The 121,896-nt window shown below is 39.9% G+C and overlaps 8 protein-coding genes across 8 annotated transcripts; 4 read left to right on the top strand and 4 right to left on the bottom strand.

The window, feature by feature from the left end:
- Nucleotides 1–225: 225 nt before the first annotated feature.
- LOC140755353 (uncharacterized) lies at nucleotides 226–21,354 on the top strand. Its single transcript, XM_073090548.1, has 20 exons — nucleotides 226–331; nucleotides 1,682–1,709; nucleotides 2,402–2,632; nucleotides 3,621–3,647; nucleotides 4,405–4,491; nucleotides 5,243–5,521; nucleotides 6,672–6,782; nucleotides 7,672–7,728; nucleotides 8,562–9,886; nucleotides 10,388–11,066; nucleotides 11,529–12,130; nucleotides 12,872–13,546; nucleotides 14,645–15,562; nucleotides 15,818–16,937; nucleotides 17,112–17,273; nucleotides 18,267–18,482; nucleotides 18,594–19,520; nucleotides 19,614–19,775; nucleotides 20,805–20,903; nucleotides 21,257–21,354. Exons 1-20 carry the CDS (start codon nucleotides 296–298, stop codon nucleotides 21,352–21,354), a joined length of 7,839 nt encoding a protein of 2,612 aa, XP_072946649.1. The 5' UTR covers nucleotides 226–295.
- A 2,986-nt stretch (nucleotides 21,355–24,340) lies between these two features.
- On the bottom strand, nucleotides 24,341–26,223 carry LOC140755504 (uncharacterized). Its single transcript, XM_073090794.1, has 2 exons — nucleotides 26,174–26,223; nucleotides 24,341–24,946 (listed from the first exon to the last, which is right to left on the bottom strand). Exons 1-2 carry the CDS (start codon nucleotides 26,175–26,177, stop codon nucleotides 24,459–24,461), a joined length of 492 nt encoding a protein of 163 aa, XP_072946895.1. The 5' UTR covers nucleotides 26,178–26,223; the 3' UTR covers nucleotides 24,341–24,458.
- A 13,481-nt stretch (nucleotides 26,224–39,704) lies between these two features.
- Nucleotides 39,705–48,660, top strand: PBAN (pheromone biosynthesis activating neuropeptide). The gene is made up of 8 exons (XM_073090514.1): nucleotides 39,705–39,734; nucleotides 40,191–40,291; nucleotides 41,361–41,455; nucleotides 42,488–42,635; nucleotides 43,458–43,564; nucleotides 43,957–44,010; nucleotides 47,090–47,761; nucleotides 47,864–48,660. The coding sequence occupies exons 1-8, from the start codon at nucleotides 39,705–39,707 to the stop codon at nucleotides 48,658–48,660; spliced, it is 2,004 nt and encodes a 667-aa protein (XP_072946615.1).
- Nucleotides 48,661–51,439: 2,779 nt separating this feature from the next.
- Nucleotides 51,440–61,551, bottom strand: LOC140755577 (uncharacterized). The gene is made up of 6 exons (XM_073090862.1): nucleotides 61,407–61,551; nucleotides 59,947–60,132; nucleotides 55,068–55,581; nucleotides 53,590–53,735; nucleotides 51,958–52,101; nucleotides 51,440–51,531 (listed from the first exon to the last, which is right to left on the bottom strand). The coding sequence occupies exons 1-6, from the start codon at nucleotides 61,549–61,551 to the stop codon at nucleotides 51,440–51,442; spliced, it is 1,227 nt and encodes a 408-aa protein (XP_072946963.1).
- Nucleotides 61,552–66,043: 4,492 nt separating this feature from the next.
- On the bottom strand, nucleotides 66,044–88,423 carry LOC140755495 (brachyurin-like). Its single transcript, XM_073090785.1, has 6 exons — nucleotides 88,342–88,423; nucleotides 68,161–68,416; nucleotides 67,599–67,866; nucleotides 66,916–67,005; nucleotides 66,618–66,808; nucleotides 66,044–66,166 (listed from the first exon to the last, which is right to left on the bottom strand). The coding sequence occupies exons 2-6, from the start codon at nucleotides 68,359–68,361 to the stop codon at nucleotides 66,062–66,064; spliced, it is 855 nt and encodes a 284-aa protein (XP_072946886.1). The 5' UTR covers nucleotides 68,362–68,416; nucleotides 88,342–88,423; the 3' UTR covers nucleotides 66,044–66,061.
- Nucleotides 88,424–89,463: 1,040 nt separating this feature from the next.
- LOC140755497 (brachyurin-like) lies at nucleotides 89,464–92,999 on the top strand. Its single transcript, XM_073090787.1, has 5 exons — nucleotides 89,464–89,721; nucleotides 90,076–90,343; nucleotides 90,438–90,527; nucleotides 91,758–91,942; nucleotides 92,859–92,999. Exons 1-5 carry the CDS (start codon nucleotides 89,521–89,523, stop codon nucleotides 92,961–92,963), a joined length of 849 nt encoding a protein of 282 aa, XP_072946888.1. The 5' UTR covers nucleotides 89,464–89,520; the 3' UTR covers nucleotides 92,964–92,999.
- Nucleotides 93,000–104,029: 11,030 nt separating this feature from the next.
- LOC140755494 (collagenase-like) lies at nucleotides 104,030–107,887 on the top strand. The gene is made up of 5 exons (XM_073090784.1): nucleotides 104,030–104,230; nucleotides 105,424–105,691; nucleotides 106,109–106,198; nucleotides 106,771–106,961; nucleotides 107,777–107,887. Exons 1-5 carry the CDS (start codon nucleotides 104,030–104,032, stop codon nucleotides 107,879–107,881), a joined length of 855 nt encoding a protein of 284 aa, XP_072946885.1. The 3' UTR covers nucleotides 107,882–107,887.
- A 5,404-nt stretch (nucleotides 107,888–113,291) lies between these two features.
- On the bottom strand, nucleotides 113,292–116,374 carry LOC140755432 (collagenase-like). Its single transcript, XM_073090692.1, has 5 exons — nucleotides 116,136–116,374; nucleotides 115,286–115,553; nucleotides 114,726–114,815; nucleotides 114,237–114,427; nucleotides 113,292–113,454 (listed from the first exon to the last, which is right to left on the bottom strand). Exons 1-5 carry the CDS (start codon nucleotides 116,334–116,336, stop codon nucleotides 113,350–113,352), a joined length of 855 nt encoding a protein of 284 aa, XP_072946793.1. The 5' UTR covers nucleotides 116,337–116,374; the 3' UTR covers nucleotides 113,292–113,349.
- Between the last annotated feature and the right edge of the window lie 5,522 nt (nucleotides 116,375–121,896).

The following is a 121,896-nucleotide window of genomic DNA, read 5'->3' as shown; positions in this document are numbered from 1 at the left end:
CTACCACCTTTAAAAACTTCTACAAGTGGAGTAGGTACACCCATTTACTACTATAACCTTCCAAAAAAATACAGATCCATGACAGATATTTACTGAAAACTATAAATTATCCAAAACATTATTTACTGTCCGCAAATATTATATTTAATAAGAACAATACGTTCTTTGTTGAAACATATGATTTTCATGATTTATTGCCTACATTATTTGCGTCTTTGGGATGAATTTTCGTATATAAGCTGCATGGAAATTGGGGTAAGTCAGTCGATTGGCAGGGTTCGATCCCAGCCTTACCATGGTGCCGTCAGCTACACTGTTGTGTGCACTCAGCGTAAGTTTCTTTTATCTTTATCTTTTATTTTTGACTTATTTTGCAGTTATTGCAACTTGTTCTTCTTCTTCTTCTTAATGTGCCTCTTCACTACTGAAGGTTAGCCGTTAGTTCCTTGAACCTCTCTCTATCCATGGCCAGGCGAAACAGTTGTTCGACAGTGGTGATGCCTGTCCACTCCCTGATGTTTCTGAACTTGGTTTTAGCTAAGGATAAAATCTCTACTTGTTATTGACCTTTCTAAGCTGATGAATCCTTTGTGGTTCGCCTCCACCGCCACTCCTATTTCTGCCTAATAACAGTGTTGAGCTGCTGTTTTGGCTTGGGTGTGGTAAAAAACAAACCGAGGCGTTCCAGCTTAGTCCTTAGAGGTAGCGGCGCATCTGTGGCCGACCTCAGGTAGGAATATCTAATCCTATGTGGGGTTGATTACATTTGCATGGGCGGCAGCCACTCACCATCTGGTGGACGGCATGCTCTGCTACTCCTATATTATATAAAATATGTTGTGTATTAGAAAATATTGTCCACTTCCTAGATTGAAGGAAAATCGTGAGCAAACCCACACACATAAGAGTTCTCTTGGTGTGAAATCTACCAATTCGCTCTTCAGTTAATATTAAAACTACTTTGCAACAATCTACCAATATGTATGATGGTACGATTATTTATTTAAAACCACGCAGTATGTATATTTACACGCATCCTTTGTGAGAGGGTGGTACATACTGCATGGTTTTAAATATATACCTATTCTCGTACCTGTAGGTAGCGGATTGTTGCAATAGTTTTAATCCTAACTTAATAGCATGGATTTCCGCAGTTATTCGATACAAATATAGTTATCGCCAAACTGCTAGTCCGCTCTGAAGTTGTTCCGAGCAGGTGTAGTCATACAATTTGGTATGGCGACGCGATTCATTTCTCTATTCAGAGCGGACTAGAAGTTTTGCGCGGACTATAACTATCTAATTCGCACTTGGTTTCGAAGGTGGTAGAACCCTTTGTGGTTCGACTCCAGCGGCACCACCGCCACACCTATTCTGCCTAATAACAGCAGTGTTTGGCGCTGCTGTGTTTCGTTTTGAAGGGTGTGGTAAGGGGGACATACTTTTCCGACGCGTTCCAGCGTAGTCCTCAGGGGTAGCGGATCATCTGTAGCCGACCTCAGATAGGAATATCTAATCCTATCTGGGGTTGATTACAGATGTCCACGGGCGGCAGTAGCCACTAACCATCAGGTGGACTGCATGCTCGTCTGCTACTCCTATTTTATAAAAAAAACTTGGCCAGCGAGGTGGACCCTGGCCTACTCCCCACTTTTTATATAACCTATTTTTTATATTTCAGTTGCTGAGTATACATGCGTCAGCTCAGAGTAAGTAATCGGTTATTTAGTACTTTCCACTCATATACTCTTACTGTAAATAATATACTTCTTAGTACCGTAAGAGGAGTTCCAGCTTAGTTCTCAGGGGTAGCGGCGCATGTGTGGGCGGCCTCAGGAGGAAGCTTATCTTATCTGGGGTTGATTACAGATGTCCATGGGCGGCAGTAGCCACTTACCATCAGGTGGACTGCATGATCGTCTGCTACTCTTTTATTGTATAAGTGAGTAGCGAACTTCATGTATAGGCCTCGCACAATCATGGGACTTGTGCCTATCAGGAGCTATTAACCATCTGAAGGTAGTAGCACTTTTTATGGTTCGTCTTCGGGTGCACCACCGCCACACCGTCTGCCTAATAACAGCAGTGTTAATCGCTGCTGTGTTGTGGTTTGAAGTGTGGTAAGGGAAACATACTTATCTGAGTCATTTGAACGTAGTCCTCGGAGTCCCCTACGTACACAGGACAGCCGCCAGATGGGTTTTAGTGGGTAAAAAGTCCACATAATTTAGCGTCGCTCCAACGTCATCAGATACCCTTTGTAAGGTTGCCTCCTCAATAAAAAATGACCGAGGTAGTACTTATCTGGGGTTGATTAAAAATGCCCATGGGCAGTAGCCACATGCCATTAGTTGATACTTCAATGTTTTGAAACTTTACTTACAACTTAAATTCTTTGCAGCGTACTCGAGCCTCGACATAAACAGCCAAAACCGAGCATACGGTGGCAATTACGCCTACCAAAACGACCAGGCTGGACCCAACTATGTCTCCAGCGACCGCAACCAGGGGTACAGCCAAGGCGGTGACTCCTCAACCAACGTGAACCAATACACCCGGTCGCCGAGCGGTGTCACTAACACCGCCGCGAGATCCAGGGCTAATAACAATGCCTATGGATTTTCACGTTCGAGTAAGTGTTATTTTTAATACTTTTAATAGTGGTAGAACCCTTTGTGGTTCGACTCCGGCGGCACCACCGCCACACCTATTTCTGCCTAATAACAGCAGTGTTAAGCGCTGCTGTGTTCCGTTTTGAAGGGTGTGGTAAGGGAGACATACTTTTCCAAGGCATTCCAGCTTAGTCCTCAGGGGTAGCAGCGCATCTGTGGTCGACCTCAGGTAGGTATATCTAATCCTATCTGGGGTTGATTACAGATGTCCAGGCGGCAGTAGTCACATACCATCAGGTGGACTGCATGCTCGTCTGCTACTCCTATATTATAAAAAAAAAAAAAACACGGAAGATACAAAACTGTGGTTTGACTGGCACCGCCGCACCTATTTCTGATGTAATAGCAATATTAACCCCGCGTCAAACTGCTAGTCCGCTATGAAGTTGTTGCGAGCTGGTGTAGTCATACAATTTGCTATGGTGATGCGATTCATTTCTATATTCAGAGCGGACTAGCAGTTTTACGCGGACTATAACTCCATATAACATTTTTTTTTAAATATTATTTACAAAGTAGCAAGATGATGGAGCTGGAATTATTTCAGACCGCACATCTCGCTCTTTATATTATTATTATTACCTTATATATAAAATTCTCGTGTCACAATGTTAGCTACCGTACTCCTCCGAAACGGCTTTACCGATTTTCACCAAATTTTGTCACCAATCTGATCAGATAGTAGATCTGAGAATCGGCTAATATTTATTTTTCATACCCCTAAATGATAAGGGTAGTACACCCTTAACATTTTTTTTATATGGCAACACAACGTTTGCCGGGTCAGCTAGTTTTTATATAAAGTTTGGGTACCCTACATGGCTTATGTATTCTTTTAATCTTAGATGATTTAAATGATAGAATGACGGTGAAAAAATGGTCTCAAATTTTGTTTTGTCTTACAATTAGTATTTAATTTAATTAATGTTAATCCCAATTTTTTTACAGACAAAAAATCATTAAATGTGCCAGTCGGTATGTATTAAAGTTTAATAAACTTATTTAATATGCTATCTCATGTTTAGATTGAACAAAATCAGAATAAGATTTTTGCAATTTAACTTTGCCATGATTCTGTAAGGCGCTCGAACACCGCGTCGAAAATGATTAACCCTGATAATCCTAATAAAGGCATAGATTAGTTAAGATTACTCACTCCTAACAAGAAAATGTAACCAGTTTTGACAATTGAAATTGTCACTGTCATCTAAATTAAAACAAAATATTAAAAAATGTAGTTTTTAGATCATTTACGAATGAAAGGCTATTTCTCCGCACTTTTTCTTCGATTTCGTGTTTTTGCATCACTTAACTGCGCAATTCGGCATTGTTCCGCGTAAATTACACCATGACAGCCTTTAAATGGCTGACAGAATTGTCAGCCGTTTAAGCCATTTAATGGCTTCTTTCTATTACAAGGCGGTGAGATATCTATACTTATCTATGCTGACATCGTGTATTATCATCGGTTCTTGATAATTATTCAGAATGTTTAATTAAACTGACTGTTCAAAGTGGATAAAAACCTCTAACAAGTTAAGCTAATAAAACCGTGGTTAAATAATAACAATTTTGAAAAATACGAATATAAAATCACATTTCTAATTTTGTTCAATTACACATTCCACGTCAAAGCGCCATGTTGGTAATTCATTCATTAGTAACAGCGCCATCTATTGCTGGTTTAATGCAAAAACGGCAAATGTCGATTCATAGACACAAACGCTTCCAGATAGGGGATGGGATTACGAAGTTATCCAGAGACAATCATTTGACAAATATGGTAATCCGATAGCCACGTACGAAATTCTACCAATCGGTAAGTGATTAGGACCTCACTGATTATTAAATCAGATGTTATCTTAAAAGGTATACCTATATTTTCTTATTTTTCACCTCTTTTCAGTTCCAAGGTATTCTTTTTTATTATTTATAAACACTTAAGTATAGTTATTTAGTAGTTTTACCGAAAATCGTAATTTGTCAATTTTTTCACATACTTCATACATTGTCAATATTCAATCTTTGGTAGGTAAAATGGAGATTAATAACAGGAAAGTGGTTGGGGCCACATTGCTTGGCCGTCACACGAAAACGACATATTAATGTTAATTTATCATGTAGGTAGCGTAGTGGTTAAGAAACTCGGCCTCTCGATCAAGGTTTCCGAGGTTCAAATCCCAGGCAGGCACCTCTGATTTTTCGAAATTATGTGCGTATTATAAATTAATTATCACTTGCTAAAACGGTAAAGGAAAACATCGTCAGAAAAACTGCATACCTGAGAGTATTATAAAAATAAAAATCTCAATGGTATGTGAAGTCTAGCAATACGCACTTGTCCAGCGCGGTGGACTATGGCCTAATCCTCATTCTGAGAGGAGACCCGTGCCCAGCAGTGGACAGTAATGGGTTGATGATGATCATGTATATCGTTAAGACTGAAGTTGACGTGTATTAAAGAAAACGTTATATTATCCAAATACTGAGGGTATATTTAAAAAATGCACTACCCACATTATTTACACCTTTATTGTTATTTTTGTTTTAATTTCGAATTTCTTCAACAGAAAACGGCCCAGCAACTGTGACATCGACATCAGACATCGCTGGAGGTGGTTCTTCATCGAACTACGGCAACAGTGTCTCACAGAACACCGTTGGCGCGAATGGGCAGAGAACTTCGTACAGTGCCTCCAACCAAGGATCGAGTAACAACGCCGCACTCAGTGGCTCTAGCTCCTACAAAAAGGTCACACCGAACGGAGAAACGACCTCATCAAACACTTTCTCATCATCTTCCTCTGATAATAACGAAAGTAGCCAAACCAGCTATTCCAGCGATGATGGTATGTATAAGTTAAAACGCTTAGAAAGTATTTTACAATATATAATTCCACAATAATACATTTTCCACTCATTTATCAAGATATTGCAAAAATCCGATATTTCATATCAAATCAAATCAAATCAAAATTTTTTATTCAAAATAGGGTCTTTACAGATCACTTTTTGAATGTCAAAGCAACTACCACCACTTCACAAGGTGTTTCGTTATGGAGAAGAAGCGGCGAAAGAAACTCCATAACACACATCTTTTAAAAAAAATGTTTTTGACAATGTTAACTTAACGTAATGGTACATGTGGAGCTGGAGCTAATTCAGACCACACCGTTTTGTCAGTCAAATAATCACTTACTTTATAGTACGCTTTTTTACATAGCGTTAGTTTAACGACATGTTTAAACTTTTTTTCTGTGAGATTCAAAATGTGGTCGGGTATTTTATTGTAGTAGCGAATACAGTTGCCCACGAAAGATCTAGCCACCTTACATAATCTACGTTTAGGAATTACTAATTTATTTCTATTTCTGGTATTAAATCATATCATAACTCAAAAGAAGACTGAATATCCAAAAAATATAGAATATGTAGAGCTAATTGAACATTGATGAAGGTGGTAGAACCCTTTGTGGTTCGACTCCGGCGGCACCACCGCCACACCTATTTTTAACTAATAACAGCAGTGTTAGGCGCTGCTGTGTTCCGTTTTGAAGGGCGTGGTAAGGGAGACAGACATTTCCGAGACGTTCCAGCTTAGTCCTCAGGGGTAGCGGCGCATCTGTGGCCGACGTCATGTAGGAATATGTAATCCTATCTGGGGTTGATTACACATGTCCATGGGCGGCAGTAGCCACTTACCATCAGGTGGACTGCATGCTCATCCATCTGATGATAAATGGCTACTACTGCGCCATGGAAATATGCAATCGAACCCAGATAGGATTAGGTATTCCTATCTGAGGTAGACCACAGATGCGCTACCCCTGAGGACTAAGCTGGAACGCCTCGGAAAAGTATTACCCTTACCACACTTCAAACCAGAACACAGCAGCGCTTAACACTGCTGTTATAAGTAAACTCGGTGTGGCGGTGACGCCGCCGGAGTCGAACCACAAAGGGTTCTATCACCTTCTAACCTTACTGTGTCGTTTTCAGGATCTCCACAACCAGTACCCGTGCCAGTGCCAGTTCCTGTGCCCAGCACACCCATTCCATACCCATACTATCCATACAACTACTACCAACAAAGACCATATGTTCCACAAGGTAAATTTACTTTTCATAACTTATATAACTTATAATAGGTCGCCGTACTCAAAGAGCTAATTACGAGTCGAACTCGCACATGGAGGCTTCTGTACCATCAAATGTTTATTATTTTTTTACTTTGTGGTATTTAGTTTACTTGTATAATCCGCGCACAACTGTTAGTCTTCTCTAAATAGCAAATTCTAGGTATTAGCGGGATGAAGACAGTGCGGGACCATGACAACAGTTCACTGCCCGCTCACTCACACGTGTACATAGCTGCGTTAGTGTGCACTTACGTTGCTACGGAGTATATGCTTGTAGTTGTGTTCGACCGCATTGGCTCACTGACTGAAACCTGCGCGCATTAACTTCAGAGCGGACTTGAAGTTTTGCGCTGAATGTATCTATTTAATTATTTCTTACAATATTTAGTCGTACGAAATATATTTAATTCCAAAAAATATTCGCAATATTGAGGAATTTATCAGTATAAAAAGAAATTTAAAAATATATTTAATTGACAAATGTTTTTATAGTCTAGTCGAGCTTCTCAACAACATTGATGACTAGTGACATATGAATATGATTTGCTGAGTGGTCTGAAATGTTTTGGTCTTAACATTAAATTATAAATACAATAATAATCTACTGTTGTCCACTGATGCTCCTTTGACATTCTCTATTGAGATACCACTGACATTTTTCATTTTTATCTTTACTTATGTGACATTTTATTGATATTGACATTTTATCTTATTAACATTTTAATAATATTGGAATTTAGTATCTTATAAAATTAAACTTATAAAATGCGACTTAAAATTATTCAATTTTTTGTTTTTAGTATATGTTGTTAGAGTTATAATATATAAAAAAACTAAATAACGTTGTATTTCTTTTTAAGGTATACCTCTAGGCGCGCCGTGGTATCCTCCCAATCCAGGTTACTACCCTCCATTAGGTAAGAATCTTCTATATAAGATATTTGCTTAATTCCGGAAAATTCTGATGGAAATATAAGCCAAGCGTTAGATAAACGCTTTCTACACTCACAGCCCCACACTAGGATTCCCTGTGTCGTGGGTGCCACACACACATAGACAAATACACAAACACCCAGACCCAGAAACAGAAATCTAAATTCATCTTTTAGATATCTGTCTGGCCGGGGATCGAACCCGGGAACCTTCGCGCGTCAGACCGGCATAATACTATCTAGGGACTAAATGCTAAGGTTTAAATACACTAAAAAATATTTCATGTGCAATATTACGTCATTATAAAGTTTTAGACTTGCATATAATTTTATAACTAAGCGCTGCTGTGTTCTGGTTTGAAGAGTGGCAAGCCTAGTCAGGGGTAGCGGCGCATCTGTGGGCGACCTTTAGCAAGAACCTAATCTTATCTGGGGTTGATTAATGTCCGTGGGCGGCAGTAGCTACTTACCATCAGGTGGACTGCTTGCTCGTTTGCTCGTCGACTGCTACACATGTATTATTAAAAAAAGTTAGTTGAAGATGCAACTTACTTTTAAGGCGGAATTTGTGGATCGACTTCAGAGGCACCACCGCCACACCTATTCCTGCATGAACTGTAGTGTTAAACTCTAGTACAAAGGGGCATGGAGACATTAATCTAGAGGGTCCTAACTTGTTCTTGAGCATCTTAGTCACATGTGTAGTCGACATCAGATAGGAAACTTATCTGGTGTTGGTTGCAGATGTGTATGGGCACGCTTACAACAAGAGCATGTTCAGTTGCTTCAGGAATCAAAAACTGTAATATCATTTTCAGGTTACCCCAACGGTTATCCAATCAATAATGGGTATCCAATACGTCCAGTCCCTGCAACTACACCGATAGGACCAAGTGAACCACAAGGGACCCCAGGATATCCACCACAGGGCCAACCCTCAGGAACAACCGGATCCACAGGATCTACTACAATAAAGGGATCTTCATCGAGTACTTCAACTTCAAGCAGCAGCTCTACATCCAAATCTGATTCCTCATCTTCAACAACTGTGACACAACAAGGATCTTCTAAACCAGCTGGCCCCAGTAAACCATCAGGATCCACTGGACCTACAGGACCAACAGGACCCACTAACTCTGGCACACCAACAGGACCCAGTGGACCTACAGGACCAACAGGACCCACTAACTCTGGCACACCAACAGGACCCAGTGGACCTACAGGACCAACAGGACCCACAGGACCAACAGGACCAGCTGGACCAACAGGACCCACTAACTCTGGCACACCAACAGGACCCAGTGGACCTACAGGACCAACAGGACCCAGTGGACCTACAGGACCAACAGGACCCAGTGGACCAACAGGACCCACTAACTCTGGCACACCAACAGGACCCAGTGGACCTACAGGACCAACAGGACCCACTAACTCTGGCACACCAACAGGACCCAGTGGACCTACAGGACCAACAGGACCCACAGGACCAACAGGACCAGCTGGACCAACAGGACCCACTGACTCTGGCACACCAACAGGACCCAGTGGACCTACAGGACCAACAGGACCAGCTGGACCAACAGGACCCACTGACTCTGGCACACCAACAGGACCCAGTGGACCTACAGGACCAACAGGACCCAGTGGACCTACAGGACCAACAGGACCCACTAACTCTGGCACACCAACAGGACCCAGTGGACCTACAGGACCAACAGGACCCACAGGACCAACAGGACCCGCTGGACCCACTGGACCCACTGACTCTGGCACACCAACAGGACCCAGTGGACCTACAGGACCAACAGGACCTACAGGACCCACTGACTCTGGCACACCAACAGGACCCAGTGGACCTACAGGACCAACAGGACCCACAGGACCCGCTGGACCCTCAGGATCTACTACAATAACGGGATCTTCATCAAGTCAATCAACTTCAAGTAGCAGTTCTACATCCAATTCTAATTCCTCATCTACAACAACTGTGACACAACAAGGACCTTCTGGACCAGCTGGCCCCGGTAAACCAACAGGACCTGCTGGACCCACTGGACCAACAGGACCCACTAACTCTGGCACACCAACAGGACCCAGTGGACCTACAGGACCAACAGGACCCACTAACTCTGGCACATCAACAGGACCCAGTGGACCTACAGGACCAACTGGACCCGCTGGACCAACAGGACCCAGTGGACCTACAGGACCAACAGGACCCACTAACTCTGGCACACCAACAGGACCCAGTGGACCTACAGGACCAACAGGACCCAGTGGACCCACTGGACCAACAGGACCCACTAACTCTGGCACACCAACAGGACCCAGTGGACCTACAGGACCAACAGGACCCAGTGGACCTACAGGACCAACAGGACCCAGTGGACCCACAGGACCAACAGGACCCACTAACTCTGGCACACCAACAGGACCCAGTGGACCTACAGGACCAACTGGACCCGCTGGACCAACAGGACCCAGTGGACCTACAGGACCAACAGGACCCACTAACTCTGGCACACCAACAGGACCCAGTGCACCTACAGGACCAACAGGACCCAGTGGACCTACAGGACCAACAGGACCCACTAACTCTGGCACACCAACAGGACCCAGTGGACCTACAGGACCAACAGGACCTACAGGACCAACAGGACCAGCTGGACCAACAGGACCCACTGACTCTGGCACACCAACAGGACCCAGTGGACCTACAGGACCAACAGGACCCAGTGGACCTACAGGACCAACAGGACCCACTAACTCTGGCACACCAACAGGACCCAGTGGACCTACAGGACCAACAGGACCCACAGGACCCGCTGGACCCTCAGGATCTACTACAATAACGGGATCTTCATCAAGTCAATCAACTTCAAGTAGCAGTTCTACATCCAATTCTAATTCCTCATCTACAACAACTGTGACACAACAAGGACCTTCTGGACCAGCTGGCCCCGGTAAACCAACAGGACCTGCTGGACCCACTGGACCAACAGGACCCACTAACTCTGGCACACCAACAGGACCCAGTGGACCTACAGGACCAACAGGACCCACTAACTCTGGCACACCAACAGGACCCAGTGGACCTACAGGACCAACTGGACCCGCTGGACCAACAGGACCCAGTGGACCTACAGGACCAACAGGACCCACTAACTCTGGCACACCAACAGGACCCAGTGGACCTACAGGACCAACAGGACCCACTAACTCTGGCACACCAACAGGACCCAGTGGACCTACAGGACCAACAGGACCCAGTGGACCCACTGGACCAACAGGACCCACTAACTCTGGCACACCAACAGGACCCAGTGGACCTACAGGACCAACAGGACCCAGTGGACCTACAGGACCAACAGGACCCAGTGGACCAACAGGACCCAGTGGACCTACAGGACCAACAGGACCCACTAACTCTGGCACACCAACAGGACCCAGTGGACCTACAGGACCAACAGGACCCAGTGGACCCACAGGACCAACAGGACCCACTAACTCTGGCACACCAACAGGACCCAGTGGACCTACAGGACCAACTGGACCCGCTGGACCAACAGGACCCACTAACTCTGGCACACCAACAGGACCCAGTGGACCTACAGGACCAACAGGACCCAGTGGACCTACAGGACCAACAGGACCCACTAACTCTGGCACACCAACAGGACCCAGTGGACCTACAGGACCAACAGGACCTACAGGACCAACAGGACCAGCTGGACCAACAGGACCCACTGACTCTGGCACACCAACAGGACCCAGTGGACCTACAGGACCAACAGGACCCAGTGGACCTACAGGACCAACAGGACCCACTAACTCTGGCACACCAACAGGACCAAGTGGACCTACAGGACCAACAGGACCCACAGGACCAACAGGACCAGCTGGACCAACAGGACCCACTGACTCTGGCACACCAACAGGACCCAGTGGACCTACAGGACCAACAGGACCCAGTGGACCTACAGGACCAACAGGACCCACTAACTCTGGCACACCAACAGGACCCAGTGGACCTACAGGACCAACAGGACCCACAGGACCAACAGGACCCGCTGGACCCACTGGACCCACTGATTCTGGCCAACCAACAGGACCCAGTGGACCTACAGGACCATCTGGACCCACAGGATCTACTACAATAACGGGATCTTCATCAAGTCAATCAACTTCAAGTAGCAGTTCTACATCCAATTCTAATTCCTCATCTACAACAACTGTGACACAACAAGGACCTTCTGGACCAGCTGGCCCCGGTAAACCAACAGGACCTGCTGGACCCACTGGACCAACAGGACCCACTAACTCTGGCACACCAACAGGACCCAGTGGACCTACAGGACCAACAGGACCTACAGGACCAACAGGACCAGCTGGACCCACTGGACCAACAGGACCCACTAACTCTGGCCCACCAACAGGACCCAGTGGACCTACAGGACCAACAGGACCCAGTGGACCTACAGGACCAGCTGGTCCCACTAACTCTGGCACACCAACAGGACCCAGTGGACCTACAGGACCAACTGGACCCGCTGGACCAACAGGACCCAGTGGACCTACAGGACCAACAGGACCCACTAACTCTGGCACACCAACAGGACCCAGTGGACCTATAGGACCAACAGGACCCACTAACTCTGGCACACCAACAGGACCCAGTGGACCTACAGGACCAACTGGACCCGCTGGACCAACAGGACCCAGTGGACCTACAGGACCAACAGGACCCACTAACTCTGGCACACCAACAGGACCCAGTGGACCTACAGGACCAACAGGACCCACTAACTCTGGCACACCAACAGGACCCAGTGGACCTACAGGACCAACTGGACCCGCTGGACCAACAGGACCCAGTGGACCTACAGGACCAACAGGACCCACTAACTCTGGCACACCAACAGGACCCAGTGGACCTACAGGACCAACAGGACCCACTAACTCTGGCACACCAACAGGACCCAGTGGACCTACAGGACCAACTGGACCCGCTGGACCAACAGGACCCAGTGGACCTACAGGACCAACAGGACCCACTAACTCTGGCACACCAACAGGACCCAGTGGACCTACAGGACCAACAGGGCCCAGTGGACCTACAGGACCAACAGGACCCACTGACTCTGGCACACCAACAGGACCCAGTGGACCTACAGGACCAACAGGACCCAGTGGACCTACAGGACCAACAGGACCCACTAACTCTGGAACACCAACAGGACCCAGTGGACCTACAGGACCAACAGGACCCACAGGACCAACAGGACCCGCTGGACCCACTGGACCCACTGACTCTGGCACACCAACAGGACCCAGTGGACCTACAGGACCAACAGGACCCACAGGACCCGCTGGACCCTCAGGATCTACTACAATAACGGGATCTTCATCAAGTCAATCAACTTCAAGTAGCAGTTCTACATCCAATTCTAATTCCTCATCTACAACAACTGTGACACAACAAGGACCTTCTGGACCAGCTGGCCCCGGTAAACCAACAGGACCTGCTGGACCCACTGGACCAACAGGACCCACTAACTCTGGCACACCAACAGGACCCAGTGGACCTACAGGACCAACAGGACCTACAGGACCAACAGGACCAGCTGGACCCACTAACTCTGGCACACCAACAGGACCCAGTGGACCTACAGGACCAACTGGACCCGCTGGACCAACAGGACCCAGTGGACCTACAGGACCAACAGGACCCACTAACTCTGGCACACCAACAGGACCCAGTGGACCTACAGGACCAACAGGACCCAGTGGACCTACAGGACCAACAGGACCCACTGACTCTGGCACACCAACAGGACCCAGTGGACCTACAGGACCAACAGGACCAGCTGGACCAACAGGACCCACTGACTCTGGCACACCAACAGGACCCAGTGGACCTACAGGACCAACAGGACCCAGTGGACCTACAGGACCAACAGGACCCACTAACTCTGGCACACCAACAGGACCCAGTGGACCTACAGGACCAACAGGACCCACTAACTCTGGCACACCAACAGGACCCAGTGGACCTACAGGACCAACTGGACCCGCTGGACCATCAGGACCAACAGGACCCGCTGGACCAACAGGACCTACTAACTCTGGCACACCAACAGGACCCAGTGGACCTACAGGACCAACAGGACCCACAGGACCAACAGGACCCGCTGGACCCACTGGACCCACTGACTCTGGCACACCAACAGGACCCAGTGGACCTACAGGACCAACTGGACCCGCTGGACCATCAGGACCAACAGGACCCGCTGGACCAACAGGACCTACTAACTCTGGCACACCAACAGGACCCAGTGGACCTACAGGACCAACAGGACCCACTAACTCTGGCACACCAACAGGACCCAGTGGACCTACAGGACCAACAGGACCCAGTGGACCTACAGGACCAACAGGACCCAGTGGACCTACGGGACCAACAGGACCCACTAACTCTGGCACACCAACAGGACCCAGTGGACCTACAGGACCAACTGGACCCGCTGGACCAACAGGACCCAGTGGACCTACAGGACCAACAGGACCCACTAACTCTGGCACACCAACAGGACCCAGTGGACCTACAGGACCAACAGGGCCCAGTGGACCTACAGGACCAACAGGACCCACTAACTCTGGCACACCAACAGGACCCAGTGGACCTACAGGACCAACTGGACCCGCTGGACCAACAGGACCCAGTGGACCTACAGGACCAACAGGACCCACTAACTCTGGCACACCAACAGGACCCAGTGGACCTACAGGACCAACAGGGCCCAGTGGACCTACAGGACCAACAGGACCCACTGACTCTGGCACACCAACAGGACCCAGTGGACCTACAGGACCAACAGGACCCAGTGGACCTACAGGACCAACAGGACCCAGTGGACCTACAGGACCAACAGGACCCACTAACTCTGGCACACCAACAGGACCCAGTGGACCTACAGGACCAACAGGACCCAGTGGACCTACAGGACCAACAGGACCCACTAACTCTGGCACACCAACAGGACCCAGTGGACCTACAGGACCAACAGGACCCACAGGACCCGCTGGACCCTCAGGATCTACAACAATAACGGGATCTTCATCAAGTCAATCAACTTCAAGTAGCAGTTCTACATCCAATTCTAATTCCTCATCTACAACAACTGTGACACAACAAGGACCTTCTGGACCAGCTGGCCCCGGTAAACCAACAGGACCTGCTGGACCCACTGGACCAACAGGACCCACTAACTCTGGCACACCAACAGGACCCAGTGGACCTACAGGACCAACAGGACCTACAGGACCAACAGGACCAGCTGGACCCACTAACTCTGGCACACCAACAGGACCCAGTGGACCTACAGGACCAACAGGACCCACTAACTCTGGCACACCAACAGGACCCAGTGGACCTACAGGACCTACTAACTCTGGCACACCAACCGGACCCAGTGGACCTACAGGACCAACAGGACCCACAGGACCAACAGGACCCGCTGGACCCACTGGACCCACTGACTCTGGCACACCAACAGGACCCAGTGGACCTACAGGACCAACAGGACCCGCTGGACCAACAGGACCCACTGACTCTGGCAAACCAACAGGACCCAGTGGACCTACAGGACCAACAGGACCCAGTGGACCTACAGGACCAACAGGACCTACAGGACCAACAGGACCCACTAACTCTGGCACACCAACAGGACCCAGTGGACCTACAGGACCAACAGGACCCAGTGGACCTACAGGACCAACAGGACCCACTAACTCTGGCACACCAACAGGACCCAGTGGACCTACAGGACCAACAGGACCCAGTGGACCTACAGGACCCACTGACTCTGGAACACCAACAGGACCCAGTGGACCTACAGGACCAACAGGACCAGCTGGACCAACAGGACCCACTGACTCTGGCACACCAACAGGACCCAGTGGACCTACAGGACCAACAGGACCCAGTGGACCTACAGGACCAACAGGACCCACTAACTCTGGCACACCAACAGGACCCAGTGGACCTACAGGACCAACAGGACCCAGTGGACCAACAGGACCCACTAACTCTGGCACACCAACAGGACCCAGTGGACCTACAGGACCAACAGGACCCACAGGACCCGCTGGACCCTCAGGATCTACAACAATAACGGGATCTTCATCAAGTCAATCAACTTCAAGTAGCAGTTCTACATCCAATTCTAATTCCTCATCTACAACAACTGTGACACAACAAGGACCTTCTGGACCAGCTGGCCCCGGTAAACCAACAGGACCTGCTGGACCCACTGGACCAACAGGACCCACTAACTCTGGCACACCAACAGGACCCAGTGGACCTACAGGACCAACTGGACCCGCTGGACCATCAGGACCAACAGGACCCGCTGGACCAACAGGACCTACTAACTCTGGCACACCAACAGGACCCAGTGGACCTACAGGACCAACAGGACCCACAGGACCAACAGGACCCGCTGGACCCACTGGACCCACTGACTCTGGCACACCAACAGGACCCAGTGGACCTACAGGACCAACTGGACCCGCTGGACCATCAGGACCAACAGGACCCGCTGGACCAACAGGACCTACTAACTCTGGCACACCAACAGGACCCAGTGGACCTACAGGACCAACAGGACCCACTAACTCTGGCACACCAACAGGACCCAGTGGACCTACAGGACCAACAGGACCCAGTGGACCTACAGGACCAACAGGACCCAGTGGACCTACGGGACCAACAGGACCCACTAACTCTGGCACACCAACAGGACCCAGTGGACCTACAGGACCAACTGGACCCGCTGGACCAACAGGACCCAGTGGACCTACAGGACCAACAGGACCCACTAACTCTGGCACACCAACAGGACCCAGTGGACCTACAGGACCAACAGGGCCCAGTGGACCTACAGGACCAACAGGACCCACTAACTCTGGCACACCAACAGGACCCAGTGGACCTACAGGACCAACTGGACCCGCTGGACCAACAGGACCCAGTGGACCTACAGGACCAACAGGACCCACTAACTCTGGCACACCAACAGGACCCAGTGGACCTACAGGACCAACAGGGCCCAGTGGACCTACAGGACCAACAGGACCCACTGACTCTGGCACACCAACAGGACCCAGTGGACCTACAGGACCAACAGGACCCAGTGGACCTACAGGACCAACAGGACCCAGTGGACCTACAGGACCAACAGGACCCACTAACTCTGGCACACCAACAGGACCCAGTGGACCTACAGGACCAACAGGACCCAGTGGACCTACAGGACCAACAGGACCCACTAACTCTGGCACACCAACAGGACCCAGTGGACCTACAGGACCAACAGGACCCACAGGACCCGCTGGACCCTCAGGATCTACAACAATAACGGGATCTTCATCAAGTCAATCAACTTCAAGTAGCAGTTCTACATCCAATTCTAATTCCTCATCTACAACAACTGTGACACAACAAGGACCTTCTGGACCAGCTGGCCCCGGTAAACCAACAGGACCTGCTGGACCCACTGGACCAACAGGACCCACTAACTCTGGCACACCAACAGGACCCAGTGGACCTACAGGACCAACAGGACCCACTAACTCTGGCACACCAACAGGACCCAGTGGACCTACAGGACCTACTAACTCTGGCACACCAACCGGACCCAGTGGACCTACAGGACCAACAGGACCCACAGGACCAACAGGACCCGCTGGACCCACTGGACCCACTGACTCTGGCACACCAACAGGACCCAGTGGACCTACAGGACCAACAGGACCCGCTGGACCAACAGGACCCACTGACTCTGGCAAACCAACAGGACCCAGTGGACCTACAGGACCAACAGGACCCAGTGGACCTACAGGACCAACAGGACCTACAGGACCAACAGGACCCACTAACTCTGGCACACCAACAGGACCCAGTGGACCTACAGGACCAACAGGACCCAGTGGACCTACAGGACCAACAGGACCCACTAACTCTGGCACACCAACAGGACCCAGTGGACCTACAGGACCAACAGGACCCAGTGGACCTACAGGACCAACAGGACCCAGTGGACCTACGGGACCAACAGGACCCACTAACTCTGGCACACCAACAGGACCCAGTGGACCTACAGGACCAACTGGACCCGCTGGACCAACAGGACCCAGTGGACCTACAGGACCAACAGGACCCACTAACTCTGGCACACCAACAGGACCCAGTGGACCTACAGGACCAACAGGGCCCAGTGGACCTACAGGACCAACAGGACCCACTAACTCTGGCACACCAACAGGACCCAGTGGACCTACAGGACCAACTGGACCCGCTGGACCAACAGGACCCAGTGGACCTACAGGACCAACAGGACCCACTAACTCTGGCACACCAACAGGACCCAGTGGACCTACAGGACCAACAGGGCCCAGTGGACCTACAGGACCAACAGGACCCACTGACTCTGGCACACCAACAGGACCCAGTGGACCTACAGGACCAACAGGACCCACAGGACCCGCTGGACCCTCAGGATCTACTACAATAACGGGATCTTCATCAAGTCAATCAACTTCAAGTAGCAGTTCTACATCCAATTCTAATTCCTCATCTACAACAACTGTGACACAACAAGGACCTTCTGGACCAGCTGGCCCCGGTAAACCAACAGGACCTGCTGGACCCACTGGACAAACAGGACCCACTAACTCTGGCACACCAACAGGACCCAGTGGACCTACAGGACCAACAGGACCTACAGGACCAACAGGACCAGCTGGACCCACTGGACCAACAGGACCCACTAACTCTGGCCCACCAACAGGACCCAGTGGACCTACAGGACCAACAGGACCCAGTGGACCTACTGGACCAGCTGGTCCCACTAACTCTGGCACACCAACAGGACCCAGTGGACCTACAGGACCAACTGGACCCGCTGGACCAACAGGACCCAGTGGACCTACAGGACCAACAGGACCCACTAACTCTGGCACACCAACAGGACCCAGTGGACCTACAGGACCAACAGGACCCACTAACTCTGGCACACCAACAGGACCCAGTGGACCTACAGGACCAACTGGACCCGCTGGACCAACAGGACCCAGTGGACCTACAGGACCAACAGGACCCACTGACTCTGGCACACCAACAGGACCCAGTGGACCTACAGGACCAACAGGACCCACAGGACCCGCTGGACCCTCAGGATCTACTACAATAACGGGATCTTCATCAAGTCAATCAACTTCAAGTAGCAGTTCTACATCCAATTCTAATTCCTCATCTACAACAACTGTGACACAACAAGGACCTTCTGGACCAGCTGGCCCCGGTAAACCAACAGGACCTGCTGGACCCACTGGACCAACAGGACCCACTAACTCTGGCACACCAACAGGACCCAGTGGACCTACAGGACCAACAGGACCTACAGGACCAACAGGACCAGCTGGACCCACTAACTCTGGCACACCAACAGGACCCAGTGGACCTACAGGACCAACTGGACCCGCTGGACCAACAGGACCCAGTGGACCTACAGGACCAACAGGACCCACTAACTCTGGCACACCAACAGGACCCAGTGGACCTACAGGACCAACAGGACCCAGTGGACCTACAGGACCAACAGGACCCAGTGGACCTACAGGACCAACAGGACCCACTAACTCTGGCACACCAACAGGACCCAGTGGACCAACAGGACCAACAGGACCCACTAACTCTGGCACACCAACAGGACCCAGTGGACCTACAGGACCAACAGGGCCCAGTGGACCTACAGGACCAACAGGACCCACTGACTCTGGCACACCAACAGGACCCAGTGGACCTACAGGACCAACAGGACCCACAGGACCCGCTGGACCCTCAGGATCTACTACAATAACGGGATCTTCATCAAGTCAATCAACTTCAAGTAGCAGTTCTACATCCAATTCTAATTCCTCATCTACAACAACTGTGACACAACAAGGACCTTCTGGACCAGCTGGCCCCGGTAAACCAACAGGACCTGCTGGACCCACTGGACCAACAGGACCCACTAACTCTGGCACACCAACAGGACCCAGTGGACCTACAGGACCAACAGGACCTACAGGACCAACAGGACCAGCTGGACCCACTAACTCTGGCACACCAACAGGACCCAGTGGACCTACAGGACCAACTGGACCCGCTGGACCAACAGGACCCAGTGGACCTACAGGACCAACAGGACCCACTAACTCTGGCACACCAACAGGACCCAGTGGACCTACAGGACCAACAGGACCCAGTGGACCTACAGGACCAACAGGACCCACTAACTCTGGCACACCAACAGGACCCAGTGGACCTACAGGACCAACTGGACCCGCTGGACCAACAGGACCCAGTGGACCCACAGGACCAACAGGACCCACTAACTCTGGCACACCAACAGGACCCAGTGGACCTACAGGACCAACAGGGCCCAGTGGACCTACAGGACCAACAGGACCCACTAACTCTGGCACACCAACAGGACCCAGTGGACCTACAGGACCAACAGGACCTACAGGACCAACAGGACCAGCTGGACCAACAGGACCCACTGACTCTGGCACACCAACAGGACCCAGTGGACCTACAGGACCAACAGGACCCAGTGGACCTACAGGACCAACAGGACCCACTAACTCTGGCACACCAACAGGACCCAGTGGACCTACAGGACCAACAGGACCCAGTGGACCTACAGGACCAACAGGACCCAGTGGACCTACGGGACCAACAGGACCCACTAACTCTGGCACACCAACAGGACCCAGTGGACCTACAGGACCAACAGGACCCACAGGACCAACAGGACCAGCTGGACCAACAGGACCCACTTACTCTGGCACACCAACAGGACCCAGTGGACCTACAGGACCTACAGGACCAACAGGACCCGCTGGACCAACAGGACCCACTGACTCTGGCAAACCAACAGGACCCAGTGGACCTACAGGACCAACAGGACCCGCTGGACCAACAGGACCCACTGACTCTGGCACACCAACAGGACCTGCTGGACCCACAGGACCTACAGGACCCACAGGACCAACAGGACCCGCTGGACCATCAGGACCCACTGACTCTGGCAAACCAACAGGACCCAGTGGTCCTACAGGACCAACAGGACCCGCTGGACCAACAGGACCAACAGGACCCGCTGGACCAACAGGACCCACTGACTCTGGCAAACCAACAGGACCCGGTGGTCCTACAGGACCAACAGGACCCGCTGGACCAACAGGACCAACAGGACCCGCTGGACCAACAGGACCCACTGACTCTGGCAAACCAACAGGACCCGGTGGACCTACAGGACCCGCTGGACCCACAGGACCAACAGGAGGTTGTTATTTTGCTTTTACTATACTTATTTTCAGGTTAAAAGGCACCCTATGTCTTTATCTGAACCCCTTATGTCCTGATGTATTGACGACCTGACAGTGTCTCTCAATTTTAAAGGTGCTAGAACTTTCTGTTCCACTGAAGCATTGCATTGTTGCATTGAAGTCCCATCTCCATCAACTGAACCCGTGGCGGTCCTCCACGGTTCAGTTTGAACGGTTATTTTTGCCGCGTGCAAAATGTGGAATGAACTTCCTTCTGATATATTCACTGAGCGCTATGACATGGGGCTCTTCAATAGGGGTGCAAAGAGTTCTCCTGCAAAGCCGGCGATGCAGTTGCGTCTCCTCTGGTGTTTCAAATGTCCATAAGCGATGGTGACTGCTTTCCACCAGGTAGCCCGTCTGCTTTGTTTTTATGAATAAATATAAAAAAATACTACAAACCTATTTCTGCATCATAGCAGTGTTAAAAGCTGTTGTGTTGTGTGTTGAAGGTTGTGGGAAGGGAGACATACTGTTCGACGGTTTCCAGCTTAGATCTCTGGGGTAGTAGCGGTGTGGTCGACCTCGATAGAACTCGGATCTTATCTGATTGATTACAGATGTCCATGGGCGACAGTAGCACTTACCATCAGGTGTGCTGCATGCTCTGTTACTCTCTTACAAAAAGTAACTGTCTGGCTGAGGTCAAACCTTAGCGTATCAGACTAGTATGGTGACTGACACCTTCAAATAATGTATTTTTTTTTTTTTTGTCTTCAGTCGCACCAGGAGCACCGGGCTTCGTGTGGCCAACATACATTCCAGACAATAGCCGTATCTGCATGTGCTACAATAACATTTATGAAGTACCCCTACCACTCCGAAAACGCATATTGGGCGGACAATAAAACTTTAACCACTAACGAGGATTTGCATGTTGTTATAATTTAAGTTTTTATGTATTTTACTGAGCATAATAAAAATCCCTAATACAAATTGTATTAGGCTGAAAAAATAAATGATTTATTAATTAATACATTTTGTTTTCTTCGTCGAACCCCACATAACCAAGGTAATAGTAAGTGAGCCTATTCAGGCTTAGAGCAGCTTGGTACACAGACACATTTATTAACTCTTTTGTTAAGAACTCACACACATAGACCTAATTTCTCAGTCTTACCTCAAATTGCACTCATGCTCATATTTTCTTTCACCATTGAATTTAATATTATGTTAAATTTATTTCTAATACACATAATTTTATAAAATCAGGTATCACAGATTTAAACAGGAACTTGAAGATGGTAGACTGATGGATATTTGGACTTACATATGCAAAATAGATCCAACAACAAAAACTAGCTCTTGAGAAAGTAGGTCTTTTAGTAAAAGTTAAATTGCTTAATTCATGGCTGGTATCACTGATATCTGTATATTTTAAAGAAAAAATGTACCATGTGTGGCGTATTCGTTATACCACAACCTGATTTAACAAGAAAAATCGCTGTAATAAAATATTGGACCAACACCTTTGATATCAAGTTAAATCGCTTTCGCTTATGAAATTGGGCCAGATCCTTCGAAGACCGGTTTTGCATCGAGGCGCGCGCGCCGGCTCAGCGGCCGGCGGAGGGACACTTGCTTTCGGTCCGCCTTTCTTATCACGCGCGCTTGCTTACTTATTTATGCTTTTGTAGTTTTAATACTAATTGTAATTTAATCGCTAAAGTAATAAACTGCTTTGTTTCATTCTAAATAATATTCTTCATTCTCTCGTCTCTCACTCTTTCTTTTCACTTCTTTCCTCTTGATTCGTGTCTAGTTAATTTAAATTTAAATATTTTACAAGTAGTTCAAATAATAGCGGTGAGAATAATGCCTAATTTATCTTGCTAAATTCATAAATCCCGCTATACATGCTTGAATATTTTTTGCACATACGAAAGTTGATGTGGAGATGCCATTTGTGATAGTAACTAAAAAAACGTTTTTGTGAGTTGGATCAATTTTGCATAACTACGTCCATTTGTAATCAAGCTCAGGATAGTAGTCTTCCCTAAGGTCGGCTACAAGTGCAGCTGCTACTCCTGAGGATTGAGTGTAAACTCCTCATATAAGTGACTCTCCCTTACCAACCCCATCAAACGTTTTTATTTGTAGTCATAGATTAGTAAAGAATAAAGATACTTCGCCGCCTTGAAATTGAATGAAGCCACAAACGGCTTATTAGTAAGTTCTTTTTTTGAATTCTCGACAAATAAAAACATTTTTAGAGAAAATTTACGAATAAATAACTAATACTGCATAATTTACATAATAAATAAATAATTATTTCAAATATTTTAGGGACATTTTAGCACGGAGACATGGCAAAGCTTTTTTACGTAACCATTTCAATTGTCAAAACTGGGAACATTTTCTTGTTAGGAGTGAGTAATCTTTACTAATCTATGTTTGTAATATAGATCACATAGGCTTATTCATTTTAAATATTAACAAGTACCTTATAATCTTCACAGTAGTCTAAACTTCTAGTACTTTTTTTGATTTCACTTCGATTTTATAACAATATCACTGTCTCACCATGAAGTATTTTCTCTAAATTTACCAAATATAATACCACAAATAATTTATCACAAATATCAATAAGTTACTTCATTATATTATCAAAAGATATAGTTTTATTTGTAATTACGTTAAATATTATAAATTAATTAGTTATCTGTTAAATTAATGTTAATGTTTTACGCCGTAAAAATTTACGTAGTAAAATATATACTTGACAACAATTTGCAGTTTCCCGCCTTTTTATGGCGCGCGTTCAGCATTGGATTTGCATTACTTTAGTCCTTATATGATTCACTGATAATATTGGGCATTCTGCCACAGTACTGCAAATTAAAACATTGTAAAATATGTTTACGTTGCATTTCTGGAGAAATAAAAAAATAGGAACGTAAAATTTTGCAACGCGAGTTGCTATGCACAACAGAACAAATATTGTCTGTTTAAAGTTGTGTTAATTGTGAATGATTTGTTCGCTAGATGTAAATTTGATTGATATAAATTATTTTACGTCACAAATAAATTACTTTAAAGATTTTGCGGTTACAGTATTTAAAAAATATAGTGATATCTGTTGTAAATTCTCATAAACATAACTCATCTAAGATTATATAATATTTATGATTTATGATTATGAATAAAAATATTTTACAGTCATACAATATTTATTATTACTAAAATAGTAAATCTTCATTATTTTGTATATTGGGGTCGGATGCAGTCGTATGCGACCAAGTTCGATGGTTGTACGACCCGTCATAAAAATCGAATTAAGAGTTTTGTAAGCGCGCCATCTTTGACTCGTTAATCAGGCGGTCGAGTTTTTCTCTCGCGTGTAAAAGATTCCTTTCTAATCTGTATGATAACCTCAAAGCGTTATGCTCATTAATATTTGGAATTCCCAAAATGATGCATTTATGTATCTCATCAAATGTTGTATCGCCGATTTTAGCGACAACATCACTGCTCTGAATTTGATCTTTGTTTAGAATAATCTGGAAATCTCTGACAAGGTTTCGTAGCAAATCCTCGATGATATCTTGAATTTTTTCTTTATCTGTCAATGTCAAATCCCTGTCTTCTGACATGACGTATTCTGTCAAAGCGGATTTGAAGTTTTCTTGAAAGATGACGTCATCCACTTCTTTTTTTAACTCGATCAATTTGTCATCTGTGGTCGTGGTGTCAACAGCCAAATCTTCGTTTATGGGATAAGCTGATGCTAGCGCCATGACGCAAAACAGAAATATTTGTGACTCTGAAAAATAATAATTTTGAAATTAAAATGTAGAAAAAATATAATTGATGTAAATTGAACAATAACATTCTGGAAAATTCCCGAGAGGATCACAAAATTGTAACAAACACTTTTGATTCTTTATATAAAAAAATATCAAAAAAAATATAAAAATATTAATGTTTTAGGGCGATTTAATACAAAATGATGCTTAAAATTTAAAAAAAAAACAAGAAAACCAAATTTGTTTTAAGTCTTCTTATTTATAAATTGAAACCGTGTTCGTAAAGCCTATTAAGGGTTAAGTATGGTCTACAAAATGAGAAGACATTTTCTTAATAGGTCCCTTTTAAATCAAACGAACTGATGATTACAGTATAACTTAGATAATTAAACCAACCAGTATAACGATGTTGCGAATAATGGATGCGTTTGTGTTATGGCAACAAATAACATCGTATACCGCGAGCATAGATTAGTAAAGATTACTCACTCCTAACAAGAAAATGTACCCAGTTTGGAGAATTGAAATAGTTGCGTAAAAAAGTTTTGCCACGTCTCCGTGCTAAAATGTCCCTAAAATATTTGAAATAATTATTTATTTATTATGTAAATTACGCAGTATTAGTTATTTATTCGTAAATTTTCTCTAAAAATGTTTTTATTTGGCAAGTATTCAAAAAAGAACTTACTAATAAGCCGTTTGTGGCTTCATTCAATTTCAAGGCGGCGAAGAATCTTTACTAATCTATGACCGCGACTGAAAAAGAGACCGACGTGCGAGCAGTAAAACACTCCTTTTTGAAATGTTTCTTGGCGTAATATAATGGTGTTGAAATAAGGTTAACATGGTATCAGACTCTATATGGTATTTTGAGGTGGTAGAACCCTTTGTGGTTCGACTCCAGCGGCACCACCGCCACATTTCTACCTAATAACAGCAGTGTTAGGCGCTGCTGTGTTCCGGTTTGAAGGGTAAGGGAGACAGAGTTTTCCGAGGCGTTCCAGCTTAGTCCTCAGGGGTTGCGGCGCATCTGTGACCGACCTTAGGTAGGAATATCTAATCCTATCTGGGGTTGATTACAGATGTCCGTACGGCAGTAGCCACTTACCATCAGGTGGACTGCATGCTCGTCTGCTACTCCTATATTATATAAAAAGACTCATATTTGGGTTTTTTTGAATTAAGTCTCTTTTATTTTAAGAGTGCGATATCTATTGCTCGTTTAAGGGTATAAAATAACTTACTCATTGTGGCCGACACTCACAACTGTGTGTGATATATGAGGAAAATTGCCACGTTATTAGACATACTGGTTATGCAATATGTGACAATTCATCATATTATAAACTCCTTTGCAAAAAAAACGGGCACCTTACACACACACTTTACCTTAGCTTTTCTATGGGTAAATATTATTATATTTTTAGTATGTCATTAGCTTGGATGACTAGAAATTTCTTATTATCAATGAGAATCTAGTTTTTTAACACTTTTATCCTGGTATCGGTGTTTTAGTCAATGTAAACAGAGAGCCGTGTTAAAATGGACATTTTTATGGGTATAATGAAATTAAGACTACGAGTATTTTTATGGTATTTTAATAAAAGAGACATTAAAAAATAAAAATTAATAACGAGTATGACCTCCTCTTGCAGCGATTACGGCATGTAATCGTCTTGGCATGCTTCCCACCAGGCTTTTGATGGTGTCCTGTGGAATGTGTTCCCACTCAGTCGAGATTACACGTTTAAGCTCTCTGATGTTTTGTGGAGGTGGTTGGACAGATCGTACTCGCCTTTTTAGGAGGTCCCAAACATGCTCAATGGGGTTAAGGTCGGGGCTCCGCGCTGGCCAATCCAAACGACGAATACCGACCTCTTGCATATAAGCATCTACGTCGCCAGAACGGTGGGCCCGAGCATTATCGTCCATGTAAATGGCATCTTCACCAATTACAGTCAGTGCGGGTTGTGCATTTTGAGAAAGGATTTCTGTTATGTACCTATGCGCATTTAGTGAGCCATTTTCTATGAATACTATCTCGGTACGATAGTTGGAAGTTACGCCCGCCCAAAACATAACGGACCCTCCACCATAAGGGGTGATTTCTTCAAAACACACATCGGCATAGCGTTCCCCTGGTCTTCGTAACACTCGCCGACGTCGGTCCTCACCATGCAGACAAATTCGAGCCTCATCGGAGAAGAGTACGCTACTCCAGTTACCTGGTGTCCAAGATAGGCAATTTCTAGCGAACCTCAACCGCGCAATCCGGTGCTCACGGAGTAACTTGGGGGCCCGCGCTGGTCGTCGACTACGTATATCAGCAGCTAAAAGTCTTCTCCTCACAGTCCATAGGCTAACTTGTGCTCCTCGTACCTCTTCAAGGTTTCTTTTGAGGTCTATGTAACTGCATTTGCGGTTCCTCAGCGCCTGAGTCACTAAAAAGCGATCGTCTCGCGGCTGTGTGCAACGTTTTCTCCCAGAACCTTGCCTTCTCTGAACGGAACCTGTCTCTTGGTATCGAGTCCAGGTTCTTTGTACGGTTGAACGACTCACGTTTAACCGCTGTGAGACGTAACATTGGCTACACCCCTCTTCCAGCAGCGCTATAATTTTACTAGCTCTCATTGCTTTTTCTGCCATTACGATAGACACAAAGATATCTGTTTTAAGTCACAATAAGGCAGAATTATGCGATAAACATAAATTGTTGTACTAAAAATAACGAAAAGTTACTTTTAGTTGCTTGATAACCTTTTAACCGCAAACCCGCGAAAAGTGTCACAAAATGAAAAAGGGATTAATAATTTAAAAAACAAAAGTTTTGAATTTGGAATGAACTTTTTTTCATACCCAGACTCTTTATTAAGTGCCAGTAACATAGTTTGGCTATTAAAACCTCTGAAGAACTAAATTATTACCAATAATGTTAAAAAATCAAACCCGCCCGTTTTTTTTGCAAAGGAGTGTATTATTCATCTAGAAATTTAATAAAATTGCCTTAGTGCGAGTCGAACTCGCTCACGGAGGGTTCCGTAGCACTCGTTACTTTTTAGTTCTATAAGCGTAAAAACGGAGCCCTGTTACTAAGCCTCCGCTGTCTTTCCGTCCGTCCGTCTGTCACAGTGCTCTATCTCCTGAACCGTAATATATAGACCCTTGATTATTTTACAAGGTATGTATAAGGGTGGCCGCTATAACAACGAATATTAAAAATAAAAAAACAATGTGAGCCGTCACGGGACGCCTGGCAGATGTAAACCATCGACATTATTTTGTAAAAGTAATATGCAGAAAAGAACATATTGTGATAGGAACTAAATATGTCATAATGATAAAATAAAATATTACGATCTTTGCGCATGGCGACGCGTCGCCACACCGTACACACTACTGCATATAGACTGTATATATATACCATCGTATAGCGTGGCACGGCATGCGTCGCCACGCCAGAAATCGGTTTTACGTGCGGCTATAGATGTTTCACATCAAAAAACTTGAAAATATATGGGGGTCTTGATACAAACAACTGCTATTTTTCGAAGATTTTTGCTTTATCTATTGAACCGTAATAGGTAGATAGTTCACATTTTCACAATGCATTTACGTCTATGGCTGCTACGTTCCAATATTGAAAATAAATGAAAATTGGTACAGAACCCTCCGTGTGCGACGTCTCACACTTGGCCAATTGTGTCCCACTGGGCAATGTCCCCCACAACTGGCGGAGCCCATCTTCCACCTACTTTCATCATCTACCCATTACTGTCCCACTGCTGGGCACATGTCTCCTCAGAATGACCATAAGGCCATAGTCCACAGCGCTGGACAAATGCGTATTGGTAGACTTCACATACCTTTGAAAACTTTTTTTAGACTTCTCAGGTATGCATTCCTCACGATGTTTTCCTTCACCGTTTAAGCAAGTGATAAATAATTTCTAACACGCACAATGCACATATTTGAAAAATCAGAAGTGCGTGGGATTTGACCTCGGACCCCTCAAGCGAGCTGAGTTCCTCAACCACTAGAAGGATGAGGGCCCGTGGCAGTCCTCCACGGTTCAGTTTGAACGGTCATTTTTGCCGCGTGTTTGCAAAATGTGGAATGAACTTCCTCCTGAGGTATTCCTTCAGCACTATGACATGGCGCTCTTTAAGAGAGGTGTAAAAAGAACTCTCCTTCAAAGCCGGCGATGCATTGGCGACTCTGGTGTTGCAAATGTCCATAGGCGACGGTGACTGCTTACCATCAGGTAGCCGGTCTGCCTTATCGTTAGGTTAAATTTAAAAAATAAACCTAGGCTATAATTGCCTTCCTACTTTAATACGCGTAAAATAATTCAGTATTGCATTAAACGCTTCAGCCAATTCTGATTAATTGACTACAATTTGTGACACTATAAGACATAATACTTACGCGCGGATTTGCTCACTTTTACGGAGTGCGGATGGCAATGTTATTCGAGTGTATGTTTGTGTGTCTAAGTCATATATATGTTTTTTCATTACAATACTTTTTTTATAATATAGGAGTAGCAGACGAGCATGCAGTCCACCTGATGGTAAGTGGCTACTGCCGCACATGGACATCTATAATCAACCATAGGACTAGATATTCCTATCGGAGGTCGGCCACGGATGCGCCGCTACCCCTGAGGACTAAGCTGGAACATGTCGCAAAAGTATGTCTCCCCTACCACACCTTTCAAAACGAAACAGCAGCGCCTAACACTGCTGTTATTAGGCAGAAATAGGTGTGGCGGTGGTGCTGCCGGAATCGAACTACAAAGGGTTCTACCACCTTCAAATGTAAGGTTTATGTTAATAAGAGTATATTGTTTAGAAAATAATATGTCACAGAATGGATTGTCAGAGAAAATAAAGAATGGAGTTGTTATTCAATCTTTTATTATATAAGTGTGATAAATTAATCGATATAGATATTGAAAGAATATATTTTATTTTTTTAAATACCTTCTGAGCGTTTTAACACAATTTTTAGGGTTCCGTACCCAAAGTGTAAAAACGGAACCCTATTACCAAGACTTCGCTGTCTGTCCGTCTGTCGCAGGGCTATATTTCCGGAACCGTAATAGATAGACATATGAATTTTTTACAGAGGATGCATAACGGTGGCCGCTATAACAACAAATATTAATAATAAAATAAAGTTGCATATTAAAGGGGATCTCCATACAACAAATCGGCATTTTTCGATCTAACTGTTCAACCGTACTAGAGAACCGTTTAAAATTTTTACAATCCGTTTATTACTATAACTGGTATTATAATAAATACAAATAAGAACCATAAAACATATTTTAATATAGTTATTTTACTTTTATTATATGTTGTTTACGTATCATTGATCATCACCCCAACGCCATCTATTGTTGTCTGATATAATTACATATTGTTGAAAATAATAAAATAAATAAAAATCCATATCGGTCAGACGCGAGGCTCGGCTATCTGAGAAATATAATATTTATAGTTACTTAGTGTATATTATTTGTATTAATTAAATGGATGATAAGCCTAATGGCTGTGAAAGGAAAACAGGAAAATAAACAAATTGAACGTCATTAATGTTGATTACTTGCCGACACACTTGTGACGCTCACACTTCACTAATAGGAGCTATTTTATTTTGTTTACGATAGGGGAACCTTCAAAAGATACCCTGTGCCGTAGGAGCGGCACTAGGTTATGTGGGATTCTTACCGCTCTAAACCCCCCCGGTGGCCGTCCTCGGCGTGGCGTAGAGGACTCTGGGATCTCCAGAGGAACGTAACCGGAGTCCTCTTAGTGCGTTGCCCATCGGGCTCCGCCTAGGTGAGCGTGACGCTCGCCACACCGTCTGGTGTGCACAGCGGTATGCGACCACACATACCGTCGTCCTTCCCGGGGTCGCTGTCCAGGCGGTTCGAGCTCCTACTCTTACCACCCGCAACCCTGGAAGCCCCTTTTAGTCGCCTCTTACGACAGGCAGGAGATACCGTAGCCTATTCTGGTTCCGGAACTTTCACCGGTCACCGGGTAACTTTTGCAGGTTTCCTCCTCGTAAACAAAAAAACACATGTTATTTTTTTGTATTTGTCAAATATTTTGCACAATAAAAGATCTTGGATAAAAAACATTTAAATTGGATAAAAAGTTCAAACATTACATAATAAAATAATTGGTCAAGCACGAATCGAACTCGCACACTGGTTCCGTACTACCAAAATTTCATTTGTTTTTAATTTTTAAATATTTGTTATCATAGCGAGGGCCGGATTTAAGGGAGGGCAACCGGGGCGGCAGCCCCGGGGCCTCCACAAAAGAGGGGCCCCCACAATAGAGACGTCGGATTTTTTTTTAAATTTTGACTAGTAAATACTAGTACAAAAAAATTATCTTTTCCTTTGATATTTTTTTTCGCTGTTTTACCTTTATCTACAGTATTTTGTACAAACATGAATACTAGAAGAATCTACCTGCGTTTCACAATAAAATATTTATTGAAAAACTCAACTGAAAAAATTGTTCATTATATTCGGAAAATAATTTGGGGCCAGAGGGCCTCCACTCCTTTGTTGCCCCAGGGCCTCTCAATCCGGCTCTGAAAACGGAACACTATTACTAAGACTCCGCTGTCGGTCCGTCTATGAAAGGGTTCTACCTCCAGAACCGTAAAAATAGACATTTTAATTTTTAACCATAGATTAGTAGAGATTACTCACTCCTAACAAGAAAATGTAACCAGTTTTGATCATTTAAATTGTCACTTTCATCTATTTTCGTCTTTAAAAAATATTGAAAAAATGTCGTTTTCAGATCATTTACGAACTATATTTCTCCGCACTTTACTTCGATTTCGTGTTTTTGCACCACTTAACTGCTCATGTCGGCATTGTTCCGCGTAAATTACACGATGACAGCCATTAAATGGCTGACAGAATTGTTAGCCGTTTAAGCCATTTAATGGCTTCCTTCAATACTCGTACAAGGCGGTGAGATATCTATACTTATCTATGTCTTTAACAGAGTATCTATAACGGTGGCCGCGAAACAACAAATACTAAAAATATAAAATAGTTGAAATTAACTGACAGTCGCCATAGAATGAAATTAATTTTTCGACGTTTTTCGCTTTATCTATTGAACCGTAATGGGTAGACAGTTCAAATTTTCACGTATTTACTTCAATGGCTGTTATAATAATAAATACTAAAAATAAAAAAATCTGCTACAGAACCGTCACTATACGAGTTTGAGTCGCACTTGGCCAATTTTTAGCCTTTACCTCTGCTTGGTTCGTCCGCTTGCATTTCATACGAAAGTTGAAGTACTAAAAATGAAAAAATATGAAAATTTTGGTTCCGTACCACTAAAATGTTCGCGAATGATGATTGGTCAATTATTTAAAGCCGGCGATGCATTGGCGACTCCTCTGGTGTTGCAAATGTCCATAGGCGACGGTGACTGCTTTCCATCAGTAGGACTACCATGAGTTTACAAAAGTATTACTCGCTAGCGACTGCGTAAAATAAATGTATGAAAAATTGTACAGCGCCTCTGGTGGTTACTCGTAGAACTAAAATCCGTAGTGACGTAACTCGATACGTAAAAAACCTATCGAAATCAAATCGCTAGCGAATGTCATTATGATCTATTGCCATACAAATTCGGTCCCATGAGTCATTAATTTGACAGACGTTGTCAAGAAATACCGTAACGATAGTAGTTATGTTATTCACTAGCAAAATGACAATAGTTTTCTATTTACCATTTCTATAGTGGCGTTTCTATGCCAACTCATGGTAATGCTACAGGCAGCCCGTCTGTCTTATCGTTAGGTTACATATATAAAAAAAAAAATGTTCACTAGCTATTCTGTTAAGTATACTGTTCACTTGCAATAACTTGGTGTATTACAAAATTGCTAGGAAGTAATATATATTCCATCGCTAACGTCAAAGTTACTGTTATTGTAACTAACGCAAACTTTAACGGCCCCACGGTGAAACCAACCCTTGGAATCCTTACTCCTTACTAATATATAAATCCGAAAGTAACTCTGTCTGTCTGTCTGGTTGTCTCTTCTTCACACCTAAACCACTAAACCGATTTTAATGAACTTTGTACAAAGATAGTCAAGACCCGAGAAAGGACATAGGATAGTTTTTATCCCGGAAATCCCACGGGAACTAGGGATGGCGATCTAAGATCGATTAATCGGAGAATCAATCTTTTGGACCCAAAACATCGATTATTTTAATACATATTAATAAGGATTGAATCGTAAACTATGCATTTGATCAAGTGATCTTTAGCAAAGTTGAAGGTACGAATTTACAGTTTTATGTATGTTAGTATGTTATATTATTTTCTTTTAAACGCGGGCGAAGGCGCGGGCAATTACTAGTATTTTATTATTAAATCAGTTTAAATGATAATTTCTCATGGTGTGACGACTCAAGTTCCACCATAAAGAAATAATTCTATGTGAACTTAAAATAATTACTTTTAAAAAATTTAAATGTCGACACATACAAAGTTTCTTGAATCACTTCTCCACGTTCGACTCCGGCGGCACCACCGCCACACCTATTTCTGTTATAACAGCAGTGTTAAGCTGCTGTGTTCTGGTTTGAAGGAGGCGTTCCAACTTTATTTTTAGGGGTAGGGGCGCATCTGAACCCGATATCAGGTAGGAATCTAACCTATCTGGGATTGATTACAGATGTCCATGGGCGATAGTAACCACTTACCATCAGGACTGCATGCTCGTCTGCTACTCCTATATTATAGCGGCACCACTGTCACACCTATTTCTGCCTAATAACAGACAGACAGACAAGACATAATTGGTATGATGACAGTATTAAAAAGTCGAAGAATAAATGATTTAATTAAAAACGATATATTGAAAGAATTCTAAAAAATTACCCAGTTTTAATAAAAACTTTAAGATTTATTATATTTTCAATAAAATAATAGTATAAAATACTGCAGTCGGCCATCTTGTCTGAAACGCTAATCGGGGCGGAATGACGTCATTTTTTGGCGTGTCACCGTATTGCTTGAACTTTTCTATGGGATATCGAAGCGTGACGTCACTCACGGACGCCATGACACCCGTGAGCGTTTTTTTTTATTTATTAGAGAATACAAACGGTATCAAAATACAATATTACAGAAATATGATAATATCCAACATTTTATTTAACTTTGCAACCACCGTTTTTGCACTATTTACTGGTTCTTTAGTGGTTAATAATTCAATGATAGTTAACAAGATGAAATAAATATAGTTTAAAAAACTATAAAACTAGCTTTTATGATAAAATGAACTAAAAAGTATAAAATAATTTTCAATCTAGGAAACAATGGAAAAAGGAATGGAAATGTAAAAAGTGGGGTGCTTCATTTATCAGGTTCGAAAAGCGCCCCACACTTTTTCCACAATTATACTATTTACTGTTCCTTAATTGATTCCTAGATTGAAGATTATTTCTTTGCTTTTTAATTGATTTTAACATAAAAGCGTGTTTTTTAGTTTTTTAAACTATATTTATTTTATTAATTTTTAGTATTTGTTGTTATAGCGACCACCATCATGCATCGTTTGTAATAAAATCAAGTGTCTATCTATTACGGTTTAAGAGATAAAGCCCTGTGACACACGAACAGATAGTTTGGACAGACAGACAATTAAGGAACAGTAACAGGGTGGTGCAAAATTAATCACCCTATTTTGTTTTTGAATAATTTGTATACTGAATAAAAAAAGGGATTTTGAGTAATAGAAATCTGTACCAGGACCTGTAACTTTTTTTTGACAATTAGAAAATATGATATCTCTCAGGTGTCTTCCACCAGCGTAGATACAAATTTATACATACAACCCAAGCTAATAAAAGCGTGTTAAAAAGTATTTATGTTGTACAGGATTTCATGATGTTAGTAATTAGACTTTTTGAATGTACTAGGGCGCGTTACCAAGATACTCGTATCTATAGAGCTAAATAAATTGTTATAAGAATACTAGCTGACCCGGCAAACGTCGTGTTGCCATATAAATAAAAAAAAAATGTTAAGGCTGAACAACCCTTATCACTTAGTGGTATGAAAAATAGATAGCAGCCGATTTTCAGACCTACTGAATATGCATATACAATTTGGTGAAAATCGGTACAGCCGTTTCAGAGGAGTACGGTAACTAACACTGTGACACGAGAATTTTATATATAAGATAGTAATCGGTACAATGGTGCTCGCTCACCCATATTAGTTTTCACGCTTAATTCAAAATTTGTTTTAAAAATGCTAACATTTTCATTATAATTTATTGTCGAAATAATACGATTTTTTGATACAGGAGACATGTACCTACATTATAGAAGGGAATTTCAAAATTTGTCATCATGTTCGACTCCGGCGGCACCACACCTATTTCTGCCTCATAACAGTAGTGTTAGGCGCTGCTGTGTTCTGGTTTGAAGGGTGTGGTAAGGGAGACATACTTTTCCGAGGCGTTCCAGCTTAGTCCTCAGGGGTAGCGGCGCAACTGTGACCGACCTCAGGTAGGAATAGCTAATCCTATCTGGGTTTGATTACAGATGTCCATGGGCGGCAGTAGCCACTTAAAATCAGGTGGACTGCAAGCTCGTCTGCTAGCTAGCGGCGTATTTATAACAGGTTCTCGGAAAGAAATCGGAAAGAAAAGTTGATTACAGATGTCCATGGGCGGCAGTAGCTTACACCAGATAGTCTGCATGCTCGTTTGCTACTTCCATATTAAAGAAGACAAAATATAGATGACATTTTAATTTAATCCTCAGGGGTAGCGGATTATTTGTAGCCGTCCTCGGGTGGATCTAATTTATCTGGGGTTCATTACAGATGTCCATGGGCAGTAGCTCACATAAGGTAGTCTGCTTGCTCGTTGCTACTGTTATATTTGAGCCTAATGATAAAGCAGACGTGCTACCTGATGGAAAGTAGTCAACATCGCCTATGAACATTTGCAACACCAGAGGAGTCGCCAATGTATCGCCGGCTTTAAAAGAGAGCTCTTTTTGCACCTTTTTTGAAGAGCCCCATGTCATAGCGCTCCGGGAATACCTCAGGAGGAAGTTCATTCTTAATTCAGGAGGAAGTTCAAATAACCAACATAAAACATAGATGACATTTTAATAAAACATTTCAATTAAACGATTTACGTAAGAAAATCTATTCCAGATCTTATTTTATCAGTTGACAAATGCAGGCTTAGTCTCATTCACGCCTGTCGATTTATCTCAATTTGCTGAGCTTAGGCAGGGGAGGTTAGGGTAGAACGGACTAGTGGTAGATTAAATTAAAATACTTAACTTTTTTATATTTGACCTAACGATAAGGAAGACGGGCTACTTGGTGGAAAGCAGTTAACGACGCCCATGGACATTTGCAACACCAGAGGAGTCGCCGATGCATCGCCGGCTTTGAAGGAGAGCTCTTTTTACACCTCTCTTGAAGAGCCCAATGTTGTAGTCCTGAGGGAATACCTCAGGAGGAAGTTCATTCCACATTATGCACGTTCACGGCAAAAAACGTGAATGAATAACATTTCGACATTCAAAAAGCTAAAAATAAAAGTCCCCTAGAGATTTATTGGGATTGACGAACACAAGGGCGACGTCGCTGGGCTGACTGTCCCCCAAGACAAAATTTAATTTATAACCCTGTGCTAAATTTCACATGAAACAAATCGCATTAATCTTATATATAAAATTCTCGTGTCACAATGTTAGTTACCGTACTCCTCCGAAACTTACCGATTTTCAACAAATTTTATATGCATATTCAGTAGGTCTGAGAATCGGCTACTATATATTGTTCATACCCCTAACTGATAAGGGTTGGTCACTTAACATTTTTTTATTTATATGGCAACACAACGTTTGCCGGGTTAGCTAGTAACATATAAAAAAATTAACAAGTACTTAAGTAAAGCAGTACAGCACAGTAGCACTATATATTAAATTATCAGTCGCATGAAATCATAGTATAAGTTATTAATTATGTATAGCAGGAAATAAAAGGCTTTTTTATTTTTTTTTGATGTGAAACATCTATAGCCGCACGTAAAACCGATTTCTGGCGTGGCGACGCATGCCGTGCTATACGATGGTATATATATATACAGTCTATATGCAGTAGTGTGTATGGTGTGGCGACGCGTCGCCATGCGCAATAACTATTACCGAAGTTTTTTTTTTTTTTTTTTATATAATATAACTTACCACCTGATGGTAAGTGGCTACTGCCGCCCATGGACATCTGTAATCAACCCCAGGTAGGATTACATATTTCTACCTGAGGTCGGCCACAGATGCGCCGCTACCCCTGAGGACTAAGCTGGAACGCCTCGGAAAAGTCTGTCTCCCTTACCACACCCTTCAAACCGGAACACAGCAGCGCTTAACACTGCTGTTATAAGGTAGAAATAGGTGTGGCGGTGGTGCCGCCGGGGTCGAACCACAAAGGGTTCTACCACCTTTATGAAGTCACTGATTAAACGAATTAAGTAGTCACGATTTGAAATAAATTCGTAAATTTTTGTATTTAATGAAAATAAATGTTTATTCAATAAATAGTCATCGTTATCTGGAAAAAAATCGTAATATTTTATTTTATCATTATGACATATTTAGTTCCTATCACAATATGTTCTTTTCTGCATATTACTTTTACAAAATAATGTCGATGTTTCACATCTGCCAGGCGTCCCGTGACGGCTCACATTTTTTTTTAATTTTTATTTATTTATTTAAGTAAAGCAGTGATAGTCTGGTTGAAACTCGGCTTCTCGATCGATGTGTTTGACGTTAAAATGTCAGGCATCTTTGATTTTTATAAGTTATGTGTGCTAGAAAAAAGTATTAGAAATTAGAAATTAATTAATTATGAAGTATTGGAAAATAATTATCTATTTAACGGTGAAGGAAAACAATGTGGACACCTGAGAGACATATAAAAAATCTCAAAAGTATGAGAAGTCTACCAATACGTACCTACTTGGCCAGCGTGGTGGATTCAGAACGTTGTCGAGCCCACGAAGGTTTCTGAGTTGGTACGACTAATTTACGACAGATAGCGCCACTGTCATTCCAATGAAGGTACAAATCCTTCAGTAGTATGTAGAGATGGGCAAAACACCCGGTTTAAACCCAGTACTGGGTTTAAACCCGATAAAGACCCGTTTATACCCTCCCACAGGGTATTTATTTGGGTATTTAAAAATGATTTCATAAAATCTGCAGACAGTTTTTAAAATAGTTCAAATATTTATTGAATAGATATACTAGAAGTTTCTATGGTATTTTCAACGTTATTACATTTTTTAATGTTATATTTTTGAGGTTTTACCACCTTTTTTACCCGACTACCACAGAAAGATTATGTTTTTCGCGCATATTTTGTATGTTTATAAATCTTTTTAATACGTTCCGATCTGGATAGATAAATTTCGACAGTTAAGGTGTCGTTATATTTGTCTAAAATATAGACTGCATCAAAAGCATAGACTGATTGGCTTCTTACCTAAGTCTGGTTCTATAATGGCGTGATAAAATGGCCTTTTGGCGCTGTAAATGTCATTTTACAGTGCATATTCAGTACAGTATGATCATCAAAGTAATAATTGTGCTTAAAAATGGATAAATATGCATGAAAATAGTAAATACCCGAATAAAACCCATTTTCGGGTTTAAACCCTATTTCTTCCCAACGACCGGGTAAAAACCCGGTTTATTCCCGATGGGTTTAAACCCTCTGCCCATCTCTAGTAGTATGTGTCTAGTTATTTTTTTAATGCGGGCGAAGCCGCGGGCAAAAACTAGTTTTATATAATAAACTAGAAGGTAAACACGTTTAAAAGAAAATAATATGACATACTAACATACATAAAACAGCAAATTCGTACCTTCATTGGAAAGAAAGTGGCGCCATCTGGCGAAAATTGGTCGTACCAACTCTGAAACCTTTCTGGTCTCATGGACAACAACTTTGCTAAAGATCATCACTTGATCAAATGCATAGTGTACGATTCAATCCTTAGTAATATCGACATAAAATAATCAACTTTTTGGTCCAAAAGATCGATTCTCCGATTAATCGATCTTAGATCGCCATCCCTAGTTCCCGTGGGATTTTCGGGATAAAAAGTATCCTATGTCCTTTCTCGGGTTTTAGACTATCTTTGTACAAAATTTCATTGCAATCGGTTCAGTGGTTTAGGCGTGAAGAAAAGACAACCAGACAGACAGACAGACAGGCAAACAGACAGACAGACAGAGTTACTTTCGGATTTATAATATTAAGTAAGGAAGTAAGGATAAGGATAGTCTTTCAGGAACAATGAGTTTATAATACATACAATTCAAGCTAATAAAATCGATAAAACACAAGACCGTGTGGGAGACAAAACCTCGCTATTTCAATTAAACTCATTAAGAATTCAATTAACCTCAAGATGTTTACGAAAACAATCTAAATTTACCTACGTTTAAATTTGAGGTGAACCGCCCCAAATAGTGTTTCACCCCGACCTACTCCCTTCATTACCATACATTTTCAATTTAGCGGGTATATAAACCTTCCCCTGGCTTCTAAGAAGACAGTTCGCTTCGACAGCAGTAGTCACAACATATTTTCTATATTCAATGATCTGATGTTTTCCAAAATGTCGTTTAATTTTGAGAAGTTTCTCTGTCTTTTTGTTTTAATCTCATACGTAATGGCGACAGCGACGAAAGATGATTTTAAAGTAAGTTATTTCTTTAATACCTTCCTCTATAAGCCCTTCTATATAAATATCGAAATTTATATCGATATTTTGACTAAGTTGCACTATTAAAAGGGTTGGAACGCAATCGAGGGGTTCTAGGTTCAAATCCAACTCACCTCTGATTTTTCAGTTATTAGCGTATAAAAATAGGAAACAACGAAGTGGGAGTGAGTTCCATTCTTAGCTTCGACCCGCGTGGCGGAGCGGTCACCATACCGGTCTGACGCGCAGAGTCCCGGGTTCGATCCCCGGCCAGACAGATATCTAAATTATGAATTTAGGTTTCTGTTTCTGTTGTGTTTGTGTATTTGTCTCTGTGTGTCCACGGCACCCACGATACAGGGAATCCTAGGGCTGTGAGTGTAGAAAGCGTTATTCTTGGGCGGTTCGCAATTAATATACTTTCGGTTTGTTTTATATGATCTTTTGTTATAGGATGACGGCTTAGACCGAGGAGCCCACAGTGACAGACAGGGGCTGTGGTTCGGCCCTCGGTTGGGCAAACGGTCTCTACCCCTCTCCAGCGATGATAACAGGTACTATCATATTTAAACTATTGCAGTATTAAGTCAGTGATAGCCTAGTGGTTAAGAAACCCCTCTTGATCGAGGGGTCCGAGGTTCAAATCCATCTGATTACATAAAGTTATTTGCGTGTTAGAGAAATTAATTATCACTTGCTAAACGGTGAAGGAAAACATCATGAGGAAACCTGCATACCTGAGAAAGTTTAAAAAAAAATAACAAAAAGTTTTCAAAGGTATGTGAAGTCTACCAATACGCACTTGTCCAGCGCGGTGGAGTATTGCCTAATCCTTCATTTCTTTTAATTCATAAACGGGTTGATGATGAACTTATATTTAAAAGTATACTGTACGCATGAATACACCTTGAAGTACTTTTTTTGGCGCAAATAAACTACATATTAAAGTTTAAGGGCGGTAGAACTTAGCAGTACCCGCGGCTTCGCCTTCTTTTTGTTCAATCATAATAAAATATACCCTATAGCACTCCTGAGTAGTGAAGCTTTCTGATTGTGAAAGAATTTTCATGATCGGTTCAGTATTTCCGAAGATTAGCCCTTACAAACAAAGTTACAAACTTTACCTATTTTTAATATTAGTATAGTGCGCGCCAAACTTCTAGCCCGCTCTGAACTTGTTAGCAGGTTTAGTTAGCATATACTCCGTAACGTAAGGGCACACTAACGCAGCTATGTACTCATGGGCGAGAGCGAGCAGCGGTCGGGTGCCGGGAGGAGTTCTACGCTGTCTTTGTCCTAATATACTTTTCCGAGGCGTTCCAGCTTACTCCTCAGGGGTAGCGGCGCATCTGTGGCCGATCTCAGGTAGGATATGTAATTATATCTGGGGTTGATTACAGATGTCCATGGGCGGCAGTAGCCACTTACCATCAGGTGGACTGCATGCTCGTCTGCTACTCCTATATTATAAAAATATATATATATATCTGCAATTTGCTATTGCGACGCGACTCGTTTCTATATTCGGAGTGGACTAGTAGTTTGGCGCGGACTATACCTATAGATATGCACCATAAAGCTTTAATAAACCCTTAACTTGATTTTAAGAGTATTTTGTTTCAGACAAACGTTTCTAAGCCTATTGGAAGCTGCGGATAATCTGAAGTATTACTACGATCAACTTCCGTATGAAATGCAAGCGGATGAGCCAACCAGAGGTAATTAGGTTCCGTAGTCAAAGGGTAAAAATTGGTTAAGTGTGAATCGAACTTGCACAGTGAGGGTTCTGTACCATAATTGTATTTTTTTTAATTTTTAGTATTTGTTATCACAGCCATTAAAGTAAAGGCATTATGAAAATTTGAAATATTTCCCTATTACGGTTTAATAGATAAAGCGAAAAACGTCGAAAAACATCGGTTTCTTGTATAGCGACCATCATTTATTTTTTATTTTTAGTATTTCTTGTTATTACGACATCCTTTATACATACTTTGTAAACATTACAAGTGTCTATCTATCACGGTTCAGGAGAGTTTTACTCTTTGGGTACGGAACCCTAAAAATAAATGAAAATTTGGTGGTACGGGACCATCCGCGTGCGAGTTCGCCTCGTATAAAAAATAGAAAAGTATTCGTATTTTTTTATATACCTAACGATAAGGCAGACCGGCTACCTGATGGAAAGCAGTCACCGTCGCCTATGGACATTTGCAACACCAGAGTCGCCAATGCATCGCCGGCTTTGAAGGAGAGCTCTTTAATTTTTGCACCCCTCATAAAGAGCCCCATGTCATAGCGCTCAGGCCCTATGTTATTAGTATTAGTAGGAGTTTTTGATGACTTCTTTATTTTATAAGTATCGCTAGCTGACCCGGCTAACGTGTTGCAATATAAATAAAAAAAATGTTAAGGGTGAACAACCCTTATCACTTAGGGGTATGAAAAATAGATACTAGCCGATTTTCAGACCTACTGAATATGCATTCAAAATTTGGTGAAAATCGGTAAAGCCCTTTCAGAGGAGTACGGTAACTAACATTGTGACACGAGAATTTTATAAATAAGATTTTATAATTATTTATAATTTTATTTACTTCTCGTTTATTTTTTATTATTTATAATTAAGATATAAAAATAAATACATAAATCTATTAAGGTAAAAAAAACAGAAAAGAATTCGTTACGTAACTTATCAACAAATTGTGATCTACACATGAATGAGTGTGTCTGTAACACCATGTTTTTAGTGTCAAAGAAGGTGATCTTCACGCCAAAACTCGGCAGAGCGTCTGACATCAGTCCTGAGAAGCGAACATATGACAATGTGGAGTTCACACCACGACTTGGACGACGAAGGATCCCTGATGTGCTTCCTGTGACCACTGAAGATGAAATGTAAGTTTTGTCACCTTTTGTATCCGGCGGTATCACCGCCACACCTATTTCTGTTATAACAGCAATGTTACGCTGTGTTCTGGTTTCAAGAGTGGGATACGGCAGACATAGTGCCTGATCTCAGGGAGGACTCTTATGTTATCTGGGATTGATGGATATCTGCATATCCACTGGCAGTAATCACGTGCTGTCTGGTGGACTGCATGCTCGTCTGCTACTCCTATAAAAATAAAATTGTAAGGTGGTAGAACTCGTTGTGATTGGAATCCGGAGGCACCACCGCCACACTTATATTTGTTATAACAGCAGTGTTATACTGCTGTGTTCTGGTTTGAAGGGTGTGGTAAGGGATATACTTTTCCGAGGCATTCCAGATTAGTTCTCAGTGATAGTAACGCTTCCGTGGCTGATCTCAGAACTCTCATCTTATCTGGCGTTGATTACAGATGTCCACTGGCAGTAGCCACGTACCATCAGGTGGACTGCATGCTCGTCTCCTACTCCTATATTATAAAAAAACCCAGACCCAGAAACAAAAACCTAAATTCATCATTTATATATCTGTTGGCAGGGGGTCGAACCCGGGTTTCGCTAGCTGACCCGGCAAACTTTGTACCGCCTCAAAAATCTATTTATCAAATATAATTCATATAAAATATAGCCTATGTTATTCGTGGATAATGTAGCTTTCGAATGGTGAAAGAACTTTTAAAATCGGTCCAGTAGTTTTTGAGCCTATTCATTACAACCAAACAAACATAAAAAGCTTTCCTCTTTATAATATGAGTGTAGATAATAAACTTTTTAAAACCTTTATTTTAGTTACAGGGCAGATCCCATCATGGTGAACCCGATGAGTAATTTATTTTCACCACGGCTCGGCCGCACCATCCAGTTTTCACCGCGATTGGGACGAGGACTTAACTATGGTAAGTGACCATATGGTACATCAATCTAACTACCACTTGATAGTAAGCTTGAAGGTGGTAGAACCCTTTGTGGTTCGACTCCAGCACCACCGCCACACCTATTTCTGTCTTATAACAGCAGTGTTAAGCGCTGCTGTGTTCCGTTTTGAAGGGTGTGGTAAGGGAGACATACTTTTCCGAGGCGTTCCAGCTTAGTCCTCAGGGGTAGCGGCGCATCTGTGGCCGACCTTAGGTAGGAATATCTAATCCTATCTGGGGTTGATTACAGATGTCCATGATCGGCAGTAGCCACTTACCATCAGGTGGACTGCATGCTCGTCTGCTACTCTTATATTATAAAAAAACTAACATTGTGACACGAGAATTTTATATATATAATTTTCCTTCCGCAGATATGTATCCAGAGAAAATTCGACTGACAAGAAGCACAAATAACACGAAGAATTAATTGATCTGACAAATTAAAGGATAATGTATACGACTGAACGTTTTGGACAAAGTATTTTATAAAAATAAGTATTATTATATAATAATGAATAATAAATGATCTCATCTTGATAAAATTGTTTTTCTATTAAATTATTTTATTAATTTAAGAAATACAGTCCGCGCCAAACTGTTAGTCCGCTCTGAAGTTGTTGCAAACAGGTGTCATACAATTTGCTATGGCGTGATTCATTTCTATATTCAGAGCGGACTATTTTTACGTGGAATATACCTATAATACGATTTATCTTCAAAATGGATTAAAATTATAATTTGTCTTCAAAACAATTCCATTATTTAATTTAGGAAATATCTATAATATTATTAGTTATCTTCAAAATGGATTAACATTATATTTATCTTCATAATAATTATAATAAAAGTAGCAATACTTTTTTAAATAATTTCATTTTACAATATAATTAAAGTTTAAAGACGATATTTTTGTGTATGATAATTAAATGAATTAATAAGTTAGTATAATTTATCTTCAATGGAATTTTAAGGACAAATAATAATTTAGAAAATAAATTGTTTACCTATTTCTGTTATAACAGCATTGTTAAGCGCTGCTGTGTTCTGGTTTGAAGTGTAGTAAGAGACATACTTATCCGAGTTCTAGCTCAGTCCTCAGGACTCTGTACCTGTAACTAACCTCAGAAAGGACTCCCATCTCATCTAGGGTAGATTACCATGGGCGGCAGTAGCTTAGCAACTAGTGGACTGCATGCTGTTTTTCTACTCCAATTTTATAAAAAAAAAAAAACATTTTACAACAAAGATCCTTGAGCTCTAAGCCGAACTTACTCAGGTATATATTTTTTCATAATATAGTCCACCTGATGGTAAGTTGCTACTGCTATGGACATCTGCAATTAACCCTAGATAATATTATCCTACCTGAGATCAGCGTACATACTTTTCCAAGGCGTTCCAGCTTAGCGCTCAGGGGTAGTGGCGCATCTGTGGCCTACCTTCGGTACGAATTTATAATCCTATCTGGAGTCGATTACAGATGTCCATGGGCGGCAGTAGCCACTTACCATCATGCTCGTCTGCTACTTCATATTATATAAAAAAAAAGCTACAGATGCGCCGCTACCCCTGAACACTAAGCTGGAATACCGCGTAAAAATATCTCCCTTACCCTTCAAACATAATAAATATGTATATGATATATATATCTATAACAAAATTACATCATATAGATATATATATCATATATATATTTAATAAATATCTTATTATTTTAAATTATATTATATTAAACCGATATCCAGTAACGTAAGTAGTTAGTTGTTAGTTAGTAATGCACATTGTTAAAGTTTGATGTACTTATCTATATTTAAGATCATGTAAAACATATTTTAAGGTTTAGTATTTAATCATAGTCAAACATGTAATCTTGTTGATAAGTCTTAATAAATAAATAAATAAATAAATAAATAAATAAATAAATAAATAAATAAATAAACCAGAACACAGCAGCGCTACACTGCTGTTATAACAGAAATAGGTGTGTATAAATATGAACTAGTCGAGACAACCACAATCTAGTAGCATTTACGCTCCAATATCGAGTAGTAAAACGAGCAATAAATTTACCAGTTTTTTAAATTAAATTTTTATTGCTAAAAACTGCAATGGCTTTATCGAGTTGGCTACGAATTTGTGAGTTATTTCAGTTACTATTAAATAGGCTTTAGCGTATAAGAAATTAATTATCACTTGCTTGAACGGTGAAGGAAAACATCGCGAGGAAACCTGGATTACTGGGAGATGTGTAAAATGTTCTAAAGGTTCAAATCCCAGGCGTGTCCAAGTTATTTGCGTGTTAGAGAAATTTGTTATCACTTGAAAAAAAAACATCGTGAAAAAGAAATGCATGGCGAAAATATCGTGAGGAAACCTGCATACCTGAGAAATCTTAAAAGGAAACAAAAAAAAAAAGGTTTTCAAAGGTATGTGAAGTCTACCAATACGCACTTGGCCAGCGCGGTGGACTATGGCTTAATCCTTCTCATTCCGAGAGGACGTTTACGAGTGTTCGTACTACTCCTATACTTATTATAGAAAAAGTAACGCTGTCACCGACCTCAGGTAGGATGCAATGCTACCTGGGGTTGATTATAGAAAGGTGGTAGAACTCTAGTGGTTCGACTCCGGCGACACCACCGGCACACCTATTTCTGTCTAATAACAGCAGTGTTAATTACAGTGGTCAATGGGCGGCAAATTCAAATTCAAATTCAAATCTCATTTATTCAAAATTGATTCATATATAATACTTTTTGAAAGTCAACAAACTACCACCGCATCGGAAGGTATTTCGCTATGGAGAAGAAGCGGCGCAAGAAAGCGTACTAGCCACTTATAATGAGGTGAACTGCATCCTCGTCTGCTACACTAATATTATAAAAAAGACTGCAACGTCTTACCATCAGGTCGACTGCATCATGTTAATTTGCTACTATTTCATAAGAAAAAAATCTTCTTACTCCTCATCATATCTAACACAATTATGTCCCTCTGCTAGGCCCGGGTCTCCTCTCATAGCGAAGGATTTAGGCCAAACCACTACTCTGACATCATCATCATCATCATCAGCATCCCATTACTGTCCCACTGCTGGGCACGGGTCTCCTCTCATAATGAGAAGGATTAGGCCATAATCCACCGCGCTGACCAAGTGCGTATTGGTAGACTTCACATACCTTTGAGATTTTTTTTATAAATCTCTCAGGTATGCAGGTTTCCTCACGATGTTTTCCTTCACCGTTTAGCAAATGATAATTAATTTCTAATACGCACATAACTTTGAAAAATCAGAGGTGCGTGCCTGGGATTTGAACCTCGGACCCCTCGATCGAGACGCCGAGTTTCTTAACCACTAGGCTATCACTGCCTACTCTGATGCCTACTGTGCCCACTCTGACCACTAGCAAATTAGTAGACTTCCACACCTTTGAGAGCTGTTTTACAGAAGTCTTAGGCAACTAGACTTCCTTACGATATTTTCACCGTAAATGCAAATAATTAATTTAATTTTAGGTTTCATTTTAACATTTGCTAAAGAATTCAACACCTACGTACTATTTGCTGCAAATGTGGACGATTTTCGTAATATCGCTAGAAAAATAGTCCCTGAAGCTCTAGCTGATAAATTAGCTAGATTAGCATCAGTTCCGGCTAAGCAAAAGTCACGTGTTGATATCACCGATTCTGATGAGTATGAAAGCGAGACAGACGATTTCGAAAATGAAGGAGACGCTGAGAGTGAAGCCAATCTGAAAAAGGTTAACTCTATGTACGTTAGAGACTGGAATACAAGGGTTAATTTTGAGGAATTAGTGGAAAGAGTTAAAGATCGACTTGCGAAGGAAATGAAAGAAGAAATACAGAAGCGCTTAATTCAGAAAGGTGAAAATGCAAATCCTTATAGTCAACCATTACCAAAAATTGCTAATATTAATACCGCAAATAAAGAAAAATTCGTTTATAACATAGATGGGATACAATCTGAAAATCGGATAAAATCTGAAAATGTAAATTACAATTCTAATAATAAATACAATGCTCACGAAAGATTTAGTAAAGTAACAAGAAATTACGAACCAATTACGAATTATTATGATGATAAGGAGTATGAGGTAGCAGAAAAAACATATCCGAATAAAAATATTAAATCTGAATATTTTGACTATCATGAAGGTAAGAAACAGAGTTACAATGATAGAGATTATGAAAAATATAAAAGTGTAACTCAAAAAGATATTTACAATACTAATGTTAAAATAAACGACAATATAAAAGACAAAGAATATGTAGAAAAACACATATACGAAAATTATGATGAAAACTTACAAAAAAAACAATACTATGGAATTGAAAATAGGCCGAAAGGAAACATAAATACGTATCAAAATGAAAAATATTACGTAAAAGATAACGAAAGATTCGTTGACAAAAAATATGAAGAAGAAAAACCAAAGAAAGAAATAAAAATTCACCATCATTTAAAACAAACGACTCCTGATGTTGTTAAATTTGATAATTATGGAGAACCGCTTTTCAAAGAATTTGATTTGATATCCACAACTAAAAATGATAGCTACGAAGATTACGCGGTACCAAATAAAGAAGAAAACATTTTCGAAAGTGAAGAAACAAACACTAAAGAGCTTAAAACAGAGTCGAGTAACATTTACTATAATACAAACAAAAACTCAAGGTTTAAGATAAAAAACAACGCTAATTTAGAAAAGGTTAGACCCTTCAAAAGCGAGTGGAAAGTTGATAGATATAATGGCAAAGCAGATGACACGAAAGAATCAGAAGAAATAAAAGCTAAAACTGAGTCTTTGTGGTTCGACGACCGCTTTAAGGACACTGAAATTGTTTCTGAAACGTCTAAGGGTAAAGGCACAATGATTCCCACACGAGAAACGTATAAAATGTCCTCACCGAATTACTACATAAGTTTGCCGACAGTAGCTGAGAGGTACGATTCAGATGAGCCCTTGCCAGAAAAGGACAGAGAGAGACAGATTATAAAACACTTTGTGAACCCGCCTGCTAGCATCAATAAGAAAGTTAGGTTACTCAAATAAACTTTTTAAAATTCTAGTCTTTTTAGATTGAAATAGAAATTAACAAACAGTTCATTTGATAAGGTTATTATCGTATGGACATCTGTAACCAACCCCAGTACATACCATGAGTTTTTACGTTTTGACAAATATGACTGTTTTGGTATATTTTGTTTACGTATTTGCCCATACAATTTCTAATCAGCGCCCCTAGCGGATTGTGTCAGAACTATAGTGTCAGTAACGTAACATTAAATGTCTAAATTGACAAAATGGCGCTTTATGTTTTGCCTCTATTTTTTGCGAACATGTGAGGTTGACAAAAAGACTTGAGCACTTATTGTTACATTTACTCAGTCTACTGAAGCAAACGGGAGGGAATAATGGATTGAGTAAACGTAACGTAAAATTGTGGGATGTTTTGAAAACTCATTGTAAGGGTACAGATAAGGTTATATTTCCAGGTCGAGGTCGGTTACAGATGCGCCGCTACCCCTGAGGACTAAGCTGGTATGCCTCGAAAAAGAAAAAGTAATAAAGGTCAACCATAGGTCGTTGTTAACCTTATGTAAAACGAGCTTTTGCCCGCGGCTTCGCTCGCGTTACGAAGTAATATTATTAACTATGAAGATTTATACAAACTTTCATCCCCTATTTTATCCCCTTGGGGGTTGAATTTATCAAAATCCTTTCTTAGCGGATGCCTACGTCATAACAAATGCATGCCAAATTTCAGCCCGATCCGTCCAGTGGTTTGGGCTGTGCGTTGATAGATCACTATGTCAGTCAGTCACCTTTGAGTTATATATATTTAGATTACGTAGAAACGTTTTGTATACATGTATCTTATTACCATGCCTTTCATCCAGAACACAGCAGAACTTACTACTAACATACGGTAGAAATGGGTATGATGCCTTCGGAGTATCAATAAGGAATCTACCATATAGAAAGTATTTCTTAAGTTTACGTAAAGACAGTATTTTCGAAATCACAGACGGACAGATTAATTTTATTAATTTACTAGCTGACCCGGCAAACGTTGTGTTGCCATATAAATAAAAAAATGTTAAGGGTGAACAACCCTTATCACTTAAGGGCATGAAAAATAGATAGTAGCCGATTCTCAGACCTACTAAATATGCATATAAAATTTGGTGAAAATAGGTAAAGCCGTTTCGGAGAATTTTATATATAAACCTATAACCATAAGCCATAAATCTGTCATAAAACTGTTTATTCTAGTTTTGATTTCACGTCGAATTTCAAAAACATGATGTTAGCTTTAGTGTTTCTTGTAAAATACTGTCTCGCAAATGATTTGGTGATACGAATCCCATTAAAAGTGAACGATTTTAATCCAATTAATCAATTTATTAAAACTGAAGTTGGTTTAAGACCATTGTCTTTGCAAAATATAATGAAATATACAGAAGTGCCACATAAGTTTAGTTTACGAAGTGAGAAAAGAATTCCTTTTGAAGTGTATCAAAATGGAGGTTTTTTGACGTTTGATGGCAGTTTTGATGGTTTTTCTGGACGAAGAAGAGTTTACGCATAAATTGTGAATGGATCAGTGTCATATGCTCCGAAGAATATCTACCTTAATGCTCCGTTTTGGAGCGAAACTCGTGTTGGTGGTGGTATGTATGGTGGTGTATATTTTGAATATTTTGCATCTGCACGCATTCTTTGTGGGTGGTGCATACTGCATGGTTTAGAATATATACCATCATACATATTTGTAGCGGATTGTTGCGAAGTAGTTTTAATCTTAACGTAATAAATATAAAGTGTGTTTGTACTTTTTTTTTTTATAATATGAGAGTAGGAGACGAGCATGCAGTCCACCTGATGGTAAGTGTCTACTGCCGCCCATGGACATCTGTAATCAACCCCAGATAGGATTAGATACTCCTACCTGAGGTCGGCCACAGATGCGCCGCTACCCCTGAGGACTAAGCTGGAACGCCTCGGAAAAGTCTCCCTTACCACACCCTTCAAACCAGAACACAGCAGCTTAACACTGATGTTATAACAGAAATAGGGGTAGCGGTGGTGCCGCCGGAGTCGAACCACAAAGGGTTCTACCACCTTCAAAACTATACATAAATTGAAATCTAAATATTTGTAATAAACAAAAAATATGTATTTTGAAAAGATCAGTGTTACAGTGGAAAGAATTGTACGAGTAGAATAAGATCTTTATGGCAGTCTCACTATAACTTACTTAATAAATAATTAAATTCATTTAAAAAGCTTAACATTTATATTGTTGTACAATTATGTATACTTATTATGTAATCAAAGTGAATGAAATGTGTACAACGTGTTTCTTGTGGATTTAATCCTAAATTTAGTAATTTTAGACAGTAAAATTAATAACGATGTTTATACGTCTATTTATTTAGTTTTATTGGTATTAAATAATTGATTATGTGCAATTTTACGAGTATAGTTTAGCCATAGATTAGTAAAGATTACTCTCTCCTAACAAGAAAATGTCCCCAGTTTTGACAATTGAAATTGTCACTGTCATCTATTTTCGTGTTTGAAAAATATAAAAAAATGTAGTTTTTAGATCATTTACGAATGAAACGATATTTCTCCGCACTTTTTCTTCGATTTTGTGTTTTTGCACCACTTAACTGCGCATGTCGGCATTCTGGGTTCCTTCAATTAGAAGGCGGTGAGATATCTATACGCATCTATGAGTTTAGCGTTACCTACTAATACAGAAAGAGCGATTACAAATAATAACAAAATAAAAATTAAGAATGTTTTGTTTAAAGATGTTTGTCTATCTACATTCATAATCTTCATCAGATTCACAAACTGTAGTTGGTCTCGTTTTCTTCGGGTATTTTGTAATTTTGTGTGATTTTGTCGAACCTGAAATCAAAATAAATACTACAAATTAATTATGTGTTACGGCGCGCGCAACCCCGACCCACGCAGAAAATACACTTTGATTATCCTCATCATCAACCCATTACTGTCCCACTGCTGGACACGGGTCTCCTCTCAGAATGAGAAGAATTAGGCCATAGTCCACCGCGCTGGCCAAGTGCGTATTGGTAGACTTCACATACCTTTTGAATTTTTTTTTTATAAATCTCTCAGGTATGCAGGTTTTCTCACGATGTTTTCCTTCACCGTTTAAGCAAGTGATAATTAATTTCTAATAAGCACATAAGCACATAATTTTTGAAAATCAGAGATGATTTGAACCTCGGACCCCTCGATCGAGGCCAAGTTTCTTAACTAGACTATCACTGCTCATATCTATTCTTAAACGCGTCAAAGAATATATTGTACCTGTACTGTCAGTAATTCTGATGCAAGGTGGTCTATATATCCGTGCCTGGTTCAACAAATTTGTTATATTTGATATATCTAAACGCCATTCTGCAAACTGCTCCCGAATACCACGTTTTAAGTTTCTGAAGGTGTGATGATTATCTGAAATGTAAAACGTTATAGTCCGCGCCAAACTGTTAGTCCGGTCTGAAGTTGTTGCGAGCAGGTGTCGTCATACAATTTGCTATGGCGACGCGATTCATTTCTATATTCAGAGCCGACTAGCAGTTTTACGCGGACTATACCAGCGACTTTATGTTACTTTACCTTAGTAAAAAGCCGTGTGGCTGGCCCTAGATACGTAGATATCCCTGAGGATTGATGGAACGCCTCGGAAAAGTATGTCTCCCTTACCACGCCCATCAAACCAGAACGCAGCAGCGCTTAACACTGCTGTTAGAATAGAAATAGATGTAGCGGTCGTGCCGCCGGAGTTAAACCACAAGGTTTGAAATGGTAACACATCACACATCACGTTTAGTTGCTGCATCGAGCGCGGGAAATATAGCGACCAACGCTAAAATGTGTGCGTAGAATTGCCCTTGCATTTAGCTTCTAGCAGTGTGTGGGTTTCAGGAGGGAGGGATTTCAGAATCAAAAGACCCGCGTGGCGGAGCCGTCACCATGCCGGTCTGACGCGCAGTGTCCCGGGTTTAATCCCCGGCCATATAAATTTCTATGATGAATGTAGATTGCTGTTTCTGGGTCTGGGTGTTTGTTTATTGGTCTCTAGGTGTGTACATGGCACCCGCGATACAGGGAATCCCAGTGGGGCTGTGAGTGTAGAAAGCGTTTTTTTTTAAAGGAGTACAGGACGCCCCCCCGACCAGGTGGACTGATGATCTGAAGCGGATGGTAACAGCTGGATTCAGACGGCTCAAGAGCGGTCGGAGTGGCGCGGATTAGGAGGCCTATGTCCAGCAATGGACTTCCAGAGGCTGATAGATGGTGCATTTTAGGACTCAGTGGCAGAAAGACGAAGTAATTTTTTTAATGATTTGGCTAGGTAAGTAGTTGAACGTATCGATCCAATTTGCCTTACTGTGCTTATCATACAGGAAACTACAGTAAAACGGCTATTTACTAAAACGGCTAGGCTATTAATTAAACGGCTATTAAACAACATGGCTGCAACAGACATAACATGGACAAGCTTTCTGAATTTGACTTACTGCGCTTAGCATACAGGAAACTACAGAAAAAACACTACTTAGTAAAACAGCTAGGTTATTAATTCTTCTGCTCGATCGGGAGCTCGAACCGATCGGCCAACGGCCCCGGGAAGGACGGCGGTATTTGTGGTCGCATACCGTCGTACGCACCAGACGGTGCGGCGAGCGTTAGGCTCACCTGGGCGAAGCCCGACGGTGCAACGCACTAAGAGGACTCCGGTTGCGTTCCTTTGCGTCCGGTGGAGTTCTCTACGCAGCGCCGAGGACGGCCACCGGAGGGGTTTTAGTGCGGTAAGAGTCCCACATAACCCTGTGTCGCTCCCACGGCATCGGGTACCTTTTGAAGGTTTCCCCCTCGTGAACAAAAAAAGGCTATTAATTGAACGGCTACTAGACGCCTTGGTTCCAACATACATACCATGGACGAGCATTCTGAATAACAGATTCAACGCAGGAACATCCCATTGAAATAAACGTAATTGCAAATTACTTATTTGATATAACACGGAGTATATATCTTCTTTTGTGTACGATGTTGTATTTACATTTAGCAGTTGTATGAGTCTGTGAATACAAAATATAGTTTTTGTTACAAAAAAATATATAAATAGTTTAAAAAACTAAAAAACACGCTTGATAAAATGATAAAATCAACTAAAAAGTGGACTGTGGACTCGACGTGTCAAAAGTTAAATGTCACTCATTGTCAATAATATCAAAATAATTTGATAATAATTATCACGACTGTATTTGTATTTAACATGTTATTAGTATTTAAACTTTAAAATAGGCTTGGAAACCTTATGGAATTTATATCACTAAAAAGTATTTCAAAATTATTTTATACTTTTTAGTTGATTTTATCATAAAAGCGTGGTTATATTTTTTAAAACTATATTTCTTTTATTATTTTTTTTAGTATTTGTTGTTATAGCGACCACCAATATGCATCCTCTTTGAAAAAATCAAGTGTCGGTTTATGCGATAAAGCCCTGTGACACGAACAGACAGCGGAGGGTTTCGTTTTACCCTGTGAGTACGGAATTCTAATAAAAAATCATTCTAGAAGAGCACATTATAGATATGTTTCAGAATATTTGCGTTATAGAGAAATAAAATTGTTATTTTCAAAACTAAAAAAAATCAAGCTATATCAGTTATTAAAACTAAAAAGCAATAATTGTTGCAATGTAGTAACTTTGCGATGAACTTTCCCTAAGGCGCTCGAACAATCTCGCCTCAAAAATCGTTAATCCTGAGGATGTTGATAAGGACAATAGTACAGAATTATTAAAATCATGTATTGTTATCGGTTTTTGATAATTCTTCAAAAGTTTGAATTAAACTGAACGTTCAAAGTGTAGAAATCGGGTTCAAAGATTACGTTACGTAGTTACATACATACATACAACCCAAGCTAATAAAAGCGTGTTAATAATAATGGTAGCAGTAGCAGACGAGCATGCCACCTGATGGCAAGTGACTAGTATGAGTCTGTAAAAATAAAAAAACAAGTTTTTAATTATAATATGAGTAGTAAACGAGTATATACTGGTGGTAAGTGGCTACTGCCGCCCATGGCCATTTGTAATCAACCCCATATAGGATTAGTTATTCCTACCTGAGGTCGACCACAGATGCGCCGCTACCCCTGAGGACTAAGCTGGAATGCCTCGGAAAAGTCTGTCTCCCTTACCACACCCTTCAAACCGGAACACAGCAGCGCACAACACTGCTGTTTGTAGGCAGAAATGTGTGTGGCGGTGGTGCCGCCGGAGTCGAACCACAATGGGTTCTACCACCTTCAAGTCTACCGAACAACACTTAAAAAGCGTTGGAACGTTATCATTATTGGAAACATTCATGCCCAGCAGTAGGATAGTGATGAAAACTAACCGAATAACAACAGGACTATTCGAACTCAAATGTTTTGGTTTAGTAAAATCTTTCTTATCTCCATTCAAATATGGCGTAATCATATCTTGACAGTGCGCCCATTGGAGCTCGGTATTCATCATATCTTTTGAAAAACGCCTGTAAAATATCTCTACAGGTTTTCGTAAAATCGAAACGCCATCAGACATATTTCTTGGCATAATTTCTTTTTTTGTAGTTCGGCTGAATGGCGTTGATGTCTCAACCTCTTTTGTAATGGCGGGAGTTTTGACAGTTGACGTTGTCACTGTCATTTTTCTTTTTATTTTCTTACTGACGTACATGATTGGTGTTATGGGTGCGTTTGGGTTTTCGTAACTGTCTTCAAATAAGGAAACGTCTTCTTTGAGGAAAGGTTTTCGAAGAAATTTATCTTGTTTAGATCTGATTTCGTGTTTTAGTCGTTTTTTTAGAAGCGCCACCCTTTTTTTCACGTTTAGCGTTGTACTCGTTGATAGCTCGGTGACACAACACACTAAACACAAAACAAATATTTGTTAAGATTATGGAACACAGAAATTTACGATTACTTCTTGAAAATTGATTTTACAAGCGACACTATCCGATGGTGGAAAATACAAATCCCATCCATCCCATCCAATCCCATACAATCCCCGAAATCCCACGGGAACTAGGGATGGCCATCTGAGATCGATTAATCGGAGAATCGATCTTATTATTATGATGATATAAAAATGAATGTTTGTCTATATATCCTTTATAGAATCGTAAGCTATGCATTTGATCAAGCGATGATCTTTAGCAAGTTGTTGTCCAAGAGCCCAGGTTTCTGAGTTGGTAAGACCAATTTTCGACAGATGGCGCCACTGTCATTCCAATGAAGGTACAAATTTTCTGTTTATGTATGTCACATTATTTTTTTAAACGCGGGCGAAGCCGCGGGCACCACTAGTTTTTATCATAATCTACCCCGTAACTTCTTTCAGCTTTTTTAGCTATTTCTGATAGTTTCAAATTTTGCCATGAAGACCCACTTGAAAAAAATTTACCTACGGACTTGATATAGGTATGTTGGTACGAGATTGAGGGGGCCGAGGTTCAAATCCCTTACGCACCTCTGATTTTTCAGAATTATGTGCGTATTAGAAATTAATAATCACTTGCTTAAACGGTGAAGGAAAACATCGTGAGGAAACCTGCATACCTGAGAAATTAAAAAAAAAAGTTTTCACAGATATGTGAAGTCTACCAATACGCACTTGTCCAGCGCGGTGGACTATGGCCTAATCCTTCTCACTCAGAGAGGAGACCCGTGCCCAGCAGTGAGATAGAGATTGATGATGATGCTCCAACCTCAACAAATCTTTTATCAATTAGCGGTAATAAAAATGTAATTATTTTACGTACCAATAATTATTAAGAAAGGAAGCCATCTTGTATCCAAATACATGTTATAAAGCAACCAAATAAAAACAAAATAATTAGAATTAGAAATTAGATCAGACTTAACACGTTTATTTCTGGGTTAATATTGTAAGTAACTGATGTTATAGTGTTAGGTTACCGTACATTTTACTAAAATTAGGACAAAGTTTTAACTTTACAACTCAATTTTTTTACCACGCTTTTATTAGCTTAACCTGTATGTATGTATGTAACGGAATCCTTGAACTCAATTTTTACCCACTTTGAACGGTACGATTAATTTACATTTTTAAAAAATTATCAAGAAACGATGACAATGCACAATTTTAATAATGTTATCCCATTCTCCTCATCAGGATCGTCAGGAATCAGAATTAACGATTATCCTTGTGCGATTTTAGCGTGGTTTTTAGTTTTAAAACTATTATTTATAATATAGGAGTAGCAGACGATCATGCAAGCTGCATGCATTGCTGATGGTAAGAGGCTACTGCCGCCCATGGGCATCTGTATTCAACTTTAGATATTCCTACCTGTCGGCCACAGATGCGCCGCTACTCCTGAGGACTAAGCTGGAACAACTCGGTCTCCCTTACCACACTTCAAACTAGAACACAGCAGCATTTAATACTGCTGTTATAACAGAAATAGGTGTGACGGTGGTGCCGCCGGAGTCGAACCACAGAGGGTTATGATTTGGTGATAAAGACCTACAAAACTGCTTCTATATGTTAAATAAAAATATTATTTTGCAAGATTTAATTTTCCTGTTGATTATGATTATGAATAAATTACCTGAGTGAGTCTTTAAAAATGTTCTTAAGAGTATGTGAAGTCTACCAATACGCACTTGTCCAGCGAGGTGGACTATGGCCTAATCCTCATTCTGAGAGGAGACCCGTGTCCAGTGGGATAGTTATGGGTTGACGACTGTTAAGTTACCATTCGCGTAAAAACCTCTTGTGATATCATGCCAGCAGTGACCACAGGTTTTTAGTTTCCAAAATTCTAACCACTGAACCATCTGTGATTTCCCGCTACTCGTCACGAGATGGCGCCACACGTATACTGAATCACGCTATCGAAGTTTTCTCAACATCTCGCATATATACAAGCTCTGAACTGAAACTGTCGAAGCACGGTGTCTGGATATGATCACCTAGCCCGGCGACCTAAATAATATTTAGAGTTAGGACTATTCCGAAAATAGTTAGCAGAATGGTTACCCTATTTTGTTTCATTGTAAAATTATTATAACTTGATTAAATTCATGGCATGAAACACTGTGTTTATAAACGAACACAAATTGAAAGGTGGTAAAACTATGGTTCGATCGGGATGTACCACCGTCACACCTATTTCTAGCGTAAAGCAGCTCTGTGTGACTAACTTACACATGAGGCGACTTTAGTCCTCAGAGCTATCTGTCATCGTCTTCAGGTAGAACCTGTTCAGTATGGAGCTGCTTACTGTCCATAGCAGTGACCTTATATGTTGGAATATAGCAAAAATCCAAGCCTCTCATGATTTATAATATTCAAGTAGGTTATACATGATTGACCCTGTAGTTCCGGGACTAGAATAGGGCTACGGTATCCCCTGCCTGTCGTAAGAGGCGACTAAAAGGGGGCTTCCGGGGTTGCGGGCGGCAAGACTGGGAGCTCGAACCGTCCAGCAAGCGACCCCGGGAAGGACGGCGGTATGTGTGGTCGCATACCGACGTAAACACTATATGGTGTGGGAGGAGCGAAAACTGCTCCCCCAGGGTAGAGCCCGTTGGGCATCGCGCTTGGAGGGCTCCGGTTGTGTTCCGTTAGAGATCCCGGAGTTCTCCAACAAGCGTTGAGGACGGCCACCGGGTGATTCAGAATACTCGTGGCGCCATCTGTTGACGAGTAGCGGGAGGTCGCCACAGTTTATTAAGTATGTATACTATACAGGATAGTATACATACTTAATAAACTAACTTATTTGCCAAACTATTACTTTGACATACTAAACCGTATGTCATAGTCATAACATCGAATAATTAGTGGATTAACCAACAAATTCTTCAATGGTATGAGTTATGTCTGTTTCTAAAGAATTATACATAAATCATTTGTTATGTATAATCCTTAAGGATTAGTATGCCAATGTATGGAAAAATACGTATTTTCTTCAAAATTTTCCTTTTCCTTTGATTTGTCACATAACATTACTTCCTAGAATTTGATCCTTATAAGCGACACTATCAGATAGTGGAATAATATAGAGGTGTCATTTTTTTCAAAATGAACTAGTTCGATTCCCGGCTAAGGAAAAAAATATTTAAAAAAACTAATGATGCAGTTTTAGTTTTTATCAAAATCGGCCTCGTAACTCCTTTCAGCATTTTTCGCTAATCCTTATAGTTTCCGATTTGGCCCTGAAGGCCCGTTTTAAAAATTCACCCTGTATAATGATTAGTGAACAGTAGGTAGAAATAATACAATTGTTTTATGTCACATTATTCTTATTAATCACAAGTAATACGCGCAGATTCTCATGCTTACTTCTTCATATTCTAAAATGGAAAATAAATCAAAATTAAGTCATTACTCGTATTCAAAGTTTAAACCAAAATATTTAACAGTGAAAATGCATAAAAATAAATGCTCCGCCATATTGGAGCGTCCGCCATATTGGAATTAGAATGACGTCACTGTACTAATCATTGTCATCCAAACCATATGTTTTTTTTTGTAATATAGGAGTAGCAGACGAGCATGCAGTCCACCTGATGGTAAGTGGCTACTGCCGCCCATGGACATCTGTAATCAACCTCAGATAGGATTAGATATTACTACCCGAGGTCGGCCACAGATGCGCCGCTACCCCTGAGGACGAAGCTGGAACGCCTCGGAAAAGTATGTCTCCCTTACCACACCCTTCAAAACGGAACACAGCAGCGCCTAACACTGCTCTTATTAGGCAGAAATAGGTGTGGCGGTGGTGCCGCCGGAGTCGAACCACAAAGGGTTCTACCACCTTCAAACTATAACTAATGTGTATGCTAAATTTCAGCTCAATCTTTTGGAGGGTCAAACATAATATAATAATAATATAAGTTAAATAAATGCTTGTTAATAAAAAAAATAACATAAGGAGTGGTAGTCTAGTACTCGAAACTGTGGTTGGTAAGGGAAAACACTTTTAAGAGGCATTCCAGCTTAGTCCTCAGGGGTAGCGGCGCATCTGTGCCCGACCTCAGGTAGGAATATCTAATCCTATCTGGGGTTGATTACACATGTCCATGGGCGGCTGTCACTTGTCATCAGACTACTACTCCTGAGGACTAAGTTGGAACGCCTCAGAAAGATATGTCTCCCTTACCACACTTCAAACCAGAACACAGCAGCTTAACACTGCTGTTATAACAGAAAAAGGTGTGACGGTGGTGCCATCGAACCACCTTCATAAATAAAAGCCATACCTTGGAACGTCTCAGCCCTACAATTAGCAGCGTCCAAAGAACATTTATTCCTGAACACCACCACATGGTTGTCCTGGAGGCTGATGGCGCAAACTGGTTTCATCTCGTCCTGGCAGACCGTGGGGCATCCTGTCCGGAGGTACATCACGTACATAGTGCAGAACTTTGTCTCGATCAGATCGTAGGCTGAAAAAGTGAGTGGTAATGGTTAGTAGTGGGTGGTAGTGGCCAGTGTAGTGGTTAGTAATGGGACGTATTGATCAGTGTAGTGCTTAATAATGGGTAGTAGTGGCCAGTATAGTGGGTGGTAGTGGCCAGTATAGTGGGTGGTAGTGGCCAGTATAGTGGGTAGTAGTGGCCAGTATAGTGGGTAGTAGTGGCCAGTATAGTGGGTGGTAGTGGCCAGTATAGTAGGTAGTAGTGGCCAGTATAGTGGGTGGTAGTGGCCAGTATAGTGGGTGGTAGTGGCCAGTATAGTGGGTGGTAGTGGCCAGTATAGTGGGTGGTCGCGGCCAGTATAGTGGGTAGTAGTGGCCAGTATCGTTATTGAGGGTAGCTAATGCATATTGTCTTAGATTGTGGTGGGTGTAATGGGCGGTATTGGCCAGTATAGCCGGCACAATGGTCGTGACTTTAATGTTATAAGTAGTAGTTTTTGATACAGTGGGGAGTAGTTGCCAGTTGTAGCTGTAGTATCTTTATACTGGTCAATGGTTGCTGACGTTGTGGCTGAAGACAGGTTGTTTTTTCTCAATATAGGAGTAGCAGACGAGTATGCAGTCCACCTGATGGTAAGTGGCTAGTGCCGCCCAATGACATCTGTAATCAACCCCAGATAGGATTAGATATTCCTACCTAAGGTCGGCCACAGATGCTCCGCTACCCCTGAGGACTAAGCTGGAACGCCTCGGAAAAGTCTGTCTCCCTTACCACACCCTTCAAACCGGAACACAGCAGCGCCTAACACTGCTATTATTAGGTAGAAATAGGTGTGGCGGTGGTGCCGCCGGAGTCGAACCACAAAGGGTTCTACCAGACGGTGAATGGCTACGGCCGCGCATGGACTGTATTCAACCCCAAATAAGATTACAGTGGGGAGTAGTTGCCAGTTGTAGCTGTAGTATCTTTATACTGGTCAATGGTTGCTGACGTTGTAGCTGAAAACAGGCGATTGTGTTTTTTTCTCAATATAAGAGTAGCAGACGAGCATGCATTCCACCTGATGGTAAATGGCTACGGCCGCGCATGGACTGTAACCCCAGATAAGATTACCCTCCTACCTTAGGTCGACCACAGATGCGCCGCTACCCTAGAGGACTAAGTTGGAACGCCCCATAAACGAAGCCCCTTACCACACCCTTCAAAACAACACAGCAGCACTACACTGTTGTTAAGCAGACATAGGTGTAGCGGTGGTGCCGCCAAACCACATAGGGTACTTAAGCACCATGATTCCTTACACAAAGTTCCTCTGTAGGTCGCGCACTGGTTGTTCAGGATGAGGTGGCATACGCTCTGGAACCACTTGAACCTCATCTGCCTCCTGTTCAGCCCACACGCGATCCGGTGGTAGTCGTTGCAGTGGTAGGGATCGCAGTAGTCCATCCAGGCTGGGTTGAAGGGCTTCTTGAACCTATTTACCCAGGATAGGTTCATCATGGGCTTCCAAATTTCATCTGGGGATAGTTTAGGTTAGGTTAGGTTGGTTTTGTACATTATAGAAGTAACAAATCATCATCATCATCAATCCATCACTGTCCCACTGCTGGGCACGGGTCTCCTCTCAGAATGAGGAGGTTTAGGCCATAGTCCACCGTGCTGGCCAAGTGCGTATTGGTAGACTTCAAATACCTTTGAGATTTTTTTTAATAAATCTCTCAGGTTTTCTCACGATGTTTTCCTTCAACGTTTAGGCAAGTGATAGTTAATATGTAATACGCACATAATGTTGAAAAATCTGAGGTGCTTAGGATTTGAACCTCGGACACCTCGATCGAGAGACCGAGTTTCTTAACCACTAGGCTATCACTGCTAAGTAACAAATGCAGGGTATTTAATAGTGACCTCGTATTTCCGGGATCAGAATAGGGCTACGGTGTCCCTACCTATCGTAAGAGGCGACTGAATGGGGGCTTCTGGGGTCGCGGGTGGCAAGTGTGGGAACTCATACCGCCCGGTCAGCGACCTCGGGAAGGACGGCGGTGTATGTGGTTGCGTACCGTCGTACGCACCAGACGGTGTGGTGAGTATCGTGCTCTCCCGATCGGAGCCCGACGGTGCAACATGTTCAGAGGACCCCGGTTGCAATCCTTTGCAGATCTCGGAGTTCTCTTCGTAGCGCTGTAGACGGCTACGGTTAGTGCGGTTAGAAACCCAAATAACCTCGTGTCGCTCCCACGGCACTGGGTACCTTTTGAAGGTTTCCTCCTCGTCAACAAAAATGGCTATTTGATAGTAAGTGGCCCTTATACAATTTACAAATAAGTATTTGTTCTGTTGATAATTTGACCCCTTTAGGGGTAAAGTAAGGGTTAGTATTTAATATAATAGCCGTAAACATAGGCGTGGGTGTTACCTTGTTTTACGAGTATACATATACATTACCTTTAAATCGATCTCTAATAAAATTTGGATTGTCATAGACTGATGAAATGCTGAAACATAAACAATTAACTCATATTTAAACACACTAAAATAAGCACCACATTAAAACTTCATAAATGTAGGTGTAGAACCCTTTGTGGTGTGACTCCGGTGTACCACCCCTACACCTACTGCTGCCTAACAACAGCAGTGTTAAGCGCTGCTGTGTTCTGGTTAGAAGGGTGTGGTAAGGGAGACACACTTTTCCGACGCATTTCAGCTTAGTCGTCAGGAACAGCGACGTATCTGTTTTCGACTTTAGGTAGGAATCTAATCTTATCTAGGGTTGATTACAGATGGCCATGGGCGGCAGTAGGCACTCACCATCAGGAGGATCACATGCTTGTCTGTTACTCTTATTCAAATAAAAGGCTAAAGGCAATTTTGTAGATCATTAGCTACTGCACCATTGCTGGGCACAGGTCTCCTCTCAAAAGTGAGTGGGTGGGCTGAAGTGGCAATGGCCACATAGTTCTTAGGACAGATAACCGATGTCCCTATAGTCCCGGGACTAGAATAGGCCTACGGTGTCCCCTGCCTGTCGTAAGAGGCGACTAAAAGGGGGCTTCCGGGGTTGCGGGCGGCAAGATTGGGAGGTCGAGCCGTCTAGCAAGCAACTCCGGAAAGGACGGCGGTATGTGTGGTCGCATACTGTCGTAAACACCAGACGGTGTGGTGAGTCCTGAAGCTCACCTAGGGGGAGCCCGAAGGGGCAACGTGTTCAGAGGACTCCGGTTGCGTTCCGTAGGAGATCCCGGAGTCCTCTTGGCAACGCTGAGGACGGCCACCGGGGGGGTTTTAGTGCGGTAAGAATCCCACATAACCCCGTGGCGCTCCTACGACACTGGGTACCTTTTGAAGGTTTCCTCCTCGTAAACAAAAGAAACAAAAAACGACAGATAACCGATGATAGGAGTACAGGACGACCTGACCAGGTGGACTGATGACCTGAAGCGGTCGGCTTATAACTGCTGGATCCAGGTGGCTAAGACTGGTTGGAATGGTGCAGGTTAGGGGAGGTCTATGTCCAGCAGGGGACTCGTAAAGGCTGATGGCTGGATGGGCTTAAGGCCATTGCTGTATAAACACAGCAGTGATAGTCTAGTGGTTAAGAAACTCGGCCTCTCGATTAAGGGGTCCGAGGTTCAAATCCCAGGCACGCACCTCTGACTTTCAAAAAATTATGTGCCTATTAGAAATTAATGATCACTTGCTTAAACGGTGAAGGGAAACATCGTGAGGAAACCTGCATACCTGAGAGGTTTATAAAAAAAAATCGCAAAGGTATGTGAAGTCTACCAATACGCACTTGTCCAGCGCGGTGGACTATGGCCTAATCCTTATTCTGAGAGGCGACCCGTTCCCAGCAGTGGGACAGTAACGGGTTGATGATGATGATGTACAAACACATACAACATACTCACATTGATTCATTAAACGGCTTCGGCAATCTTGAATCAGCATCTAATAAATTAATAATTATTACAAAACTAAATTCAAATCTCATTTGATCATTGAAATAAATATTGGTTTAGTACATACTTCTGAAGTCGGTGCTCATATTGGACACGCTGTTTACGCCGTTATCTAACGAAATATATTGAGCGCCGACTTCTGAACTATGTACTAAACTAACATTTATTTCAATTATTTTTTACTTTGTAGTGACATAGAAGTCGGTTGTATTTTTTGTTCAATTTTTTGAACGTTTACAAACTACCACAGCGACGGACGGTGACTCGCTATGAAGAAGTGGCGATAGAAACTCCATACGTGTGCAAATATAAAGTGTATTCTTCAATATATAAGTTCTTCAACTTATCCTATCTAATATAATAAATGTCAATGTGGGTTTTTTGCTACACTTTTTGAGAAGATTACAATAATAATGATGTAAAGATTGATTTAAAAAAAAAAACTTTTTTAATATACCTACATATACAGGGTGAATTTTTAAAATGGTTTCTAAGGGCCAAATCCGAAACTATAAGGATTGGAGAAAAAATCTAAAAGGAGTTACGAACCCGGTTTTGAAAGAAACAAAAGTGCATCGTTAATTTTTTTAAAATCAATTTCCCTAGCCGGGAATCGAACGTGTTCATTTTGAAAAAAAAAACACACCCTGTATTATTCCATAATCAGATAGTGTTGCTTCTAAGGATCAAATTCTGGAAAGTAATGGTGTATGGCAAACTAAAGAAAAAGGCTAAGGGAAAGGTTATATATCTAATGATGATAAAATACTTACAAATAATCAAACAGGGTAGTATTATCAGACTTTGATAAATCATTTCGTTAGTCAATCTTTCAATAGAGCACATACAGTTATCACGAGTAATTACATTTTGCAATCAAAACATATTAAGCAAGTAATTATGACTTGTAACTTTATGACTAATTAAGCGATAACCCTGTGCATGTAGTATGTAATGAGTGGTGCAAAATGAACTTAATAATAACTGTCATCAACCCATGTTATTTTAGGCACGGGTCTCCTCTCAGAGTGAGAAGGATTAGGCCATAGTCCACCGCGCTGGACCAGTGCGTATTGGTAGACTTCACATACCTTTGAGAACTTTTCGAAAAGATCTCTCGGGTGCGTAGGATTCCTCACGATGTCGTCTTCCATCGCTAAAGCAAGTTATAATTATTTATAATACACATAACTTTGAAAAAAAAATTAGAGGTGTTAGTCTGTTTGTCTGTAGTCCCGGGACTAGAATAGAGCTACGGTATCCCCTGCCTGTCGTAAGAGGTAACTAAAAGGGGCTTCCAGAGTTGCAGGCGGCAAGAGTGGAAGCTCGGTGATCGCTTCCCGTCGTAAACACCAGATGGTGTGGGAGGAGCGAAATTTGCTCCTCCAGGACAGAGCCCGATCGGGGCATCGCGCTTGGAGGAATCCGGTTGTGTTCCGTCGGAGATTCCGGAGTTCTCCACCAAGCGTTGAGGACGGCCACCGGGGGGTTTAAGTGCGGTAAAAGGGTTATGTGGGACATAACCCTTTGAAGGTTTCCCCCTTGTAAGAAAAAAAGGTTACACTCTGTTAAAAACCTAATATAGTAATATTTAATATAAGAAATAATGATAATTGTATACACGCAAATTCATATTTTAACATTTCTGATTGTTCGCTTCCTAATTGTAAATCTATACATAGTGTGTATGTGTCTGTGTGTGTGTGTGTGTGTGTGTGTGTGTGTGTGTGTGTGCGTGTGTGTGTGTGTGTGTGTGCGTGTGTGCGTGTGTGTGTTGCTTTTGTGTAAATAATTTCGGACTATTCTTTTAAAGCGTTTTGATTGGGAGACAAAGTCACTATCACTATTTGTGTGTGTGTATTTTAGTGTGTGCATGCATACATATGCATACTTTAAACCTCCAGCTTTGTTCGAACATCTTAAAAAAAGACATCATTATCATAAAAAACATTTATTCAAGTCCAAATTACAAGCAAGTCAGTCGTCAGTTAGTAAATTTACATGCGGGCGCGGAGCCAGGCGACGAAGGATGTGACCCTGGCGAAGGCAGCGGGGAAGCCGCGCTGGCAGCCGGCAGCAGCGCCGAAGGAGGTCACACCGATCTGGAAGAAGTTAAGGATGAGCATATGTCAGCAGGAATGGTAAGTCGGAATTTCAATGTAAGCAAGATCAGAGAGATCAGATTCGAGAGGTGTATGATCGTAGTGGCAAACAAAGCAGTTCATCTGATGATAAGTACTGCCGCTCATGGACATCTGTAACCAGCTCCATATGGAGAAGTGGTCATCTGAAGCCTATCACAAATGCATTCCAACTCGTGAGGACTGTAAATAGGTTCATATAGACCAATAATTATCTGAAGCTGATGGGCTGCTACTTATGAGGACTTAGAGGTTGCCCCTATGAAGGCCCCTCTAACGAAATGCAAAACTGTTTCAAGCTACAAATAGGTGTATTGGTGGTCCCTGTTTGAACCATTCTACCATCTTACTAACCATTCTACTGTGTATAAAATATTTTGTATTTAATTTTGATATCATTGGTAAAACTTACAAGGATAGGTCCACCAATCTGGAGGGGGCCACCAGAGTCGCCCTGGCAGGTGCTTCTGCCGTTGGCGCCGCTGGTGCAGAGGGTGGAGGCGATGATGCTGTTGCCGAAGGTCCTGCGGCACTCGTCGTTGGAGATGACCGGCAGGGTCACGTGGCGAAGGGCCTGGTTGTTGTTGATGTTGCCAGCAGCACCTGGGAAAATCAAAAATGTTTAGAAGAAGTAGTAATTATCCCTCTAAATCTGAGAGGAGATATGTGCCCAGAATGGGTTGATGATGGTGATGGTGGAAGTTACTTACCATCAGCGGTACGACCGAAGCCAATGGCGACGGCGTTGACTCCAACGTAGGTGGCGGTACCAGTGGGCAGGTTGATGCGGTTAATTTGGTCTAAAAAGTTGAAAGAAATTTTTAGTATTTTTTTAACAAGAGTAATGAAATAGTTGTTTTGTTGTAAAAAAATAGATTGAAGTAGCCGACGAGGATGTCTATACGGTAAGTCATGTCATATGGACATCTGTAACCAACTGCATCTAACACTGTAACAGTGGTTCTACTTAAAGCCGATCACAAGCGTTGCTATTTCTGAGAAGTGTAATCGCATCATATGTGATGCTGGCGTTTGGCTGCCGATCCAGAACTACTTAAAAGAAATAGTGTTTTTTATAATAAAGGAGTAGCAGACGATGCAGTCCACCTAATGGTATGTGGCTACTGCCACCCATGGACATCTGTGATCAACCCCAGATAGGATTAGATATTCCTACCAGAGATCGGCCACAGATGCGTCGCTATGTATGGCTCGGAAATGTATGTCTCCCTTACCACACCCTTAAAACCAGAGCACAGCAGCGTTTAACACTACCGTTAATAGGCAGAAATAGGTAGAGCGGTGATGCCGCCGGAGTCGAACCACACCTACCATCTTCATAATTTCCTTATCTCCTTATATCCTTCCCTATAATTCTTCAAACAAAACTTACTGTTAAAGCCAACGTGGCTCAAAACGATTATGGCGATGTCGTTGGCGAGGGTGTTGTCGTTCCAGCTGCCGTGCATCTGCACGTTGTTGGTGTTGACGCGGGTACCACCAGAGAAGAGGCGAACGGAGCCGAGCACCACGGTGAACTGGCGCGCCTGGCTGGTGCGGTGTCTCCAGCAGTGAGCAGCGGTGACAGCGCGGGTGTTGGAGAGAAGAGAGGAGCCGCAGACGGAGGTGCCACCAGTGGTCATCGTGATCACCAGACCGCCCTGAATAAAAGTATGTTGCAAGTAAGGTTATAGGATATGATCATAGTAAAGCTACTGCCGCCTATGAACATCTGCAATCAACCCCAGACAAGACCAGGGTCCAACCTGAGGTCGGCCACAGATGCCCGCTTCCCATGATAACTAAGTTGCAACATTTCCCGTACACTCTTCAAATCAGAGCACAGGGTTTAACATCGCTGTTGTAACAGAAAAAGGTGCGGTGGTGGTGCCGCTAAAGTCGAACAGAGGATTCTACCAGCTTTCAACATTATATAATAAACAAAAAACACATACAAAGAAGGGCCACTGGCCGAGGTTAGAGGCGGAGCCTCCCACGATCCTGGAGCCATCGAAGTCCATGGCCTCTTCCAAAGCCTTGATGCGGGCGGCTTCGGGGATACCGATCTCCTGATGGTAGTCGTAGAAGGTGGGCTCAAATTTGGGCGCAGCTGATGCTGCTGCTACCAGCGCCAGGACAACTAGGATCGGTCTCATCGTGGAAGGCTTCGTTGTAGAATGCTGTAGTGTTGTCTTTTAGCCCTTTTATACCCTGAAAAGTGTGTTATCATGATCAGAAGTACCACGCATGATCGAACCATACCGATTTTATCGAAACATAATCTCTAATTACTTATTTAACTTATTTGTTTTGGTGCCAGGGATCCGTAGGTTTGTGAACCTTTTTCAAAAGTAGGTACCAGTTTGGTTCTACCGCTTGCCTAAGTGAGGATTGGAGGACTTCACTCCTTTTTTTTCATGGGGATACCCTTCATGGGTTCCTCTCGGCTCTGAAGGCAGTGAAGAGCTTTCACGACCATTGGTAACGATATCTTAATTTCGAAAAATCAAAGGCCAGATTCCGATTTGGTGGATTCGAATTCGGACTTACGGAATATTCGGACGGGTTTGCTAATCTTAGGTATTGATTTTTAATTCTAAATCTAAATATATATAACTCAAAGGTGACTGACTGAAGTAGTGATCTATCAACGCACAGCCTAAACCACTGGACGGATCGGGCTGAAATTTGGCATGCAGGTAGAAGTTATGACGTAGGCATCCGCTAAGAAAGGATTTTGATCAATTCTACCCCCAAAGGTATAAAATAGCGGATGAAAATATTACTTCGTAATGCGAGCGAAGCCGCGAGCAAAAGCTCGTTTTATTATATATTAATACAAACGTTAGTATGTCATCACTAACAAGGGTGAAATAAAAACAAATGAATACTAGCGACTTCTATGTCACTACAAACCAACATTTATTTTAATTATTTTTTACTTTGTAGTGACATTCAGAAGTCGGTTATATTTTATTGTTAAATTTTATTTTTTAAAGTCACTGATAGTAATTATACTCGTAAGACGATTTAGTCCATCAATGCACCAACACGTCCGTCCAGGCCGACCACCGAGCATCGACTGCCAACTACCCACACTTACATACCCTTATTTACAAGGAGAAGCCATCAAAAGGTAGAAATACGCGTGGCGGTGGTGCCGCCGGAGTCGAACCACAAAGGGTTCCTTCTAATAGAATATACGGAATCAAAACAATCTAAAAATTTAATATATTTTTCACAAGAATCGTATCATATATCAAGATTGATTAAAAATTAAACTCATCAGGTATTATTACCATTACTTATAGATAAATGATGATTGATATTAATTAAGGTAGCGCACATCATTTTGTAGTTCCATATTTCACAACTGACTCAGACGCTTAGTAATTCAGACATTTATTTGAAAGTCAAAAATATTTTGTTTGGTTTCTTTTTTTTTTTTAAAGTAAGCTCTTCGTTTTATTGTTTCGATTGTGGATAAGAAACAGCGTAAGAAACTTCATAATGCCTATTTCGAACAGTATAGTATTACCTTAATAAATGGAAAATTTTTAGAGATTTTAAAATTAGATCACATTTTTTTAATATAGGATAGCAGACGAGCAGGCCGTCCACTTGAAGGTAAGTGGCTACTGCCGCCCATGGACATTTGTTCAACCCTAGATAAGATTTCTTACCTTTGGTTGGTCACTGTTGGTAGAACCCTTTGTGGTTCTTTCTCTTTGCGGCAGTAGCCACTTACCATCAGGTGGACTGCTCTTCTGCTACTTCTATATTATAAAAATATATATATGCGCCGCTACCCCTCCGCAATCGGGTAAAAAAATTACCTTACTGAAAGTACCACCCATTTTTGATAGATCGGTTGTGTTATATTTTTTTAATTCAGTCTGCTTCAACTTCCTACCGAACTGAGTACAAATAAGGTGATGTATTTTTATTCTGTAAAATACATCGGATAGTAGGTCTACCATATTCAAAAGCAAGGTTAGAAATATTGAGGAACCATGAGAAAGTTTAAGCTATTTTGAGATTTAAAATTTTCTAATGTTTTTTCCCTAATTTTCTAATGTTTTTAAATTTGACTAACCGCGGTGAAAACATTTAGTAAGCTATAACTAACTAAAATTTCTAGTTAATATTGATTCAAAATAAAATCACTTTTATATATTTAAAATGGAAAAAAATATATTTTGTAAGTGTCGTTTTTAAGCAGCTCCGAGGGCGGCCACCGGGGGTTTTGGTGCGGTGGGAGTCCCACATAACCCTCTGTCGCTCCTACGGCACCGGGTACCTTTCGAAGGTTTTCCCCTCGAAAACAAAAAAAAAATCAATGAGTTTATATTAGTTATATAACTCCGGCAACAGAACCGAACTTTATCAGACAAAAATGGCAACTGCTTTGTCATGATTCAATCAATGATAGCAATCTAAACATTTTTAGTATTTTTTCTATCCATGTGAATTTCTGATTGTTTATATTGAGTTTTTTTATTTAGGTATGTCAGGTTTTGTTGATTTCACTTCAAAAAGAGGTGGTTATCAATTCGGCCGGTATTTTTTTTTATGTATGTACACGAATTACTCCGCCGTTAGTGGACCGATTTTAATAATTCTTTTTTTATCGTATAGGGACGAGCTGGAAGTTGGTCCCACTGGTGGACTTCAGAAATATGTACTAAACCAACATTTATTTCAATATCTTTTTACTTTGTAGTGACATAGAAGTCGGTTGTATTTTTTTGTTATTTTTTTTTTACTTATCTAAGATCTCAGCTTAATATATTAAATTCAAAGAAACAAATGCACTTATTTTCAACATCATTATCTTATGTTATTTATCATAATCTAAAATCTATACGCAAATTGATCATCAATCTTTGTAACCATTATCACTTTTGATGAAGATAATATGTTTTTCAAGTGTTTTATGATGATTATGGATCATTTAGATAATATTTATGTTACGTTAGATAACTTTATGATTTATTAATATCATATCTCCTTATTTAAATTACGTTCTTATGATAAGAAAGAAAAATATTTTATCCGCGTGACGTCATATATTTAACGGCGCGGGCTATTATTTTCAATTAATTTTAGTTAATTTTGAGTTGAAGCTATTTAATCTTATTTTATGATTTCCATTCAAATTACTTTATTAACAATTATTTTAGTAGACTGTATTTTTGGAGCGGGTAACTCCGGATGGGGTTGCAAGTGTCGCCTTTTTGTTATAAGAACTATGATTATTGTTTCGTTTTTGAGAGTGAGTTGACAATTGACGTTGATGGTGTGTGGACTTGTAAATCCATCGGCTCCGAATTTATTATTTTCTTGTGTGCTTCTTTGTTGGAACCGAAAGCAGTTGGTGCACTATGAAGGAACGCCATCTGGCATTTCTATATCGGTCAGACGCGAGGCTCGGCGATCTGACATATTTATATCATAATAAGATTTGAAATGAATTATTTTTCTACACTAATATTATAAAGAGGAAATCTTTTTGTTTGTTTGATTGTAATAAATAGGCTCAAAAACTACTGGATCGATTTTAAAAATTCTTTCACCATTCGAAAGCTACATTATCTACGAGTAACATCCTTACTAATATTATAAATCCGAAAGTAACTCTGTCTGTCTGTTTGTCTCTACTTCACGCCTAAACCACTGAACCGATTTTAATGAAATTTTGTACAAAGATAGTTTAAGACCCGAGAAAGGACATAGGATAGTTTTTATCCCGGTTTTTATCACGGGAACTAGGGATGGTGATCTAAGATCGATTAATCGGAGAATCGATCTTTTGGGCCAAAAAGTAGATTATTTCAATCGATATTAGAAAGGATTGAATCGTAAACTATGGTTTGATCAAGCTATGATCTTTAGCAAAGTTGTTGTCCATGAGCCCACGAAGGTTTCAGAGTTGATACGACCAATTTTGGCCAGATGGCGCCACTTTCATTCCAATGAAGGTACGAATTTTCAGTTTTATGTATGTCATATTATTTTCTTTTAAATCAATATCTTCAATATGTCTCCCTTACCACACCCTTCAAACCGGAACACAGTAGCGCTTAACAATGATGTTATAACAGAAAAAATTCTACCACAATAATGTTAAATAATAATAATATTATATATTAACAATATTGTAAACATAGTAATAATAATTATATGTTATTGAAAAAAACAAGCTTTTATTTCTACTTAAATGAAAATAATAATTTTATGCGATTAATAATAACTATATATTTGTCAATAATTTTTCTGTTGCAAAAAGTAATTTTAAGTTTTTAGCGCGCAAAATACTTAGTGTAAATTCGCTTTTCCTAAAATTCATTTGTTTTCCTAAAATTTATTTGTATTTAAAATTTATTTACAAATACAGCATATTATGTAAATAAATTTATTGTTAATTTTTTGTTGTCTTATTATTTCTAATATTCCTGTTTCATATACGTTTCCAATTAGTTCTTTTGTATAAAAAGTATTATTACCTTCAACAATAAATTTTATTTCTGACGCCTTTTTAATAATTTTAACCTGTAATTATGTTAGTTCAGAATGTTTTCTGCGTTAAGTAATTTTTATTTATTGGTACCTTTTATGCAATCGGAGTACCAAGCGAGTATGCAGTCCACCTGATAAGGACAGTGGTGTATGGAGATCTGTAATCAATCCTAGATAAGATAAAGATGCAACTCTAGCGGCTCAAGTGGGGAGGGGCGGTGCGCCCCGGGCTTGCGATCTTGATGGACCTCCAAAGTCTCCTAACAAAGTTGCTAAAAAAACATCATCAGTACAATCTATAAAATGTGTCACAGCGAAAAAAATGGTCACCGAATCACAGGCAAATAATTCTATGACACATTTGTCATTTTGTAAAATGAAATTACCTTTTTACACTTTTGGAGGCCTCCATTCAACTTTCCCCGGGCCTCCGTCCGTCCGACACAGATGCACAGGACGCCAAAATGCATTGCTTTTACCACACTTCAAACCAGAACACAGCAGCACTACACTACTGGTATGACAGAAATAGATGTGATGATGCCTCCGGAGTTAAAACAAGTGTTCTTCTGGTCTGTGTTATTGTAAGGAATGAATTGGTTAACAGTAAAAGTAAATCAACATTTCAGTTCAGGATTGTTATGTGTAAGATAATTTATTATTATAAAATAATTTGGGGGTCCTCTTACGTCGGGCGCTCTGGGCAAGGGCTCTTAAAGTTAAAGATGTAATGACTGAATTGTGGAATTCTATGGACTGATGTAAGAGTAGATAGCGTAAAAGTTAAGTCAATAAAGGTTATTTACACAAAATATATATTTTGTGTAAATAAGCTATCTAAAAAAGACGGGCTACCTGCTGGAGCGCAGTCACCGTCGCCTATGGACATTTGCAACACCAGAGGAGTCGCCAATGCATCGCCGGCTTTGAAGGAGAGCTCTTTTAGCACCTTTTTTGAAGAGCCCCATGTCATAGCCCTCTGGGTATCCTCAAGAGGAAGTACATTTCACATCTTGCACGTTCGTGGCAAGAACCTCCTTGCAAATCGAACCGTGGAGGACCGCCACGAGTCCAGTTGGTGCGGATGGAACTTCATCTCTTGGCGAGTGGTGCGATGGAAGAATGGTGACGTAGGCACCAGGTCAAATAGTTCCTCGTAGCTTTTTATTAAGTACTCTTACATACAGTTTGTAGGTATTTTTTTAAGGAAGATCGTTTAATTTTTGATATATATTATTTTTAGTCGGGTGCTTTTATATGCCTTTATTAGGTCTAGAAAATTACGAGGAAAATATAAAAAGAAAATTACAATCACTTACAAACAGAACGAAGACCTTGAAATTGGAGCCTCCTACGATCCTGGAGCCATCGAAGTCCATGCTCTCATCAGCAGCCTTGAGGCTGCTTCTGGAATACCGATCTCCTTATCGGATAAGATGGGCTCATTAAGGCATCTTTTATTTTATCTAGATACTAGATACAATCACCTAACCTAACCAACTCTATATAGAACAGGGTCTATTAGAAGCCGATCATAGTCTGCCATGCCAAAAGACTAATCTTCTCATTTCTATGTCGTCAAACCCCTCCACCGAAGCTACCTGCTTCTGGCTAGAAATAGATACTAATGCTACTATCACTACTAGGGCTACTATCGATTTCCTAGCAAAATGTTCTAACATTGAGTGCTCTAGTACTATAGTCTATCCTTTTATAACTTCGTATACGTTATCAGGATTAAGTATATCAACAAAAAATACATTAATTTCCCGTGAATCATCATATTATCTTAATTTTATCTACAATTATTTTTGTGGGCAGCGATCCGTTACTAGTGAACCTTTGTGGGGTTTTCCAAGAAATCACCAAATCTATAGAATATAGTCATATGAGTATCTTAAAGTCAAGGTAGAAATATATAATAATAGGTGTGTCTCCCTTACCATACCCTTCAGACTAGAACAGAGCAACGCTTAACACTGCTGTTATAACAGAAATAGGTGTGGCGGTGGTGCCGCCGGAGTCGAACCACAAAGGGTTCTACCACCTTCAGTATATGTATATCCACTATTATATGTATATCCACTATTATATATATTTGACACCATCTTAATTCAAACGACACTTATGATTTTAATGAACCTTTCCCGTTCTGCTTTATTCCACTCTTTCAACACAATATATTATTTATATTTATTTTCGTCATCGTCACCACAATGAAAGGACATAGGATAGTTTTTATCCCGGTTTTTATCACGGGAACTAGGGATGGTGATCTAAGATCGATTAATCGGAGAATCGATCTTTTGGGCCAAAAAGTAGATTATTTCAATCGATATTAGAAAGGATTGAATCGTAAACTATGGTTTGATCAAGCTATGATCTTTAGCAAAGTTGTTGTCCATGAGCCCACGAAGGTTTCAGAGTTGATACGACCAATTTTGGCCAGATGGCGCCACTTTCATTCCAATGAAGGTACGAATTTTCAGTTTTATGTATGTCATATTATTTTCTTTTAAATCAATATCTTCAATATGTCTCCCTTACCACACCCTTCAAACCGGAACACAGTAGCGCTTAACAATGATGTTATAACAGAAAAAATTCTACCACAATAATGTTAAATAATAATAATATTATATATTAACAATATTGTAAACATAGTAATAATAATTATATGTTATTGAAAAAAACAAGCTTTTATTTCTACTTAAATGAAAATAATAATTTTATGCGATTAATAATAACTATATATTTGTCAATAATTTTTCTGTTGCAAAAAGTAATTTTAAGTTTTTAGCGCGCAAAATACTTAGTGTAAATTCGCTTTTCCTAAAATTCATTTGTTTTCCTAAAATTTATTTGTATTTAAAATTTATTTACAAATACAGCATATTATGTAAATAAATTTATTGTTAATTTTTTGTTGTCTTATTATTTCTAATATTCCTGTTTCATATACGTTTCCAATTAGTTCTTTTGTATAAAAAGTATTATTACCTTCAACAATAAATTTTATTTCTGACGCCTTTTTAATAATTTTAACCTGTAATTATGTTAGTTCAGAATGTTTTCTGCGTTAAGTAATTTTTATTTATTGGTACCTTTTATGCAATCGGAGTACCAAGCGAGTATGCAGTCCACCTGATAAGGACAGTGGTGTATGGAGATCTGTAATCAATCCTAGATAAGATAAAGATGCAACTCTAGCGGCTCAAGTGGGGAGGGGCGGTGCGCCCCGGGCTTGCGATCTTGATGGACCTCCAAAGTCTCCTAACAAAGTTGCTAAAAAAACATCATCAGTACAATCTATAAAATGTGTCACAGCGAAAAAAATGGTCACCGAATCACAGGCAAATAATTCTATGACACATTTGTCATTTTGTAAAATGAAATTACCTTTTTACACTTTTGGAGGCCTCCATTCAACTTTCCCCGGGCCTCCGTCCGTCCGACACAGATGCACAGGACGCCAAAATGCATTGCTTTTACCACACTTCAAACCAGAACACAGCAGCACTACACTACTGGTATGACAGAAATAGATGTGATGATGCCTCCGGAGTTAAAACAAGTGTTCTTCTGGTCTGTGTTATTGTAAGGAATGAATTGGTTAACAGTAAAAGTAAATCAACATTTCAGTTCAGGATTGTTATGTGTAAGATAATTTATTATTATAAAATAATTTGGGGGTCCTCTTACGTCGGGCGCTCTGGGCAAGGGCTCTTAAAGTTAAAGATGTAATGACTGAATTGTGGAATTCTATGGACTGATGTAAGAGTAGATAGCGTAAAAGTTAAGTCAATAAAGGTTATTTACACAAAATATATATTTTGTGTAAATAAGCTATCTAAAAAAGACGGGCTACCTGCTGGAGCGCAGTCACCGTCGCCTATGGACATTTGCAACACCAGAGGAGTCGCCAATGCATCGCCGGCTTTGAAGGAGAGCTCTTTTAGCACCTTTTTTGAAGAGCCCCATGTCATAGCCCTCTGGGTATCCTCAAGAGGAAGTACATTTCACATCTTGCACGTTCGTGGCAAGAACCTCCTTGCAAATCGAACCGTGGAGGACCGCCACGAGTCCAGTTGGTGCGGATGGAACTTCATCTCTTGGCGAGTGGTGCGATGGAAGAATGGTGACGTAGGCACCAGGTCAAATAGTTCCTCGTAGCTTTTTATTAAGTACTCTTACATACAGTTTGTAGGTATTTTTTTAAGGAAGATCGTTTAATTTTTGATATATATTATTTTTAGTCGGGTGCTTTTATATGCCTTTATTAGGTCTAGAAAATTACGAGGAAAATATAAAAAGAAAATTACAATCACTTACAAACAGAACGAAGACCTTGAAATTGGAGCCTCCTACGATCCTGGAGCCATCGAAGTCCATGCTCTCATCAGCAGCCTTGAGGCTGCTTCTGGAATACCGATCTCCTTATCGGATAAGATGGGCTCATTAAGGCATCTTTTATTTTATCTAGATACTAGATACAATCACCTAACCTAACCAACTCTATATAGAACAGGGTCTATTAGAAGCCGATCATAGTCTGCCATGCCAAAAGACTAATCTTCTCATTTCTATGTCGTCAAACCCCTCCACCGAAGCTACCTGCTTCTGGCTAGAAATAGATACTAATGCTACTATCACTACTAGGGCTACTATCGATTTCCTAGCAAAATGTTCTAACATTGAGTGCTCTAGTACTATAGTCTATCCTTTTATAACTTCGTATACGTTATCAGGATTAAGTATATCAACAAAAAATACATTAATTTCCCGTGAATCATCATATTATCTTAATTTTATCTACAATTATTTTTGTGGGCAGCGATCCGTTACTAGTGAACCTTTGTGGGGTTTTCCAAGAAATCACCAAATCTATAGAATATAGTCATATGAGTATCTTAAAGTCAAGGTAGAAATATATAATAATAGGTGTGTCTCCCTTACCATACCCTTCAGACTAGAACAGAGCAACGCTTAACACTGCTGTTATAACAGAAATAGGTGTGGCGGTGGTGCCGCCGGAGTCGAACCACAAAGGGTTCTACCACCTTCAGTATATGTATATCCACTATTATATGTATATCCACTATTATATATATTTGACACCATCTTAATTCAAACGACACTTATGATTTTAATGAACCTTTCCCGTTCTGCTTTATTCCACTCTTTCAACACAATATATTATTTATATTTATTTTCGTCATCGTCACCACAATGTAATACTTTCCTCCCGTCCATACTACCTTCCATTTTCAAGTTGACAACTTCTTTTTTAATATAACATGACACTTACATCTATCAAACCAGATACTATTTATAAGGTGGTTTTATTATAAAATAATTAATTAAATTCAGAAATCATGACAGTATACACAAAACGAAAACCAGGTTGTAAATAACCAAGGTAATAATAACTTGTACGACAAAAACAGCGAAATACAGAATTAGAGAAATCGACAGTTTTGAGTACTTGACACTGACGGTATTCCGCCATATTGAATATGTCAATGAGGAATGTTTATTTTGAAAAAAATTCTTCAATTTTACAAATTTTTATCGTTTTTAAGACGCTTTTATTAGCTTGGGTTGTACGTTTGTATGTATGTATGTACGTATCAGTAACGGAATCTTTGAGTCCGATTTCTATCCACTTTGAACGTTCAGTTTAATTCAAAATTTTTAAGAATTATCAAAAACCGATGACAATACACGATTTTAACAATTTTGTACCATTGTCCTTATGAACATCCTCAGGATTAACGATTTTCGGGGCGAGAGAAAGCGCCTTATGGAGCGTACAGGCAAAGTTACTAGATTGATTTTTAGCTATGAAAAATAATAATGTTATTTCCCTATAACTCAAATGTACTGAAACATATCTATAATGCCATCTTTTAGAATGATTTTTAGGATTCCGTACTCAAAGGATAAAACGAAACCCTCCGCTGTCTGTTCGTGAGTCACAGGGCTTTATCTTTTAAACCGTAATAGAGACACTTGATTTTTTTACAGACGATGCATAATGATGGTCGCTATAACAACAAATACTTAAAATTAATAAAATAAATATACTTAAAAAAACTAAAAAACACGCTTTTATGATAAAATCAACTAAAAAGTAGAAAATAACTTTCAATCTAGGAATCCATTAAGGAACAGTAAATTGTATAATTGTGGAAAAATATTTTCGAGGCGAGATTTTTCAAGCTCCTTCAGCAAAGTTCATCGCAAGTTTAGATTGCAAATAATTATTGCTTTTTAGTTTCAATAGGCGTAACTTCTATAGCGTGATTTTTAGTTTAGAAAATAATAATGTTATTTCCCTATAAGTCAAATGTTCTGAAACATATCTATAATGCCCTTTTGTAGAATGATTTTTAGGATTCCGTACTCAAAGGTTAAAACGCAACCCTCTGCGGTCTGTTCGTGTGTCATTTGGCTTTATCTCTTAAATCGTAATAGATAGACACTTGATTTTTTTACAAACGATGCATAATGGTGGTCGCTATAACAACAAATACTAAAAATTAATAAATAATTATAGTTCAAAGAACTAAAAAACACGCTTTTATGATAAAATCAACTAAAAAGTAGAAAATAATTTTCAATCTAAGAATCAATTAAGGAACACTAAATAGTTGATTTTATCATAAAAGCGTGTTTTTTAGTTTTTTGAACTATAATTATATAATTTTATTCTAGTAATAAATATATATACGGTCGAACATAGATTAGTTAAAATTGCTCGTTCCTGACATGAAAATGTAACCTTTTGACAATTGTCACTGTCAATTATTTTCGTGTTTGAAAAATATTTAAAAAAAATAGTTTTTGATCATTTACGAATGAAATTATATTTCATTCGTAAATGATCAAACTTTTTCTTCGATTTCGTGTCGTAATTGCGCATGTCGGAATTATACCGCGTAAATTACACCATGACAGCCATTAAACGGCTGACAGAATGACGGCAACGACCCGCGTGGCGGAGCGGTCACCATACCGGTCTGACGCGCAAAGGGTCCCGGGTTCGATTCCCGGGCAGACAGATATCTAAATGATGAATTTAGCTTTATGTTTCTGAGTCTGGGTGTTTGTGTATATGTCTATGTGTGTGTCCATGACACCCACGGCACAGGGAATCCTAGTGTGGGGCTGTGAGTGTAGAAAGCGTTTAATTTAATTGTTTAAAGAATTGTCAGGCGGTTTAGTCATTTAATGGCTTCCTTCAAATACGAGGCGGTGAGATATCTATACTTATTTATGCGGCCGAATCACAAACCTCCTCCTTCTTTGACGTCGGTTAAAAATAGAATACATTTTAAAGATTTTTTTAAAGTGGGTTATGTTTTACAATCTACATAGTTACAAGCTGACCCGGCAAACGTTGTGTTGCCATATAAAAAAATGTTAAGGGTTAACAGCCCTTATCACTTAGTGGTATGAAAAATAGATAGTAGCCGATTCTCAGACCTACTGAATATGCATATAAGATTTGGTGAAAATCAGCAAAGCCGTTTCGGAGGAGTATGGTTACTGACATTGTGACATGAGAATTTTATATATAAGATAATCGTATAATATATAGTATCCGTATAATCGTATAATCGTATAGTATAATTGTGTATAATTTTATGTATTCTTTGGTGTACAATAAAGCATTTATGTATTGTATTGTATTGTATAATCTCTATATATAATTTTTCCTTAAATTATTATTATCTTTCGGTATATATGTACGTATACAGAGGTATACTTAATTACAAATTACTAACTTTATCTGTTAAGAAAATCTATTTTTGACAAATTAACTTGTATGCTCAATTGTCTATCATGCTCCACCCATTGAAGTGGGGGAACCATTATATTTAAATCATTCCATAACAGGGTTGCCAGCTTTTTGTAACATAGGAGTAGCAGACAAGCAGTCTGTTTGAAGGTAAGTGGCTACTGCCGTACGGACATCTGTGATCAACCCCAGATAAGATTAAATTTCTATCTGAGACCGGCCACAGATGCGGCGCTACCCTTGAGGATTAATGTATTCCTAAAGTATGTCTTCCTTACAACACCCTTCAAACCAGAACACATAGTTAGGATGATGGGTTGATGATGAGTAAATACAGATGTCCATGGGCGGCAGTAGCCACCACGTGATATTGTTACTTAAATCTAAAAAATAAATCCGTTGTCTGTAAAGTCGGCTTACTGACTATAGTTGAACGTGACAACGTCATAAGAAAATACTGATGGAATGGTTGCATTTTTTCACTGCACTTCATACTTGACGAAAACATGTAAAATGTATTATTGTATAGCAGCTGTCCACGCGGACGCATCGCTCACTCAAGTAGGAGGGAGACAGATGTCGCACGCTGCCGAACGCGGAGGCCGATTGTGCCTCTTTGTTGCTCGTTCCGCGATCTCGCTTGCACTTCAAGCCTTATTTGGAACGCCTCAGAGCGAGGTAACGCCACAGTATAAGGATATACAGTAATTTAACTCGGCCCTGTCCTTGAATTAGATACCTACGGTTGCGCTGGGCACGGTAACGCGTTAGGGCTGCCTGCCTACAGTTTTTTAATTACATCTGCATACTTGACTTTCTTTTTAATTTTTTGATTGTAAATGTTGTATTTTTTTATTTATACAAATGAATGCTATAGTTAATTATATAGAAAGTGTTGAATGAAAATTCATGTTATGTTTTTTAATATGTATATATTACGTAATAAAAACTATTCATATAATTGGGTACTTGACAGTTACAACAATAAAATATGAAATATGTTCGACATGATAGCTTATAAATTAACATAAATTATGCAAAATTTAGTTTAAATATTTAATACAATATTTAATAATAATTTTAATTAGAGATGCGCCGAATAGTGGTTTCACCGAATAACCGAATACCGAATATTATTCGGTTTAACTTTCACCGAACTGGATATTCGGCCGAATGATTCGGTTTACCAATTCATTGTTTTGCCGCGTAAACAGGTTCTAATATTTCTTTTATAGTGTCCATTATTGTCAATTTGCCAGTTACCTGTGTTCATTAAAACTTTGATTTAAGTTGTAAAAAGAAATACTGATTTGAGGTTTAAAATAAATGTTAACTATACTAACTTTAGAATCTATACAAATAATTAAAATTTAAGTGTCTGTTTGTAATGTCAAAATAACAACATTTTACTAAGACCATATAACATAAAAGGAAAATATAAAATATACGGTACATACGGTACTTATAACGAAAAAAATATTATTTCAAATTTGGTTTGTTCCGGCTAATCTTTAATATGGCTGTACTGATTTTGATGGGACTTTCACTGGCAATTAGCTGATGTTATAGACAGTAACATAGGCTACATTAATTTTGGAAAAATAATTAGGGATAAGCGCAAAAAAGTTAAATCCCATGAAAACTTCAGAGTATTTACACTTTTAACGCGGGTGAAACCGCGGGGCACAGCTCGTAAGTAATAAATATGTTCTTTTAAGGTTTCAAAATAAATGTTGATTTGAAGTTTAATTGCTTTATGTTATTAAATTATCATAGGATTTCTTTGACTTAAAATATAACTATAAAATCTTACATAAGAAGTTTTGTGTTTTAGTTATGTACCGTGTCGTGTATACACGAAAGTAGACATACCTACCTACTCGAACCGAATATATTCGGCACCAAAACCGAATAATTCGGCCGAATACAAATACCAAAAAAGATGCCGAATACGCCGAAAACCGAATACCAAACGAATATTCGGCGCATCTCTAATTATAATCTATACTCCGATTCATAATTGGGTGTCCAAAATGTAAACAAAGGTGTTGACCTATCAAGAAAATACCTTTCAAATGGTAGTTTCTTATTTTTGACGATCTTAAAATAATGCAACAATAATAAAATATTGATCTAAATAAATTAAGATCAATTCTCATTTTCTAATATTTATATTACCTCATTCAGAATAGTCCCTCGGCGGCATATCGCGCGAACAAACGGGTGCCGAAAGGCCGCTAAGCCACGCCCTCAGCCTTTGTTGCGCCGCGCGACGACAAATAAATACGACGCGTGCGTTGTGCAAGCAAGCCCTTCGTTTTTCAACAGTTTCGAGTTTTATTTTGCGCGGGAATAATAAAAGTTGTAAATTGGTCGAAGAAATAGTTTTAAACTATTAATTCAGAAGAGGGATAACCTCAAATAACAAGCTCTGACACCTGTCTACTGAACCAAAATTACAACAATCATACGTATTTTTTAAAAATATCAAATTGTATTAATTAAAAACTAATCTAATTTAGTAGTAGTAGTACCTAGTAGATTAAGTATCTAGTATTAACATAAAAATCATTGTAATTGTCTTACCTTTCGGAGTTTCCAGGCAGTTTAAAAAATGTTATATCTGGATGTGTTATTGACGAATTGAAGCAACCAAAAACAACACAATATAATCTATAACTTTTCTTCGCCATATTATTCTTGAAACAACAAAATATCTTACAAAACCGTCACATCACCCGCTCGTCACCGTGGCACATTCACGAATGTTCGTGTACCGAGTTAGTACCGGCCCGAGGCGGGTAGGCGTGGCTTGCGTTTCGTGCGTTTGTATGAAGATAAAATACTGTATATCCTTATACTGTGGTAACGCCGCATGAGTCATGTTTTTTGGTGCCTGCAGCCGGCTCCATCGAATTATAAGACGTTGTCACGTCAAAAATACAAATATATTACACAGTGTAGAAAACCCTAGTCAAGCCACGTCTCATGATAATATGTGATAAGTGATACTGATAATAGTTTTCCACTTTATCATTATCATAATTAACATTTTTGTGTCAAAACACACTCTTTATCAAGTCGTGGAATCTTATTATCTTATGGAGTGTAAGTACCAAGTGACTAATAGGTACTTTATATTAATTACGATCTAGCCTAATTTATGACTAATGAGTAATTCTACGCTAACTTAAACTGCTAAATAATCATATAATGAAGGTGACGTCCTCTGACACTGCACTTCTTTGATTTAACACATAAGGGAGTAGACACATTGTTCTTGTGTTCTATAATGTTCACTAATCACTATTTCACTAATACTACACTGTGTCATGTCACAAGCTCAAAGGGTTTAGTCCGTTTGAGTCACTAGGTCCGTTGTATCGAGGAGCTGGATAGCCTCGATATAAACGTGATGATGAAGTCTTTTCTGATGACCTTCGGCATATGTATTAATTACTTTTTCCCGATGTACATCTTCATTTCTTACATACCAAGGTGCATCTTATGGATGAATAATTTATTAGGCAGATACAGCTTAGAAGGAACGCCTTTAATTTTTAAAAGGATTTATTTGGCTTGCCCTATGTGTTTGGGTCAAATCGTAATTTAAGTTTGACCCCCTTCACTACTACCTCAATATGGGTATCAAACGGCTATTAGTAAAATTAGAAACTAAAAAGTTAAATATAAAATAAGTAAAAAAATATGTTAAACGGTTTTATTGAAAAAATATAATAATGATGTAGATAACCAAAGACCTATATTGGGTACAAAATACAGGTCTGTGTTATCTACACAGACCTGTATTTTGTACCCAGACACTGTAGTTCCGGGACCAGTACCCTTACCATGAGTTTTCAAAACATCCCACAATTTTACGTTACGTATACTTAATCCATTATTCTGTTACGTTTGCTTCAGTACACTGAGTAAACGTAATATTAAATATACGTACATTTATTGAGTAAGTGCTCAAGTCTTTTTGTCTGCCTCACGTGTACGCAAAAAAGAGAGACAAAACATGAAGCGCCATTTTGTCAATTTAGACATTTAATGTTATACTGACAGTATAGTTCTGATACAATCCGCTAGGGGCGCTGATTGGAATTTGTATGGGCAAATACGTAAACAAATACCAAAACAGTCTTATTGTCAAAACGTAAAAACTCATGGTAAGGGTACAGAATAGGGCTACGGTATCCCCTGCCTGTCGTAAGAAGCGACTAAAAGGGGGCTTCTGGGGTCGCGGGTGGCAAGAGTGGTAGGTCGAACCACCCGGTAAGCGACCCCGGGAAGGGAGGCGGTGTGGCCGCATACCATCGTACACACTAGATGGGTTGGCGAGTCTTATACTCACCAGGGTAAAGCATATTATTATTATTATTAAACAGTCATATTTGTCAAAACGTAAAATCTCATGGTAAGGGTACTGATTGGTACGTGCAATTCTTGTATTAGAACTTAATTTGGCCATTAAACGAATAGTTTAGAAAAGACAGAAATAGTTAAGTAGCCTCCTTACATGAGTAAATTACATAGATTGATCACTCCTAACAAGAATAAATATAGTTCAAAAAACTAAAAAATACACTTTTATGATAAAATCAACTAACAAAAATTTTAACAAAAAAATACAACCAACTTCTATGTCACTACGAAGTAAAAAATAATTAAAATAAATGTTGGTTTAGTATATATTTCTGAAATCGGCGCTCAATATATTTCGTTGGATAACGATGTAAACAGCGTGTCTAATATGAGCGCCGACTTCAGACATATGTGCTATTGCCAACATTTATTTCAATTATTTTTTACTTTGTAGTGACATAGAAGTCGGTTGTACTTTTTTGTTAAAATTTTTTTCACCCTTTTTAGTGATGACATACTAACTTTTATATTAATACAATTTAAAATTGTATAAACGTGATCATGAAAAAAAGACATATTAATCTAAATATAGTTCATGACAATACTCCAATAAAAGAAGTAGAGAAAATCAAATTTCTAGGAATAATACTCGACAAAAATTGTAACTGGAGAGGGAACATTGAATATGTCTGTGATAAATTAAATAGGTTTGTGTTTGCAATAAAAAGAATACGGCTTATGGTATCGACGGAAGCAGCACTCAGTGCATACCATGGATATGTGTCTTCAGTTTTATTATACGGCCTGTTATTGTGGGGGAACTCGGTAGACATAATCAAAGCATTTCGCATTCAGAAAAAATGCGTAAGAGCCATTTGTGGTGCTTGGCATATGGATTCTTGTAGACCTTTATTTAAAAAGTATCGAATACTGCCCCTAGCATGCATGTACATTAGGGAGGTCTGTCTGTTTGTCAGGCAGCACCCACATTATTTTGAAATCCAATCTCAATATGTAAGAAGGAATGCAGACAAAAATAAATTTAGATTATCCATGCCAAAATCACGACTAGAAATATATAGAAAAAATGCTTACCTTATGGCTATAAAAATATGTAACAAATTACCAGACAAATACAAAGATCTGACCTTAAACATTTTTAAGAGGAAAATTACCGAATGGCTTATGCAACACTGTTTTTATGACATAAATGAATATTTTCAATGTACAGAATAAAAATGACATGTAATAATTTAATACGACTTAACTTTTTTTAATTTTATTTTTTATGTTTTCCTATTTTTTTTTTTTCAATTTGACATGATTGCACATCATTGTAATGGTAGAATGTACGAACTTCTATTGCTGTAACTATCTTTGTGTACTACATTCTTGCAATAAATAAATTTCATTTCATTTCATGAATGAATGAATGAATGAATGAAGGTCTGAATTTTCAGTGATTAGAACCGCCCGCGAGTAGGGCGCTACCGTGCCCTGCTCGCTTAGTTTTATATTGTCTTATATGTTCTAACCTAACCTAACTAAATAGTCAATGAAGAACTGGCTTTGCAATTTCATTAGAACCTCTACCAAATATCTTCAAACACAACTCAATTATTCCCATCGGTTGAGAAGTTACATATTTTGACTCCGAGCCACATTATCAGACCCTTAAATAGTCAATGGTAAACTGGTTTTGCAATTTCACTAGAACCTACACTAAATATCTTCAAACACAACTCAATGATTTCCATCGGTTGAGGAGTTACATATCTGTCTCCAGAACCCACTCTGATCCTCATCACATTTAAATGAGACCAACTTGTGTCAATTGTCCACACACGAAATTAAAGGCACTAAAATAGGTTCATAAACGGTGAAGTTATGGCTGTTACATGGGTGGAGTTCCCCTCATTTTCTCCAGAACCCATCGATGGATCCTAACCATATTTACGTGGGACGAACTTCCAGCTCGTCTCTACACAATAAAAAAAAAAAAAAAATCTGTCCACTAACGGCGAAGTAATTCCTGTACATACATAAAATATATATATATACCGGTCGAATTGAGAACCACCTCCTTTTTGAAGTCGGTTAAAAAGTAGGAAATAATTTTCAATCTAGGAATCAATTAAGGAACAGTAAATAGTATAATTGTGAAAAAAGCCTTGGGTGCTCCATTTATCAGTGTTCGAAAAGCACATGCACAACACAAGCGCATTTTTCAGTACATTTGAGTTTTAGGGAAATAAAATTATATCTAGTAACTTTGCGGCGAACTTTCTCTAAGACACTTGAAAATCTCGCCTCGAAAATCGTTAATCCTGAGGATGTTGATAAGGACAATGGTACAAAATTATTAAAATCGTATATTGTCATCGGTTCTTGATAATTTTTCAAAATTTTGAATTAAACTGAACGTTCAAAGTGGATAGAAATCGGGTTCAAAGATTCCGTTACTCTGTCACGAGTGAGCATCAACTCCTTAGATCTGATGAGGCAAAGGTGCCTCAAGCCTATACCATATGAATAAGCCATTAAGTGCTTTATATGTGCTAAGATATGTGTATCTTACAGCGCCTAAGCAGATACATGTAATAAAAAATTTGATCTTCAACTGTTTCACTCTGATGATGCTAGTTTGCTTCCAACCTAAACCATAGGCGTTAGCCATTTTGTGGTTTCATATGTGTATTAATGTCACAACAGCAGACACACAGGATGAAAATTTTAGACCTTCAAGATCTTAACCCTGATATAGAAAGGTTGCTTCTCGCCTAAACCGTATGAGTTATACATGAGACGCTTTCAGATACTTATAAATAGTATTAAATCTAGACTTTGTAGTGACATAGAAGTCGGTTTTATTTTTTGTTAAAAATTTTTTTTACTTATCAAAAGCCGCCCCACTAAAATGCGTCTCGAGGTGCAAGTTATGTTTGAGTTGCCTTACTACATATAATATATGAAAAGCACGTGTATAATGCGATTAAATGTGATAATTTAGAGATTTTATTTGCCCTCAAACATAAAATTTTAAATATAAACTTATGAGAAAATATAATTATGTTAAGATGTGTCTTATGATTTTTTTTATGCCGCTTCTCCTCCATTAACGAAACTTGTGAAGCTTAGGCTTCATGACGCTCAAACTGAATTCAGTGAAGAAAATTTTGATAACTAAGAAAATATTTCAAGCTCGACTTGGCGGAGGCACTGCCGTGCCTCCAGATTTCAATGAGCGACCGTCAATTCTTTTTTATTTTTAGTCCACCCGATGGTAAGTTCCGCCCATGGACGGAAAAAAAATCAAAATTCTATAGAGAAATCGAGAAAAATATCACAGATTTTGCAGAGGTTTTCAAAAGATTAATTAATTCACATTGTGAATATGTACCTCTTAACTTTTGTCATCGTTTAAGAATACTTACTTACTTACTCCGGTGACTCGTCGACCCGAAGTGAGTCTTGGCCACCGATACGAGAAGTCGCCATTTCTCCCGATCCTGTGCAATTTCTTGCCAGTTGTCTAAATGTAAATGACTAAATTATTTTGAGTTTGTCATTAAATATTTGAATTTGATTGAACGATTCCGTTGGATTACAAAGATGATAATGATGTCACATTTAATGACAATTATCATTAATTTGATGTATTGATATGTATCTTGCGCTTACAAATAGTAATTAATCTTTTACGGATGAAACGTAACGAAATAGATAACAATAATGTAAATAAAATATTAATTGACACTTATAACATAGGTTCCGTATGTTTTAATATGATTTCAGATGATGATGATGATGATGATGATGATTCCTTCACCGTTGTGATACGTGATAATTAAGAAGTGGAATTGAGCAACTAAATTTCTATCACCACGTTATTATTGCCTTTTAAGACCGCCACATCTATTATTTAAGAGCTATTAAGAGCTTGCATTAGGGTGGATTACATGCTATTTTTATACCTTAATCCTTAGAGTAGTTATGAACTAATTATTATAAAAGCAAAATAGGTCTGCTTAAAAATATAGTATAGTCTGACCTCCACAATGTAGATGGATCCAACGCTTCCTCATATGTTGAAATAGGTCAAGAAGTTTGGGTTATACGGCGTAAAATGAGACATATACGAAATATGTAAAGTCAAAAATCATTGCCCTCCACAGTGTGATAAAAAAGGCATTATGGACGGGAAGACAATTTTTCTGTAATTTCACGTTCTATTAACAATAATATATAGCGCTATATTTCTTCAGTGTATCACAATAAAAGAAACATCTAGAGGAAGATGATATATTTTCATAAATATTTTATAACAATGACGATTATGACAATTGGCCTCCCACCCAAAACTCAATTTCTCCCACCACGCCGCACCACAGATTAAAAATCAATCTGCCACAAATATCTTAAAAATTGCAAAAAGATTGATAGATCTAAGGAACCCTACTATGAAACAAACAGAAGTATTAGAGATTAAATTGATAGATAAACAGAAAATAATAATAATAGTTCGATCTTGTTGATAAATTTAATCCTAATATCTAACAGTAAAGGGGTATATAAGGTCTAGAAAATAGCACTGAAGCATTCAACGTTGAAGCCTTCCACGATGAGAATGATCCTAGTTGTCCTGGCGCTGGCGGTAGCAGCATCAGCTGCGCCTCAATATGAGAAAATCTTCTACAGCTACCACGAGGAGATCGGTATCCCCGAATACGCTCGCATTGCGGCTGCTGAAGAGGCCATGGACTTCGATGGAGCTAGAATCGTGGGTGGCTCCAACTCCAACGTTGGACAATGGCCCTTCTTTGTAAGTAATTGTTTAAACTTATTCCCTTAATAGCATAAATCCAGTTATCAATTGCGTTAGAGCATGAGCATTGAAGGTAGTAGAACTCTCTGTTGTTCGACTCCAGCGGCACCAACGCCACACCTATTTCTGCCTAAAAACTGCAGCGTTAACCGTTGCCGTGTTTTGGTTTGAAGAGTGTGGTAAGGGAGAGATACTTTTACATCAGGTATACTACATGCTCTTCTGCGAATCATTGAAAGCTTAAATAGCTAAATAAGCAGTAATAGAATCGTTTATCATCAGATAGACTAAAAACAATTGTTTGATGACAAATAAATATTTTATCTGTAAACTGTAAATGTTTGCACGCAGGGTGGTCTGTTGATCCAATTGACGGACGGCCGTCAGTCCGTCTGCGGCTCCTCTCTCCTGTCCAACACCCGCGCTGTCACCGCCGCTCACTGCTGGAGACACCGGAACACCCAAGCTCGGCAGTTCACTGTCATACTCGCCTCTAACCGCCTCACCTCCGGCGGCACCCGCGTCGTCACCAACCGTGTGGCCATGCACGGCAGCTACAATCACGACACCCTTGCCAACGATATCGCCATGATCACCCTCAACCACGTTGGCTTCAACAGTAAGCATTTTCACAATGTCTTCAGCTCTTTTAAATTGATTGAGAATTATCGATTACCTTAAGAATGGATACTCAATCGCAAATTTTTTTCTAGACAACATCAACCGCATCAACTTGCCTTCTGGATCCGCCAGCTACGTCGGTACTTCGGCTAACGCCATTGGCTTCGGTCGCACCGCTGACGGTGAGTGAGATCATTTTACAATACGATTCGAATACGTTCAAAGTGCCTAAGACATATGTAGTCCCACTGACATTAATTGACCTCTATCGCTTAAAGATATTTGTAACCAAGTCTTGACAACTAAGCTACTCAGTGGTCACTTCGCTTCGTGCGCTTTCGCTTATTCTAAATAAGCGATCGTACAAAATTGGTTTAAAATCCAACAGCTACATAATTATATATGTGACTTTATTCACAAATCAATGAATAAAATAATTTAAATGAATAAATATACTATGAATATATACATAGACGCATGTCTCACATAAGTTTCTAAACTAAACTTTCCAAATCAGAATATGGAATTACTTTCAAATAAGAAATATTTGTGATGATGGAGTCAACCAAAGAAGGGTTTTTTAGATAATCCAATAGATAGTATAATTCTGGATGTACCTTTTTTTTTTATATTTAACCTAACGATAAGGCAGACGGGCTACAAAAACAATTAGAGGTATAAGTCTGTTTGTCTGTAGTCCCGGGACTAGAATAGAGCTACGGTATCCCCTGCCTGTCGTAAGAGGCGACTAAAAGGGGCTTCCGGGGTTGCGGGCGGCAAGAGTGGGAGCTCGAACCGCCCGGCTAGTGACCCCGGGAAGGACGGCGGTATGTGTGGTCGCATACCGTCGTGCCCACCAGACGGTGTGGCGAGCATCAAGCTCACCTGGGCAGAGCTCGATGGGGCAACGCGCTAAGAGGACTCCGGTTGCGTTCCTTTGGAGATCCCGGAGTCCTCTACGCAGCGCCGAGGACGGCCACCGGGGGGGTTTTAGTGCGGTAAGAATCCCACATAACTCCGTGCCGCTCCCACGGCATAGGGTACCTTTTGAAGGTTTCCCCCTCGTAAACAAAAAAAAAAAAAAAAAGACGGGCTACCTGATGGAAAGCAGTCACCGTCGCCTATGGACATTTGCAACACCAGAGGAGTCGCCAATGCGTCGCCGGCTTTGAAGGAGAGCTCTTTTTACACCCCTCTTGAAGAGCCCCATGTCATAGTCCTGAGGGAATACCTCAGGAGGAAGTTCATTCCACATTTTGTACGTACGCGGTAAAAATGACCGTGCAAACCGGACTGTGGAGGACCGCCACGGGTCAAGCTGATGTGGATGGAACCTCGTCCTTCGGCGGGTGGTGCGATGAAGGAAGGAAACCTTTGTTCATACCATATACATTAGTAGTTATTATTCTCAGGTGCTGCCGGTAACAACAACCAGAACCTTCGCCACGTGACCCTGACGGTCATCTCCAACGACGAGTGCCGCAGGACCTTCGGTGGCCACATCATTGCCTCCACCCTATGCACCAGTGGTGCTGGTGGCAGGAGCACTTGCCAAGGAGACTCTGGTGGCCCTCTTAGGATCAATGGGCCTACCCTTGTAAGTGCCTTAAAATACTATGATTTTTGACTTAAAAAACAACACTTTCCACACTCACAGCCTCACACTAGGATTCTCTGTGTTGTGGGTGCCATGGAACTACAAATAAGATATAAATTCATCATTTAGATATCTGTCTGACAGGGGATCGAACTCAGGATCCCCTGCACGTCACTACAAAGCCACTCGGGTTGTCAAACCACGGCGGGTTTTTTATACTCAGGAGATTTTCTTAAAACCTCCTGAGAGTTCTCACAATGAAAATGTAAAGGCCGTATATTCTGATTAGAAGCAGGTTGGTAGAATAATAGAGAACTGAGAGTATATCTCTCATCGTGACCTTCGCCGTTAGAGGAATAATAATATTTCTTTGATTTCTGACTTTTACAAGATTCTAAATGTGACCTCTGTGGTATTACTTTTTACAATTATAATTACTGAATACATAAAATTTAAGGTAATAAAATACACCATAAACTAAAAAAGAACTTATTTACAAAACATTTAATAAAACTATAAATAAAATAAGTCATCTAAAATTGCCGTGTGTGGCATGGTTCCCAAAACGCTGGGGCGTTTTCTTGTTTTCATCTGTGGTTGAAATTATCCAATTATTTACACCTATTTCTAACTAATAACAGCAGTGTTAGGCGCTGCTGTGTTCCGTTTTGAAGGGTGTGGTAAGGGAGACAGACTTTTCCGAGGTGTTCCAGCTTAGACCTCAGGGGTAGCGCCGCATCTGTGGCCGACCTCAGGTAGGAATATCTAGTCCTATCTGGGGTTGATTACAGATGTCCATGGGCGGCAGTAGCCACTTACCATCAGGTGGATTGCATGCTCGTCTCCTACTCCTATATTATAAAAAAAAACTTATATCTGTGTATATCTGTGCCTAACTTAATACTACTTCTTCCAGATCGGTGTGACCTCCTTCGGCTCGAACCAGGGCTGTCAGCGCGGCTTCCCCGCCGCCTTCGCCAGGGTCACCTCCTTCGTGTCTTGGCTCCGTGCCCGCATGTAAACTGTAGCATACCTACTTTGGTTCAACAAAATAAACGTTGGTACTACAAAATAAACGTTTTGTTTTTAATGTGAACTATCTTGTAGTCACCGCCGCACCTATTTCTGCCTTGAAGGTGGTAGAACCCTTTGTAGTTCGACTTCAGCGGCACCACCGCCACACCTAATTCTGCTATAACAGCAGTGTTAAGCGCTGCTGTGTTCTTGTTTGAAGGGTGGTAAGGGAGACATACTTTTCCGAGGCGTTCCAGCTTAGTCAGGGGTAGAATATTCCTACCTGATATCGGCGCATCTGGTGCCGACATCAGGTAAGAATATCTGATCCTATCTGGGGTCGATTACAGATGTCCATGGTCAGCAGTAGCCACTTACCATCATGTGGATTGCCTGCTCGTCTGCTACTCCAATATAAGAAAATAACGGAAAATATACAGAGCTAGTACCTTTTGCTGTCGTGTGGTCTACGCCTGCCTGCGTACCCATATGCTATATATAGTTTCGTTTCATAGGTAAACCCTCGTGGGCCAAGAAGTCACTGAGTCTATGTAACTCACCGTAATCAGGCGTATCGAGGCATTTGTAAGCTGGGCGATGTTTGAATAAAGCACTGAAAATTGCAATTAAGCTCTAGTCAGAGCGCGGAGTGTTAACTTCTCGCAACATATATATATTAATATTCAGTACTTCAATGTTTTAAACAGACTGGGTCGATTTGACAGTACAAAGTCGATTTCGTTTTTGTTGATTCCGTCCGGTGATCTCCAGGTCCATTTATTTTTTGGTTTCTTTTTCAAGAAAGTGTTAAAATTGACAGTTTGTTTTCACTGGCGTAATCAATTAGTCATTGCCCTCTATCGTTTCTGATTCCATATCCGTGTGCTTTCATGATTCGATGTTCCTTTTTTTTCGGTATTCCAATTTTAGCGTTTAGGTCGGCCATCAGTATGAAGTCCTTGTGTGCTAATTCTATTGCCCTTGTTACTGTCGCATAAAAGTTATCGATTTCATCATCACTTCCTTGTGTAGTAGGGGCGTAGACTTGAATGATGGGTAGGCTCGCTGTGGTCACGTTGCTATTTATTTCCGCGATCTTTTTAAAAATGCCACGAGCGTATTGCATGGTTTACGGCAGTTTAAAGTCGGCTTCATCAAAACCGGAGTTATCATTTTTTAAACTTCCTGGTGATTTTGAAAGGTAAGAATGATTTATTGTTATAATACATATTATTATTATAGGTTATTTTATACATAATATTATTATAGGTATATTATTGTAGGTAATTTAAATCATATATTTCTAATATTATATCGTTATAAACAACATTCTAAACTAAATTATATATATTATTCCAAACTAATTTAACTATTATACACATAAATAAAAACTTTATAAAAATAGGAACTATAATATTTTTTTTATTTTTTTATTTTATTTCATTAACTGTTATAGCGTGATTTTCTTTTCTGTATTCAAATACTTATTAAATGAAAAATATTTACAATTATAATGAAACTTATAGAAAATTAAATATAATAAAATACAGTAAAACCCGTTTAAGACGATTTCATAGGGACCCAACCAAAAACGCGTCTTAAGCGAGAAAACGTATTGAGCGGGACAAGACAAAACTATAAGATCTTCAATGGATTGTATGTCGTAGGGTGCCACGTTGCCATCAATAGAAGAATATTCAGGAAAACCCTGCAGTATAACGTGTTGTACTTCTTCTTCCACCATGACGTCAACCCCGTTATTCCTGAAACCTGTTTCTTGAAACAATTTTGTAATGGTTTCAAGCATAATTGCTTCCCATGCCGCGGCAATGTTTAAAATCGCATCATGCACGGTCAAGGGTCGTTTGCTATCAGAGCGTTCCACTTCTTGAAAATAACGATACGTCTCGTCCTGTAACCTTGTTTAAGGACCTTTATGATTTCCTGATCCATCGGTTGTATTACCAGTTCCTTCAGCCAGTTATGAATTAGGCGTATTAAACGGGATGTCGAAGCGTATTAAGCGTTAAGAAATGTATGAAAACATGTCTCAAAATGCAGGGACTAGCGGAAAATGCCGTATTATGCGAGAAATCGTATTAAACGTGATCGTCTTAAGCGGGTTCTACTGTAAATGGACATTATAATATAAACATAATAAATAAATATAATAAAAAAACAAAAATATAAAAACAAAAACAAAAACACTACCATAAAAATTAAATTAATTTGTCGGTACTTATTCGAATTATAAGTCCGTGTGACCGATTGTAATAATTTTGTGAACATAATTCAAAATGTTCTTAGATGGTGGCTGCAATAGATTATCAATTTTATGGGTATTATTTTCGAAATTTGATTTTATTTATTTTGGACAAAAAATAGTTGCCTCATGGTTTTTGCGTGTTGAAACCGATAGTGCTGTCAAAATGTAAATCCAAGATGGCGACTGCATGAAGTTGTCAACTTTTTCGTCATGGGTGTCGCTTTCGTGGTACTTGATGGTGTTAAAACTGATAGTGCTGTCGAAATAAATCCAAGATGGCGGCTGCATGGAGTTGTCAACTTTTTCGTCATGGGTGTCGTTTTCGTGGTACTTGATGGTGTTAAAACCGATAGTGCTGTCGAAATAAATCCAAGATGGCGGCTGCATGGAGTTGTCAACTTTTTCGTCATGGGTGTCGTTTTCGTGGTACTTGAGGGTGTTAAAACCGATAGTGCTGTCAAAATAAATCCAAGATGGCGGCTGCATGGAGTTGTCAACTTTTTCGTCATGGGTGTCGTTTTCGTGGTACTTGATGGTGTTAAAACCGATAGTGCTGTCAAAATGTAAATCCAAGATGGCGGCTGCATGGAGTTATCAAATTTTTCGTCATGGGTGTCGTTTTCGTGGTCCTTGTTTCCCAATACTTTATTTAAAAAAGCTGTTCATAAGAATGAGAATCTTTTATACTATAAAATTTAATAATAAAGAATTCCGGACTTGTCGTAGCAGAAGAAAATATTTTTCAGTAATTTGTAATTTATGAAGAATAAAGCATTTGTTTATGTAATGGTTTTTTTAATTACAAGATATCACACGCATTTTTGTCATGAAAATAATTAGATCTAACTTACAAAAATTTTTTAACAAAAAATACAACCGACTTCTATGTCACTACAAAGTAAAAAATAATTGAAATAAATGTTGGTTTAGTACATATTTCTGAAGTCGGCGCTCAATATATTTAGTTGGATAACGATGTAAACAGCGTGTCTAATATGAGCGCCGACTTCAGAAATATGTTAAAAATGGTTGTGTTCTGTACAGGTTGTATGAATAATAATAGAAATATAGGTAATGATTAGACATCGCATTATATGCAATTGCATATTTGCATATCATATTCAAAGTTACCATATATACGACATCGTAATTTACGAAATAATAAAAGTTTAAATAACAATTACCTTGATTTTTCAGAAATTCGGAAAAGTTACTTTTCTTTAATACAGATTTGCTAATGTTAGTATTTATATAGCTTTAATATAGTGTGGCTTCATTTCGGTTCACAACATAAATTCAACCAACTCTAACAGCAAACGAATTAATTATTATTTGTCGGGTTTTGTATTAGTGAGGTGACGTCACATGACATTTGAAGCAGCACCGTTGCCGTTTTGAAATTTGCAAGCTGCAGATAAAAGGATGAAAATTTATTTAAAAAAATTAAAATACTTAGAATGTATTAAAAATTAAACTAAATATTTCATTATTTATGTTTACTTATATCATATCGAACATATTACGTATTTTATTGTCATAACTGTCAAGTATCCAATTATAAGAATAGTTTTTTATTACGTAATATATACAATTTAAAAAACAACATGCATTTTCATTCTACACTTCCTATATAATTTACCATAATATTCATTTGTTTAAATAAAAAATACAACACTTACAATCAAGAAACTAAAAAGAAAGTCAAGTATGCAGATGTAATTAAAATATTGTAGGCGGGCAGCCCTAACGCGTAACCTTGCTCGGCGCTCCCGTAGGTATCTAATTCAAGGACAGGGCCGAGTTAAAATACTGTATAGATCCTTATACTGTGCTATCGGTGTCCGTTAGCCGTTAACTTTGATTTTAAAACACTAAAAACTGTTTATTACACACGAGTTTATTATTATTATTATTTTTATATTCCTTCTTATGTTAAGCTCGGCATTATACATCCGGAGTATTGACATTCACGGGCCTAAGCCAAGTGAGTGCCATTTGCAACTAAACTAAATCGTCGTGGTAATCGAATCCTTTTCAACTTGTAAAAATTTTCGTACAATTCTGCATGTGTTCAAAATTACAGCTTTTTGTAAACTTATATATGTGTATGCTGGTAAATTTAGTGTGCTAAGTGATTGTTTTAGCTGAGTGGGAATTATGCCAGTAGTGGAAATAACTATTGGTACAATAACAGTTTTTCGTAACTGCCACATTCGAGTTACCTCATCTTTAAGATCAGTGTATTTACTTATCTTTTCTGCTATTGTGTTCTGTACGTTATGGGAATTTGGAGCGGCAATATCAATAATGTAAGCTGTTTTGTTGACTTTATCTATTAATGTTATATCTGGTCTATTGTAGTGGATAGTTTTATCTGTTAATATTGCTCTATCAAAGTAAAGTTTATGAGTTTTATTATCCAAAATGACTTCTGGGCTATATTCATAATAGGGTTTAAACGGTTGTGCTATAAGATTGTGTTTAATTGCTAGCCTTTGATGGATTATTTTAGCTATTTGATCGTGGCGATGTTTATAATCAGTCTGAACTATTGCCTTACATGCCCCGGTGATGTGTTGGATAGTTTCCGATGAGCTACTACACCTTCTGCATATATCCGTGGGGATAGGGCTTTTCATTATGTGTTTCTGATAATTTCGTGTTTCTATCACCTGGTCTTGTATAGCTATTATGAACCCTTCGGTCTCCGGGAAGAGGTCGCCACGCCTCAGCCATTCGTTCGACGCAATTCTGTCTACGTTAGTTTGGCATAAGTCATGACGATGTCTTCCATGTAGAGACTTCTGGGTCCATTCAAAGATTTTTGTTTGTATGTCCGTCAGTTCTTCATTCTTCTGTTTTGACCTGTCACTCAAATTAAGGGGAGTTAACTTTATATCATTTTGAACCTTGTGGAGATTTGAAGTTACTATCTTGCCGTGAAAATACGTACGTAGGTTTTTAACTTGATTGTTATGTAAATTATTAATGTCTATGAACCCCCTACCCCCTTCTTTACGTGGTAGAGTCATACGTTGTACACATGACCTAGGGTGGTGTTTACGGTGTTTGGTGAGTGAGGTGTTTATAATACGTTGGAGACTTTTTAATTCTGTTTTGGTCCAATTAATAATTCCAAAAGAATAAGTTAGAATAGGTATGGCAAATGTATTTACTGCTTTAACTATGTTTTTTGAATTTAGCTGTGATTTAAGAATTGTGTTCATTCTGTGCTTAAATTGCATAGTTAACATTGATTTAATTTCTTTGTGATGTATGAATTTTGATTGTATGTATCCAAGATATTTATAACCTCTGGTTTGATCTAAAGGGTCTATATACTCGCCGGATTCCATCTGGTATGTGAGTTGCTGTGTATTTCCTGCCTGTACTGAATTAACTTTACATTTTTCAATTCCAAATTTCATGTGTATATCGTGTGAAAAATTTTCTGTTATGTTAGCTAGACGGTGCAAATCATCTTTGGTATCAGCATATAATTTTATATCGTCCATATAGAGCAAATGGTTGATTCTAACATTTTGTGCACTTGTTTGAGCATTAGGCTCGCTGTCCAGGTATTTTAATGTATATCCAGTACCACTTAAACTTAGAATTTTAGACAATGGGTTGAGTGCAAGGTAAAACCATAAAGGACTCAGAGCATCGCCTTGGTATATGCCCCGCTTGATGTTAATTAATGGTGTTTCAGTAATGCCGTTTGTTGTTGTCAGTTTGAGTCGTGTAGTCCAATTTTTCATGATATTACTAAGAAAACTAATGATTTGTGGATGAATTTTATATATACGTAATACTTCTATTAACCAAGAATGGGGAACTGAATCATATGCCTTCTGGTAATCAACATACATGCTGTAAAGATCTTTCTTTTTCTCCTGTACTTGTTTCATTATGACTGAGTCTATTGTTAATTGTTCTTTACAACCTTGACTTAATTTTCTACAACCTTTTTGTTCCTCTGTTAAAATGTTATTTGTATTTATATGTTCATAAATATTATCAGCCAAACATGATGTTATAATTTTATAAAAGGTTTGGAGACAAGTAATTGGCCTATATTTTGATGGATTCATTTGATCGGTTGTGTCTTTTGGAAGCATGTAAGTAGTTCCTGCCATTATATATTTAGGTAACAATTGAGGGTTTTGTATAAAGTTATTTATGTATTTAAGAAGATAAGAATGTGTGTGTGTAAATTTTTTATACCAGAAATTTTGAATACAATCTGAACCTGGAGCTTTCCAATTTTGAAGTTTATTAAGTACATTTGTTAACGTTTCCACAGATATTACTCGAAACTCCATTTCTCCTATAGTACTTTTTCTTACCTTCTCTTCTTTTATCCATCCTGCATCTTCCTTATGGGTGACTTCATTATCCCATATAGAAGACCAGTAGTCATAAAGATCTTTCGATGTAGGTGTAATCTGTTCATGTAGAATATTTGCTGTATTATGACTAGAGGTTTCATTATTTCCTGTATTTCTTAGACCCCTATAAAATTGTTTTTCGTTTGTGATAAAGTGTTTGTTTTGAGTTTTCCGAAGTGTACATATTTTATATCGTTTCAGCCTGCTACTTGCCACTATTAATTTCTGTTTTAATGTATCTAGAAAATGTGATAATTGTGTGTTTTCTTCTTCATGAACTGAGTGTAAATTATATGTTTTGATTATGTAATCTATGTGTTGTTTTAGTTTCCTACTTTTATTTCCCGCTATAAATTGTGTTAGTCTACCAATTTTTCTCCTTAAATCCTTTACCTTTTCCTCTAACCTAATCTGCCATTTAGGCTTTCGACTACTTCTATTTCGGTATCTGTTATCTCTAGACGGTATGCTAATTTTGGACCCGTTGCTCTTTGATGCTGTCCACGCTGCACTATATATAACAGTTTGAAAAGTTTCAAAATTTGTAACCTCATTTAAATTTTCCGGTAATAAAGTTGTATTAATATAGGAAATGATATTAGCTAATTTTTTAGATGATTTTTGCTTAGGGATATGTTGTCTTTTAGTTGGGTCTGTGCCTGTAAAATATGTAAGTGTTTCTTGAAATGTTTTGTCTATCTCATAATTTCTTTCTTCACTACTTTGTTCTAGTTGATCGTGATGTTCAAGGTAATTTACGTCTATATTATCTAGAAAGGTTTCATTTCTATTGATTTCACTATTTATATCAGTTTCAGATAAATTAATACTATTACAATTCAATGCAGTTTTTTGTGAAATTTGCAATTCTGAAATTATTTCTCTTTTTATGGCTTCTAATCGTTCTTCGGAGATTAGTTGGTTATTTGTAATAACCCTCCTTTGATCAGCAATTCGTTGTACAGTGATATGTGCAAGATGAGGGAACTTAGTAATAAAATCATGATGTAATAACGTCCTGTAGGCTGTCATGTCAGTTTCTAACTTTGTTATTTTCAAATATGAGCGAATAATCGATTCATTGTGTTCCGAGGTCCATCGCATGCGTTGGCCTGTTAATATATTTTGACTTTGATGTGTAGTATGTGTAGTATGTATTTCATTTGTAAATACTGACTGTACTTCTGCATAAATGTTGTCTATTTCATGTTGTTTTAGTAGCTTATTGCGAATGATCGCCCTTCTTTGATCTCCAACCCGCTGACGACTAACTTTCATATGTGGGTACTTATCAGAAAATTTAGTGTAAAGTAATGGAAGGTAGCTATTTTTGTTCTCAGTTTCTAATTTTGTAATTTGTAAGTATGTGCGCAATATATATTCATTCATATCTTTGCTCCATTTATTGCGCTTGCGTGATACGTTGGATATGGGTACAGGTTCTTCTGCATGAATAGCACCCTGTACAACATTTCCCCGCAAAATACGTTCACTCGTGCGCACAGATTTCCCATTTCTTTCATGTGCACACTCACTTGACACAGGTGTTAATGATGATGATGACTGGGTCTGGTATGAACATGGCGATGAACTGGGTGATGGAAAAAGGCTCTGTGTTGATGATATGGGCGATGATGGGTGTGAGATGATATGGGATGAATTGTCGACTGCAGCAGTCCGAGACTGGGCAGTCATATGCGAAGCGTTGCCCCCCCCAGAATACGTGAAGCAGCCCGAACCAGAAGGCCCGGGGCGGGATTCTCCCTCGCGGGTACCCGCCTGGGGTATTTGCCTACTTCTTAGTCGCATCGCATAAGTTCTGACTACTAGTGCTCCGTTAGTCATTGGTATTGAAGCTAAATGCTACCAATGTCCGCCCCTCACGTGGTAACAGGTGGTCGTACCGGACGTGGAGTTAGATTTATGAGGGGCTTATTATTATTATTATGTAAGAAAGAATCTTTTTCTACTCGGGTCTTACACCGGTATTTTAGAGTCCAAGTACGGGCAACAGCCAAGTATCTTGTTACTCTGACGAATTTATTGCAGTACTGTAATTTGTTAATTGCTTACTAACGTTGACATGTTTAAAAATCGCCGAACAATAGAAGCTGTATCTAAGACTGTGGACTTTTGTAGCTCTATGAAGATGGATTTTCGTAAATCTAATTCTCGGATGGATGTATGGAGGTTTTTTGGTATAATTCCATATTATTATTATTATTATTATTTTCCTTTGCTATTTTATATTTCAATCATCTCTCCCATTCTATTTTAGTCTCCTTCTTTTACTGGTGCTTAGTGTATGCTATATTTTATTTATTCCAACATGTTTATGCTATCTTAGTCCTATAATTATATTTATTATTATTATTTGAACCCTACCTATTTTTCTATTCATCCCTACTATAACTCCTCATCTAAAGGTTGCCTGGAAGAGATCGCTGGTTAGCGATAAGACCGCCTTTTGTATTGTCTTTTAAATTAGTTATCTATTTTATATGTATCTTCTTTTATTGGGTACAATAAAGAGTATTGATTTGATTTGATTTGAGTTTTCGAAAAACTGATTGTAACCAGGTCGTCTTGTTTACTATCCGATGATATATGGATTAACACTGATCGGCTACTTTAAATTACTATTTATGTATTATTTTTACGGAGCACAAAGAAACAAGTATGCATCTAACTGTCGTCGCGCGCGAACCCGAAATAATAATCATCATCATCAACCCATTACTGACCCACTGCTGGGCACGGGTCTCCTCTCAGAATGAGAAGGATTAGGCCATAGTCCACCGCGCTGGACAAGTGCGAATTGGTAGACTTCACATACCTTTGAGATTTTTTATTTTTTTATAAATCTCTCAGATATGCAGGTTTTCTCACGATATTTTCCTTCACCGTTTTAAGCAAGTGATAATTAATTTCTAATACACACATAATTTTTGAAAAATCAGAGGTGTGTGCCTGGGATTTGAACCTCGGACTCCTCGATCGAGAGGCCGCGTTTCTTAACCACTGCTTTTATATATAGTATAAATATTGCACGATCTTAGATAAAACACAGTTAACCACTACCTTTGTAAACACCATCATACTATTTACCTGTTTATTGTGAAATAAATTATTAATTACTAAAAAAAGAATTTCGACGAATAAACATCGATTTTTAAATATTATAATAGTAACAGACATGCAGTCTACCTGATGGTAAGTGACAACTTTCTCCCATGGACATCTGTAATCAATGCGGATACGTTTAGATTCCTGCCGACATCGGTTACAGATGCGCCGCTACTGCTGAGGATAGATCTGGAACACACTGGCCTTAAGGACTAAGGACTATGCTGGAATGCCTCGGAAAAGTATGTCTTCCTTACCTCCCTTATCTATGTTGTGAGGAGTAATGATGATTAAAAATATTTTCATTTTCAGATATTTGATTGATGATTTTGATTGAGCGTTTCCTTTGGATTGAATAAATGATAAATGAGTCAATTATCTGATATAATGACAATAATATCTAGCGTTTCCAAATACTTAACATATATGTAATGAAGCAGTACATTTGTAAATGAAAAATAAATTGTCACTACATAGGTTCCGCATATTTATAATAGATATAGTTTTAGATGACGATAAACTTAATAGACAGACTGTGGCACCATAAAACTCAAATGAAAATAAAAATATCTTATGCAAAGTAGATTCTTTACAGAATTATTTTTGAATCTTCAAAGAACGCTACCGGAGTCTGAGTGCGTTGCGTCAGGCTTCTCCAATGTGAGCATGACGCTCGCCATTCCATCTGGAGTGCACGACGGTATGCGGACGGATCTCGGAGTCCTCAATGCAGCACCGAGGACAGCCGCCTAATAATAATAAAATTGTGGTTAAGAAACTGGGCCTCTCGATCGAGGGGTCCGAGGCTGAAATCCCAGGCATGCACCTTTGATTTTTAAAAGTTATGTGCGTATTAGGGATTAATTATAACTTGCTTAAACGGTGAACGAAAACATCGTGAGGAAACCTGCACACCTGAGAGATTTATAAAAACAAAATCTCAAAGGTATGTGAAGTCTACCAATACGCACTTGGCCAACGCGGTGGATTATGGCCTAATCCTTCTCATTCTGAGAGGAGACCCGTGCCGAGCAGTGGGACAGTAATGGGTTAATGATGAAAAGTCTTATATAACTCGGCGTCGGGTACTTATTGAAGGTTCTCCTCCTCAACAAAAATAGGGCCTAAGGAACCCTGCCAACAAACAAACGGAAGATGTAATTATAGATTATATTTATAGATAAACTAAAAAGTTCTATCTTGTCTGATAAGTTTAATCCTGATATCTAACTGTGAGGTATAAAAGGTCCACAAAATAGCACTGGAGCATTTACGTCGAAACCATCCACAATGAGAGCGATCCTGGTTGTCCTCTTGCTGGCGGTAGCAGCATCAGCTGCGCCGAAATATGAGACCTTCTTCACCGATTACCATGAGGAGTTCGGTATCCCAGAAGCCGCCCGCATCAAGGCTGCTGAAGAGGCCATGGACTTCGATGGATCCAGGATCGTGGGCGGCTCCACCTCCAACGTCGGACAATGGCCCTTCTTTGTAAGTTATATTTATCTTTTTTAAATATAGGAGTAGCGGTCAAGTAAATCAGTGCGACTGATGGTGAATATCTACTATCGCCACTGCCACCTGTAACGAACCCCCAATAAGATGAAATTCCTGTCTGAAGTCGGCCATAGAAGCGGCGTTACCCCTGAGGCCATGCTGGAATGCCTCGAAAATGTATATTACACTTAGAATTGTGTAGCTCGCGAGTGAGTGATATAAAAGATATATATCTTCACCAAAGAGCTAATCACTCATCAACTCCGACGGATTTGAATTATATCTTTATATCCGCATCACATGGTTTAGTTCATAGATTCAAACGATTCCGGATATAAGATCTTCTTCAACTCAACAGTGTTATACTAGCTCGCGAGTGAGCGATGAGTCAAATGAGCGACTGACTGAGAGTGAGTAGTGAGCCTGATTCGAGTCAAATGCGTTGATTGAGATATATAACAGTTACGGTTACGTATTAAACACTAAATTAAAATATTTTATTGCTAAGAACATGGAAACCGGGATATACAAATAGCGTTGGCTGTGATAATTCATATATAATTTCTTGCCAGTTTTGTATTAATTATAGGAATCAAAAATGTTGTCAAAACATTTTGATCTGATTCTCTGATATACTGATATAAAATGTCGCGTATCTTTACAGAGCTACTGAGCTAAAGTGAGCTATTGAGCTAAAAGAGTGATATATATCACTGAGTTCAAAAGATACATATCACTCTTTTCACTTTAGTGATACATTTTGCGCAACTCTAATTACACTTACTCCGTTTAGTATTAGTATGCCTTTATATATTGGCAAATGTTAGAGCTTCAACTTTATTATTGGAAGCTCGGTTAACGAAATGATAAGCAATAATGGAAACGGATCTTACTAATCATTGGATTGTTAAAAATCTATTGTTCGAAGTCAAATAAAAATTTCATCTGCCTACCCGCGTGGAGGAGCGGTCACCATGACGCGCAAATGGTCCAGGGTTTGATCCCCGGCCAGACAGATATCTAAATGATGAATTTAGATGTCTGTTTCTGGGTCTGGGTGTTTGTGTATTTGTCTATGTGTGTGTCCATGGCACTCACGACGCATGGAATTCTAGTGTGGGGCTGACGGTGTAGCAAGCGTTATTTTCTGCCGATTGCTTGAATGCTTAGGAAATTTTTGCATGCAGGGCGGTCTGCTCATCACGTTGACCAACAACCGTCAGTCCGTCTGCGGGTCCTCTCTGCTTTCCAACACTCGCGCTGTCACCGCTGCGCACTGCTGGAGGCACGGCAGCAGCCAGGGTCGCCAGGTGACTGTGGTGCTCGCCTCCAACCGCCTCTTCTCCGGCGGCACCCGTATCAACAGCAACCGCGTGGACATGCACGGCAGCTACAACCAGAACACTCTCGCTAACGACATCGCCGTGATCATTATCAACCACGTTGGCTTCAACAGTAAGCATTTTGACGATGACTTCAGACTTCATCATCATCAACCCATTACTATCCCACCGCTGGGCACAGGTCTCCTCTCAGAATTTGAAGGATTAGACCATAGCCCATCGCACTTGCCAAGTGGATATTGGTGGACTTCACATACCTTTGAAAACATTTTTTTAAGGTTTCTCAGGTATGCTGGTTTCCTCATGATGTTTTCCTTCACCGTTTAAGCAAGTGACCATTAATTTCTAATATGCACGTAACTTTTAAAAATTAACGGTGACGTGCCTGAGATTTGAACCTCGGTCCCCTCGATCAAGTGGCCGAGTTTCTTAACCACTAGGCTATCACTGCACTATACTTCATATTTTTTGATTAAGAAATATTGACCTTAAGAATGGGTCTGCAAGATGATCTTAAATTGTTTCCCAGACAACATCAACCGCATCAACCTGCCTTCTGGGTCCGCCAGCTACACCGGTACCAACGCCGTCGCCATTGGCTTCGGTCGCACCGCTGATGGTGAGTAAATACACTTAAATCATTTTATATTATAAGTATTTAAACAAAAATTTGGTATGGCTTAGGAATTGTACTGATAGTAATTGTCCATTATGGTCAAACGACATATGTAAAAGTACTGACTAAGGTGGGGAATACAAGTGATGTTTCTTCTGAAGACGAAGTTTGAATGTTGTTGGAAGAAAGATGCCTGACTAAACTTTTAAAATCAGAACCTAAATCTGTTACAAGAAAATGAGGCATGAGGGTGGAATCAAGGACTTCTATTCGAGGTCTCACACCTGATCTTAACCTAGAGGAATCTGGGATCTCGAATGGAATATGACCGGAGTCCTCCGAGAGCGGTGTCCCTGTCGGGCAATGCCCTGGAGGAGCAAATTACGCTCCTCTCACACCATCTAGAGATATAGGAGGGGTATCCGGTCACACATACTGTCGTCTTTACCGGGACCACTGGTAGAGGCGGTTCGAGTGGGAGCTCGCCAGACTGGGAACTCTTGCCATCCGCTACTCCGGAAGAAAAATCGAAAATTGTCATAATTCCCAGATAAATTATTATTAATTGTTCCCAGGTTCTGCTGGCAACATCAACAACAACCAGGCCCTTCGCCACGTGACCCTGACGGTCATCTCCAACGACGAGTGCCGCAGGACCTTCGGCAACAGCATCATCGCCTCCACCATCTGCACCAGCGGCGCCGGTAACAGGGGCACTTGCACAGGAGACTCCGGTGGCCCTCTTAGGATCAATGGACCTATCCTTGTAGGTGCCTCACAAATGCTATGAAGCTTAACTTATTTTTTTATACTCTAGACACTAATTGAAAGACCTTCTGAGAGGGTTCTCGCAATTAAAATGTTAAGTTATATCTGCTGAGCTGAAGCAGGTTGGTAGACTATAAATTTCGTAAGAATCTTCAGAATTGTATAAGATTCCAAATCCGACCTTCAGGGATTGGAAAGTTCCAACATTTTTATCTATTGGTACCTGTGTCTTTTACGCGAGGAAAACTCTGCAAATTCTCTACAGGATATGCCGGATTCCTACCGACTGAACCTGACAGTGTTCCCTGAACACTCTTTGTCGGGTCAGCGGGTACACTGGTAGCATTCGTCTGCGTTTCGACGTCATTTGCCTTCCAGCCTCTGTTCGAAAGATGATGGAGTAACTCCATCATCTTTATATATTTTTATATTATAATACGACGTAGCAGATGAGCATGCAAGCTACCTGATGGTAAGTGGCTACTGCCGCCCATAGACATCTGTAATCAACCGTAGATAGGGCAATATATTCCTACCTGAGCTCGACCACAGATGCGCCGCTACCACTGACTAGGCTGGAACGCCTCTGAAAGTGTCCCCTTACACCCTTCAAACTTGAACACAACAGCGCTTAACACTGCTGTTATTACGCAGAAATAGGTGTGGCGGGGGTGCAGCCGGAGTCGAACCACAAAGGGTTCTACCACCTCCATCCTCCTCCATGTCAGCGGTGCTCGTAACACCGTGTGCCATCTCTAGGCTTATTTAATTCGAGCTCAATTTCTATCAATACCTAATGTAACACTCTTTCAGATCGGCGTGACGTCCTTCGTGGCGCGAGCTGGCTGCCAGCGCGGCTACCCTGCCGGATACGCCAGGGTCACCTCCTTCGTGTCCTGGCTCCGTGGCCGCATGTAACTGCATGGCACAACGATTACAACACTGTAACTTGATGCTTACATAAATTCTTGCAACATAACATTTGTTTTATTTTCCAACGTGAAACTCACAGGTGGAAATATAAGTAAAAAATATTTCTTATTTTTTTTTTTTTTTTTATTTATTAAACACCAACATAATGTACATACAGATTAGATACAACAAAACACATAAGCTAGCTTAATGCCACTGTAATTAAAGGTGTAGACTACACGCAGGTTAAGTAAATATATATATATATATAGAAAGATAGCGGCGTAAACAGCGTGCCCAATATGAGCGCCGACTTCAGAAATAAATATAGGTAATATGATCATGAACAAATAAGATAGGGTCAGAATTCATATGGATTGGACCAACCCGCTCACAGGGCGCTGCCGCGCAGCAGATCAGCAGTGTCCCTGCATCACTAGGATTGTAGATTTGAAGATCAAAATTTATATCATATGTCACTACCAAGTCTAGCTTTGATACTGTTTATAAATAGAAAGCATCAAATGTATAACTCATACGGTGTAGGCGAGAAGCAACCTTAGTTTATCAGGATTAAGACCTTGAAGGTTAAAATTTTCATCCTATGTATCTGCTTAGTGACGTTAATACATACATGAAAGCACAAAAATGCTAACTCCTATGGTTTAGGTTGGAAGCACACCTGCAACATCAGAGTGAAAGAGTTGAAGGTCATTTTTTTATTACTAGTATTTTTTTTCATGTATCTGCTCAGGAACTATAAAATATGTGTGAAAGCACTAAACGGCTTATTCATGTGGTTTAGGCTGGAGGTACCTCTGCATCATGAGATCTTAGGAGTTGAAGGTCAAATTTGTCATCATATGTCTCTGTCTAACAACTCTTTACAACGAATGTCTAATCTATATACTTTACATGGGAGGCACCTCTGCATCACCAGGGTTGAAGATTTGAAGGTCATATTTTCCATCATATGTTTCCATCATTTTCCATCAATTCAAGGACCTTATCACATATTCGTAAGGTCCGAATTCCTTACTTCTGTGGTTGAGGAAGGAGACACCTCTGCATTATAAGCTGAAGTTGAAGGTCGAATTTTCCATTATATATCTCTGCTTATCAACCGTACTAAATATTCGTAAGCTCCAAATGCCTAACTTGTATGGTTGAGGCAGGAGGCACCTCTGCATTATCAGGGTTGAAGAGTTGAAGGTCGAATTTTTCATCATATGATGTTAATCTAGATATTCAATGTTCATTTTAAGTTTCATGAGGATTGGGTGGCAAGAAGATACCAGATATGTAAAAAACAGGGGTCAAGGTAGGAACGTGTCAAGGTACCGCAATGATACACCCTTTCAAATGAAAAAAAATAAAATTGAAATTGGTTAAAAAATACTCGAGTTATTCAAGTTTATAAGAAATCGTGTTTTTCCAATTTTCCGGGAAAGCTGGCGAAAATTTTCATATTTCCACGAAATGGGACCCCCTGTGAAACTAGTCGCATACAATGGCGTTTGAATCATGACGATCGGTCACGGCATTGCTAAAAAATCGCTGGTCATACAAAAAAAAAATATACGTGTCGAATAGATAACCTTTCTTTGGTAAGTCGGTTAAAAAAGAGAATAAATTGAATTGAAGAAGCACAATAATATCTACATAATTATAATTAAGTGTTACAATCATAATAAATTGAAGGTGGGGTAGAACCCTTTGTGGTTCGAATCCGGGGGCACCACCGCCACACGTATTTCTGCCTAATAACAGCAGTGTTAGGCGCTGCTATGTTCCGGTTTGAAGGGTGTGGTAAGGGAGACAGACTTTTCCGAGACGTTCCACCTTAGTCCTCAGAGGTAGCGACGCATCTGTGGCCGACCTCAGGTAGGAATATCTAATCCTATCTGAGGTTGATTACAGATGTCCATGGGCGGCAGTAGCCACTTACCATCAGGTGGACTGCATGCTCGTCTGCTACTTCTATATTATAAATAAAATCAATGTACTACACTTGATCTTCTAAAGCTAGAAGAAAAGATTTCAAAATTTGAGTTCCTGGAGACAATATTGCATTCTTTAATGATTCTGTTAATAGGGGCATGCTGTCCGAGATTTGATTTATGGGAGTTTACAGAAAAAAGTTTAAATGTTGAAGATCTTGGTATTTTTGCAGGAATATAAAAATTTAAAAGACTCAATAAGTTTGGGCAATCCGGAAAACCATTTGCAAGGTGTATAAAAATGCTATGTCCAACATCCGTCTTCGATCGAATAATGAATTCATCCTAAAGTATGCAAGTATTCTTTATATGAAGTTATATTTTTGCCCAAGTTTCAAGAGTATATCAGATGCCATAAGAATCTTTTAGGATCCTCTCAATTCTTTTGTTGAAAACTTCGTAGAAAGGATTCCAAGCGATACCGCAGTATTCTAGGAGACTACGAACAAATAAATTAAATAACAATATTTTAGTCATAGGGTTTTTGAAGTTAACACAGTAGACCCGTGTTGATCCGGCACCTGTATAATGCTGTGACCTCTGTAAACTGTCAACTCCTAATTCATTACTGTATGATTCATCATCAACCCATGGCTGTCCCACTGCAGAGCATGGTTCATTCTGAGAATGACAAGGATTAGTCCACATATACCTTCGAATTATTTAAGAATTTCTTAGGTATGCCGGTTTCCTCACGATTTTTTCCTTCATCACTTGCTTAAAAGTGATCATTAATTTCTAATATGCATAAAACTTTTAAAAATCAGAGGTGTGTGCCTGGGATTTGAACCTCGGACCCATCGATCAAGAGGCCAAATTTCTTAATCACTGTATGGTTGAACGGGCTATCCCAATACCGCACTTTATTAATAAACTGAACGAAACGACTTTAATATGAGAATCACTTTTATTCACTTTTATTTACAATTCGGGCAGCGTAATGGCTTACACGACTGATTAAATGCGAATGAATCACGCTCTACCAGCGCGTGGACTTAAATACTACTCGAGTGACAAACAGCATAAGAACTACCCTCTCACATCACTTGTTTTGTTATAAGTGACGTGATTCACAATAAAATTTAACTATTAATAAAATAACATTATATTGAAAATATTGTTTTAAAAATACGAGAATAAATATTTTAATATTATTATAATTTACATAATTTATTTGGTATGAATAACAAAGTGTTTTAAAGTACTACCGGAAGTCGTCCATATTTTAATCTAAATATTAATTCCACATTGACAATCAGAATTAACATGATAAAAATTTATATTATATATTATAAAATGTCTCGCCGCCCATATATACGTCACACGGCTGCGTGTCTATACATCTCAGTACTCTATCCCCTGAATCTTAATAGATAGACACTTGAATTTTTTATCTAGTACGTACCCATAATGGTGGTCGCTATAAGAACAGATACTTAAAATAAAAAATAAATAGGAACCCCTATACATACAAAAAACCGCCAATTTTCGAAGGATTTCGCTTTATCTATCGAACCGCAATAGGTTGATAGTTCAACTTTTCAATGCATCACTTCTATGGCTGCTACGATAACAAATACTAAAAAAAATATAATCCTCCACGTGCGTTCAACTCGCACTTGGCCAATTATTATTTCAATTTATCCAACAAGGTTGTTTTCAAAATATTAGTGAACAATGGGTAGACGGCAGTACTTACTAGCGATCCCGGGAAGGTCGCTGATACATGTGGTCACATACAGTCGTGTATACCAGACGGTGTGACGAGCGTCATGCTCACCTGGGCGGAGCCCGACGGGGCAACGCGCTAAGAGGACTCCGGCTGCGTTTCTTTGGAGTCTTTTACTCAGCGCCAAGGATGGCCACGGGGGGAGTCTTAGTGCGGTAAGAGTCCCACATAACCCTGTGTCGCTCCTTTTGAAGGTTTCCCCTCGTTACCAAAAACAGGCTCTAGATAGTCCGATCAATTCTTTAATCCGACGCCGCCTTACAAAGCGATTGTCGGGATACCCTGGGTCAACTGTATAAGAATAAAATGAATGACTAGAATTAATACTACTGTTCGAAAAGTGTGGTGTATTTGATATCGATTGCTGATTTTTTATTATTTTTGAGGCGGCTTCCCACTTCGTCAAAAGATGGCGCCATGAGTATTCTGAATCACGCTATCGAAGGTTTCTCAACATGTTGCATATATACAAGCACCGAACTCAGACTGTTGGAGCACGGCCGCTCCTCAGGCATCGTCTAGCCCACAGAGAGATCTTTTGCCAAAATTTTATTCGGAAATTCAGCATTCGTTTAAAAATTTTGTAAAAAGCCACTCAAACACAAAAAAGCCATTTCGAACTATAACATTAATTCCCACAAATCCCACAAATTCCCACATTGATGGTAAGCGGCTGCATCCCATGGACATCTGCCATCTATCAAAGATAATGTAAGAGCTCTAAAAGGTCAACTGCAGATAGAGTAACTCTATATAAAACATGTTCTGCCTGAAGCCGATCATAGATGCGTTGTCACTCTTGAGGACTAAGATGCGACACATATATTAGTCAGCCGGTATACCCATTCAAGAAAACCTTCCACGAGATGAGGAACATTTTCATACTAGAAATAGGCGCATGGTTGTACGGGGAGTCTACTAGATGGTAAATGGTAATTGCCAATCAACCTCAAATGGGCTTAGACTCCTATCTGGTTGGCCACAGATGCATTGTCATGGATCTGCGTTGGAACGCCTCATTTATTCAAACCAGAAATACCATACATTGTAAAATGTTCCAAACATTGTTTGAAGTTCTAAAAATACCAAAGAATTTTCATGATTATATGATTCAGAATTGGGAAATTTTAGTGGAAGATGTGGCGACTTCCCACAACTCCTCAAGAGATGGGGCTTCTGAATCGCAATGTTCATAGCATATTGTATATACACAAGCTTCCAATTAAGACCCTTGGAGCACGATCACTCCCCAGACAAAATCATTTAGCTCGACGGGAGATCTCCCTTTCCCAAAACAGACAATTTCTAAAGGCTGAGTCTATTAATACAGGTACTGTACGAACAATTTATAATTATTAATACGGTTACCGTACGAATAATTTATAATTATTAATACGGGTACTGGACAAAACAATTTATTATTATCCGATTCGAACCGGTAGATTTTGAGAAATCTCAAAAAAAAAAAAAAAAATTTTTTTGAAACCTAACCTAACCAATTGAATAAATGTACGAATAAATATATTTAAAAAAAATTGAATATTTAAATGTACGAATAAATATAATTTATTAGTCCAGTACTTGTACAAATAGTCACATTGATTTCTAAATTATATTTTATTAAGTCAACGGAAGGTCTACCTCGAAAAACAAAAACGTATTATGATTGCAAAGTTTTATTCACAGGTTCAAATTACAAGCCGGTAAAATACGCAGGTGTAGTTGGTGTAACGGGCAGCTTCAGTTTACAAGCGGGCACGGAGCCAGGCCACGAAGGAGGTGACCCTGGCGAAGCCGGCGGGGAAGCCGCGCTGGCAGCCAGCGCTAGAGCCGAAGGAGGTCACACCGATCTGGGAAGGTCATATTAATTAGTGACATCATCATCAACCTCTCAGAATGAGACAGATTATTCCATAGTCCACCGCGCTGGCCAAGTGCGTACTGGTAGACTTCATAAACTTTTTTTAAAGATTTCTCAGATATGTACGTTTCCTGACGATGTTTTCCTTCACCGTTTAAGCAAGTGATAATTAATTTTTAATACGTACATAATTTTGTAAATCAGAGGTGAGTGCCTTGGATTTGAAACTCGGACCCCTCGATGAAGAGGCCGAGTTTCTTAACCACTAGGCTACCACTGTTTTGTATTATATAAGTTTAGTCCATAGTCCACCACGCTGAACAAGTGTAGACTGTACGCACTTTTGTGAGTTTTTTAAGAAGTCGCTCGTGTGTTGATTTATGATTTTTTCCTTCACTGTTATAGCAATTATTTTGTAATAAATACATAATATTGTAAAATCAAAGGTGCCTGGGGTTAAACCAAGAGAGACATAGAGAGGCCAAGTTTTAACCGCAAACCTATTACCTTCTGTCTTTCATTAACAATAATCGTGTAGGCAGGCGTGAGATACAATTAGTGACACTTTTTCACACTATGTTCTTCACAAGTGGAGAACATAAGAATTTTGAAAAAGAAATAAACAGGACAGAGAAAAAAAAACTTAGTAAGATAATTTCATTCGTTAAAGAGAGATTCTCTTCTGAAAATTGTTCCAATTTAGTCAGAAATGTTGTGGATTAACTAGAGGTATGACTAGGTAAAATTGGTACTATTAGTCTGAAAACTTACAAGGATAGGTCCATTGATCCTAAGAGGGCCACCAGAGTCTCCACCGCAAGTGCTTCTGCCGCCAGCGCCGCTGGTGCAGAGGGTGGAGGCGATGATGGTGTTCCCGAAGGTCCTGCGGCACTCGTCGTTGGTGATGACCGTCAGGGTCACGTGGCGGAGGGCCTGGTTGTTGTTGATGTTGCCAGCAGCACCTGGAAATAAATTATCATCTTACGGATCGGCTTCCAGGACCTTTAAGTTGGGTAAGTGTGAAGACTGAAAAAGTGGTAGAACCCTTTGTGATTCGATTATTTCTGCCTCAAAGGCATATCAATTTGGTGTGAAGATGTAGTAATATCAAACTAGCACGCAGCTGTTATAAGGCAGAAATAGATGTGGCTGTGGTGCCGTTGGAGTCGAACAACAGAGGTCTCTACCTCAGATTGATCATAAATAACGGGCATTAAGGTATCATAAGATTAGACTGTAAAAATTCTAAGGTGTACTCACCATCAGCGGTGCGACCGAAGCCAACGGCGACGGCTTGGTTACCGGCGTAGCTGGCGGATCCAGAAGGCAGGTTGATGCGGTTGATGTTGTCTTGGAAACAATTTGGGACATTTGACTTATGGATATTTATTTGGACTATTTGAAATCATGGAAAATATGATAAAACGGGTACAAATATTTGTCAACGCAGGTGGAAGACACTTGACAGATATCATCTTTTCTAATTAGCAAAAAAAAGTTACAGGTCCTGGTAAAGATTTCTATTACTCAAAATCACTTTTTTTCATTAAATACAAAAGTTTATTAAATTAAAAATATTAATTCTGCGCCACTTTATAGATGGATAATAGAGTTATGAGGGGAAAGAAACCTTGAAACGTTTCGTGTAGTGCGTTTGATTGGAACTCTTACAGCAATTCCAGCTCAAAATTTTCCACCCCTACCGTGCGTTTATGTTAATAAAAGACGCATGGAATATTAATGTTTACATATTTTTGTTGCAAAGTTTAAGAGTGGTAAGTAAATTAACTTAATTGAGAAAATAATTTAAAATCGCTTACTGTTGAAGGCAACGTGGTTGATGATGATCACGGCGATGTCGTTAGCGAGTGTGTTCTGGTTGTAGCTGGCGTGCATCTCCACGCGGTTGGTGTTGATGCGGGTGCCGCCGGAGAAGAGGCGGTTGGAGGCGAGCACCAAAGTGAACTGGCGCGCCTGGCTGTTGCGGTGTCTCCAGCAGTGAGCAGCGGTGACAGCGCGGGTGTTGGAGAGAAGAGAGGAGCCGCAGACGGAGGTGCCGCCGGTGGTCATCGTGATCACCAGACCGGCCTACACATATTTTATTTTAGATATCATCATCATCCACCCATTACTGTTCCACTGCTTGGCACGGGTCTCCTCTCAGAGTGAGAAGGATTAGGCCATAGTCCACCGCGCTGGACAAGTGCGTATTGGTAGAATTCACATACCTTTGAGGTTTTTTTTAATAGATCTCTTAGGTATGCAGGTTTCCTCACGATGTTTTTCACCGTTATTTTAGATAACCAAATATAAAGCCCGCGCCAGACAGCACAAATATTTGAACACATGTTTGAACACAGTGAACATTTGAGTATTTGTTCAAAGGTTGCTTCAAATATTTGCACTTTGCCATTTGGTGTCAGTTTTTTGAGCACACATTAAAGCGTTCATACTTCAAATATCTGCGGAGCCTGCTACACATGCGCAAATTTCAGTTGCTAGGAGACTATGACATGAGTGACAGTAAAAAAATAAACTATATAAATGTTCAAATGTGTGAGCAAGATCCTTGTTTAAATATTTGTTTATGTCTGGCGCCGGGGTAACATAAATGGTTAAGCAGTAGGATAGCAAAACAGATGAAAGATCTAGATAAGAAATATTACTTACGAAGAAGGGCCACTGGCCTACGTTTGAGGCGGAGCCCCCTACGATCCTGGATCCATCGAAGTCCATGGCCTCTTCAGCAGCCTTGATGCGGGCGGCTTCGGGGATACCGATGTCCTGATGGTAGTCGTAGAAGATGGGCTCATATTGAGGTGCAGCTGATGCTGCTACCGCCAACAGGAGGACAACTAGGATCGGTCTCATCGTGGAAGGCTTCGTCGTTGAATGCTCCAGTGCTATTCTCAGCCCCTTTTATACTTTTGAATAATATGATATCAGGATTTACTTATCAGACGAGATCGAACTACACCATTTTTAATCTCTAATGACTTCTTCATTATCAGTTCGTTTTGCTTCTAGAGATCCTTGGGTTCTGGAACCTTTTTATGATTTTTTTTACTTTTTTTTATAATATAGTAGTAGCAGACATGCTGCATCCAAATGCGCCGTTACGCCTGAAAGCTAAGCTGGAATACCTCGGCAAAGTATGTCTCCTTTACCACGCTCTTCAGACCAGAACACAGCATCGCTTAACACTGCGGTGGTGCCACGGTGATTGAACTACAAAGGGTTCTACCATCTTTAAAGTTAGAAACTTTTACTTTCTTTTTTAGGAAACCTTTTAATTTTATATCCAAATCATGGGTGCATAAAAAAATTTGAGTGACGTCACTCAGCTAATGATGCATTGTCATCCAAACTCAATCGGTTGTGGTTAACTAATTTAAAATTCAGGTGGAATATTTGCTCACATATATTTGTGTGGTAAGGGAGACATACTTTTCCGAGGCGTTCCAGCTTAACCATCAAGGGCAGCGGCGTATCTGTGGCCGACCTCAGGTAGGAATATCTAATCCTATCTGGGGTTGATTACAGATGTCCATACGGCAGTAGCCTTACCATCAGGTGGACAGCATGCTCGTCTGCTATAAAAAGGCAGGTTAAATAAAACCTTTCAAATATTCTCTGTACGGAATCTATGTCCCATAATCATTCAATAGGTTACGTGATTAAAATTATCATGCTTTCACGAATCATGATAAATTGTCATTTTGGACTGGTAGTCATCATTATAATTATATTAATTAAAATGATTGATATTAAGAGATATAATAGATTTACGATCCGTACCAGACGCGTGTTATTCTAAGAAATTGTCTTTTCAAATTTTAAATAATATTCTTTAAAATATTCTTCATTTAAATTTCAGACAGTAAACTAATAAGAAAAAAATTATATATTTTTTATCAAAATTCTAGTCTTTATTGAATTGTAGAATAAGTAATAAAATAGTATTTTTAATATTTTGTAGCCCAAATTATATTCTCTATTGAATTCTCAGATAATTATTTATTTAAGTTTATTATTTTAATATTGTAAATAATTCAATATAATTAGTATAATGTGAGAAATAAATAATGCGAAATATAATTAAAATGAGAAACATTATTTAAAATTAATTTTAAATATTTTTCTTCAAATTAGATTCTTAATTTTATTCACTGATAAATATTTAAATCAATATTATTAAACCATATTCAAATGATTGAATGAAGAAAATATATTAATACTTTCTTCAAAGAATTTGATTGAAATTTGAATGAATTGAATTCACTGAATTTTGTTTGCTCGTCATGAAGCTAAAGTTGTAAGCTAAAGCTTCACAAGTTCCGTATATGGAGAAGAAGCGGCGTAAGAAAATATCATATTTGTTTGTTTGATACGAAAATTAAGTACGTAATAATTATTTACACAATTAATTTGAAATTCAAGCTTTTTTGTATAACGTGTCAGTACTGCATATGATATTTTAAATATTTAGAGCTACTTGATTTTTATAATAATACATTATTGGTAAGTGTTCTAATATTCTACTTAGGGAAATAATCATTTTATAATATTATTGTAGGATAAATTAAAGAGTAAGAAAGTTCGTTAGGTAGTAAGCAATATTGCCTTCTAGGGAAAACGTGGTACTGTGGAAGTCTTTGAGTTATAGAATGAAAAAAATAATAAATAAATATTAGGTAGTGTGAGACAAACTCGCACACAGATCCATACCACCAAATGATAAATAAATATATATTTTAATTTTGTATCTTAATATAGCAGCTCTAGCGGCTTAAGGCGAGGGCGCAATGGGCGGTCCGCCCGGACCTCCGATCCTGGATGGCCTCCAAACACAGTTGCTAAAAAAGGTCGTCAGAAACAAACAATCTATGAAATGTGTATTAGTCAGCGAAATAAAAGGTCACCGAATCACAGGCAAACTTTTACACTGGGGGTCTCCATTCCACTTTCCACCCCGGGCCTCCAACGACCTATATAGCAGCCATAAAGGTATGTAATAAAGTAAAAAAAAAGGGTCCGAGGGTCGAGGGGTCCGAGGTTCAAATCCTAGGCACGCACGCACCTCTAATTTTCAAATTTATGTGCGTATTAGAAATTAATTATCACTTGCTTAAACGGCGAAGGAAAACATCGTGAGGAAACCTGCATACCTGAGAGATTTATATAAAAAAAAAAAATCTTAAAGGTATGTGAAGTCTACCAATACGCACTTGGCCAGCACGGTGGACTATGGCCTAATCCTTCTCATTCTGAGAGGAGACCCGTGCCCAGCAGTGGGACAGTAAGGGGTTGATGATGATGATGATGAAAAAAAAAAAACGAAAAATAGCGGTTTCTTGTAAGGCGCCCTCATTTATTGTGAATTTATTGATTGATATTCTGAAGAACCTTCTATTTTAATTGTGGAAAAAGTGTGGGGTGCTTTTCGAAAATTGATAAGTAGAGCACTCCACGCTTTTTTCACAATTATACAATTGACTGTTCCTTAATTGATTCCTAGATTGAAAATTATTTCTACTTTTTAGTTGATTTTATCATAAAAGCGTGTTTTTTAGTTTTTTGAACTATATTTGTTTTCTCACATAGGCATATGCGAAGCGAAAAATTCAGATATTTTTTACGAAATTTCCGCATACGGAGGTGTGAAATTTGGCATAGTTAAAATCTATATAGACAAGAAGATCAGAATTTAGGTATTTTTTGAGTAAAATAGACGGCCACTACTATTTCTATCTAATAACAAGTCAGTACGGTGTTCCGCTTTGAAGTATGTCGTTAGAGAGATACTTATTTGAAGCGTTTCAACTTAGTCCTCAAGGGTAGCGTCGAATTTATGGCTCATGTAGGACTCTTATCATATCGGTTGCAGTAGCCACTTATCAGGTGAAGTGTATGCTCATTTGATCAATATTATTAATAAACCTTATTATAATATTATGTTTTTTTTTTTTTTTTTTTTTTTTTTTATTATATAGGAGTAGCAGACGAGCATGCAGTCCACCTGATGGTAAGTGGCTACTGCCGCCCATGGACATTTGTAATCAACCTCAGATAGGATTAGATATTCCTACCTGAGGTCGGCCACAGATGCGCCGCTACCCCTGAGGACTAAGCTGGAACGCCTCGGAAAAGTCTGTCTCCCTTACCACACCCTTCAAACCGGAACACAGTAGCGCCTAACACTGCTGTTATTAGGTAGAAATAGGTGTGGCGGTGGTGCCGCTGGAGTCGAACCACAAAGGATTCTACCACCTTCCGCTCAAGTGTATGCTCATTTGATCAGTATTATTAATAAACCTTATTATAATAATATGTGGTGCATGCAGTGGTAACAAAATTGATAATACCATTATCTCAATAACGTTGAAGACAACGTTGCTAAGAATGCATATAATCTACTGAAAGTCATGTATCATGCGATGCAAGCCTGATACCTACTAAGATAATTAATTTATATTTTGATTAATTTGCAAAGTGATTAATTTGCGAAGCGAAAACAGGACAAATTTGTTTTAAAATTGATAGCTATATTTTTTGATAATATAGGAGTAGCATACGAGCATGCTAGGTTCGAATACCTTTGAAAAGTTTGTAATGAAGGGTTTCATTTATAGGATTTAAATTGTAACGAACATAGCCTGATGGTAAGTGGCCACTGCCATCCATGGACATCTATAATCAACCCTAGATAGGATTAAATTCCTACCTGAGGTCGACCACGGATGCGCTGCTATCCTGAGGACTAAACTGAAACGCCTCGGAAAAGTATGTATCCCTTACCACACCCTTGAACGCAGATCACAGCAGCGCTTAACACTGCTGTTATGAGGCAGAAATAGGTGCGGCGGTGGTGCCGCCGGAGTCGAACCACAAAGGGTTCTACCACCTTCAATATTCGCCCTTTAACCCTCCCCGCATAGCTCACTCCTATCTCCCGGCATTAAAAATGTACTAGGAATGACGAAGGGAACCTATGTGTGAAACTTGGTGAACTGGGCCGCTACCTTACATCTTAAGTGCTACGCGAAAATCGGCGCACATTAATGATGTGCCGAGTCGGCCATTTTTGGTATTCGAGTACTTTAGTAATCATATAAAAAAGAATCGAGTCAGTACTCGAGTCCAAAGTATTCACAAAGTACTCGAGTACTTTGCACAACATACAGTCCAATAGCACGGAAGAGCAAAAAAAAAACAAAAAAACGCCACTCACTACACAAAATTAATCAAATTTTTACTTGTACGAGTAGTATTTGTAGTGTACGAGTAACGTCAGTATTCGAGTATTACTGGTACTCGAGTATCACTATTGGTACTCGAGTATGCAAGTTTATGTAAGTACTCGAGTACTGACTCGAGTCGACCTGACTCGGCACATCTCTAGCGCACATACATGGTTGTGCGACGTCTAGTATGGTGCGGCGAGGAAGGTGGTATCTATGGTGCTAGATACCGCCACCGCGCAAACGGTTCGATCCTCGACCAGACAGATATCTGAATGATGAATTTGTATATCTGTTCCGGGTCTGGGTGTTTGTGTATTTCTTTGTGTGTGTCCATGGCACCCACGTTACAGGGAATCCTAGTTCGGGGCTGTGAGTGTAGAAACCGTTTTTTTTATACACGTTTTTTTTTCATTTTTATTTATTTATTTATTAATTTATGCACACAAAAATACAACACAAAAGAGATATATCTAAAATTTAGTGCAGAGGCACTGGTTATTTCTAAAGAAATTTCTTCCAGGAGACCTGAGATTGGAGATTGGTTAACACCTGGTAAGCGTGCACTTCTATATTTATAACTCAAAGGTGACTGACTGACGCAGTGATCTATCAACGCACAGCCCAAACCACTGGACCGATCGGGCTGAAATTTGGCATGCAGGTAGATGTTATGACATAGGCATCCGCTAAGAAAGGATTTTGATCAAGTCTACCCCCAATAACATGAATAATATAATACATGAACATGAATACATGAACATGTATATATATATATATATGCCGGAGAAGGACGGCTCTCATCGACATCATTGATAGAATCTATGAGTTTTGTGGGCGTTGTCATAGGGTAGATGCAGGCACAAATACAGTAATCACAGCATTTATTGTTCTTAACATTTATAACTTCGGATTTACAGAATAACTATACTATACTACTACTATTACTTTACAAATAAAGGATTTGAGCAGTAGGTTCAAGGTAGTGACTACACGCTCCAAAGCACAACCAAATAATGATCCACCTCGATCACTCACATCAGTTCTTATCCATGTTTCCCCACCGCGCCGCCACATACCTCGACTCCACTAGAGACCTCTTAAAGTCTCTGCTCTGATTCTAATACAAAAGCTATACAATACTATTAATTATAATTTAAAGCTATTAACCCTTCGATTGATCAAGTACC

This window comes from Epargyreus clarus, unplaced genomic scaffold (assembly GCF_041222505.1).
Source record: "Epargyreus clarus isolate Ecla_fem2 unplaced genomic scaffold, WU_Ecla_fem_2.2 ptg000033l, whole genome shotgun sequence".
Lineage (NCBI taxonomy): Eukaryota > Metazoa > Arthropoda > Insecta > Lepidoptera > Hesperiidae > Epargyreus > Epargyreus clarus.
The sequence above is the reverse complement of the archived record's forward strand: the minus strand, read 5'-3'. Positions and strand labels throughout refer to the sequence as shown.

Coding starts and splice junctions, on each gene's coding strand:
- LOC140755577 (XM_073090862.1), bottom strand. CDS start 61,551: ATGGACTACTGCGATCCCTACCACTGCAACGACTACCACCGGATCGCG. Junction 60,133..61,406: donor GACCTACAGAGGAACTTTGT/GTAAGGAATCAT, acceptor TCACTTTTTCAG/CCTACGATCTGATCGAGACA. Junction 55,582..59,946: donor TAGGGCTGAGACGTTCCAAG/GTATGGCTTTTA, acceptor TTTTGTGTTTAG/TGTGTTGTGTCACCGAGCTA.
- LOC140755494 (XM_073090784.1), top strand. CDS start 104,030: ATGAGAGCGATCCTGGTTGTCCTCTTGCTGGCGGTAGCAGCATCAGCT. Junction 104,231..105,423: donor TCGGACAATGGCCCTTCTTT/GTAAGTTATATT, acceptor TTTTGCATGCAG/GGCGGTCTGCTCATCACGTT. Junction 106,962..107,776: donor GGATCAATGGACCTATCCTT/GTAGGTGCCTCA, acceptor ACACTCTTTCAG/ATCGGCGTGACGTCCTTCGT.
- LOC140755353 (XM_073090548.1), top strand. CDS start 296: ATGGTGCCGTCAGCTACACTGTTGTGTGCACTCAGC. Junction 4,492..5,242: donor GTACGAAATTCTACCAATCG/GTAAGTGATTAG, acceptor TTTCTTCAACAG/AAAACGGCCCAGCAACTGTG. Junction 19,521..19,613: donor TGGCACACCAACAGGACCCA/GTGGACCTACAG, acceptor GTGGACCTACAG/GACCAACAGGACCCACAGGA.
- LOC140755495 (XM_073090785.1), bottom strand. CDS start 68,361: ATGAGACCGATCCTAGTTGTCCTGGCGCTGGTAGCAGCAGCATCAGCT. Junction 67,867..68,160: donor TCGGCCAGTGGCCCTTCTTT/GTATGTGTTTTT, acceptor ACTTTTATTCAG/GGCGGTCTGGTGATCACGAT. Junction 67,006..67,598: donor GAGCCACGTTGGCTTTAACA/GTAAGTTTTGTT, acceptor TCAACTTTTTAG/ACCAAATTAACCGCATCAAC.
- LOC140755432 (XM_073090692.1), bottom strand. CDS start 116,336: ATGAGACCGATCCTAGTTGTCCTCCTGTTGGCGGTAGCAGCATCAGCT. Junction 114,816..115,285: donor CAACCACGTTGCCTTCAACA/GTAAGCGATTTT, acceptor ATTGTTTCCAAG/ACAACATCAACCGCATCAAC. Junction 114,428..114,725: donor CTTCGGTCGCACCGCTGATG/GTGAGTACACCT, acceptor ATTTATTTCCAG/GTGCTGCTGGCAACATCAAC.
- PBAN (XM_073090514.1), top strand. CDS start 39,705: ATGGCGACAGCGACGAAAGATGATTTTAAA. Junction 39,735..40,190: donor CGACGAAAGATGATTTTAAA/GTAAGTTATTTC, acceptor CTTTTGTTATAG/GATGACGGCTTAGACCGAGG. Junction 43,565..43,956: donor GGGACGAGGACTTAACTATG/GTAAGTGACCAT, acceptor TTCCTTCCGCAG/ATATGTATCCAGAGAAAATT.
- LOC140755497 (XM_073090787.1), top strand. CDS start 89,521: ATGAGAATGATCCTAGTTGTCCTGGCGCTGGCGGTAGCAGCATCAGCT. Junction 90,528..91,757: donor CTTCGGTCGCACCGCTGACG/GTGAGTGAGATC, acceptor TATTATTCTCAG/GTGCTGCCGGTAACAACAAC. Junction 91,943..92,858: donor GGATCAATGGGCCTACCCTT/GTAAGTGCCTTA, acceptor TACTTCTTCCAG/ATCGGTGTGACCTCCTTCGG.